Here is a 144,179-nt window from a genome sequence, read left to right as displayed (position 1 = left end):
TACACAGTCTTTAGTATTGATGACATGTATCTCATTTTCAGGATTTGCCTAATTGCATCCTCTCCTTCCAGAAATGCAAAGTACTCCTGAATCATCTTTCAGCTCAGACCATGGTGTGGAAGAAATCCTTCGCTAGAAGGAGCCTGTGTGACCTGGTCCAGCAGCATTTCCCCCACACTTGACATCACAGGCCCTTCAGCCATGGAAGTGGTAGGGGGAGAGTGAAACCACCACTGCAAAATTATAACTGAGACAGTGAAAGAGATCTGAACTAACCAACTCCATCTTGCTTCTAACCTCCAATCTGTCCTCCTTCTTTCCTGGGGGTATGCTGAACTAATTCTGGGGAGGAACTTAGTTTATAGTTTAGAACAAAGATGATTAACAGCCTTTTCCCAAAACAAACTCCCTTCTTGCCTGGGGACTTGCCCTGCCATTGTCATGCAGCTGGAGGCTACTTGACTCTCCAAATTGCTCCTGGGAATAACATCACTATTGTGAAGCCTAAGATCAGTGCTTGAGATATTTTGCAGACCCTGCACTTGATGGATCAGCTGGCACCACCCAGATCTATAAAGTGGCTCATCTAAGGTCCCCACCCAGGAACAGCTTCAACTCCCTATTATTTCATCTCCAACCCAACCAATCAGCACTCCTGACTCACTGGCTGCCCTCCCCTCACCCACCAAATTGTCCTTAAAAATTCTGATCCTCCAATGCTCAGGGAGGCTGATTTGAGTAATAATAAAAGTCCAGTCTCCTGCACAGCCGGCTCTGTGTGAATTACTGTTTCTCTATTGCAACTCCCCTGTCTTGATAAATTGGCTCTGTCTAGGCAGTGGGCAAAGTGAACCCATTGGGTGGTTACAAGAGTATCCTCTGTCTGAAGTGACCCAAGCTCCTTAAATGAGACATGCACAGCTGAAAAGACAAATCCCAGAACAAAGCAGGCTGGTCAGTGCCAGGATTCCCCAAAGGGAAAGAGAAGGTAGTTGTCTTTGCTTCAATCCTGGCCCACACATCCATATTCTTAGAGGCCTCTGGAGGGATTTCTTTTTGAGCCATGTGGGAAACTTCAGGATTTAAGGGCCTCTGCCAGGTCAGCTCTACCCAAGCACTACACTGGGTGCAGGGTCTTCTCAGGAGCCAGCTCTCAGCACAGGACAGTTGAGGCCAAGGCCAAGCAGAAGTTGAAGGACAGGGCAATCCCTAAATGCAGCTCCCTGAGAGTTCCTGCTCACTCTGACACCAACAGGCACACGCATGACCAGACAAGCACTGCAGCCTGAAGACTAAACTCTGATTTTTTTTTTTATCTTGCCCAGATTCCTTTTTTTTTTTTTTTTTTGAGACGGAGTCTTTCTCTGTCGCCCAGGCTGGAGTGCAGTGGCGCGATCTCGGCTCACTGCAAGCTCCGCCTCCCGGGTTCACGCCATTCTCCTGCCTCAGCCTCCCGAGTAGCTGGGACTACAGGCGCCCGCCACCACGCCCGGCTAATTTTTTGTATTTTTAGTAGAGGCGGGGTTTCACTGTGTTAGCCAGGATGGTCTCGATCTCTTGACCTCATGATCCGCCCGCCTCTGCCTCCCAAAGTGCTGGGATTACAGGTGTGAGCTACCACGCCCGGCTGCCCAGATTCCTATCTAAGGGGCCTGGGGAGTCATGCCCTACAAATCATAAATTTTCATCAGATGGGTTTTATTTAACCCTATATATCATGATTTATTTTCTTTTTTCTTTTTTCTTTTTTTTTTTTTTGAGACGGAGCCTTGCTCTGTCACCCAGGCTGGAGTGCAGTAGCACGATCTTGGCTCACTGCAGCCTCGACCTCCCAGGTTCAAGCGATTCTCCTGCGTCAGCCTCCCAAGCAGCTGGGATTACAGGCGCCCACCACCACTCCTGGCTAATTTTTGTATTTTTTTGTAGAGACAGGGTTTTACCATGTTGGCCAGGCTGGTCATGAACTTCTGAGCTCAGGTGATCCACCCACCTCGGCATCCCAGAGTGCTGGGATTACAGGCTTGAAGCACCACACCCGGCCATGATTTACTTTCCAACCTGACTCTGGCATAATATTACAAGAAAAAGAAGAAAATCAAAATATTTTACCCCAAAACATGTTTACTTGCCATATTTTGAAATGGCCCTGCAAAGCCGTTATTTGTAGGGGAAAATTGCCTCTGTAAAGAATCTCTATTAACATAGCTAGACGTTCTTCTTCCAGACCCTCCTAATTCTAAAGACATTAACTGAGATCTGAATAGGAAACATTTGTCGTCTATTGTCTCTAAGGGCAGTCACTATAAGACTTAAAAGAACTTTGGTCTCCACAACCTTTTACCTTAACCTGAACATTCCCTTTCCATCAGTCCCACGTCTTCAGACAAACTCAACCAATTGTCAACCAGAAAATGTTTAAATTCGGCCGGGCGTGGTGGCTCATGCCTGTAATTTCAGCACTTTGGGAGGTCAAGGTGGGTGGATCACTGGAGATCGGGAGTTCATGACCAGCCTAGCCAACATGGCTAAATCTAAAAATACAAAAATTAGCTGGGCATGGTAATCCCAGCTACTCGGGAAGCTGAGGTGGGAGAATCGCTTGAACCTGGAAAGCAGAGGTTGCAGTAAGCCCAGATCACGCCACTGCATTCCAGCCTGGGCAACAAAGTGAGACTCCATCTCAAAAAAAAGAAAGAAAATGTTTAAATTCACCTATAGTTTGGAAACCCCCGCTTTGAGTTGTCCCACCTTTCTGGACCAAACCAATGTATTTCTTAAGTGTATTTGATTGATGGCTCATGCCTCTCTAAAATGTGTAAAAGCAAGCTGTGCTTTGACCACCTGGGGCACATGTTCCTAGGACCTCCTGAGGACTGTGTCACGGGCCATGGTTACTCATATTTGGCTCAGAATAAATCTCTTCAAATATTTTACAGTTTGATGCTTTTTGTCGACAATCCCTTCTCAGGGGTTCGTGGGGCCGGGCCCTGAGGAGATGCATGGCTTACTTCTGATGCTTTTTCCTGTCCAAGGACCTCCCCCAGAGATCCTGCAGACTTCCACTTTGGTCAGGACCCAGGAATGAGTCCTGCTCTTGTTTGAGGTTCAGAGGTGCTCAAGGCTCATACCCAGGTGCCTGGATCCCAGCCTCATCAGGTCACTAACTAGGGCCAGAAAACCCATGACAGAGAGAAATGCAGTTCATCTTTCTTCCACAAGGTTGAAAACAAAATACTCAGAAATCCCCAGGCCTGGACTCTCTCACAGGAAAATATCACCTCTGTGCAACAAGTCTAAAGTTCAGAAACCTGAATCCAAGGAAACTGTATGTCAGGCCTCTGAGCTCAAGCTAAGCCATCATATCCCCTGTGACCTGCACGTATACATCCAGATGGCCTGAAGCAACTGAAGATCCACAAAAGAAGTGAAAATAGCCTTAACTGACGACATTCCACCATTGTGATTTGTTCCTGCCCAACCCCAACTGATATGATATATTCTCCCCGCCCTGCCCTTAAGAAGGTACTTTGTACACATATCCCAAACCTGTAAGAACTAATGATAATTCCACCACCCTTTGCTGACTCTCTTTTCGGACTCAGCCCGCCCGCACCCAGGTGAAATAAACAGCCTTGTGGCTCACACAAAGCCTGTTTGGTGGCCTCTTCACACAGACGTGTGTGACATTTGGTGCCAAAGACCCAGGACAGGAGGACTCCTTTGGGAGAACGGTCCCCTGTCCTCACCCTCACTCTGTGAGGAGATCCACCTATGACCTCGGGTCCTCAGACCAACCAGCCCAAGGAACATCTCACCAATTTCAAATCAGGTAAGCTGTCTTTTCACTCCTCTCCAGCCTCTCGCTACCCTTCAATCTTCCTCTCTCGCTACCCTTCAATCTCCCTGTCGTTCCAATTCCAGTTCTTTTTCCTCTCTAGTAGAGACAAAGGAGACACATTTTGTCCGTGGACCTACAACTCCGGCGCCAGTCACGGACTTGGGAAAACAGTCTTCCCTTGGTGTTTAATCACTGCGGGGATGCCGGATTATTCACCCACATTTCACTGGTGTCTGATCACCGCAGGGACGCCTGCCTTGGTCATTCACCCACATTCCCTTGGTGGCAAGGCAATTGCAGAGACGCCTGCTTTGGCTGCTCACCCACATTGCAGCCCAGGGCTACTCACCCACCCCCTTCGTGTCTCTACCTTTCTCTTTAAACTTACCTCCTTCACTATGGGCAAACTTCCGCCCTCCATTCCCCCATCTTCTCCCTTAGCCTCTGTTCTCAACAACTTAAACCCTCTTCAACTCGCACCTGACCTAAAACTTAAATGCCTTATTTTCTTCTGCAATACCACTTGGCCCCAATACAAACTCAACAGTAGTTCCAAGTGGCCAGAGAATGGCACTTTGGATTTGTCTGTCCTACAAGATCTAGATAATTTTTGTCGAAAAATGGGCAAATGGTCTGAGGTGCCTGACGTCCAGGCATTCTTTCACACATTGGTCCTTCCCTAATCTCTGCTCCCAATGAGACTCGTCCCAAATCTTTCTTCTTTCTCTCCTGTCTGTTCCTTCAGTCTCTACCCCAAGCTCTGAGTCCTTTGAATCCTTCTTTTCTACAGACTCATCTGACCTTTCCCCTTCTCCCCAGGCTGCTCCTCGCCAGGCCAAGCCAGGTCCCATTTCTTCCTCAGCCTCTGCTCCCCAACCCTAGAATCTTTCTATCACCTCCCCTCCTCACACCCGGTCTGGCTTACAGTTTCGTTCCGCGACTGGCCCTCCCCCACCTACCCAACAATTTCCTCTTAAAGAGGTGGCTGGAGCTAAAGGCATAATCAAGGTTAATGCTCCTTTTTTCTTTATCTGACCTCTCCCAAATCAGTTAGCATTTAGGCTCTTTTCCATCAGATATAAAAACCCAGCCCAGTTCATGGCCCATTTGGCAACAACCACCCTTAGACATTTTACTGTCCTAGACCCCAGAAGAAGGCTGTCTTATTCTCAATATGCATTTTATTACCCAATCCGCTCCTGACATTAGAAAAAGCTCCAAAAATTAGATTCCGGCCCTCAAACCCCACAACAGGACCTAATTAACCTCGCTTTCAAGGTGTACAATAATAGAATAGAGGCAGCCAAGTAGCAACGTATTTCAGAGTTGCAATTCCTTGCCTCCGCTGTGAGAGAAACCCCAGCCACATCTCCAGCACACAAGAACTTCAAAACGTCTGAACTGCAGTGGCCAGGCGTTCCTCCAGGACCATCTCCCCCAGGATATTACTTCAAGTGCCGGAAATCTGGCCACTGGGCCAAGGAATGCCTGCAGCCTGGGATTGCTCCTAAGCCATGTCCCATCTGTGCGGGACCCCACTGGAAATCGGACTGTCGAACTCACCTGGCAGCCACTCCCAGAGCCCCTGGAACTCCGGCCCAAGGCTCTCTGACTGACTCCTTCCCAGATCTTCTAAGCTTAGCGGCTGAAGACTGATGCTGCCCGATCACCTCAGAAGCCTCCTGGACCATCACGGATGCTTTGGGTAACTCTTACAGTGGAGGGTAAGTCCATCCCCTTCTTAATCAATACGGAGGCTACCCACTCCACATTACCTTCTTTTCAAGGGCCTGTTTCCCTTGCCTCCATAACTGTTGTGGGTATTGATGGCCAGGCTTCTAAACCTCTTAAAACTCCCCAACTCTGGTGCCAATTTGGACAACATTCTTTTATGCACTTCTTTTTATTTATCCCCACCTGCCCAGCTCCCTTATTATGTCGAGACATTTTAACTAAATTATCTGCTTCTCTGACTATTCCTGGGCTACAGCCATACCTCATTGCCGCCTTTTCCCCCAGTTCAAAGCCTCCTTCACATCCTGTCCTTGTATCTCCCCACCTTAATCCACAAGTATAGGACACCTCTACTCCTTCCTTGGTGACGGATGATGCACCCCTTACCACCCCATTAAAACCTAATCACCCTTACCCCGCTCAATGCCAATATCCCATCCCACAGCATGCTTTAAAAGGATTAAAGCCTGTTATCACTTGCCTGTCACAGCATGGCCTTGTAAAGCCTACAAACTCTCCTTAAAATTCCCCCATTTTACCTGTCCAAAAACCAGACAGGTCTTACAAGTTAGTTCAGGATCTGTGCCTTATCAGCCAAATTATCTTGCCTATCCACCCTGTGGTGCCAAACCCATATACTCTCCTATCCTCAATACCTCCCTCCACAACCCATTCTGTTCTAGACAAACCTAGCTGACCCCATAAATCCTGAATCCTTTCCCCACTCCCCTTTCCATTCCCTAAAAAACAGCCCTAAAATCTGCTCCCACGCTAGCTCTCCCTAACTCATCCCAACCCTTTTCATTACACACAGCCAAAGTACAGGGCTCTGCGGTCAGAATTCTTATACAAGAGCGGGGACCACGCCCTGCAGCCTTTCTGTCCAAACAACTTGACCTTACTGTTTTAGCATAGCCCTCATGTCTGCAGGCGGCGGCTGCCACTGCTTTAATACTTTTAGAGGCCCTCAAAATCACAAGCTATGCTCCACTTACTCTCTACAGTTCCCATAACTTTCAAAATCTATTTTCCTCCTCACACTTGACGCATATACTTTCTGCCCCCCAGCTCCTTCAGCTATACTCAGTCTTTGTTGAGTCTCCCACAATTACCATTGTTCCTGGCCCAGACTTTAATCCGGCCTCCCACATTATTCCAGATACCACACCTGACTCTCATAACTGTGTCTCTCTGATCCACCTGACATTCACTCCATTTCCCCATATTTCTTTCTTTCCTGTTCCTTACCCTGATCACACTTGGTTTATTGATGGCAGTTCCACCAGGACTAATCGCCACTCACCAGCAGAGGCAGGCTATGCTATAGTATCTTCTACATCTATCATCAAGGCTACCGCTCTGCCCGCCTCCACTACCTCTCCGCAAGCCGAACTCATTGCCTTAACTTGGGCCCTCTCCTTGTATCTCGCAGTATTATAGTGACTCTAAATATGCCTCCCATATCCTGCACCACCATGCTGTTATATGGACAGAAAGAAATTTCCTCACTATGCAAGGGTCCTCCATCATTAATGCCTCTTTTAATAAAAACTCTTCTCAAAGCTGCTTTACTTCCAAAGGAAGCTGGAGTCATTCACTGCAGGGGCCATCAAAAGGCATCAGATCCTATCGCTCAGGGCAGCACTTATGCTGATAAGTTAGCTAAAGAAGCAGCTAGCATTTCAACTTCTGTCCCTCATGGCCAGTTTTTCTCCTTCTCATTGGTCACTCCTATTTACTCTCCTACTGAAGTTTCCACCTATCAATCTCTTCCCACACAAGGCAAATGGTTCTTGGACTAAGGAAAATATCTCCTTCCAGCCTCACAGGCCCATTCTATTCTGTCATCATTTCATAACCTCTTCCATGTAGGTTACAAGCTGTTAGCCCACCTCTTAAAACCTCTCATTTCCTTTCCATCGTGAATATCTATCCCCAATCCTCCACTCTTGACTCCTTCTTGGAGTGGATAGATGATCTTTGCTGACAGGACACACTCCAACACTTTCACCCTGATGAAGTCTTATTCTTTACTTTTATACTCACTCTTATTCTCATTCCCATTCTTATGCCACCCTCTACCTCTCCCCAGCTATCTCCACCACACTATCAATCTCACTCACTCTCTCCTAGCCATTTCTAATCCTTCTTTAAGAAACAATTGCTGGCTTTGCATTTCTCTTTCCTCCAAAATCGCCTAGGCCTCAATTTACTCATTGCTGAAAAAGGAGGACTCTGTATATTTTTAATGAAGAGTGTTGTTTTTACCTAAATCAATCTGGCCTGGTATATGACAACATAAAAAAACTCAAGGATAGAGCCCAAAAACTCACCAACCAAGCAAATAATTATGCTGAGCCCCCTTAGATGTCCTGGGTCCTCCCAATTCTTAGTCCTTTAATACCGGTTTTTCTCCTTCTCTTATTCGGACTTCGTGTCTTCCTTTTAGTTTCTCAGTTCATACAAAACTGCATCCAGGCCATCACCAATCATTCTATATGACAAATCCTCCTAACAACCCCACAATACCACCCCTTACCCCAAAATCTTTCTTCAGTTTAATCTCTCCCACTGTAGGTTCCCACACCACCCCTAATCCCACTCGAAGCAGCCCTGAGAAACATCGCCCATTATTTCTCCATACCACCCCCAAAAATTTTCACTGCCCCAAACACTTCACCACTATTTTGTTTTGTTTTTCTTATTAATATAAGAAGACAGGAATGTCAGGCCTCTGAGCCCGCACTAAGCCATCATATCCCCTGTGGCCTGCAAGTATACATCCAGATGGCCTGAAGCAACTGAAGATCCACAAAAGAAGTGAAAATAGCCTTAACTGATGACATTCCACCATTGTGATTTGTTCCTGCCCCATCCTAACTGATACGATATATTCTCCCCACCCTTAAGAAGGTACTGTGTAATATTCTCCCCCACCCTTAAGGTACTTTGTAATATTCTCCCCACCACCGGCCCCCCCCACCCCGCCCCCCCGCCCCCCACCCTGAAGAAGATACTTTGTATGCCTATCCGGAACCTATCAGAACTAATGATAATCCCACCACCCTTTGCTGACTCTCTTTTTGGACTCAGCCCGCCTGCACCCAGGTGAAATAAACAGCCTTGTTGCTCACACAAAGCCTGTTTGGTGGTCTCTTCACATGGACGTGCATGACACTGTAGTTCAGGGCTGGGTTGCTGGGCAAAGGGGACTGAAACTCCAATTTTGCTTTTCTTTCTTTTTTTTTGTTTTTTGAGACAGGGTCTTCCTCTGTCGCCCAGGCTGGAGTGCAATGGTATGTGGTGTGATCAAAGCGCACTGCAACCTCTGCCTCCCAGGCTCGAGATCCTCTCACCTCAGCTTCCCAAGTATCAGGGACTACAGGTGCACCACTGTGCCCGGCCATGCATTTTTTGTAGAAGCAGGGTTTTGCCATGTTGCCTAGGCTGGTCTCCATGTCCTGGGCTCAAGTGATCCTCCAACCTCGGCCTGTCAAAGTGCTGGGATTACAGGCATGAGCCACTGCACGTAGCCAATTTTGCTTTTCAATTAGTCCTGGGATTTCAGGGTAGGGTGTTGTGATTAAAAAACTTTTAGGTGTTTGGGCTCTGGGTTCTGTAAAGTCAAATAATATTTTTGTTTGGGGTCCCCTTTGCTCTAATTTGGGCTTTTCCATTCAGTGTTGTCTGAGCCACTGCTGGAGTGCAGCAGTGGCTGTGCTGAGAGGAGGAATCACGCTGCAGTGGGGACCTGGGGAGGGTGGGGGTGGGAGAGGCCAACCCTTAGAGCAGAGGCCAGATCCCTGACCATCTCACACCCTGAATCCCACTGCAGCCATTCTGGGAAAATAAGCCTCAAGAAGGACTAACTTTGTTGTATAAAAATGTCCTCCTGGGTACAGTGGCTCACGCCTGTAATCCCAGCACTTTGGGAGGCCGAGGCAGGCGGATCACCTGAGGCCAGGAGTTCGAGACCAGCCTGGTCCAACATAGTGAAACCCCATTTCTACTAAAAATACAAAAATTAGCCGGGCGTGGTGGTAGGTGCCTGTAATCCCAGCTACTTGGGAGGCTGAGGCAGGAGAATTGCTTGAACCTGGGAGTTGGAGGTTGCAGTGAGCTGAGATTGCGCCACTGCACTCCAGCCTGGGTGACAGAGTGACAGTCTGTCTCAAAAAAAAAAAAAAAAAAATGTCCATGGTAGGGCACAGTAGCTCAGGTTTATAATCCCAGCACTATGGGAGGCTGAGGTGGGCCCAGGGTCCCCATGCTGTGTGTAGCCTAGGAACTTGGTGCCCTATGTTCCAGCTGCTCCAGCCACCCAGCCATGGCTGAAAGGGGCTAATGTAGAGCTTGGGCCATGGCTTCAGAGGGTGCAAGCTCTAAGCCTTGGCAGCTTCCACATGGTACTGAGCCTGCCAGTGCATAGAAGTCAAGAACTGAGTTTGGGAACCTCCACCTAGATTTCAGAAGATGTATAGAAACACCTGGATGCCCAGGCAGAAGTTTGCTGCAGGGGCAGGGCTTTCGTGGACAGCCTCTGCTAGGACAGTGCAGAAGGGAAATGTGGGGTTCAAGCCCGCACACAGGGTCCCTACTGGGGCACCACCTAGTGGAGCTGTGAGAAGAGGGCCACTGTCCTCCACACTCCAGAATGGTAGAGCAACCGACAGCGTGCACCATGCGCCTGGAAAATCTGCAGACACTCAATGCCAGCCCATGAAAGCAGCTGGGAGGGAGGCTATACCTCCAAAGCCACAGAGGTGGAGCTTCCAAAGACCATGGGAATCCCCCTCTTGCATCAGTATAACCTGGATGTGAGACACGGAGTCAAAGGAGATCATTTTGGAGCTGGATTTCAGACTTCCATGGGGCCTGTAGCCCCTTTGTTTTGACCAATTTCTCTCATTTGGAACAGCTGTATTTACCTAACGCCTGTACCCCCATTGTATCCAGGAAGCAACTAACTTGCTTTTGATTTTACAGGCTCACAGGTGGAAGGGACTTGCCTTGTCTCAGATAAGACGTTGGACTGTGGACTTTTGAGTTAATGCTGAAATGAGTTAAGACTTTGGGGGACTGTTGGGAAGCCATGATTGGTTTTGAAATGTGAGGACATGAGATTTGAGAGGGGCCAGGGGCTGAATAATATGGTTTGGCTGTGTCCCTACCCAAATCTCATCTTGAATTCCCATATGTTCAAATTCATACAGAACCCAGACTACAGTCCATATGTGGTGGGAGGGACCAGGTGGGAGGTAATTAATTGAATCATGGGAGCAGGTCTTTTCTATGCTGTCCTTATGATAGTGAATAAGTCTCATGAGATCTGCTAGTTTTAAAAATGGGAGTTTCCCTGCACAAGCTCTCTCTTTGCCTGCTGCCATCTGTATAAGATGTAACTTGGCCCTCCTTGCCTTCCACCATGATTGTGAGGCCTCCTCAGCCATGTGGAACTGTAAATCCTTTAAACCTCTTTTTCTTCCCAGTCTCAGATATGTCTTTATCAGCAGCATGAAAACTGACTAATACAGATGGCTTGGGGCCAGGAGTTCCAGGCTGCAGTGAGCTATGTTTGCGCCACTGCTCTCCTGCCTGGGTAACAGAAGGAGACCCCAACTCAAAAAATAAATATATATAAAAAATTTTTAAAGTCCATGAGAACTTTTATTTTTCAGTCACTATGCCCGGCTGAAAACTTTTTTTATAAAAGAAAAAAAAATCAGTGGTGGGGGAGAGCAGAATAAATGTACAGTAAGGGAATAACTGATAAATTATAGTATATCTTCTCAATGGATATTACTCAGTGATTAAAGATTCATAATTATGAAGTCTTTGTGGTGTCTTTGTTGAAAAACACAAGTGGAGTAAGTAGTCTATAACTATATAATAATATGAAGTTACAAGAGCAAAGAACAGAAAGCACACTTGCAAAAAAGGAGCTGTTGATGGTGTGGGATTACAAGCGATTTTCTTTTTTAAAAACACCATTTATGTCCTTATATTGTATTTCCAATAAGAAAAGGGAAGGACAGAAGTGAAGCAGACACTTCCTTGAGGTTGGCTGATAGGTGAAAACTACATGTCAGTTCCCATTTTTGTCAGGCAGCATGGCTCACTGCGGTTTTGAAATTTATTCTGAATCCTCTGCTGGCACTTTTTACATGGTTACATCCTCAGATGGGTTCCAAGAAAAGGGTGATTAGGAACGTGGCATCCAGGCCAGGTGTGGTGGCTCACACCTGTAATCCCAGCACTTTGGGAGGCCAAGGCTGGTGGATCGCTTGAGGTCAGGAGTTCGAGACCAGGAGGCTGAGGCAGGAGAATCTCTTGAACCCGGTTTCAGTGAGCTGAGATCGCACCACTGTACTCCAGCCTGGGCGACACGGGGACAGTCCGTCTCAAAAAAAAAAAAAAAAAGAAAGAAAGAAAGAAAAAAAGAAAAGAAACGTGGCATCCAAATTCCAGGAGGCCTAGACAAACCTGTCCAATTTGCCTGGAAACCATTACTTGGGTTTGTAACAGTTGATTTCATGGGAATATCTAGAATTCCCATATTTTCCCATGTATTTACCATTGGATGCTGCTCTACGCTGTGGTGTGCCTGCCAAACAGCATACGTTTGCCTTTCCTCCTTCCTGGGGGCAAATTATAAATGTTCACCAAAGTGTTTTGTGTTAAGACACACTTGTGTGCATTTTTTTTTTTTTTTTTTCTGAGACAGAGTCTTGCTCTGTTGCCCAGGCTGGAGTGCAATGGCATGATATCTGCTCATTGCAACCTCTGCCTCCCGGGCTCAAACAATTCTCTTGCCTCAGCCTCCCAAGTAGCTGAGATTACAGGCGCACACCACCACGCCCGGCTAATTTTTGTATTTTTGGTAGAGATGGGGTTTCCCCTTGTTGGCCACGCTAGTCTCGGACTCGACCTCAGGTAATCTGCCTGCCTTAGCCTCCCAAAGTGCTAGGATTACAGGCGTGAGCCACCGCTCCCGGCTGACTTGTGTGCATTATTATGCAAAGTAAAGCCCAGCACCTTTTCTGCACCGTTACTTGCTCTCTTTATTAAGTAAACATTTAAGCAGGGAGTTGGAGTGTCTTCTCTGGGCCAGGCTGGTTTTATACCTTTTTTCATGTAATCTCTGTGTTGGGTATCTTCTGTCTGCCCCTCCAGATTGGCTCTCCACTCAACCCCTAGAAGCTGAGCCTTTGAGACAGCATCAGCAAGCTCCTTCCTCCTCTGGCTTCCCCTGGCACCAGCAGGAGGTGACAGGCCGCAGGTGAGTGCACGCTCCCTGGTTCCCTCTGCAGAGCCTCCACTGACTGGCTGTGGGCAGCACTGAAGGTCCCATTTCCATACAGGTGTGCCCTGCACACAGTCTCTCTGTCTCCAGGTTCTGAAAACCACTCCCCTCGCTGGCCCCTTTATGCCCAGGGGAGGCAACGGCCCTATTGTTCCTAGTCCCAGAGTACTGCACTATCCCTCATGGTTATTCTACACCTTACCCTCACCTTTGTAAATAGTGTTTTTATTAAACTGTCCTCAAATTACCCAATCGAGGGTGTCATCTGTTTTCTGCAGAACCCTGACTGATAGAATCCTTAAAGAGATAGGGAGTAACTCATCCAAGTTTGAGTGTTAGTAGGTGGCATAACCAGGCTTGGAAACAGGTCTGTCTGCATTCAAAGCTTGTGCTTCTTTTGCCAGATCAGATTGCACTGCCCAAGAAGGAGCCGGCTTGAAGAGCAAGCAAGTTGGGCACCTGAGATGAGATCTAGCACTGGGCATAGAAAATGAACTCTGCTTGTGCCCCATGCCCTAGACCATGGCATGGCCAGGGTCTGTCCCCATGTCTGTGTTTCCTAAAGTTGGTATGCACCCTCCTCATTATTCAGCTGTCATTGCATTTGCCTGGGAAGACTTCACTTGCAGAGCCCAGAGCAGCCAGCTTAATAGCTCCTGTGGTGGTTTTTAAAATATGTCCACATGTCCTTGGAGATTCTTTACATCAATTAGTGGAGTCTAAGGCCAGGCGCTGTGGCTCACATCTGAAATCCCAGCACTTTGGGAGGCTGAGGTGGGCGGATCACCTGAGGTTAGGAGTTCGAGACCAACCTGGCCTACATGGTAAAACCCTGTCTCTACTAAAAATACAAAAATTAGCCAGGTGTGGTGGTGGGTGCCTGTAATCCCAGCTACTCGGGTGGCCAAGGCAGGAGAATTGCTTGAACCTGGGAGGCAGAGGTTGCAGTGAGCTCAGATCGTGCCATTGCATTCCAGCCTGGGTGACAAGAGTGAAACTCCATCTCAAAAAAAAGAAAAAGAAAAAAAGAATGGAGTCCAATTTCCCTTCCCTTGAATATGGGCTGCTTCTAGTAATTAGCTTTTAACAAATGGGATACAGAGGAACTGACGCAACATGACTTCTGAGGCCAGGTTATAAGAGCAGATCAGCTGCCACCCAGGCTTTCTCTCCTTGGGACACTCATACATAGATCCAGGTGCTGTGATGCAAGGAAACCTAGGCCACACAGAGAGAGGCATATATAGGTGATCTAGCTGAAACCCCAGCTGTGAGGAAGCCTGCAGGCCCCAACCGTGGCTTGACTACAACTGCCTGAAAGATCCCAGCAAGAATTGCCTCGCTGAGTCCAGTCAACTGCAGGAACAGAGTGAGGTAATAAAATGACTGCTGTTGCTTTAAGTCACTACATTTTGGGATAATGTATGCGGAGCAATAAAAAATTGATAAACTCTCTTTTTCAGAGGACTGGTGGAGCCACCAATATTGATTCTCTTTGGGGTGTCCAATGCCTCCTGTGAGACTGCTATTCTTTAATCCTCTTAAAAATCTCCAAATCACCAATCGATAGCCCCACCACGACCTTGCCCTGGATTTTGTTATTCGACACTTGAAAAGTTGACAACTTCTTGGAATTAAATGTATCTGAATTTTAAAAAATGTTCTAGAACATACTTTTGTCACCTCATAATATATTGTTGACAACTTTCCAAGTGAATGCATAGATATCCTGTTATTAAAACAGCTCCCACTGGGTGCGGTGGCTCACACCTGTAATCCCAGCATTTGGGAAGCCGTGGTGGGTGGATGACTTGAGGTCAGGAATTCAAGACCAGTCTGGCCAACATGGTGAAACCCTGTCTCTACTAAAAATACAAAACTTAGCTGGGCATGGTGGCATGAGCCTGTAATCCCAGCTACTTGGGAGACTGAGGCAAGAGAATCACTTGAACCTGGGAGGCGGAGGTTGCAATGAGCCGAGATCGTGCCACTGCACTCCAGCCTGGGTGACAGAGTGAGATTCTGTCTCAAAAACAAAACCTAAATAAATAAATAAATAAATAAAACAGCTCCCGTTTTTAAGGGATTTCCCAAGCCAAATATGCCACCAGATAACACGCACTTACTACTGGAGATTTTGTTAATTTATTCACTTTTACATTTATCCTTTCACTCACTCATTCAAAAAACCACGATGGGCTGGGTGCAGTGGCTCACGCCTGTAATCTTAGCACTTTGGGAGGGCAAGGTGGGAGGATAGCCTGAGCCCAGGAGTTTGAGACCATCCTGGGCAATATGGCGAGATCTTGTCTCTAAAGAAAACAAACAAACAAACAAACAAACAAAAACCATGATGTATTCACTACATACCTAGTGGTCATTTTTGAGAATATAAAAAGATTCTTAGAATTCTAAGTCTTATTTATTTATTTATTTATTTTTTGAGCTGGAGCCTTGCTCTGTCACCCAGGCTGGAGTGCAGTGGCGTGATCTCGGCTCACTGTAACCTCCACCTCCAGGGTTCAAGAGATTCTTCTGCCTCAGCCTCCTGAGTAACTGGGACTACAGGCATGCACCACCACGCCCAGCTAATTTTTGTATTTTTAGTGGAGACGGTTTTACCATATTGGCCAGGCTGGTCTCGAACTCCTGACCTTATGATCTGCCTGCCTCGGCCTCCCAAACTGCTGGGATTACAGATGTGAGCCACTGTGCCCAGCCTCTAAGTCTAATTTTATAGAGACCATTTTTGCTTAAGTTAAGCAGAATCAGTTTTTAATTTTGTAACCAAGAATCCTACATAGAAAAGCAATTCATACGGAGGTATGAGGTATAAGCAATAGACTCAGGGGAATGGAGAAGACATGCGACTGGTTTTCTACCCTAGATAGGGTTGAAGATTACTGTGGTAGGTTGCCCTTAAGATGGCTCACCATAAATTAGCCGGGTGTGGTGGTGCATGCCTGTAATCCCAGTTACTTGGGATGCTGAGGCAGGAGAATTACTTGAACCCGGGAGGCAGAGGAGCCGAGATCATGCCACTGCACTCCAGCCTGGGCAATAGAGCAAGATTCTCTCTCAAAAAAAAAAAAAAGATGGCTCGCCAAGATTCCTGCCTCCTGGTGTTCACCCATGTAATCCAGACCCAGTGATTTGCTTCTAACAAAAAGAATATGGCAGAAGTGATGGGATATGACTTTCATGATTAGGTTATCAAAGACTGTGACTTCTGTCTTTCTCTACACTTTCTGTGTCTGCATGCTTTGATGAAGCAAGTTGACATGCTGGACAGCTCCAAATGGCAAGAAATTGAGGTTGATCCCTGCCAACAGTTTGTAAGAAACTGAATCCCGTCAACAAGCAGGTGAGTGAGCTTGAACATAGATCCATCCCCAGTCTTCAGATGAGAATGCAGCCTCAATTGACACCTTGACTGCCACCTTGTGAGAGCTGGCACAGAGGACACAAACTGTGCCCAGATTCCTGACCCACCAACACTGTGAGATCGCAAGTGTGTGTTGTTTTAAGTCTCTAAACTGTGGGGTAATGTATTATGCATCAAGACATAACTAATACAATAATCATTTAGGGATGGGAACTTGTAAGTTACGGCACGAGGTGATGAAAGAAGCGATGCAACTGTTGTTTAGGGTTGCCTTTAATGAAGTACTCACTGAGGCAAGGCTCTGAGGGATCCAGGGGCTGCCACCCAAAACAGCATACAGGAAATGAGTAATTCAAGGACTATGGGTGTCACCATTGATTTGAACTCTGCTGGGCAATTTAAGGAAAGAGGTTGATAAGCAATCCTTCCCTTCTTTTATCTTCTTTGTTTCCCGAAAAGTTTAATCCTAAGGGCATTAGGTAAGATATAGCAAGAAAGGCATTTGTGCCCGGAGAGGAGGGAGCTATGGAGGCACGGAGCGGGATGCTGGAGCCTTGTGGGGTAAGGAAGGCATTACGATAGGAGGGCTGCATGGCCTTCAGAGTCAGGACTTGAGCTGGATGAGGAGGGTGTTTACATAGGAGGGTGATCTAGCATGAGAAGGATGAGAAGGGCATCGCTGCAGAGGAGTAGCTTGGTGAGAGTATGAGATCCTGTCTTAGTCTGTTTTGCACTGCTGTAACAGAATATCTGAAACTGGATAATTTATAAAAAACAGAAATTTTTTTCTCACAGTTCTAGAGGGTGGGAAGCCCAAGATCAAGGTACTGGCATTGTGCAAGGGCCTTCTTGCTGTGTCTTCACATGGTGGAAGGTGGAAGGGTAAGAGGGAAGGAACCCCCATCCCAAGTCCTTTTACAGAGGCATTAATCCACTCATAAGGGTGGAGCCCCCATGATCTGAACACCTCCAAGAAGGCCTCACCTCTTAACACTGTTGCACTAGAGATTAAGTTTCTGACACACGAATCCTGGGGGAACATTCAGACCATAACAGATTCTGAGCAGGGTACTGAAAGTGTATTAGTTATTTCTTACTGCATAAGAAATTATACTAGGCCAGGCACGGTGGCTCATGCCTGTAATCCCAGCACTTTGGGAGGCCAAGGTGGGCAGATCACAAGGTCAGGAGTTCGAGACCAGCCTGGCCATCATTGTGAAACCCTGTCTCTACTAAAAATACAAAAAATTTAGCCGGGCCTGGTGGTGCTCACCTATAACCCCAGCTACTCGGGAGACTGAGATAGGAGAATCACTTGCCCTGGGAGGTGGAGGTTGCAGTGAGTGGAGATTGCACCACTGCACTCCAGCCTGGGCAACAGAGCAAGACTCTGTCTCAATTAAAAAAAAAAAAAAAAAGAAAGAAATTACACCAAAACTTAGAAGGTCAAAATGGCAATAATCTTTCACTGTCTCACAGTTCCTGTGGGTCAAGAATTCAGAGAGGGCACAGCAGGAATGTTTGTCTCTGTTCTGCAGTGTCTGGGGTCCTGGCTGGCAGATTAAATGATTGAAGGCTGAAATTCTCTTAAGTCTTGACTGAGAGGCTGGAGGATCTTCTTCCAAGGTGGTTTATTTCATACATACCTGTAAAGTTGCTGCTAGCAAGTCAGTTTCTTTCCACATGCGGTCTTTCTACATGTGGCCCCCTCCACAGGACTGTTGAGTATCCTCACAACATGGCAACTAGTTTCTTCTAGAGTGAGCATGTCTAGAGAGTGAGACAAAAGAAGTTATCCGTTTTACAATCTAGCCTAGAGGGTCATATAGTATCATTTCCATCATATTGTATTCATTAAAAGTCAGTTGCTAAATCCAGCCCACAATGAATGGGAGGGGAAGTAGGCTGCACCTTTTGAAGAGTGATGTATCAAATAATTTTAAGACTGCTATGGAGAGCATTCATGTGGAGAGGCAGGCTGGTATGTGGTCTCAAAGCCTGAGCAGAGTAAGGAGGACATACACAGAGCTGGGAAACCGGGCATAGATGTTCAGAGCCCGAGCAGGATAAAGAAGGCATCCATGTGGGAGAGACAGGCTGGCTTGAGGAGTTGAAGCCCAAGTGTGTCTGAGGAGGGTGTCTGTGCTTATATGGGGGTGGCAGCAGTATTGGAAGTTGGGTAACATACAGGAGAATGATCATATAAATAAATGTATTAAGAATAATTAGGGCCAGGCGCAGTGGCTCATGCCTGTAATGTCAGCACTTTGGGAGGCCGAGGCAGGCGGATCACCTGAGGTCAAGAGTTCGAGGCCAGTCTGACCAACATGGAGAAACACCATCTCTACTAAAAAGACAAAATTAGCCGGGCATGGTGGTGCATGCCTGTAATCCCAGCTACTCCGGAGGCTGAGGCAGGCGAATTGCTTGAACCTGGGAGGCAGCATTGCAGTGAGCCAAGATCACATCATTACACTCCAGCCTGGGCAACAAGAGTGAAACTCTGTCTCAACAACGGCAACAACAACAAAAAGAATAATTGGACCAGGTGTGGTGGCTCACGCCTGCAATCCCAGAACTTTGGGAGGCCAAGGTGTTTAAGGACCAGGAGTTTAAGGCCAGGAGTTTAAGACCAGCCTGGCCAACATGGCAAAACCTTGTCTCTACTAAAAACACAAAAATTAGCCAGGCATGATGGTGCATGCCTGTAATCTACTCAGGTGGCTGAGGCAAGAGAATCACTTGAACTCAGGAGGTGGAGGCTGCAGTGAGCTGAGATTGTGCCACTGTACTCCAGCCTAGGTGACAGAGCAAGACTCTGTCTCAAAAATAAATAAATAAAAATAAATAGATAGATAAATAAATACATTAGAACCCAGACCAATTAAATCAAAATTTTTGGGGATAGGATCCAGTGTTTTTTAAGCCTTCCAGGTGATTCCAATGTGCAGCTGAGATTGAGAACCACAGTTCTAGTAGTAGGTCTGGATTCAGCACTGGGTGGGGATGTACAGAATTCAACTCCTCTGGCAGGTCATTCCTCTAGTGAGGTCTCTAAGAACTCTTCAGGCAAGGTGACTCCTCAGACAACCAAGGCTCACTGCAGTACTGTAAGCCTCAGTGCACTTTTGAGAATCCTTCTATTTACTCATCATTGCCTTTACTTCAACCTAAGGAACTTGGTGAGGCTATGAATTCAACCGATACTGTCATTTATCAAACTATTGCTCAAATTTCAGGTCTAATTTTTGGCTACCTCAGCCCTGTAGCTATTCTTTTAACACAATCACAGAGAGTCACTGGACCATGCTTTAGATTGAGAATTTATAGCATATTCTTTGTCTTTCTTTTTTTTTTTAGACTTGAAATAATCTCAGATTCCCCCCGCCTCCCAACCAAGAAGCATCTGAGAGTAAGTTGCTGATGTGATTATCCCCTAATACTTTAGTGCAACCTTTCTCAACCAGGGTTCCTCATGTGAATGACAGAATGAAAATGATTTGAATTTAAAAAAAAAAAAAATCACCTAACCAGGAACTGAATTAGCCAGAACCTTGATCTTGGACTTCCCAGCCTCCAGAACTCTGAGAGTTAAATTTCTGTTGTTTAAGCCACCCAATCTATCATATTTTGTTTTAGCAGCCCAAGTTGATTAACACAAGGCCTCCTAAGGAAAGGCTTGGAGGAAATGCTACACTGTATACTCAGAAAGTTATTGTAGGCTCTTTCCTTCAGGGTGCATTTATTCAAGGGGCTCTGGACCTGAGAGCTGACTCGGGCTTGGAAATTGGGACAAAAACTGTTTCTTTTTATCATGATGGCTTGAGTCAAGCCTCTGTTTGCCAGACTTAGAGTTTTTCAGTTATACCTGAACCTGTAGAAACATGATGGGCTGTACATCTCTCTCTTCCTGACTTGTTGATGGCTGCTTTCTTGCTATACCCTCACATGGCCGAGGTGCATGTATGTGAAGAGAGAGATCTCCTTCTCTTCCTCTTCTTATAAGGCCAATAATCCCATCATGACAGCCCCATCCTTATGACCTAAACTAACCCTAATTACTTTCCAAAGGCCACATCTCTAAATACTATCATATTGGGGGTTTGGGTTTCAACATATGAATTTTGGGGAGAACACATTCAGTTTATAGTATTATGCCCCTGGCACCCTAAAAGTGCACTGAGGTTTACCGTAGCTCAAACTGTAATTTTCATTCATTCATCCCATCCCACCAGTCCCAAAAGTCTTAATTTAGTCCAGCACCAACTCTAAAGTCTAAAGTCCAAAGTTTCATCTAGACTAGTATGGGTGAGACTTGAGGTGTTCTTCATCCTAAGGCAAAATTCCTCTCCAGTGTTCAACCTGTGAAACCAGACAAATACAATGATGGGAAAGTCATAGGATAAACATTACAACTTCCAAAAGGAAGAAATAGGAGGCTAGGTGCAGTGGCTCATGCCTGTAATCCCAGCACTTTGGGAGGCCGAGGCAGGTGGCTCACCTGAGGTCAGGAGTTCAAGACCAGCCTGGTCAACATGGTGAAACCCTGTCTCTACTGAAAATACAAAATTAGCTGGGCATGGTGGCACATGCCTGTAATCTCAGCTACCAGGGAGGCTGAGGCAGGAGAATTGCTTGAACCCAGGGGGTGGAGGTTGCAGTGAGCCGAGATTGTGCCACTGCACTCCAGCACAAGAGCGAAACTCTGTCTCAAAAAAAAAAAAAAAGAAAGAAAGAAAGAAATAGGAAAGAAGGACAGGGTGATGCGACCTAAGCAAGTCCAAAATTTAGCAAGGTGTGTTCCATTTGATCTTAAGTCTGAGAATAATCCTCTTTGGTTTGATGCTGTGCTGTGTAGACCCACTGGGGTGCTGGTCCATCTTGAGGGCTCACTGGGACAGTGGTCTTGCCTCTGCAGCTCTGCCAGGCAGGGTGTGACCTCCAAGGCTCTGGGCAGCCTAGTCTGAAGGCTTTGCATGATGATTCCATCCCCAAGACTTTAAGTGGTGGCCATCTAGCCAGTTGAAATTGAGGCAGGTCTCTGAATCGCCATTGGGGTTCTCAAGGTCATTTTTCCAACTTTTTCAAGAAAAACACACATTTTGCAGCCAAATAGCTCCATTGTCCTGTCTTACAGAATCTAAGAAGTCCCACAGTTTTTCTTCATTTCATCCCATATCTGTCCCTTTTTATTCAAACTGGCAAAGTTATAGTCTGGTCACACCCTTAGTGTTCCTTCAGAACAAGCTTTCTCATTTTTTGCAATACAAACAGGCTGAAGACCATCCAAATCTTCAAGTTCTGGTGTTTTTTGCTTAACAATTCCTTTTTCAAGTCATCTCTCTCTTCTTACACTTTACTGTAAGCAATGAGGAGGAACCAAGCCACTCTTTCAACACTTTGCTTAGAAATCTCCTCAGCTAAATATCCAGTTTTATCACCCACAAGTTCTGTCTTCCACAAAACCCAGGAACATTGAAATTCAGCCAAGTTCTTTGCCATTTTATTATGAGGATCATCATTCCTTCAGTTTCCAATAACACGTTCCTTATTTCTGCCTGTGACTTCAACAGGATTTCCCTTAATGCCCATATTTCTAATACTTACCTCAAAACTCTTGTAGCCTCTCCCCACTGTCAAGTTCCAAAGGTGCCTCCATATGTTTAGGTATTTGTTACAGCAACACCCCACTTCTTAGTACCGAAATCTGTATTAATGTGGGTTCCCCAAGTAAAAAGAACCATAAATAAATATATATATACATATATATATGGTGTGTGTATATATAACATATATGTGTATATATACATATATACATACATATACATATATACGTTTATATATATACATATATATACATTTGTGTGTACACACACATAGAGATTTATTTATTTTGAGACAAGATCTGGCTCTATCACCCAGTCTGGAGTGCAGTGGTGCAATCTCAGCTTACTACAACCTCTGCCTTCTGGGCTCAAGCCATCCTGCCACCCTCAGCCTCCCTAGTAGCTGGGACTACAGGCACAAACCACCATGCCCTGCTAATTTTTGTACTTTTTGTAGAGAGGAGGTTTCACTGTTTAGCTCAGGATACTCATGAACTCAAGCGATCTGCCCATGTCAGCCTCCCAAAGTGCTGAGATTACAGGTATGAGCTATCATGCCCAGCAAGAGATTTATTAAAAGGAATTTGCTCACATGAGTATAGAGGCTGAGAAGTCCCAAGACCTGCAGTCGACAAGCTGGAGCCCCAGGAAAGTTGATGGTGTAAGTTCTAGTTCATGACTCAGTCCAAAGACAGGAGAAGACTGATGTCCCAGGTCACAGACAGTCAAGTAGAAACAGTAAAGTTTATGGATGAGTTCCACTCACATTGGAGAGGGCCATCTGCTTTACTAAGTCTACTGGTTCAAATACTAATCTCATCTGGAAACACTCTCACAGACATACCCAGAATAATGTTTTTTGTTTTGTTTTGTTTTGTTTTGTTTTATTTTTTTGAGATGGAGTCTTGCTCTGTTGCCCAGGTTGGAGTGCAGTGGCATGATCTCGGCTCACCACAACTTCTGCCTCCTGGGTTCAAGCGATTCTCCTGCCTCAGTCTCCCAAGTAGCTGGGACTACAGGTGTGCATCACCATGCCCGGCTAATTTTTGTATTTTTAGTAGAGATGGGGTTTCACTATGTTGGCCAGGCTCATCTCAAACTCCTGACCTCCTGATCCGCCTGTCTTGGTCTCCCAAAGTGCTGGGATTACAGGTGTGAGCCACTATGCCAGGCCCCCAGAATAATGTTTAACTAAATATCTAGGCAACCCACGGCTTAGTCAAGTTGACACATAACATTAACCACTACAGGCCTACAAGCTTTTTCCAGATTAACTGTGCAGTGGAGGAAAAAAATAATTTTATCTGAGATTATGGGACACTATAATGAGCTCTAACTCTATTTTCTGGGGATCCAGAACACCTCTTTGATCCACTGGTAGAAATTGAGTTTATGGTGATCAGGTGACAAATGGTGTTTTAGCTTGATTCTGAGGCACTATAGGCTTTACCCGTCCCAATGACATCAGGCCTGGAGATACGCCAGATATCAGAGACCAGAAAGGCCCATTGTGATATAGTGTGTTACTGCCCGGTGGAAAAACCACACATCCATCCTCCATAGAGGGCAGACTTACTTTGGTCAATGCAATGTGAGCATCAGTGACATGTCACTTCTGAGCAGAAGGTTTAAGGCAGTGTGTGGTTTGCCATCTCTCTTTTTCCTCTGGCAACATCTAGATTGGGCCTACTGTCAGCCTGGGTACCCAAATAAAGATGGCCTGAAGCAGAGCTGAAGTTACTCCAAGATGGACATACAGTATGAGAAAGAAAAATTTTCATTGTAAGCCTCTGACATTTGGGTCATTTGTTACTTCAGTATAACTTAGCCTAAGCTAACTGATACATGCTCAAAACTATTCTGGAGTTATTCCCACTTTCCTGAATAGCCATATATAGCTATTGTGAGAATCACAATACCCCCTTAGTTCATGCAATGAAGACATCCAAGTGGAAACCCCTGGAGACAATTATCTATGCCAAAATTGTAAATCAAAATCAATACTGAATTGCTGGGAGAATCACGAAGATTCATGGTGGTGATTTGTGTCACAACCCATTCTATTCATGTTTGATCATTGTCAATATAGGCTGGACACAGTGGCTCAAGCCTGTAATCCCAGCACTTTGGGAGGCCGCAGTGGGAGGATCACCTGAGGTCAGGAGTTCAAGACCAGCCTGGCCAACATGGTGAAACCCTGCCTCTACCAAAAATACAAAAATTAGCTGGACATGGTGGCACGTGCCTGTAGTCCCAGCTACTCGGGAGGCTGAGGCAGGATAATCGCTTGAACACGGGACATGCAGGTTGCAGTGAAATGAGATCATGCCATTGCACTGAAGCCTGGATGACAAGAGTGAAACTCCATATCAAAATAAATAAATAAATGTCAATATATTTATGTCTCATTTCCCTAACTGTATTATTTTGTTCACTATTCCATATATATTTTGGAGTAGGAATCACGCATCAGGTGCTGTGCAGGGTCCTGAGGGTCACAGAAAGAATAAAGCCAGATTATCCCGCCCTTGAGTAACTCAATCTAGGTAGCACTTGCCTGGATGTGTATTGTATAGTGAGCTAGATGAATATTGTTTATATAGTGAGCAGTGTTTAAATAAAATTAGAATTAGTTGGCAACATTTAAAAATCAGGAGACTTCACATGAAAAGCTAGATTAATCATTTCTTTTGAAATATGGAAAGATCTGGCAGTTCTGGGTCCTCTCTGTCCCATGGCTATTGTCAGCTGGAGGGGAGCATCTGTCATCCCTTTTGGCAGGGCCTGAGTTTGCCCAGTTCCCTGCAGGCCCCACCACCCCCTCCACCACAGAGAGAGAAGGCACAGCTTGGCACAGGACCAGTTCCTGCCCTTCCAAACCACATGGGTGGCTTTGCCTTTACATGGTTGCTGCAAACAAAACAGTCCTAACTGCCAGTCATTTAAAAAGGAATAGTATCCCTCGCCGGATTATTAGGGGGGCATGGTGGCAGGCGCCTGTAATGCCAGCTGCTCAGGAGGCTGAAGCATAAGAATCGCTTGAACCCAGGAGGCAGAGATTGCAGTGAGCCGAGATCGCACCACTGCACTCCAGCCTGGGCAACAGAGTGAGACCCTGTCTGGAAAAAAAAAATAGGATAATATTCATCTTTCTATGTCAGGAATACTGGATGCACTAACAGAGGTGGATGCTCTGAGGCTCTGAGGCTTCAGTCTGCAGGACCTCCCCTCAGCCCATCTTCTTGCCAGGTACTAGGTAGTTCATATTAAAACAGATGTAGCTTTTAGGCTAAGTGTGGTGGCTCATGCCTGTAATCCCAACATTTTGGGAGGCTGAGGTGAGTGGATTGCTTCAGTCCAGGAGTTTGATACCAGCCTGGGCAACATAGTGAGACCCCTGTCTCTACAGAAAACAGAAAAAAATAGCCAGCCAGCCTGGGCAACACAGTGAGACCCATCTCTACAAAAAAAAAATATAAAAATTAGCTGGGCATGGTGGTGCATGCCTGTAGTCCCTGCTACTTGGGAGGCTGAGGCAGGAGGATTGATTGAGCCCAGGTGGTGAAGGCTACAGTAAGCCATGATTGTGCAACTACACTCCAGCCTAGGTGACAGAGCAAGACTCTGTCTCAAAAATCAAACCCAAAGAAACAGATGTAATTTTAAAAATAACAGACTTAATTAGCCGGGTGTGGTGGCACGTGCCTGTAGTCCCAGCTACTCGGGAGGTTGAGGCAAGAGAATCGCTTGAATCTGGGAGGCGGAGGTTGCAGTGAGCACAGATTGTGCCACTGCACTCCAGCCTGGGTGACAGAGTGAGACTCTGTCTCTAAATAAATAAATAAATAAACCGACTTTATTTTTAGAACAGTTTTAGATTTACAGAAAAATTGGCCGAGCATGGTGACTCATGCCTGTAATCCCAGCACTCTGGGAGGCCGAGGCGGGTAGATCACTTGAGGTCAGGAGTTTGAGACCAGCCAGGCCAACATGGTAAAACCTCATTTTTACTAAAAATACAAAAACTAGCCGGGCATGGTGGTGGGCGCCTGTAATCCCAGATACTCGGGAGGCGGAGGTTGCAGTGAGCTGGGAGCCGAGCTCACGCCACTGCACTCCAGGCTCGGGGACAGAGCGAAACTCCATCTAAAAAAAAAAAAAAAGATATGCAGAAAAATTGACAAAATAGTACAGAAAATTTCCATATACCTTACATCCAGTTTCCCCTATTATTAATATCTTACCTTAGTATGGTATACTTGTTAAAATTAATGAACAAATATGGATATAATATCACTAACTAAAGTCCATACTTTATTCAGCTTTTCTTGATTTTTACCTAATAGCCTTCTCATGTGGCAGGAGCCCATCCAGGATACCATATTACATTTACTTGTCACGTCCCCTTAAGCTGCTCTTAGCTGGGACAGTTTGTCTGACTTTCCTTATTTTAATGACTGTGACAACTTTTTTTTTGAGACAGGGTCTGGCTGTCACCCAGCCTGGTGTACAGTGGACTGATCTTGGCCCATTGCAACCTCCACCTCCCGGGCTTAAGCCATCCTCCCACCTCAGCCTCTTGAGTAGCTGGGACTACATGTGTGCACCACTACACTGGCTAATTTTTTTGTATTTTTTGTAGAGATGGGGTTTCACCATGTTCCCCAGGCTGGTCTTGAACTTCTGAGCTCAAACTATCCACCTGCCTCAGCCTCCCACAGTGCTGGAATGACAGGTATGACCCCACTGCACCTGGCCGACCATGACAATTTTAAGGGGTACTTTAAGTTCAGTGTTTTTGTTGTTGTTGTTGTGTTGTGTTTTGTTTTTTTTCTTTTTTGAGACAGAGTCTTGCTCTGTCACCCAGGCTGGAGTGCAGTGGCGTGATCTCAGCTCACTACAACCTCCACCTCCCAGGTTCAAGTGATTCTCCTGTCTCAGCCTTCTGAGTAGCTGGGATTACAGGCATCCACCACCATGCACAGCTAATTTTTTTGTATTTTTAGTAGAGACAGGGTTTCACCAGTTGGCCAGGCTGGTTTTGAACTCCTGACCTCAAGTGATCTGCCCACCTCGGCCTCCCAAAGTGCTAGGATTACAGGCGTGAGCCACTGCACCCGGCCAAGTTCAGTGTTTCGTAGGATATCTAATAGAATTTATTTGGTGTTTTTCTCATGGTTGAACTAAGGGTGTGGATTTTTAGGAGTAGAACCACAAGGTAAAGTCCCATTTTCTTCTTTTTTTTTAGATGGAGTCTTGCTCTGTCGCCCAGGGTGGAGTACAGTGGCGTGATCTCGACTCACTGCAACTTCTGCCTCCCAGGTTCAAGCAATTCTTCCTGCCTCAACCTCCCGAGTAGCTGGGACTACAGGCATGCACCACCACACTCGGCTAACTTATGTATTTTTAGTAGACACGGGGTTTCACCATATTGGCCAGGCTGGTCTTGAACTCCTGACCTCGTGATCCACCAGCCTGAGGCTCCCAAAGAGCTGGGATTACAGGTGTGAGCCCCCATGCCCAATCAAAGTCCCAAAGTCCCATTTTCATCACATCATATCAAGGGTACATACTCTCCTCTTTTTTTTTTTTTTTTTTTTTTGAGATGGAGTCTCTCTCTGTTGCCCAGGCTGCAGTGCAGTGGTGCGATCTTGATCTCTCTCGGCTCACTGCTACCTCCACCTCCCAGGCTCAAGTGATTCTCCTGCCTCAGCCTCCATAGTAGCTGGCATTACAGGTGCCCACTGCCACCCCCGGCTAATTTTTGTATTTTAGGGTATATACTCTCAAAATGACCTATCAATATGACATATCAATGACTTGATCACTCGGCTGAGGTAGTATTTGTCAGGTTTCTCCATGCAGTTTTTTTTTTTCTTTTTCTATATGTACTCTTTGGAAGGAAGTCACTAAGTACAACCTACACTGAAGGAGTGTGGAGTAATGTTCCCTTCCCTGAGGGCACAGTAGCCATATTAATTATTTGGTATTCTTCTGCATGGGAGATTTATCTGTAATTCTCCTTTTATCTATTCAATCATGTATTTATATTGGTACAGACTCACAGATATTTATTTGATACTTTGGTTCATAATCCAATATTATTGATTTTGTTTCTTAAATTGTTCCTGCTTTGGCCACTGGGAGCTCTTTTCCGTTTGTCTTTGTTTTTGCTGTTGTTGAGACAGGGTCTCATTCTGTTGCCAAGGCTGGAGTGCAGGGGTGCGATCTTGGTTCATTGCAGCCTCAACCTCCTGGACTGAAGCGATCCTTCTACTTTAGCCTCCTGAGTAACAGTGACTACAGACAGGCACCACAGACATGTGACACTATGCCTGGCTAATTTTTGTAGTTTTTGTAGAAATGAGGTTTCACCATGCTGCCCATGTTGGCCTTGAACTTCTGAGCTCAAGCAATCCACCCGCCTCAGCCTCCCAAAGGTGCTGGGATTACAGGCGTGTGCTACTGCGCCTGGCTCATTTGTTTTTTTGACATAGCCTCAGCATTGGATTTTTAGGTTTTTGTTTTTTAGTACTCCCTTACTTTCTGACACTACAAGGTACTCCAGGATCATCTTATGTATTTCCTACCCCCAGTCCTAGAATCAGCAGTTTCTCCTAGGGGCCCTAGTTCCTTTTATTAGAGAATGGTATTAGAATGAAGATCTGAGAGATAGCTAGGTATAATTTTTATTTTTTATATTTTGCTACACTAAAGAACAAAAATGATCGTTAAAAAATTATTATTATTATTATTTTGAGACGGAGTCTTGCACTGTCGCCCAGGCTGGAGTGTAGTGGCGCCATCTCGGCTCACTGCAACCTCCGCCTCCCGGGTTCAAGCAATTCTCCTGCCTCAGCCTCCCTAGTAGCTGAGATTACAGGCGCCTGCCACCACGCTTGGCTAATTTTTTGTATTTTTTTGGTAAAGGTGGGGTTTCACTATGTTGGTCAGGCTGATCTTGAACTCCTGACCTCGTGATCCGCCCACCTCGGCCTCCCAAAGTGTTGGGATTACAGGCATGAGCCACTGTGCCCAGCCTTTTTTTTTTTTTTAATTTAAAAACTGTTGAAGGCCGGGCATGGTGGCTCACGCCTGTAATTCCAGCACCTTGGGAGGTCAAGGCAGTTGGATCACTCGAGGCCAGGAGTTTGAGACCAGCCTGGCCAACATGGTGAAAGCCCGTTTCTACCAAAAATACAAAAAAATTAGCTGGGTGTGGTGGCACACGCCTGTAATCCCAGCTACTTGGGAGGCTGAGGCAGGAGAATCACTTGAACCCAGAGGCGGAGGTTGCAGTGAGCCGAGATGGTGCCGTTACACTCCAGCCTGGGTGACAAAGCAAGACTCCATCTCAAACAAACAAACAAACAAACAAACTGTTGCGGGCCAGGCGTGGTGGTTCATGCCTGTAATCCCAGCACTTTGGGAAGCCGAGTCGGAAGGATCATGAGGTCAGGAGTTCGAGACCAGTCTGACCAACATGGTGAAACCCTGTCTCTACTACAGATACAAAAATAAGCTGGGTGTGGTGGCATGCCTGTAATCCCAGCTATTTAGGAGGCTGAGGCAGGAGAATCGCTTGAACCTGGGATGCGGAGGTTGCAGTGAGCTGATACAGCGCCATTGCAGTCCAACCTGGGCGACAGAGCGCGACTCTGTCTCAAACAACAACAACAACAAAAAAAAACTGTTGCGTCCCCAGGGCCAAGCACCTCAGATTGGCCTGTGTCCAACCTCAGAATCCCTGTCCTGCCTTTCCTTTGTCAGTCAGGCTTAGATGCTGTTTGGCGGCCTTCCTTCAGGTGGGTACCAGCCTGGCTCAGGTGGGTACCAGCCTGGCTCAGGTGGGCACTGATGAAACAAGTGCACAAAGGAAGGAGAAGCTAATGTTGTGGGAGGGGCCGAAAGAAATCTTAAACCTTTAGAGCGGCTCAGGAAGAGCAGGAAGTGCTTCTGAAAAACAGACACTATGGCTGCCGGCTGTTTTAGATTCCCCAGCCCCAACTTGCTCTGGAGACCTCCAGCCCCCAACCTGCTGCCTGGTACATGAAAGGCCTCCATCAGCATCTGCTGAGCGTCTCACTCCATTGCTGTGGAGCAGCCCACAGGATATAAGCAGAGCCCTCAACGTGGGAAGCCCCAAAGTAGTTCTCCAGCCTTACCACTCATTTTATGTGGAAGAATCCTGCAAGGTTTTTGAGTCCTAGGATTTATTATGCATGCCTTCCAATGTCTGGAGATTTCTTGGTGGCATCTCCAGTCAAAAGAACATTTGGCGGATTACCTCGGAAGTGAAGTCATCACAGGTGTCCTGGAGTACTGCCCAGTCAGCAAGGTAATGCTATGAATTGTGAGAATCCACTGGCCTAACGGGGTAGAGGGAAGGATATAAAGTGAAGTCAAGGCCCTGCCCCAGGAGTGTGTCAGCCATGGGGACGGAGACAACCCCTAGGCAGTGGGCCCCACATCAGAAGGCTCACCCAGTTGCTGGTGAGGCTGGGAGGTGAGGACCCCTGGCTGCCGCGGAGGAAGGGTGAAAGGAAATAATTTGGGTCGGGATGGGTGTAGAGAAAGGGGATACTCCCATAGCCAAGCTCACTGCTAGTAAGAAACTAGCTGTACAGCCCAAGCCACCTGCTGGGGAACAGCAAGTGGGCCAGCAAGGGGCACAAGCAGGGAAGTGGGTATCGGGAAGATGCTGAACAAGATTCCTAAACCTGGGCTTGGGCAAACTTCATGGGGGAGCCTGAAACAAGGTGCACACAAAACCAGAAGGACATGCACATTTTTCAGGTGACAGAGACTTAACAAAACATGTCTTGACCGGGCGCAGTGGCTCACACCTGTAATCCCAGCACTCTGGAAGGCCGAGGTGGGCGGATCATGAGATCAGGACTTCAAGACCAGCTTGGCCAACATGGTGAAACCCCGTCTGTACTAAAAATACAAAAATTAGCCAGGCGTGGTGGCGCATGCCTGTAATCCCAGCTACTCCAGAGACTGAGGCAGGAGAATTGCTTAAACCCGGGCGGGGGCGGAGGTTGTAGTGAGCCGAGATCGTGCCACTGCACTCCAGCCTAGGCGACAGAGCAAGATTCCGTCTCGTTAAAAAATAATAATAAAATAAAATAAACATATCTGTTTCTCAAAGGTTGAGGCTGTTAGCACCAGGGAATGTAGGCACCAAAGTCTGTAAGTGGTGGCAAATCCTTGCCTCCTCAGAAGAAAGAATTCCACCAAGTGGCATAAGATGGGGAGGGAGAGAGGCAAGTTTTGGGGAGGGAGAGAGGCAAGTTTTGGAGCAGAAGTGAAAGTTTTATTAAAGTTTTAGAGCAGGAATGAAAGTAAAAGCACATGGCCGGGTGCGGTGGCTCATGCCTGTAATCCCAGTGAGAAGTGAAGCCAGCTGGACTTCCTGGGTCCAGTGAGGACTTGGGGAACTTTCCTGTCTTACAAGAGGATGATAAAAGGCACCAATTAGAAACTTTCCTGTCTTACAAGAGGATTGTAAAACGCACCAATCAGCACTCTGTAAAACGCACCAATCAGCAGGATTCTGAAAGTAGCCAATCTGCGGGGAGGATTGAAAAAAAGACACTCTGATAGGACAGAAACGGAACATGGAGGGGGGGTGGGGGAGTGGGGGGGAGTGGGGGGTGGGGCATGGGGGCGTGGGTGGGGGTGGGGTTGTGGGTGGGGGTGGGGGCGTGGGTGGGGGTGGGGGTGGGGGGCGTGGGTGGGGTGGGGACAATAAGGGAATAAAAGCTGGCCACCCCCCAGCCAGCAGTGGCAACCCGCTTGGGTCTCCTTCCACGCTGTGGCAGCTTTGTCCTTTTGCTCTTCACAAGAAACCTTGCTACTACTCACTCTTTGGGTCCATGCCATCTTCAGGAGCAGTAACACTCACCTGCCAAGGTCCCCGGCTGCATTCTTGAAGTCAGCGAGACCACGAACCAACTCTGGACACACCAGCACTTTGGGAGGCCGAGGCAGGTGGATCATCTGAAGTCAGGAGTTCAAGACCAGCCTGGCCAAAGTGGTGAAACCCCATGGCTACTAAAAATACAAAAATTAGCTGGGCGCGGTGGTGCATGCCTGTAATCCCAGCTACTTGGGAGGCTAAGGCAGGGGAATCACTTGAACCTGGGAGGTGGTGGTTGCAGTGAGTGCAGGTCGCACCACTGCACTGCAGCTTGGGTGATAAAGACTCTCACACGAAAAATAATGAAAATAAAATAAAAAGTTTTAGAGCAGGAACAAAATTAAAAGTACACTTGGAAGAGGGCCAAGTGGGCGACTTGAGAGATTCAAGTGCACGGTTTGGCCTTTGACTTGGAATCTTATAAGTTGGCATGCTTGGTGGGTGTGTGGGGTGGTTGCATCCCTTCTCCCCTGATTCTTCCTTTGGGGTGGCCTGCCAGTACTTGGGAGGGGCCTCTGGCACAGTGTGTTTACTGAAGTGGTGTGCATGCTCACGAGGTGTTTTTCTCTTACCAGTTGAGTGTTCCCAGAGAGAACTCATATGCCAGTTCAACTCCACCATTTTGTCTCTTAGTTCACATGCTTGAGCCTACTCGCCCAACTCCTGAGATCTAATTAGGAAGCTGATCACCAGTTTTGGGTTTTTCTATCTATTGGGGAGACTGCCTTTCTCTGGCGCTGGATGAGATCAATTACTATTTTAGACAGCTTAACAGCCTCCTGACGATCACGTGATGGTCTTCTGATATTCCTAGGGTTGGAGGTGGGGCTCTCCTGCCCTGCTTATGTCTGCCGCTACCCACTGTAACAACACTGCCACGCAGGCTCTGCATCAGGAGACCCACTGCGGCTTCTGGACAACACGAGATGAAACCCAGGTTGCCCAGGACCTTCTGCTTGCCAACTGGTCAGGAGTCGTGTGGCTATCTCACTTGTGCCTCCTAAATCCCTCTCTCGGAAGGGGAGGTGGAGGGGTGCTGGTATTGTCCTCATTTTACCAAACCTCACGCCTAGTTCCCTTTCCACCATCCCTGGGGCCTTCCAGAAGAATCTCTGTGCTTGGAGAAAGGAGTACACAGCCTGAGGCTGGGTGCGGGATGCAAACATCCATTCATTCAACTATTTCTTGGGAACTGGGGCTGCGCAGGACAGGGAGACCCGGGACACTGTCCTAACGGAAGCCAAGACCTGGGGAAGCCCAAGTTGGACTCAGCTAATTATAATTGCAATTATAACTTCGTACTCGAGTGCTTTCAAGGGTTGCCGAGGAGGCGAGGAGGGAAGGAAGGGGCCACAGGTCTGTGGCTGTCGGGTTTGCTGTGCCAGTTTCTGCTGGATGGAGGCCGCGAGCATGGGAGAAAGGGCGCAGCGAGGATGGCAGGAACCGTGTAGCCGGCGGGCCTTGCTCCCCACCTCAGGTTTGCGCCCACACCCTCTTCCTGGGGCTGCGCAGGCCTCACCTCGAAGGTACTTCTCAGGGGGAGGCTCAGAGGTGCGGATGTTCACGTCGTTGGGGCTGCCATGGCTGCGGTTGCTAAGCCCTTTTGGACTCACAGTCTCAGATAAGATCAAAGCCCAGGTTGGGGCGGGCGGCCTAATCCGCCGCGGCTCCCGGGTCCCGGGAGGCCCCAGCACCGCGCGGACAACGACTGACAGCGGAGACGATGCGATCTCGAGCGGGCCCTGGCTCAGCGCCGGCGCCCGCTTTCGGAGCCAGGACTGTCCCTCAGAGCAGCCGGGACACTGGCCCGGCCGGGAAGGTCACCTGCGCAACAAAGGCGGCCCAGGCAGCCCCAAGGTAATGCCCAGGGTGACCCCAGTGCAAAGGGGAGTCCTGGGGGAGAAGCAGCCTAAGGCACCCCGCCCCCAAATCCGGGGGCATTTATTTGAAATGTTAATGTTTTGGCCGGGCGCAGTGGCTCACCCCTGTAATCCCAGCACTTTGGGAGGCCGAGGCGGGCGGATCACGAGGTCGGGAGATCGAGACCATCCTAACACAGTGAAACCCCGTCTCTACGAAAAATACAAAAAATTAGCCTGGCGTGGTGGCAGGTGCCTGTAGTCCCAGCTACTCGGGGGGCTGAGGCAGGAGAATGGCGTGAACCCAGGAGGCGGAGCTTGCAGTGAGCCGAGATCGCGCCACTGCACTCCAACCTGGGCGACAGAGCGAGACTCCGTCTCAAAAAAAAAAAAAAAAAAAAAAAAAAAAGAAAGAAAGAAAGAAAGAAAGAAAAAAGAAATGTTAATGTTTTGAAGCCTCCCCTCGGCCCAGATCCGTCTCCTAGAAAACGGGCAGAAGCGTCTGTGGGATTACTAAACAAACCGCCTCTGGCTTGGGTGCGAACCCAGTAAACATGTGTTGGTGTAAGCTAGAGAGGCCGGTGTACACGGACGAACCGGGTAAATGATTACACAGCCCCGACCCCTCGCCTTAAAGTATCGTTGGTGCACCGATTTCAGGACTTGAAGTTTTCCTGGGCCACAGACCTTTATTTGCGCGTGTCCTTTACACCCTCCACCCCCGCGCAGGAACCGCGGAATCCAGGTCACAGGTGGGGGCGGGGAGGCCCGGGCGGGGCGGCTGCGGCGCAGCTCGGGCAGAGCCCAACCCTGGCCCCGCCCAGGTCGCAGGCCTCGCCCAGGTCCCGCTGGGCCGCAGCCCGGCCTGCACTCAGCCGCCAAAGTCTCCGCCACGCCTCGGGACGTCCTTGGGTAGCCTGGACCACGCCGGGTCGGGTGTCCCTGGCCAGGAGGCCGCCACGCCCGGGGAGGACACAGAGAGTGTCACAGCGGGAGCTTTTTAGAAACCTTGGCATGCGTTTCCCTGTCCACATTGGATAGTTGTCGAGTTATTGCCAAAATTATCTAGTCAGATCCTTTTCCCAGCTCAGCTACTGGCAATGGTAATCATACCTGCACACACTTTGGGTGCGCTGAGACACTGCCGGGCGCTGTTCCAAGCTCTTCTCATGGATTAACCTGTGATAAGGCGACCAAAGTCAGTCATCTGGCTTCTTTCGAGAACTGGCAGGTCACCTGCCCTCCACTCACCTGGTGGGGTGAGAGTAAATTGGGGTGTGCTCCCCTTTTGGATATGGGGGTCCAAGCTGAGCAGACATGATTGCCAAGGGCCCGGGGCTCCTGTGTGCTGGAGAGGGGCTAGGTAGGGCATCAGGCACCGTCTTGATTCTGGAACATTTTTTAGGCCCCTCTACAGTTCTCCAACTTCAACATTCTGTAATCCACGAAATCCTCCAAGCTTCCTGAGCTTCCAAAAGGTTTCGCCTCAAGCTGGGAGAACCCAATAGAGTGATCATTTTTCAACCAAGGGAGCCAACATTCATACATAATAAAGCCAGTTACACAAAGGCCAGAATTCTTTCCCACTCTCCAGAGAGAGGCCCCTCAGCTCAGAGAATCTGCAGGGCTGCCCAAACAACCCAAACTATGGGCCAGGCTAGGGGCGCATCAGAGGAATGGGGGCAAGCCGGAGAGCTCCTCTGCCCACTCAGATGCTGGAGTTCCTAACACGAAGAAACCCTCACCAGGTTATTCCTGAGCACTTCTCAGAAAGCACAGTTCCTCCCTTTTCTTTGCCCCAAGGGCCAGTTGCAGAGCCCATGGCCCAGCTGTGGGATGCTGTGAAGGGAGGAAGAGCCGCTTATGGTGGAGGAGCTCCCTCCAGGCCCCAGCAATACATCTGGATGCTGTGAAGAACCAAGTGGGCAGGGCAAAAAGAGACATGGCCTGGTTAAGACAAGGCACTGTGACCTTGACTTCAATAACCTGGCCTGGTAGATGTGTCTGCCACCCTACCTTTGCTGCTCACAAATACCTGATCTCTCCCCAGGCCAAAGCATCTCCACCTACCGTTCCTCACTCCTCCTTGAACTTGGCTTCTTCCTCTAAACAGCTTTGAGTTCTCGATCTTAATCCTCACTCCTCCAGGCTTGAGCCTCTAGCTTGAAATGACAACAGAAGGATGGGGTTCCTCTACCTGGCTTGATATTCAGGGCCCAGGACAGCACATGCTTCATGCCTGGAACCTTTGGAGAAAGATAGTTTTGGTTTAAAACTCTGGCTCTGTCACATTAATCAGCTGGGTAACTTTAGGCAAGTCATTTACCATTGTACAGTATTCCTTAAGATTCTTATCAGAGAAGTGATAGGATGATGCAGTTCTGTTAAGGAGACAAGACATCAATGACAATGTAAATAACAATGTAAATTACAATGCAGGGAAATCTGCATTGTGGCTGGCAAAGAATAGGGCTCAGTAAATGGTAGCCTTCTCCCTAGGTAAGAATAAAGCAACTCAGCACCTAGGAGGCTGCTTGCCTTTGTTCTTTTATTAAAAAAATTTTTTTTTAGAGACAGGGCCTTGCTCTGTAACTCAGGTGGGAGTGCAGTGGCATGATCATAGCTCACTGTAACTTTGAACTCATGGGCTCACGAGATCCTCCTGCCTCAGCCTCCTGAGTAGCTGGAGCTTGCCTTTGTTCTCACACTCTCTTCTGAGGCTCCACAGTTTGGAGGTAGAGACCGCAACATCGGTAATGTTGCTGCCACCTCCACCTCCACTCAGTCATGCCCTGGAAGTTAAATACCTGAAACTGTATGGCCATGGCATCCTCGCTTGGGCAAGCAGCATTCAGAAGCAGATTGGCTTTCAGAGCAGGTGACACCCCAGAGGCTTCTCTCCTGATGTCATTATGGGCAAGCAGTCAGCAGTCAGTGAGCAGGGCCTCACTGCTGGGATCTTGTTCCTAACTGGGTGTCCTGCTGCCTCTCACCTAGAAAGTGAGCCCAAGCAGATTTTCCCTGACATTCAATAGCCTTGTTCTGCTTCCACTGTTTCCATCTCAAGGTTATTAATTCTTCGCCCACTCATGGCTATCAGAATTCTTTTTCAACATTTCCAAGATTAATATATAGAATATATAGACCCCCTTTTTTTTTTTCTTTTTTTTTTTTTGAGATAGAATTTCACTCTTGTTGCCCAGGCTGGAGTACGGTGAAGCCATCTCTGCTCACTGCAACCTCCGCCTCCCAGGTTCAAGCGATTCTCCTGCCTCAGCCTCCCGAGTATCTGGAATTACAGGCGCCAGCCACCACACCCAGCTAATTTTTGTATTTTTAGTAGAGACAAGGTTTCGCCATGTTGGCCAGGCTGGTCTCAAACTCCTGACCTCAGGTGATCTGCCCGCCTTGGCCTCCCGAAGTGTTGGGATTACAGGTGTGAGCCACTGTGCCTGGCCCATATCCATCTTCTAAATTCTTACTAGAAAGAAGCACAAAAATGACCAAAACGTATGTTTGCTTTGCTGTATCTTTTTATTTTTTTAAACCTTTTTCAAGATGGATAGGATCTAGCTCTGTTGCCCAGGCTGGAGTGCAGTGGCACAATCATAGCTCACTGTAACCTTCAACTCCTGGGCTCAAGTGATCTCCCACTTCAGCATCCCAAGTAGCTGGTGTTAACAGAAATATGTTAACAGTGGAGGGTGTCCATGTTCTTGGTGTCTTGAACAAATAATTAGACAAAACGCACAAACAAAGCAAGGAAGGAATGAAGGGATTTATTGAAAATCAAAGTACAGTCCATGGTGTGGGAGTTGGCTGGAGCATGAGGCTCAAAGACCCCATTACAGAATTTCTGGGAGTTTAAATACCCCCAGAGGATTCCATTGGTTACTTCGGGTACACCCTATGTAAATGGAGAGGATGAAGTAAAGTTACAAAGTCATTTATGGCGTATGCCCTATGGAGAGGCATCCTGTTATAGCTAAAGTGTGAATTGGCCTTCTGTTCCCTGCCTCCAGACCCTATTTTCCTGCCTCACTGGGACTACAGGAACATGCCACCACACCTGGCTAATTTTTTGGTTTTGTTTTTTTTTTGAGATGGAGTCTCACTCTGTTGCCCAGGCTGAAGTGCAGTGCCACAATCTCAGCTCACTGCAACCTCTGTCTCCCGGGTTCAAGCGATTCTCCCGCCTCAGCCCTCTAAGTAGCTAGGACTATAGGCGTGCACTACCATACCCGGCTAATTTTTTTGCATTTTTGTAGAGATGGGGTTTTACCATGTTGGTCAGCCTGGTCTTGAACTCCTGACCTCAAATGATCCACCTACTTCAGCCTTCCAAATTGTGGGATTACAGGCATGAGCCACCGCACCTGGCCTAATTTTTTTTTTTTTTTTTTTTTTTTTGAGACAGAGACTCGCTGTGTCGCCCAGGCTGGAGTGCAGTGGCGTGATCTCGGCTCACTGCAAGCTCCGCCTCCCGGGGTCATGCCATTCTCCTGCCTCAGCCTCCTGAGTAGCTGGGACTACAGGCGCCCACCACCACACCCAGTTAATTTTGTTTTTGTATTTTTAGTAGAGATGGGGTTTCGCCGTGTTAGCCAGGATGGTCTCAATCTCCTGACCTCGTGATCCACCCTTCTCGGCTTCCCAAAGTGTTGGGATTACAGGTGTAAGCCACCAGGCCTGGCTCTAATTTTTAAATTTTTAGTAGCGACAGGGTCTCACTATGTTGACCAGGCTGGTCTGGAACTCCTGGCCTTAAGTGATCCAACTTGGCCTCCCAAAGTGCTGGGTTATAGGCATGAGCCATGGCACCTGGCCCGTATCTTCTTTTAACATAGAACTGGTGGAACCAAGGACTAGAGGATGACTGATTCATTTACGGGAGAGTGTATGACTCCATAAGTGTGAGGCTCCACAAGTGCAGAGGGAGAAAGAAGTTCTAGACAGAGGGGACTGCATGAGCTGGGCATGGAGTCAAGTAGTCTGGCCCAGCTAGTCAGGAGAGGAGGGAAAGAGAGGTATGGCAGGGTGGAACATAACCATAAATGCCAGTGCAAATTACTCATGCCTATGGGATATGAACTTATTTCCCATAGATGGTGGGGAGCAAAAATTTTTTTGTTTTTTAGGAGAGGGAAGTGATTTCTCAAATGTATGTTTCAGAAATATCATTCTGGGGGCTGTGCAAGAACAGTACACTCATTTTTTAAAAACAGACTTTTTTAGAACAAGTTTACATTCATAGAAAAAGTGTGCACATAGTACAGAGTTCTCATATACCTCCCTCCCCAACCCCCTTCCCCAGTTTCCTCTATTATTTATTTTTTTTGAGATGGAGTCTTGCACTGTCGCCCAGGTTGGAGTGCAGTGGCACTATCTTGGTTCACTGCAACCTCCGCCTCCCAGGTTCAAGCGATTCTCCCACCTCAACCTCCCAAGTAGCTGAGACTAGAGCCACACGCTACCATGCCCAGCTAATTTTTTGCATTTTTAGTAGAGATGGGATTTTGCCATGTTGGCCAGGCTAGTCTTGAACTCCTGACCTCAGGTGATCCGCCCGCCTTAGCCTCCCAAAGTGCTGGGATTACAGGTGTGACCACCGTGCCCGGCCAGTTTCCTCTATTATTAAAGTCTTGCATTAGTGTGGTATATTTGTTAAAATATTGATACATCATTAACTTAATTTACATCAGAATTCATTCTTTGTGTTGTATAGTTCTATGGGTTTTGACAAATTTATAATGTCATATATCCACTGATTCAGTATTACAGCTATTTTTTTTTTTATTTGAGATAGAGTCTCACTCTGTTGCCCAGGCTGGAATGCAGTAGTGTGATCTCAGCTAACTGCAACCTCCAACTCCCAGATTCAAGCAATTCTCCTGCCTCAGCCTCCCAAGTAGCTGGGATTACAGGTATGCACCACCATGCCTAATTTTTGTATTTTTAGTAGAGACAGAGTTTCACTGTGTTGGCCAGGCTGGTCTTGAACTCCTGACCTCAGGTGATCCGCCCACTTCGGCTTCCCAAAGTGCTGGGATTACAGGCATGAGCCAGTGTGCCTGGAGTATTACAGAATTCTTTCACCACTCCACAAGTCCCCTGTGCTTCAGGTATCCATCTCTCTTCTCCCCTCCTCCTGAACCCCTAGCAACCACTGATCTTTTTACTCTCTCCATCGTTTTGCCTTTTCCAGACATCATATACAGTAGTTAGAATCATATAGTATGTAGTCTTTTTAGACTGGCTTTTTTCACTCAGCAATATACATTTAAGATTCCGTATCTTTTCACAGCCTGACAGCTCATTTCTTTTAGTAAATTCATTTTTAATATTTTTCTTTAACAAATATTTACTCAGCTTTTTTTTTTTTTTTTTGAGACAGGGGCTTGCTCTGTCACCTGGGCTAGAATGCAGTGGCACAATCACGGCTCATTGCAGCCTCAATCTCCTAGGCTCAAGCGACCTTCTCACCTCAGCCTCCTGAGTAGCTGAGACTACAGGCATGTGCCAACACACCTGGCTAATTTTTGTAGTTTTTGTAGAGACAGGGTCTCACCATGTTGCCCAGGCTGGTCTTGAACTCATGGGCTCAAGCCACCCACCCTGCCTCGGACCCCAAAAGTGCTGTGATTACAGGCACAAGCCACTGCGCCCAGCTACTGAGCTTTGATATCAGTGCTGCCAATATAAATATAATGCAAGCCACAAAGGTAACTTAATTTTTTCTAGTACCCACATTAAATAAAGGTAAAAAGAAACAGGTGATATTAACTTTAATAACATATTCTATTTAACTTGATATAAAAAAATCATTTCAACATTTAATCAGTGTAAAAAGTAGCAAAATATTTTCTTTTTTTGTAGGAAGCCTTTGAAATCCAGTGTGTGTTCTACATTGTCAGCACTTCTTAACTTGGACTAGCTATATTTCAAGTGCTCAGTGAACACACAGCTCATGGCTACCACACTGGACTGTGCAGCCTGTTCTGGGTGCTGAGCATACAGCAGAGAGCAGAACAGACAAGGTCTCTGCCTTTACACAGTTGACATTCTAACATGGAAGACAGATAATAAAGAACTAGGCCGGGCGGCCGGGCGTGGTGGCTCACGCCTGTAATCCCAGCACTTTGGGGGACCGAGGCAGTGGATCATTTGAAGTCAGAAGTTCAAGACCAGCCTGGCCAACATGGTGAAACCGTCTCTACTAAAAATAGAAAAATTAGCCAGGTGGTAGTGGCACATGCCTGTAATCCCAGCTACTCAGGAGACTAAGGCAGGGGAATCACTTGAGCCTGGGAAGCAGAGGTTGCAGTGAGCCGAGATTGTGCCACTGCACTCCAGTCTGGGCGACGGAGACCCTGTCTCAAAAACAAACAACAAACAAACAAAAGTAAGCAGGCTGGGTGTGGTGGCTCACAACTGCAATTCCAGCACTTTGGGAGGCCCAGGTGAGAGGACTGCTTGAGGCCAGGAGTTCAAGACCAGCCTGGGCAATGTAGTGAGACCCCATCTCTAAAAAAAATTCATTTTTTGAATGTTTCCCTGGGCGTCACTCTTGCCTGTAGTCCCAGTTACTCAGGAGGCTGAGCCTGGGAGGGCAAGGCTGCAGTGAGCTGTGTGTGTGTGCACCACTGCACTCCAGCCTAGGTGACAGAGGGACACCTTATCTGAAAAAAAAAAAAAAAAAGAGATAATTTGGGAGACTGGTGTTAATAATACACCAGTGTTATGATAGAGACTGGGAAGCTGCTTCAGATTGCCTAGGTAGTCAGGAAAGCCTTTTGGAGGCTGAGACCCCAAAAAAGGAGGCATTATCAATGGGAAAATCACTAGTTGTTATCAATTATCTATTGTCACAATGCTGTATAACAAATCACTCTAAAATTCAGAAGCTTAATATAATAAGTAGCTATTATCACTCATGGGCCTACAGGTCATCAGGACAGTTCTAGTCCCAGGTGAGCTCACATCTACATCTTTGGGTGGCTGCAGGTCAGGTGGGTGGCCATGCTGCTCCTGGCTGGGCTTACATGTTTGGGGTCTGCTGGCTATTCACAGGTCAGGGAAGACTTCAGCTCTTTTCTATGTGGCTTCTCATCTTCCATCAAACTAGCCCAGCCCTGTTCTCATGGCAGAAGCAGGGATCCCAAAGAGAATGTGGAAGCGTTTAAGGTTTCTTAAGGCTCAGGCTCAGGACTTTATCACTTCTGTCATTTTCTTTAGGCCAAGGTGAGTTAAAATCCAGCTGAGATTCTGGGAGGAGCTGCCAAGTCACATTGCAAAAGGTGTGGCTACAGAGAGGAGTGAGTGGAAAATTCAGGCAATTTTTGCAATTTATCTCCCATATTACTTTAAAAGCTTTCAATTCTACCAGGAAGAGATAGCAATTCTAACTTGTACAGTATGTGCCCAATAAAATAGCCTCAAAATGCAGAAAGAAAAATAGAACTACAGAGAGAAATGAAAAAGATTACTCTTATAGTGGGAGGTTTTCATGCATGTTTTGCCATTATAGGTCAAGCAGACAAAAGAAATTATTAAAGATATAGAAGAGTTGAACACAACTTATTAGTATTTTTGAGAAAAAGTTTTGCTCTTGTTGCCCAGACTGGAGTGCAATGGTGTGATCTTGGCTCACTGCAACCTCCACCTCCTGGGTTCAAGTGATCCTCCTGCCTCAGCCTCCCAAGTAGCTGGGATTACAGGTACCTGCCACCCGGCTGGCTAATTTTTGTATTTTTAGTAGAGATGGGGTTTCATCATGTTGGCTGGGCTGGTCTCGAACTCCTGACCTCAGATGATCCGCCTGCTTTGGCCTCCCAAAGCGCTGAGATTACAGGTGTAAGCTGAACATAATTTTTTTTTTTTTTTTTTGAGACGGAGTCTTGCTCTGTCGTCCAGGCTGGAGTCCAGTGGTGTGATCTCGGCTCACTGCAAGCTCCGCCTCCTGGGTTCATGCCATACTCTTGCCTCAGCCTCCTGAGTAGCTGGGACTACAGGTGCCCGCCACCACGCCCAGATAATTTTTTTGTATTTTTAGTAGAGACGGGGTTTCACCGTGTTAGCCAGGATGGTCTCGATCTCCTGACCTCGTGACCCGCCCGCCTCAGCCTCTCAAAGTGCTGGGATTACAGGCGTGAGCCACTGTGCCTGGCCGCTGAACACAATTTAAAGCTTCAATTAATCCAGGTATTCAGTCAACAAATATTTATAGCACACTTTCTGTGTGTGAGGCACTATTCTAGGTGTGCTTGGCATATAAAATGAACAAAAGTCAGCCATCCTCGTCCTCATGGAGTTTATATTCTTGTGAAACGAAATAGATAATAAACAAGTTCATACACAAAGCAAACGTAATGACTATGTTATGGAGAAAAGCAGCAGGGAAAAGGAGATACAGGGTGATGGATGACCTTAAATAGCATGACCAAGGAAAACATTACTGAGAGACACACTTGAGCAAAGACCTGAAAGCATGCAGGGAATGAGTTGTGTGTGTCTCTTGAGGACTAACAGAGGGAACAAGTACGAAGAGGGCCCGCAGGCAGGAGCTGGCTTGGCGTGTTCTAGTAGTAGACAGAGGCAGGCCCGGCAAGGTAGGAAGGGATAGGAGTACTCAGGGGCCAGATCATGCAGGGCCTTTTCACCGTTAAGAACTTTGGATTTTAGTATTACAGGAGGACCCTTCAGGGTGTTTGACTAGGGGGGTATCATACAGTATTAAGGGTGAGGATCCTGAATAAAAAAGGGCTGTTTCCAGGACAAGGGTCAGGAAGCCAGATTTCTTCGAGGTTGCTTGTACCGGTCCTTGTCAGGCAATGTGCTCCTAGAGAATTTCCTTTGCTTTGTGTTTCATCTACCTAGACAGCAGTGTATTCCCCAGAGGATGTCACTATCTCCAGAGAACATATTCCAATTATCCTGGGAAATATGATAATTGGGATTATAAGAGTACTCATTTTCTCAATTCTCAGAATGAAAACCTATCCAAGGCAAGAACAAAAGTTCTCCAGAAAGCACTCCCCTCCCAATTGTGAAAACCCAGTTAACATTTTATTAGAGCTACCAGGTTATGTGAAACTGTTGATAGTTTTATCACTTTCCTTTCAAGATATAGGCAGGGGCAGTGGCTCATGCCTGTAATTCCAGCACTTTGGGAGGCCAAGGTAGGTGGATGGCTTGAGCCCAGAAGTTCAAGACCAGCCTGGGCAACAAGGTGAAACCCTATCTCTACCAAAAATACAAAAATTAGTGGGGCATGGTAGCATGGACATGTAGTCCCAGCTACTTGGGAGGCTGAGGTGGGAGGATGGCTTGAACCCTGGAGGTGGAGGTTGCAGTGATTGGAGATCGTGCCACTAACATTCCAGCCTGGGCGACAGAGCGAGACTCTGTCACCAAAAAAAAAAAAAAAAAAAAAAAAAAAAAAATGTGGCCAGGCATGGTAGCCTCACTTTGGGAGGCTGAGCCGGGCGGATCACAAGGTCAAGATATCGAAACCATCCTGGCCAACATGCAAAACACCATCTCTACTAAAATACAAAAAATGAGCTGGGTGTGGTGGTGTGCGCCTGTAGTCCCAGCTACTGGGGAGGCTGAGGCAGGGGAATCGCTTCAACCAGGGAGGCAGAGATTGCAGTGAGACGAGATCACGCCACTGCACTCCAGCCTGGTGACAGAGCGAGACTCCGTCTAAAAATATATATATATATATATGTATATAATTTTACATGAAAGAAGGAAATAAATGGGTGCTTTTATTCAACAAGTATTTATTGAGCACCTACTCTTGTGCCAGGCAGTCTTCTAGGTGCTAGGGTTGCAGCAGAAAACAAGACAGGCAGAGATCCCTGCCTTCAGAGGGAGCACAACATTTAAGATAAACATGCAAAACGCCTGACATGTTAGATGGGAAGATAAATGCCCTTAAGGAAAGTAAAGCAGGGACAGTGACATTTAGGAGTGAGGATGTTGCAACAATTTAAGATAGGTTGGTCAGGGGAGATTCATTGAAAAGTCCCATCTGAGTGAAAACCTAGAGGAGAGAACTGAAGCAGGCTGGTATCTGGGGGAGTTGTGGGCAGAGGGAATAGGAAATACAAAGGCTCTAAGGTGGGGAAACAGCAAGGAGTCAGGTGTGGGCAGAGCAGAAAGTTGGGGCTGCATGACCAAAGGGCAGGGCCTGGCCCACATCTCGTAGAGCTTTGTAATATAACCACAACATGCAAGTGTACAATTTAACATTTTATTCCACATCCGATGGCAAAGAAAAATTGACTGCTACCAATATGGTAGTTTCTGACCTGTAGTTCCCTAAATAGAATTCTATAAGTTGTAATACACTTTACTACACATTATCAGAAAAAGACTAAAAGTTCTATTTAGTAACTCCAATTCTGACAGTTCTCATGTCTGGGCTAGAACAAGGGCATGGCAATGGCAGAACAGATGTCTTCTATTTTCTTTGCAGGATTTTCTTTTTTCAGAGGAAAGTACAGGTATGGGCCCACTCAAGTGGAGCTCCAGGTTAGGGGGTTCTGTCCTCACCCAGGCAGCACACAGGAGGGCAGAGGCCCCTCCTAAGGGTACTACAAACTTGGCTCCGATACATGATTTCAGTTTCTGACAAACACAACATTCAGTGGGGGAAAGAAAATCAGGTATCTGAGAGCTTGCACACAGGCATTCTAGCAAAACCAAAAGCACCTACTGGCTACTTGATGTTAGTGTGAAGATTCTCATGAAATGGAGACAACCATTCTAGGGGTTGAGGGTGGCCAGGGGGATGGGCAGAGGATGGAGCCTGAGCTGAAAGAACTAAGAAAACAAAAACAATACAACAAAAAGCTGTTCAGCCATGTGTTACCCACACTGGAGTTCTGTTTGCTCATTCTGGTGTGGAACCCAGGGCCCTGGTAAGGGAATGAGGGGACTTCAGGGCATTTGCTTGCCTCAGTGGAAGCAGGGAGGTAAGGGGTTAAGGTGGTGGTACAGCCTGCAGGGCCAGGAGTCTGAACTCCCTCCAGGAGGGGCCCGAGGGGTGTCTTTAGTGTGAGCCACACAAGGGTACAGAGCCCAGAAGAGCTCTGCTTAATATTCATATACTAAGCTTCCACAGACTAAATACACACACACACACACACACACACACACACACACACACTTTACTTCTCAAATCATGTACCACTTTCTACCAGATTCAAGAACACCAACAAGTACTAAAGGGTATCCAACCGTTAAGAAAAAGTTTGACTCCCTCATTAGTTGTAACATACAAGTCTTCCCATTTCCTTACTTGTAAGATAGAGTAATGGACTGGGAAGCAGACAAGGCCCCTGAACAGCCTAGCATCTTACCTGATGCATAGGAGGTTCTTAATCATCTCCCTTCCTCTCCCTCATCCTAACGAAAAATACTAGATTGCTGTCAAATGCTATGGGTATACTTTAAATCAGTGCTTGTCAAACTTTAATGTGTGGCCCAATCAGCTGGGGGAATCCTGTTAAAATGCAGGTTCTGATTCAGTGGAGCTGGGGTGAGGGATAGGAATTATGCGTTCCTTACAGGCTTCCAGGTGATGCTACACTGCTGATTGGGGATCATTCTTTGAGTGGCAAGAATTTGACACTACTAAGTTTCATTACTTAACACAACCATCACACAAAAGCCCTCAAAAGGCACCAGTCTAAACAATAAGCCCTTCCACTTCTGCCTCATGCAGGCACTGACCCTGCCAAGTGTCCAGCACTAGAGAGGCCAGGCATAATAGACATATCCTTTGGTCTTGGGAGGATCACGACACCCTCCTACAGGAAGATCTTGCAATTGTTTCCTCACCTCTTCTGGTTTTTTGATCTTACCTTTTGCCTCTGATGATAATTACCCTTTAATTACCACCCACCACCTTGTCATCTAAATAATTATAGTAAGTGCAGCCTGCACCTCTGCCAGAAGATCTTTAAACAAAATGATAAAAACAAGTTCCTAAACTGCCAATTAAAAAAAAGAGACAAAACTGACCCAAATAAAACAGTCATGTGCATCCCACCCACAGTGGAAGACATGGACTTGTTTTTCATATAAACTACAGAAGAAGTTGATTTATTTTGAAACAAGAAAAAATACTGATTCAGTATTTAGGAAATTGTAAATGTCAGAATATAAATTCTGCAGTCAGGTAGGCAAAACAATCCAACCACACTAAAATCCACCTTAAATTCCTCTTGGGAAGAGGGGCAGGGTCTCTGAACTATTTTTCCTTTATTTGGAGTTTCCCCGATTATACCGGAGGGAGCTGGATAACTTCTGGGTGCATTAAGAGCAAATTATCCATTTGTGGGAGAAGGGCGGGCTTCTCACTGAAAGCAATTAGTAGTTTTCTAATTTCCCAGGTGGGTCTCCATTAACCGCCTAACAAACACCAAGGCTGTCCGAGTCCGACGAATCATGCACCTCTCTTAGGGGGAACTGGTTGCGCTACTCTTTAGAACGCTGTTTTCTCATGGTAGCCTTAAAAAAAACTTACTAATTTTCTGAATTAGGTAACACATTGAATGGGAAAAACCTAAGATAGCACAAAAAGGCGTACAGCGAAAAATTAAGACTCCTTCCTCCCGTCATCCGCCACCTCACTGTCCTCCCTAGAGGCAATCACTGGTTCACTTCTTTAAACTTTTTATTATGGAAAATTTCAGATACACAAGTAAAGAGACTGTATGATGAGCACATATGCTCGCATCACGCAGCTTCAACGATGAAAAACGTTCTGCCAGCTTGTTTTATTCCTCTCCCCCAGTTTTCATAGGCGTATTTTACAGTCCTGACACCAGATCACTCTGTCAACACATCAGTAGGTCTTAAAAAAAAAAAAAAAAAAAAAAAACCATAACCACATTACCGTTACCACACCCAACAAAGTTAATGATAATTGCTCAATACCATCCAATATTCTCGGGGCCACTTTCAATCGGTGAGGGGCAGACGGAGTTAGAGGAAGGACTGCAGGGCTGGAGGGGCGCGAAAAAGCGAGGGGCGACGCTGCTCGTGGCCTCGGGTGTCCGGCGCCTCGCGGTCCCCGCCATCGTCACCTACGCCGGGCCAGGACCGACCAGGCCAGGTCGAGGGCGGCTCTTGACCACGCGCTCCCTGCCTCCCAGCTCCCGGGCGGCGGCCTCCGCAGGCCCGGCACAGCTGCACAGCCTGCGGTCCCCAGGCACCGGCGGGTCCCTGGAGGGGAAGCGATTGATACAGCTGCCTGCACTGCGCCACCCGCCCGGCTGCCCATCTCCGTGGCACCTGCGTGCCCCGGCTGGGCCGGGAGCTAGAAGTGGCTGCCGAGACCGGGAGGGCCCGGCCAGTCGCCCGCTCCCGCTCCCGCGCCTGGTCCTCGGCCCGCGACCTCGCGGACCTGGACTACAACTCCCGTCGGGCTCCGCGGCCGGGCCAATGGCGGGCGCCGGAGCATGCGGGGCGCAGCGCCTGCGCGGCGGTTTGAGTAAGCGGCTGCGCGATTGGCTGCGGGGTCGGGCGGCCGCGCGGGGACTGTGGGAAGCGGAGTGACGGAGCGAGCGGCTGTTGGAGGAAGGAGGTGGGGGCCGGGAGCGCAAATGGCGTTGAGATGGTTCAGGGCCCTGTTCAAACTCCAGCGCTGACCATTCACCGGCGGAAGCGGCGGCGCAGGAGGCGGCAGCGGCCCAGCGGGGGCACACAGCAAGCTCTGTTACCAGCTCCAGCAGTGGCGGCCAGCGAGAGCTAGGCCCGGGCCCGGCCGGCGGCGCTCGAGGCGGGGAGGGAAGTTGCGGGGCCGCCGCTCCTGCCCCCCCCACCGGGCTTCCTATTTACCGAAAGCAGAGCCCCTCGCCTCTCTCGGCTCTCACCTGCCGGCCCTGCTCTCCCGCGCGAGGGTTCCGCGCCCGCCCGCGGGCCGTAGGGAGCGGGAGAGGCGGAGGCGGCCCGTGGCCAAAGCACCCGCCAGGCTCCGAGGGTAAGTGAGGTGTCGGGCGGCCGCCTAGGCCGGGAGGGAGCCGGGAGGGTGGGGGAGGCAGAGGCTGGGAGCGGGCGGTGGAAGTCTCACTGCCTCGCCCACCGGGCCGCTGAGGAAGTTGGGCAGGGGAATGACCTGAAGAACTCTTTTTTTCCCCTTTTATTTTCCTTTTTCGGAGTTCTTTTTCGGGCGACTGCTGATTGACTTAGCTCCCCAAACCCAGTCAAGTGTGTTGATTTCAGCCCCGAGTCCTTTCCCGTGGTTTCATCCGCCCCTGGCCGCCACTGGGGCCTTGCACTGCCTTAAGGATTCGGTGGCAGAGGCTTCCGGGGCGTCGGAAGTGACCTCCCTTTCCTGGGCGGCGCGGGTTGGGAGGAGAAAAGTTGCATTGAGTGTCCAGTCCGAGGGGTCCATCGCGCCCACTGCCCGTGGCGCCCCGGCTGTCCCCAGGTGAGGATTTCTGGTTAGTCAGGTTTGTCCCGTCCGCTTTCCATCTTTAGTGGAAGCCCTTAAAGCCTTTGGGGATCGGGAAGACGCTAGATTAGGGTGGGAGTGAAGTATAAAGGCTTTTTGCTTTTTTTTTTTTTTTAATATTAATCACAGCGCACTTCTCTCAAAATTCGACCTGATTTTGGGCTAGGGCAAAAGCCGAACGACCGAAAAGACTTAGTCGTCAATCATTCTTTCCTTTTTAGTTAGGACAGTCTTTGGAGTTTAAAGGTTGAGCAAGATTGTGTACTTGAAACACTTAAAATTTAACTTCAAGGACGTCTGCACACTTATTTTGGAATCTATAGTGCTTTACGCTTAGATAATGCCATTGCAAAGACATTTTATTGTGGGAAACGATAAAGGCAATCAGGAGGAGATATTATATAATGAACTTCTCTGTACCCATCGCTTGGATTCAGCAGTGACTATTAAATTTATTTCATCTATACACTTCTCATTCCTTAATGTTGGAAAATCGCTGCCGTTATTTCATCAGTATTTCACTATGTATTTGTAAAAGACGTGGTCTTTTGGCACAAAATTATTATTATCATTATTATTATTATTTTGAGACGGAGTTTCGCCCTTGTTGCCCAGGCTGGAGTGCAGTGGCGCGATCTCAGCTCACCGCAACCTCCGCCTCCCAGGTTCAATTGATTCTCCTGCCCCAGCCTCCCGAGTAGCTGGGATTACAGGCATGCGCCACCACGCCCGGCTAATTTTCTATTTTTAGTAGAAACGTGGTTTCTCCATGTTGGTCAGGCTGGTCTCGAACTCCTGGCCTCAGGTGATCTGCCCGTCTTGGCTTCCCAGAGTGCTGGAATTACAGGCGTGACCTGCCGCGCTCAGCCGGCACAAAATTATTTTTTATCACATAAAATAATTAAGTCCTTAGTGTCAGGTATTCATCTGAAGACTTTAAACTTTCAACAGTGAATGCTTTGTGGTTATAGAACCATTTTAACAGTTTTTCTGATGTTGGCATAAAGGAACTCAAGTCTAGATTTTTGGTTTGGCCTTTGGTTAGTATTTTTAGATGATTAGCACATAAGTGAATCCAAAACATTCCATCTTTGTTGGTGTGTATGTGTACGTACACTTACAGACCTGCAGGATCTCAGCTTTACATTCTTGAAGGAACAGAGAATCGATTTTTATTTTGTTGTCCGTGGTAGTTGCCCAGTATCCTGTTTTGTTTAGGCTGTACTTAACAAGAAAGACAGTAAGACTTGTTAGTGTTAGAGCTGCAGTGTAAGATGAAATACATCTCCTTCAGGAACACTGTTTTCTCTTAACGCAGATATGTATGATGACTAAATTATTACCTTGTCAAATTAAAATTGGGTTCTCACCAAACATGGGGGGGAGGTCTACTACTGAATTTATATAAAACTCAGACAGTGACTCATTATAAATTGTAAGAATTTAATTTAATCAAGGGAAAACAAGTGTAGATCAAAACATATTCAAAAGTATAGGTCAAATATAATTTCAATTCTTGTAGCTTTCAAAGTAATGATTTTTCATTCCTTAGGCCCTTGTTCACTTTTTAAAGTTATATTCGATGTATTCATGTTTGAACTGTAGAAAGGTCAAAGTGTTAGACAAACGGTTACTGATTGATCATATTTAAAAAGTACTATAACTTTTTAATAGGCACAGAACCAATGCAAGTAACTTGTTTTAAAAAATGTTTGACTCTTGATTTACTGCCCTAAAGATTTTTTTTTGTCCTGTGAAGTAGATAAATCAGGTGAATCGATTTGCCATTTATAAATTGAAAAGGAAAATAAAAGTTGTATGTTTCTATGTCTGTATTAATCCATGAAACAGTGTAATATGCTGGAGCTCACTAGCCCCAGAAAATATAACTCAGCAAATGAGCACAGCACTATCGGGACAAGGCAGATAGGATAAGGATAGTTTCTTTCCCTAGGGAGATGACCATCTAAGGAACATTTTTAAAGTCACAGCGCAAATTACATTACACCAAGAAGCAGAATCTTCAAGATTGGGTTAAAAGCTGCAGGTTGTAAAACATGAGAAAAAGCACCATTTTGGAGACCTTTTTTCTCATGTGAATTAGTGCCGTGAAATTTCAAAGAACTAAATTTAATCAAGTATTGGATATTTCTGAGGCCCTGAAAAAAACTAACATTCTGTGCTTTTTTATATAAGTAATTACCCTATACAGGTTATCATTATATCACTGCAACCTCCATCTCCTGAGTTCAAGCGGTTCTCCTGCCCCAGCTTCTCAAGTAGCTGGGATTACAGGTGCGTGCCACCACTCCCAGCTAATTTTTGTATTTTTAGTAGAGAACGGGTTTCACCATGTTGGCCAGGCTGGTCTCAAACTCCTGGCCTCAAGTGAGCTGCCTGCCTCGGCCTCCCAGCCTCTATACAGATAATTTTTTAAGGTAAAAATGATGTTTATAAGAATAGTAAATTAATTCATTTGGAACTTAATATGCTTCATTTTAAGTTAGCTTTATGGATATCGTATTATAAGTTGGTTAATCATTAAGTTTTTTTACTTTGTAAGTAGCGTAGGAATATGTACTCATTGTGGAGGAAAATTGACATGGAAGCATGTAGGGTAATAAATCAGCCTTTCTTTATACCCCTTCCTCATATTTGTTTATTTAAAAGTCTGTGTGGTGAGTGTCAAAAGTCATGAGGGAAGAATCCCTAGGTTTTTATTTTTATATGCACTGTTTAACACTTGTATTTGATGATTATATGTTTTCTTAAATTTTTTTTCACAGAGAATATGAAACTGGTGTCAAAATGACATCCAGATTTGGGAAAACATACAGTAGGAAAGGTGGAAATGGCAGTTCAAAATTCGATGAAGTCTTTTCCAACAAACGGACTACCCTTAGCACAAAATGGGGAGAGACCACATTTATGGCTAAATTAGGGCAGAAGAGGCCCAATTTCAAACCAGATATCCAAGAAATTCCGAAGAAACCTAAAGTGGAAGAAGAAAGTACTGGAGATCCTTTTGGATTTGATAGTGATGATGAGTCTCTACCAGTTTCTTCAAAGAATTTAGCCCAGGTTAAGGGTTCCTCTTATTCAGAATCTAGTGAAGCTGCTCAGTTGGAAGAGGTCACTTCAGTACTTGAAGCTAATAGCAAAATTAGTCATGTGGTCGTTGAAGACACTGTCGTATCTGATAAATGCTTCCCTTTGGAGGACACTTTACTTGGGAAAGAAAAGAGCACAAACCGAATTGTAGAAGATGATGCAAGCATAAGTAGCTGTAATAAATTAATAACTTCAGGTAAGTTTTGATTTTCTTTATTCTCCGCCAAGAGAGCTTTGTGCAAGCAATTTATTTAAATGATTTAAATTCTAAAATATATATTGTGTTTTCTTTCTGCACTTATGATACATGGGGACCACTGATAGTTTTGTAAAAGACATTTAAGAACTTTAAAGAAACCAGTTGGCGGTTGAAATAATAAAACAACTTGGATATTAACATTTATAGACTGTTGCTCAGGGTACATTTTGGGAACAGTCATAAGTTTATAACCCCAATTCCAATAAGAAATATCTCTTTTTGTTGTGTTAGGATCACAAAGTATCTCATTTCTATTACTGTGGAGGATTTGGATGGTTATTGATAATGAAAATGAGATGAGTATTTAAAATGAGGATTAGTTACCAATGGTAGACTCTCTGCCAAAACTAGTTCAGAAAGATTAAGGGGGTATTGAGTGGAGACATTTAAAGAATTGAACTTGATTCCAAATTGAGATTAGTTTGGGGCCAGTAGCAACTTGTATTGATAGATTTTTTTTTTGAGAAGGAGTCTCCCTGTCGCCCACGCTGGTTCCGCCTCCCAGGTTCATGCCATTCTCCTGCCTCAGCCTCCCGAGTAGCTGGGACTACAGGCGCCCGCCACCACGCCTGGCTAATTTTTGTATTTTTAGTAGAGACAGGGTTTCACTGTGTTAGCCAGGATGGTCTCCATCTCCTGACCTCGTGATCTGCCCGCCTCACCTCCCAAAGTGCCGGGATTACAGGCATGAGCCACCGTGCCCGGCTGTATTGATAGATTTTAAACCACAAAACTGGTTGTATTTTAAAAATGTTAATTTGTAAATATAGCATCTAGTATTCTCTCCTAAAACGATATATTTTGTTCTGTCTTCTGTAAGGGATTTGAGATTTATAATAAGTGAAAAAGGTGCAATTAATTAAAAGACTGAAGAGCTAATATTGAGGGTGCAGGGAAGAGGTGGGGTGGAGAAGTGGGAGCACTCTATCAGCATTAGGATAAGGGTGGCAGTATACTGTAATTGAAAAGAAACCTTAGTTCTTGACGTCTTGGCAAAGTTTAGCAATAATGAGAGGTTATAAAAATCTCCTATTTTGAAAGGAAGTAAACACAGACAAAACTTGGCTGTACTGAATTCTTAAGGCGAATTTGTCCTTTGAAGGTTAAGGTACGTGAAACAGTACAATGTACTGGGCCTTGCATAGTTTTACTAAAAATGTTGAGCATTTTTTCACTCTTTTTCTCACTCTTGGATGAGACGATGAGCCAGCTGTTATTGTCATTCCCTTGATCCTCAGGGTTAATTCTAATTTGGCTGTCCTTCCTGCTTTGCCCACATTTCTCCTCAGGCGTTGTTGACAAGTTAAGTTTAGGTTAAATTTCCATTAAAAAACAGCGTAAAGGACCTGTGCAGTGGCTCATGTCTGTAATCCCAGCACTTTGGGAGGCCAAGGCAGTTGGATCACCTGAGGTCAGGAGTTCAAGACCAGCCTGGCCAACATGGTGAAACCCCATCTCTATTAAAAATACAAAAAATTAGCTGGGCATGGTGGCGGGTGCCTCTAAATCCCACCTAATACGGAGGTTGAGGCAGGAGAATCACTTGAACCCAGGAGACAGAGGTTGCAGTGAGCCGAGATCGCACCACTGCACTCCAGCCTGGGCAACAAAGCAAGATGCCATCTCAAAAAAAAAAAATAATAAATAGCATAAACAGCATAAAAACTGTTTCCAGGTCAGCTCCTAAAAATGTATAAATGTATATTAAAATCATCAAACTTTTTTTTTTGAGACACAGTCTCGCTGTGTTGCTCAGGCTGTAGTACAGTGGCGCAGTCTTTCCTCACTGCAACCTCCGCTTCCCGGATTCAAGTGATTCTCCCACCTCAGCCTCCCCAGTAGCTGGGATTATAGGCACCTGCCATCATGCCCAGGTAATTTTTGTATTTTTGTAGAGACAGGTTTTCACCGTGTTGGCCAGGCTAGTCTCAAACTCGTGACCTCAAGTGATCTGCCTATCTAGGCCTCCCAAAGTGCTGGGATTGCAAGCATGAGCCATCGCGCCTGGCCCATCAAACTTTTTTTGAACTAAAATGAATTTTAACTCAGCTCTCATTTTATATAAGAAGCTCAAAGAGGTTAAATGATTGTCCAAGGTCAGCTAGTGGCAGAACTGGAATGAGATTCGTTTATTATCAACATATTGAGCACCTACTGTCCGTCAAACCACTGTACAAGGCTCTGCGAATGCTATTCTGCTTGTGTTTGTTGTTCCAACTGACATTTCTTTTTTTTTTTTTTTTTTTTGAGATGAAGTCTCGCTCTTGTCCCCCCAGGCTGGAGTGCGATGGCGCTATCTTGGCTCACTGCAACCTCCGCCTCTCGGGTTCAAGCAATTCTCCTGCCCCAGTCCCCCCCGAGTAGCTGGGATTTTAGGCACCTGCCACCATGCCCTGCTAATTTTTGTATTTTTAGTAGAGACAGCGTTTCACCATGTTGGCCCGGCTGGTCTAGAACTCCTGACCTCATGTGATCCACCCGCCTCGGCCTCCCCAAGTGCTGGGAATATAGGCGTGAGCCACTGTGCCCAGCCTGACATTTCTTGATGTTTTCAGATAATCTACAGTGTGGGGTGGGTGGGCTGGAGGAAGTAAGATTAAACTGTGCAAGTGGTGAAAGTGCTCGGGGCTGACTCCATCTTCCTTAAGTGTATAGTCTTTTGAGGAATGGGGCATCATTGGCAGGCAGGGGCCCTGATGGCAGAGTGTATTAATAAAGTTGAATGTTTAGGTAAGGGGGAAAAGGAATGTGGAAGTTATTCATAAGTAATTGTTTCTGTAGCTTTGCGGACAATATATCTTTATGTTAAATCTGTTGTTGGAAGTTGGTTGGTGAGACCAACCAGCTAAGTGGGATAATTGCTTCCCAGTCTATGTAGCTAAAATGTAGTTCTAATGCTGATACTGTGGACTGACTCTGAGTCCAAACTCCATTTTAATTGGTCTGTGAGGGGAAAATACATACTAAAATACAGGTAAATAGATGTTCAGGAACATCTTGTCCATCTTCCTTCCTCCTTCACAAAGGGTCTCTTAGTGATCAGGGAATGGTGTAGCACTATGAATATTTCTTTTTTTCTCCTCTCCCTTGGTCATCCAGAGTTGCAACAACCTTGGCAGCTCCCTGTAGGATAAGAAGTGAATTTGAGGGAGTGCATTTAATTTTCATGGTAGACTTATCCTGTCTCTAATGTGTGCAAGTTAGTTGTTCTTATAAACCATTTGTAAGTTTGTATGTTTGTAAGTTTGTTATAGTTGTGGGGATGCTTTTGTACTTTGTGACTTTTCCTTTGTCTCTCCCCTCTAAACTGGTCATTTCTCTTGTGCCTAGACTGTTTTCTTGCATTATGTCTGTCAATTTTCATTGCCTTTACTCTCACTCAGAAAACCTTGTAATTTTAATTGAAATTTAGAAACCCAAACCTAAATTTTTGATAAAAGAGGCCTCTCTAAATCTCAAGTGGTTCCTAACCTTTTTTGCTTTAGGGACCCTTCTGAGAATGATAAAGTTTTGAACTCTTTTCTCCAGATGCAAGTACTCAATGTACCTACTTGGGTCTCAGAAATCTTAGCAGTCTTTTGCAGGTCATGGTTAGGCATTTTATTTAAAAACCTGTTGCAAATTTTAACAACTCGTTCAAAGTGCACAGGTGAAGTTCCGTCATATCTTTCCAGTGGAGTGTTCAGTGTCCTTCTCGTTCATACTATTTTTTTTGCTGTAGAATTATATCACCTCAGTGAAAAGGGCTTATCCAGGCTCAGAATTATTATGTCATTTGTCCTGGCATTACGTTTTTAAGTGCATCTCTTTCTCTATAGGGGAGTATGTGGTTGATTTTTTTGACACTGTTAAAATTCTTTAAGTACTTTTATAACAGACAGTACTTTTAAAAATTTTGTTGCGGGTGTGGCGGCTCATGCCTGTCATCCCAGCACTTTGGGGGAGGTTCAGGAGTTCGAGACCAGCCTGACCAACATGGTGAAACCCCATCTTTACTAAAAAAAAATACAAAAATTAACCAGGTGTGGTGGCGCATGTCTGTAATCCCAGCTACTCAGGACACTGAGGCAGGAGAACTGCTTGAACCCCGGAGGTGGAGGTTGCAGTGAGCTGAGATTATGCCACCGCACTCCAGCCTGGGTGACAGAGCAAGACTCCAACTCAATAAATAAATAAATAAATAAATAGTGTTTCACTTGAAGAGGAAACTTAGGATGAGGTCACTATAAAACATACAGTGGCTGTAATCCAGCACTTTGGGAGGCCGAGGCGGGTGAATCGCTTGAGGTCAGGAGTTCGAGACCAGCCTGGCCAACATAGTGAAACCCCATCTCTACTAAAAATACAAAAAAATTAGCGGAAATTGCTTGAATCGGGGAGGTAGAGGTTGCAGTGAGCCGAGGTGGTGCCACTGCACTCCAGCTTGGGCAACAGAGCGAGACTCCATCTCCAAAAACAAAAACAAAAAAACCCTGCAAAACCTACAATAGTTCCCATTTTCCAGACAGATGCTTGGTGGGTAAGGGAACCAGAAACAAGATTACAAACTGAATAGGTACTGCAGGGAAGGGTTGTGTTGCTAAAATGTCCTGTTCCTTAAACAAGAAGAAAACGTTTATTATGAAACTTTTCAGGCACACAAAAATAAAATGGTAAAAAAAAACCTCATGTACTTGATTGTCCACCTCCAATAGTTGTTAGTATCTGGCAGATCTTGTTGCATCTGTTTTGCACGCTACTCTCTCCACTTCCCATCCTTTACTCCCTGGATTTTAAAGCTAGTTTAAGATTTCTGTTTCTATCTGCAAATACTTCTGTATCTAATCTTTAATTTTGAAAACAGAAATTTCTGATTGCAGTTGCTATTAAAGCCAGTCAGTTCTCAGTCAGGTGTGCCAATTAAAAATGACTGTTAGCAGGAGCTAAAGGTCCACCCTTCTAAGAGATCTCCAGGTATTCCTTAATGATTTGAATCAGTGCCGTCTGTAGTAGAGGCAAAAAGAAGGCTTCTCTTGCCTTTTATGCAAGGCTACTTCCATTTCTCATCTTTGTTCTGTTTGCTACAGGTTTTTAATCTGGACTCTAGAATAAAGTGTGCAAAGACTTATATTTCGGCTTGGCACACTTTTCTTGCCAGCCAGCTGGGATTCAGTCTACATATCCTGCCAAATATTGAGATAACTACAGCATAGGCTCTTAATTTGCCTGACTGGTTTTGTAGCCAATAAATTTTTTTAATTTGCTTAAAGCTGTAATGAGTATTTGTGTAAGTTAGAGGGACGGTATTGTCAGGAGATTTTCAACTTGGATTTAGAACTGAAGGTGATTTTTTAGAAAGGGAAATGATTTATTACTGAAAGTTTAAAGTAGGACAGGAACTTGTAATCTGAGATGAGATTGTCATTGGATAAAGTACAGATGATATGAGGATTATTATTATTTTTTAAGTCCTGAAAGGATAGTATCAGCAAGAGTTACCTGCCTTTATTTATTGAATGTATTTGTTGTGTAGAATATATTTAAATCATACCGAAAATCAGCTTCTTTTTAAGAGAAGTGGATAAGACCTATTATTTCTTTTTTTATTTTTATTTTTTGGAGACAGGGTCTTACTCTGTCATCCAGGCTGGAGTGCATGGCTCATCACAGGTTCTACCTCCTGGGCTGAAGCCATCTTCCCTCCTCGGCCTCCCCAGTAGTTGGGAGTACAATGGTTCACCACCACACTGGGCTAATTTCTAAATTTTTTGTAGAGACCGTGTCTCAGTATGCCCAGCCTGGTCCTGAACTCCTGGGCTTGAGTAGTCCTCCTGCCTCCACCTCCCGAAGTGTTGGGATTACAGGCATGAGCCACTGTGCCCGGCCCTGTTATTTCTTAAATTCCTACTTTTACATACCAATTGATCCTTAATCACAACTGTATAAGGGAGGCTTTATTTCCATTATATTGAGGGTAAGACACAGTTCAGAGGTTGAATAACTTGAACTGTTAAGTGGAAGATCTGGGAAACATCAAAGTGTTCTTTTCATACAGTGCTGTTGTATTCTGATGTGAATGAGATAAATTTTGTCATCTTCAAAGCTGTATATTTAAAAGAGACTGTCACTGTAAGAGCAGTTTTATCTTGATGTTGGAAATAAAGTTATTTTGCAAGGGGCAAATTATGGATTCCCTCTTGTCTCTGTTCAAGTAATTTTCTGCTTTTTTTAATTTTAAAGATGTGATTTTTGTAAAGAGGTGGGATCTGGCTGTCTTGCCCTGGCTGGCCTCAAACTCCTGGGCTCATGCAGTGCTCCCACCTCAGCCTCCTGCCTCAGCCTTCTGAGAGGCTGGGATTACAGGCATGCCACCTGGCTTAAGTAATTTTCTTTTTAATAAGAATGATGGGCCAGGCATGGTGGCTCACACCTGTTAATACCAGCACTTGGGTAGGCCAAAGTGGGAGGATGGCGTGAGCCCAGGAGTTCAAAACCAGCCTGGTCAACATAGTGACATCCCATTTCTTCAAAAAAAAAAAAAAATTAGCCTGATGTGTTGGGGTGCACCCGTAGTTCCAGCTACTTGGGAGACTGAGTTGAGAATCACTTGAGCCCAGCAGTTCAGGGCAGCAGCAAGCCATGATTGGGTCACAGCCTGGGTGACACAGCAAGATACCATCTCAAAAACAAAACAAAACAAGAATGATGACCAAACTATTTTTAATACTTACCGAATAAAGTTTTTGACTTGATTTTTATAGATATTTTCTACTACTTATTTTCATATGTGTATATAAATGGAAATTCAACATTATGTAAATTATGAAAGAGGCATTATAATTTTAAGTAAATTCATTTTGTTCTAAAGCAGAACTTTTGTTTCTTACTCAGATTTTCTGAGGAAAAGGAGTATTATTCTCAAGGTTTGTATATTAACAAACGCATGGGAGACCACTAACAAATTTCTTCTCAGATCCAGATTGAATACCAGCTATGGGGTAAAATATGAAATTTATAAACATAGCCTCTGTACTTTAGAGTTACTGACTTCTGCTGGTCATGATAAAGAACTAGCTTCTAACATGACAACACTTTTATATAATACATTATGCTTTTCAGAGCATTTTCCCTAAGTATTTTATGCTTTTAGAACTTGAAGCCAGACAGCCGGGTGCGGTGGCTCACACCTGTAATCCCAACACTTTGGGAGGCAAGGCGGGTGGATCACGAGGTCAGGAGTTCGAAACCAGCCTGACCAACATGGTGAGATCCCGTCTCTACTAAAAATACAAAAATTAGCCAGGCGTGGTGGCATGTGCCTATAATCCCAGGTACTCAGGAGGCTGAGGCAGGAGAATCGCTTAAACCCGGTAGGCAGAGGTTGCAGTGAGTCAAGATCACGCCACTGCACTCCAGCCTGGGCAACAGAACGAGACTCTGTCTCAAAAAAAAAAAGGAAAAAAAAAAGGCCGGGTGGAGTGGCTGATGCCTGTAATCCCAGCACTTCGGTTTGGAAGGCCGAGGCGGGCGGATCACGAGGTCAGCAGTTCGAGACCAGCCTGGCCAACATGGTGAAACCCCGTCTTTACTAAAAATAACAAAAATTAGCCAGGCACGGTGGCGGGTGCCTGTAGTCCCAGCTAGTCCGGAGCCTGAGGCAGGAGAATTGCTTGAACCTGGGAGGTGGAGGTTGCAGTGAGCTGAGACCATGCCATTGCACTCCAGCCTGGGTGACCGAGCGAGACTCTGTCTCAAAAAAAAAAAAAAAAAACCGAAGAGCTTCGAGCCAGATGATACCTCATGAATTTTTCTTTTCCAGCACTTGTGCCTTTAGGAAGTAGTCCTCAACTTTCCTAGACCCCTGGTAGAGGAGGTTGAGTTTGTTCATAGGAAGGTCTACGGGGATGCCTCCTTCCAGCTATTATTTTAGTGTCCATGAACAAGATGGACTCACTTGCATTTCTCGCATTGTACTGGGGAAGATAGAATAAACAATCACAAGTGTGCTGAAAAAGGAAAAAATATATAGAGTGGTGCGGGAGTGTAGCACTCTATGGGCTTACTTGCTTGTTCTAGGGGTGCAGGTACGTAGGCAAGGCTGATATTTAACCTGGGACCTGTTGGTGCACTGAGAAAGGATAGAAGTGGCAGAGTTTGGTGACATGAGTGATGAGGAAGGAGGCATCAGGAATTATTCCCAGCTATGTAATGTGAGCAGCTGAGCAGATGGTAGTGTCATTTACTGAGATAGGGAACATTTTGACAGAAAGTTTGAGTTCAGTTTTGGGTACATTGGGTTTGAGATGTTTGTAAGATATGTTTCAATGGCAGATTTGCTGGAATGGAGCTGAGATAAGAAGCCTTGATTAGAGACAATTAATTCGAAATTCAGTATATAAATATTATCTGGAAAGAAAGGATTAGTTGAAGTCATTAAAGAGAGTGTAAGAGGAAAAAGTATTAGGACTGTGCTGTGAAGAACTTCCAATACTGGCCAGGCGCGGTGGCTTAACGCCTGTAATCCCAGCACTTTGGGAGGCAGAGGCGGGCGGATCACGAGGTCAGGAGATCGAGACCACGGTGAAACCCTGTCTCTACTAAAAATACAAAAAATTAGCCGGGCGTGGTGGCGGGCGCCTGTAGTCCCAGTTACTTGGAGAGGCTGAGGCAGGAGAATGGCGTGAACTCGGGAGGCGGAGCTTGCAGTGAGCTGAGATCGCGCCACTGCACTCCAGCCTGGGTGACAGAGACTCTGTCTCAAAAAAAAGAACTTTCAATACTAATGGAGGGAGAGAAGAGGAAGAAACTAGAAAAGGAAATTCAGTAGGAGCAGCTAGAGCAGCTTAAGGGAAACCAGGGAAGTGATATATTATAGAAGCCAACGTAAAAGTATTTCAGAAAGTATTGACTGACGCGGAATGCTGCTGCCATCAACTTAAGTGAGGACTGCAAGGCAGACCTTGGATTTGCAGCTTGGACTGGAGTGATCCAAGGGGTGAGGAAATGGGGGGTAACAAGTGTTTACAACTTGTTAAAGATGTTCGAAGGGGAGGAGAAGAAAAAGGGCAGCTAGAGGGACGTGAGGGATTCTGGATGGTTTAATGCGTGGGATCCAAAGCGCAAGAGAACCGTTTTGGAAGAAGGGGTGCTATGTTTGGCTGGAAGGAGGAAAGTTGAGTAAAAAGATGAGCTTAGTGGGAGGACATAAGAGAAGGTGGTTTATAGCTAAAAGTGTGTTTTCCCTTATCCCATAAAATGACCAAAGAGGTTATTACTGAAAGGGACAAAGAAAGTCAGGGTAACTTGGGGGGTTTGGGGGAGCAGGAAAGAGTTCAGATAGATGTTACTTAAAGTGGGAGAATGAGCTGTCTAGAGACAAAGTAGAATTTCTGGACATTATTGAGGCCTTAGTTGAAGTTGGTGTCACTAAAAACACATGGTCACTAATCTACCTAGTGTGTATGTTTTTTTTCCTCCTCCTCTAGTAGGCCCCATTATCTGGAACCTGGACAGAATACAGAATATTGGATAAGATTATTAGAATTGTCCTCAATAGACATTTTGTCAGTCAGCATGTGGAATGAAGAGATAGAGAAGCAAGGGAATTTAGGGTATTATTGCCCAGAGAGTGATTGAGAAGATAGACTGTGGAATTTAAAATGCTGAGTGCCTGGACAGGGCTAATGAATAGGAGAAAGGGGAGAAAAGGGTTAGTATACTGAGAATCTTCTTAAATAAAAACGAAGAATGGGAGTACTGGCACAAACAAGTTGGATGGTTGGTAGGTTGTGATTAAAAAAAAAAAAGTGGGCTATCTGATTTTAATGTTTATGAAGTGAAGCATTTTAGGATATACGGCAAGCTTCTGGATGCAACTGAGAACTGGTGGCTGAGATGGAATGCGGGAGGTTGTTGATGATGAGATAAGGTTAAAGAACTGGGAAATCAGAGGGTTGGAATTTGGTGGAATTCAGTGTGATAGCAAAATTGGGATGGAGGAGTAGATTATAAATATGGTGTAAAATCCTTAAATACATGAACAGTGAATAAGAGGTTGAATAAGAGGTTGTTGGATGACAAGTATTAGGAAGATTAGAGGGTAACTAGCACAAGCCTCAAAAGAAGGGGCTTTAATTTTTTTTTTTTTTTTTTTTTTTTTTTTTTTTTTTTTTTGAGACAGAGTCTCGCTGACGCCCAGGCTGGAGTGCAGTGGCACAGTCTTGGCTGACTGCAACCTCTGCCTCCCGGGTTCAAGCGATTCTCCTGCCTCATCCTCCCGAGTAGCTGGGATTATAGGCGCCTGTCACCACACCTGGCTAATTTTTGTGTTTTTGGTAGAGACGGGGTTTCACTATATTGGCCAGGGTGGTCTTGGACTCCTGACCTCAGGTGATCCGCCCGCCTCGGCCTCCCAAAGTGCTGGAATTACAGGTGTGAGCCACCATGCCCGGCCACTACTTTTTTTTTTTTTTTTTAAATCTTTCCTTACTTATTTTTGTTGTCTTTTTATTATTATTTGTTTAGTCTTACACAAGAAAATCAGAGAAGCCAAGAAGGGGCTCTTATATAACAGGGTGGAGGAGTAATCATTTTATGAAGAGGCTCTAGAGAATCAGCATATCAGTGTCCCCAAACTATCCTGCTCTGAAATAGTAGGGAGGGCTGCAGGAAAAGAGGCACCCTTAGTCCAGTGTAGGGCAAAGAAGTGGTAGAAAGAATGAACCCCAGGTGTCCTTTTAATTTTTTTTAGAAACAAGGTCTTTCTCTGTTGCCCAGGCTGGAGTGCAGTGGTGCGATCATTGCTCACTGCAACCTTAAACTCCTGGGTTTAAGTGATCCTCCTGCCCCCACTTCCTGAGTAGCTAGGACTATAGGAACGTGCCACCACTCCTGGCTGATTTTCAAAATTTTTTTTTGTAGAGAGAGTCTTGCTTTGTTGCCTAGGCTGGTCTCTGACTCCTGGATGCAAGTGATCCCCCTGCTTTGGCCTGCCACCCCTCCCACCCCAAGTGCTGGGATTACAGGCGTGAGCCACCACACGTGGCCAATATTGACATTTTAAAATATATCATGCAGTTTAGATGTCATAGTGATTTCTTTTAACTTTTTTAAATTGTAAAATAAAACAGAAAACCACACAAAAGGGTCTAGCTTAATTAATTATTAGAAGAGGAACACTCCTGTAACCATTACCTAAGTTAGGAAATAGAATTGTGCCAGCCAGTCTAGAAGTTTTTTCATGCATCACTTCCTCCTTCCTCACCCTCAAAGTATTTTGTTTGTTTGTTTGTTTGTTTTTGTTTTTGGAGATGGTCTTGCTCTGTTGCCCAGACTGGAGTACAGTAATGCAATCATGTTTCACTGCAGCCTCAATCTTCTGGGCACAGGTAATCCTCCTGCCTCAGCCTCCTGAGAAGTTGGGACCACGGGTGTGTACCATCACAGTCAGCTAATTTTTTTTGATTTTAGTAGAGACAAGGTCTTGAACTCCTGAGCTCAAGTAGTCCTCACACCTTGGCTTCCCAAAGTGTTGGTATTACTGTCATGAACCAGTGCTTCTGGCCCATAATTATTTTCTTGCTTGCAAATGCCATAATTACTTGCTGTTCATTCTCTTTTTAAAATTTTTTCTTTAATAATTTTTCTTTCTTACAAGTCCCCATTATGCCCCAGAAACTGTTCACTTTTGTATGTTTAAAAAAAATACAAGAACATGCTCTTCAATAGCCAGAATATAGTGTTCCTTGTTCTTTTTGAAATTGTATTTCTATCCTACTTCCCCTTCAGAATTTTATCCTAATGATTATAGTATTTATGTTTAGTCTTTTAGTGGTCATCCTTTTCATAATTCTTGGTATAAAAATATGTATATGCATTTAAATTCAAATTTTTAAGAGCCGAGGCTGGTACAAAAATATGTATATACATTTAAATTCAAATTTTTAAGGGCTGTGACCGGGAGCGGTGGCTCATGCCTGTAATCCTAGCACTTTGGGAGGCTGAGGTAGGCAGATCACTTGAGGTCAGGAGTTTGAGACCAGCCTGGTCAACATGGTGAAACCCCGTCTCTGCTAAAAATAAAAAAATTAGCCGGGAATGGTGACTCCCGCCTGTAGTCCCAGCTACTCAGGAGGTTGAGACAGGAGAATATCACTTGAACGTGGGAGGTGGAGACTGCACCACTGCCTTATTGACAGAGCAAGACTCTGTCTCCAAAAAAAAAAAAAAAAAAAAAAAGAGTTGTGTGCTGTGGCTGAAGCTTGTAATCCCAGTACTTTGGGAGGCTGAGATGGGAGGATCGCCTGAGTCTAGGAGTTTGAGACCAGCCTGGGCAACATAAAAAAAACATTAAAAAATCCTGTCTCTACAGAAAAAAAAAAACTCTACAGCTTTTAGGAATTTTATGTGACTGTAGTGCTCTAAACTGTTTTAAAAATAATTCTGTACTACATCATGATCACAGTTATCAGTGCTTTTATTTTTTTAATCAAATGCTCTCAGAATATTTGATTAAACTTGAATGCTATAATCAAACTTGAATGCTGTATATATTAAAGATAAAATTTATTGGAAATGTATCTTTTAAGAGATGAGTGGGCTTTTTTCAGTTAGTTTATATATATATGAATGAATGTTATTGCTAAAGTATATAAAGATTTTGGACAAAAAAGTTTTTTGGCATCAATTTTATTCCTATTTTTTGTTGTTTGTTGTTGTCGAGATGGAGCCTCGCTGTGTTGCTCAGGCTGGAGTGCGTGGCTACTCACACAGGTGTGATCGTAACAGCAGCCTCAAATGAACCGCTGGCCACAGTGCCCTGGGTAGCTGTAGGTGGGACTATAAGCACGTACTACTATGTCCCTGTTATTCCTTTTTCTTTTTTTTTTTTGAGACTGAGTCTCGCTCTGTCGACCGGCCTCACTGCCACCTCTGCCTCCCAGGTTCAAGCGATTCTCCTGCCTCAGCCTCCCAAGTAGCTTGGACTACAGGTGTGTGCTACTACGCCCGGCTAATTTTTTGTATTTTTTAGTAGAGATGGGGTGTCACCGTATTAGCTAGGCTGGTCTCGATCTCCTGACCTCGTGATCTGCCCACCTCTGCCTCCCAAAGTGCTGGGATTACAGGTGTGAGCCCCTGCACCCGACCTCCTATTTCAATTTTTTAATGTGTGTAAATGTTGAGAAGCCATAAATTAACAAAATAAAGATAAGAATGGTAAGAGTTTTGCTATAGCAGTTTCTATTTGAATTCTTACATGCCACAAAGCACGTGGTAATCATAGAAATTCATTGTAATAATGAGTCAGTTTGTTAGATCTTTTCAATTCTGTGAAATGCAATTAATTTAGGAAACCACCTGACATGCAAAGGATTTGTTACCCACACATGAAAGTTTTACTTAATTATGAAGTACAGAAACCAACAATCTATCACATTATTTCTTTATAGGTCATGTCAAGAGTTGGAAAAATGTACCATATGAGATTAGGGATAGGTGAGCGATACGCTGTTATTAATGTTTGTAATATGGGAGAAGAGTGATTGGTTAATCCCAGATGGGTTGGAAAATCAGTTTTTGGAACAGTTTACACCTGGAGGTTGGGGATTTAGAAGTGAATTTCCTTAAAATGCAATTGTACCTATATTTGAAAAGCCTTTGTTTACCTCTGGGGGTATGTGTCTCTAGTTTGAATAATTAATTGCCACCTCGAAGGGAGGCCCAAGGCTCGTTGGTTGAGGAGTGGCTGGGGTGTGTGGTGTGTTTCCTATTCTGCAAGGGTAGGGCAGAGATGGGCAGCTTCAGCAGGAGGCCAGGGAGCAAACAAGCTCCTTGATGTGCAGATAAGCTGTGGCAGTTGGCAGTGAGGCTCTCCACAGGCTGTGTTGGTGGGAGTTAAGGGAAGGTTGCGATAACCTGAACTGTTCTGTGTGGTGGGCCAAGCTGAATAGTACTTTTGAAATTGTTTTTAGGTTAGTGTTTTATCTTTGAAATTGCATGTCAATTTTGTATTTTATAGGTATGCCTTATAAAATATAAAATGTTTTGGATTACCAATTGTAACGCTTAACCGTTTTTTTTTCCCCCCAAGACGGAGTCTCACTCTGCTGACCAGGCTGGAGTGCGGTGGCGGCTCTTGGCTCACTGCAACCTCTGCCTCCTGGGTCGAAGTGATTCTCCTGCCTCAGCCTCCCGAGTAGCTGGGATTACATGCATGCAGCACCACTCATGGCAATTTTTTGTATTTTTAGTAGACACGGGGTTTCACCATGTTGGCCAGGCTGGTCTCAAACTACTGACCTCAAGTGATCTGCCCGCCTCGGCCTCCCAGAGTGCTGCGATTACAGGTGTGAGCCACAGTACCTGGCCTTAACTGTTTTAAAAAATAATTTTTACCTTTCAAATCTTTGAGTAAAGATTTGCTCACTTAGGAAGATGTGCTGTGTTTTTCCTGTGGCCTTTCAGGTGCCTCTGGTGATCAGCCACATGACCTTATTAACAGTGAAAAGTGAGTTCTCTTCCACTGAAACCAATGCTGTTAACAGTTTGTTACAGTCTTTAATGGGCACAGCATGTATGTCTATATTTGTATTCTTAAAAACACAAATGGGAGCATATATGCATATATATATATTTAGTGTATTATGCCTTTAAGAACACTTAATCTTTAAGATATTTATTATTATAAGGCAGATCTATAAATATTAATAAGATTATAATTATTAAAGTTATAATCTTTTCATTATAATCTGATATGATTATTATAGATTTATTTATAGATTTTTAATAATCTTATATTTATAGATCTGCCTTGGTTTTTTTAAAGCAGTTTCATAGTTTTCCATTGCATGGATGTACTATAATAATGGTCTCTTATGGATATTTTGGCTGTTTCTAGTCTTTTGCTATTACACATAAATGTTATATTGAATGTCTTTTTATGTATGTCTTTGACCATCATGTCACATGTCTGAATATAAGGGTAGGAGATGTTTCTTAAGTGGCATTGAAAGGGCTTATACATTTATCTATTTTATTTATTTATTTATTTATTTATTTTTTAGATGGAGTCTCGCTCTGTTGCCCAGGCTGGAGTGCACTGGCATGATCTTGGCTCACTGCAACCTCTGCCTCCCAGGTTCAAGCAATTCTCATGCCTTAGGGATTACGGGCGTGAGCCACCACGCCCAGCCCCTGCCCTACTTTTATTTTTAAAACCATTTATGGCTGGGCTCAGTTTCTCATGCCTGTAATCCTAGCACTTTGGGAGGCCGAGGTGAGTGGATTGCCTGAGGTCAGGAGTTCAAGACCAGCCTGGCCCACATGGTGAAACCCCATCTCTACTAAAAATACAAAACTTAGCTGGGCGTGGTAGAGGGTGCCTGTAATCCCAGCTACTCAGGAGACTGAGGCAGCTTGAACCTGGGAGGCAGAGGTTGCAGTGAGCAGAGGTTGCGCCACTGCCCTCCAGCCTGGGAGACAGAGTGAGACTCCGTTGCAAAAAAAAAAAAAAAAGCCCAAAAAACACACAAAAATACCTTTTATTTGCACATGGTTCAATATGGTGTTGGTTAAAAGCTTCCCTCCTAGTACATTTCCTTAGCCACCTCAGTTTTCTCTGGAATGACCATTCATTGTTATTTGTTTGAACCTTTCTGGTATGTTCTGTGCACATACAGGCAGTTCCACATATCTGTATGTACATGTGTGCCTGTGTATTTTAATCCACAAAATTAAAATCCACAAAATGATAATTTGCTGCTGTTTTGTACCTTACTCTTTCTCATGTAATATCTTGGGGATAATTCTGTATCAGTTTTCTTTTTGGCCCTCTCCCTACCCTTTGAAAAAATACTGTTGCATGTTGTCAAATTCTGTATGTGCTATAAATTACTTAAGCAATTCCTTATTAATGTCAGACTTTAAAGTTGCTTCCAATTTTTTTTAATAAGTTGCCTTATTTTTCAGAGAGTAAATACCACTTAATAGACATGTAATCAACAACTAGTAATTTAAGCCCACTGTCCTTTATCTGTGGAATGAGTTAGAGGTTCACATTTCCTTTTCTGAAACCGTTGGGGCCAGATGTGTCTTAGAATTTAGAATTATTTTGGATTTTGGAAAGTTTACATTAACGCCCCTATCAGGATCTGAGGTGGTGTTCTCTAATCAAAGATAGTGTTTTTTCAGAAAAGAAAATACCTTCCCTAAGTAGGGTAAATACTATAAATAGCCTCCCTTTGGTTGGGGTTTTGCTTCCAAGTGTGTTGTGAGAAAACTTTTTACTTTTTAGAGCTTTTTGGATGCTGGAATTGTGGGTAAGGGATTATGAACTTGGCAGTAGTACTTACCTGATGGTGGCTTTTTTTTTTTTTTCGAGACGGAGTCTTGCTCTGTTGTCTAGGCTGGAGTGCAGTGGCGCGATCTCAGCTCACTGCAAGCTCTGCCTCCCAGGTTCACGCCATTCTCCTGCCTCAGCCTCCTAAGTAGCTGGGACTACAGGTGCCTGCCACCACGTCCGGCTAATTTTTAGTAGAGACAGGGTTTCACCATGTTAGCCAGGATGGTCTCGATCTCCTGATCTCCTGATCCACCTGCCTCGGCCTCCCAAAGTGCTGGGATTACAGGCGTGAGCCACCGCACCTGGCCTGATGGTTGCTTTGAGATAAAATAAATTAATGGAAAGTATTTAGAATACTACCAGGCACATACCGAGGGCTTATGTAAATATAGTTCAGCTTTGTTTTACTTTGAGTTTTAATTGTGAGTGAAATTGAGTATCCTTCATAAGTTATTTAATTCATTATAGATATATATTTTAATGAATTGCTTCTTTGTGTTCTTGGCTTATTATTTATTCATTTATTTTTGAGGCAGAGTCTTGCTCTGTTGCCCAGGCTGGAGTGCAGTGGTGCTATCTCAGCTCACTACAACCTCTGCCTCCTGGGTTCAAACAATTCTTGTGCCTCAGCCTCCCAAGTAGCGAGGACGACTGGCATGTGCCATCACGCCTGACTGGGTTTTTTTTGTCTTTTTAGTGGAGACAGGGTTTCACCATGTTGGCCACACTGGTCTCGAACTTCTGGCCTCAAGTGATCTGCCTGACTCGGCCTCCCAAAGAGCCGGCATTATAGGCCTGAGCCATTGTGCCTGGCCCCTAGCCCCATTTTCTACTGGGACATTGGACTTACTGATGTGTAAGGATTCTTGGTATATTAAGGAATTTACCTTTTGTGTTTCCCTAGCAACTAATGATAAGCATTTTTCATGTGTGTATTCTTTTTTTTTTGAGATGGAGTCTTGCTCTGTCACCCAGGCGGTAGTGCAGTGATGTGATCTTGGCTCACTGCAAGCTCCGCCTCCCGGGTTCACGCCATTCTCCTGCCTCAGCCTCCCGGGTAGCTGGAACTACAGATGCCTGCCACCACGCCTGGCTCATTTTTTTGTATTTTTAGTAGAGACGGAGTTTCACTGTGTTAGCCAGGATGGTCTCAATCTCCTGACCTGATGACCCACCCGCTTCGGCCTCCCAAAGTACTGGGATTACAGGCATGAGCCACCGCACCTGGTGAAGTTTGTTTTCTTATCATGACAGCCATTCAGATATTTAAAGGCAGGTTTCATGTAATGGCAGTTTTCTTCCATCCCTGCACCAATTAAACCTTTCTAGTTGCCTCAACTGTATTTCATGGGTTATGGTCTCCAAGCCACTTTGTATCATTTGCACAGATTTCTTACAGGTTAAAGGCATTGTTTAAGTTTAGTCCTCAGCACATCGTGAGATAAACATTTGCTATTTCCGCCTCAGCCTCCCAAAGTGCTGGGATTACAGGTGTGAGCCACCGCGCCCAGCCAGTGAATTAGTTTTGTTGTTGTTGTTCTTTTAAACAGAGTCTCGCTCTTTTGCCCAGGTTGGAGTACAGTGACATGATCTTGGCTCACTGCAACCTCTGCCTCCCGGGTTCAAGCAGTTCTCCTGCCTCAGCCTCCTGAGTAGCTGGGACTACAGGCGCCCGCCACCACGCCCGGCTAATTTTTGTGTTTTTAGTAGAGACAGGGTTTCACCATGTTGGCCAGGCTGGCCTCGAACTCCTGACCTCATGATCCGCCCGCCTTGGCCTCCCAAACTGCTGGGATTACAGGCATGAGCCAGCATGCCTGGCCTAGCATTTTAGTGTTTAGCAGCCACCACTAGACGTAGTGTAATATAGTTTGGTATGGGTCTTTTTTATGAAGTCTCTTTTGGCTATTGATTTAATTGAGAACCTCTGCAGTCATTAGCCCCTCTGGGCCTTTTTTTCTCATCTGTGTAATGATGGGTTTGGTAAGAAATCAAAGGAAGTATCTTCATTTTCTTATAAGAGGGTAAAGGAAGTCTGTATATATTTGTGTGTATAGACTAGTATACAGTTACACAGATGTATACATTTGTGTGTTTATGTCTACAAAAATAATGTCTATTTATATCTCCATCTCCATTAAACAGTTCAACTGTTTAATCTTCAACAAACAATTCATTGCCAGTCTTGTTTCATTTTTATCCTCACCAAAGTAAATTCTAGATGTTGTATTTGATTCATAAATATATTTTTTTAACAGATAAGGACTCCAAAAATATACAATTTTGGCATTTTTTATGTTTTGGCTTTTGAATAGACAACTTACATGCAGTATAAAATTCAAGAAGTATGAAAGTCTTTTCTTGTTCCTTATCCCTTAGTCATTCCATCTCTAAGAGCATCCATATCTGTACATAATGTAGAGCTGCCTCATTCTTTTTAACAACTGCATAGTATTCAGGTGTGTTGCTATATGGTAATTTAATTCTTTATTAATTGGTATATTGTTTATGAAAGCAAAAACCAGGAAACAGTGTTGTATTGAGTTTCTTGTTACTTATGTAATTTTGTGTTCGTGGAAAGTTATTTCTAAATACTTGTAAATGAAACTGCTGGCTTCAAGAGTAAGTCCTTTCTTTCACATGTACATTTTTAGTTTTAAAAGATATTACCAAATCTTAACCTGTTAAATTACATTAAAACCTTTTGGAGGCTGGACGTGGTGGCTCATGCCTGTGATTGTAGCACTTTGGGAGGCAGAGGCAGGACGTTTGCTTGAGCCCAGGAGTTCAAGACCAGCCTAGGCACTGTAGTGTGACCCTGTCTGTTAAATAAAAAGGGGAGTTAGGCAGGTGTGGTGGTGCACACCTGTAGTTCCAGCTATTTGGGAGTGCTGCTCAGGAGGCTGAGGTGGGAGGATCACTTGAGGCCTGGAGGTCTCTGAAGCTGCAGTGAGCTGTGATCACACCACTGTATTCCAGTGTGGGTGACAGTGAGATCCTGTCTTGAGGGCAGGAAAACCTATTGGGTAGAATTAAAAATTATGCAGTGAATCTGTCCATGTAAAGCATCCCTCTCACCTGTATTTGATGATGCTAATTGAGATTTGTAAATAGCTTTTCTTAAATGTAGATGTATTTTGTAGAAGTAATTTTATTGTTTGGCATAGGGTATACATTTTGTCAGTGTTTTTCTACAAGTAAATGTTGAGGGAATTAATAATACCAGTTGGAATCATATTTGTATCTCATTTGGAAAGGTTATAAAAATGTTCTGATAGTAAAAATTGAAGGCAACAAAAATGAATTCTCCACATACCAGATGAATAGGCAGGCTGAGGATTTATTGCTGGCTGATATGCATAAATAGCCACTATTAGCCATTTAACTAACACACCAGAACTACTGCTAAAAATTCCCTTGAGATTATGTGGCATTTAGGATTAGAAGAAAGAACAGAAATAGCTAGAGAAACCTGATCCTATGGACAGGTTTCTGGATAGAACTAGCATACTTTATGGGCAGCCCTATCCCAGATAAATAAAAACACTGGTAGAAGGTTTTTATTAACTGTTCAGTTGGTTTAGGTTTTACTAAATGATTTTTAATTTAAGCATCTTTGTTTGAAAAGCCCATAATACCCCTAAGAAGGTTTGGCTGAGTCATTTACATGTCATTCTGAATGGATTCAGTTGCTTAACCCTGCTGAAATTTCTTGTGAGTTTACAATTTTAAGGGACTTGGTTGCCTGAGGAAAGGTCAGTAGAAGGCATGAGAGCTATACACTGAAAAGATAGGAGAGGAAATGTCTGATATGTAAATGTTAATTTCTTCACAACTTAAAATTATTTGCAGTTCTTCCAAGATTGATCATATACTATTGATTAACCACATATATGTTATTTATTAACTTTTATGTTGATACCACTCATGTTTTTATCCTTTGACATATTTTTACAGATAAAGTGGAGAATTTTCATGAAGAACATGTAAAGAATAGTCACCATATTCACAAAAATGCTGATGACAGTACTAAGAAACCCAATGCAGAAACTACAGTGGCTTCTGAAATCAAGGAAACAAATGATACTTGGAACTCCCAGTTTGGGAAAAGGCCAGAATCACCATCAGAAATATCTCCAATCAAGGGATCTGTTAGAACTGGTTTGTTTGAATGGGATAATGATTTTGAAGACATCAGATCAGAAGACTGTATTTTAAGTTTGGATAGTGATCCCCTTTTGGAGATGAAGGATGACGATTTTAAAAATCGATTGGAAAATCTGAATGAAGCCATTGAGGAAGATATTGTACAAAGTGTTCTTAGGCCAACCAACTGTAGGACGTACTGTAGGGCCAATAAAACGAAATCCTCCCAAGGAGCATCAAATTTTGATAAGCTGATGGACGGCACCAGTCAGGCCTTAGCCAAAGCAAACAGTGAATCGAGTAAAGATGGCCTGAATCAGGCAAAGAAAGGGGGTGTAAGTTGTGGGACCAGTTTTAGAGGGACAGTTGGACGGACTAGAGATTACACTGTTTTACATCCATCTTGCTTGTCAGTTTGTAATGTTACCATACAGGATACTATGGAACGCAGCATGGATGAGTTCACTGCATCCACTCCTGCAGATTTGGGAGAAGCTGGTCGTCTCAGAAAAAAGGCAGATATTGCAACTTCTAAGACCACTACTAGATTTCGACCTAGTAATACTAAATCCAAAAAGGATGTTAAACTTGAATTTTTTGGTTTTGAAGATCATGAGACAGGAGGTGATGAAGGAGGTTCTGGAAGTTCTAATTACAAAATTAAGTATTTTGGCTTTGATGATCTCAGTGAAAGCGAAGATGATGAAGATGATGACTGTCAAGTAGAAAGAAAGACAAGCAAAAAAAGAACTAAAACAGCTCCATCACCCTCCTTGCAGCCTCCCCCAGAAAGCAATGATAATTCCCAGGACAGTCAGTCTGGTACTAACAATGCAGGTAAGAATTTAAAAAATATGTATAATAAGTACAATAGTCCCCGCTTACCTGCAGTTTCACTTTCTGTGGTTTCAATTACCCAAGGTCAACCATATTCTAAAAAGAGGTGAGTACAGTATAATAAGATAAAGATCCCATTCACATAACTTTTATTATAGCATATTGTTAAAATCATTGTTCTATTCTTAGTCATTGCTAATCTCTTACTGTGCTTGATTTATAAATTAAACTTTATCATAGGTATGTATACGAAAAAACATAGTATATACAGGTTTTGGTGTACTATTCCTGGTTTCAGGCATCCACTAGGAACTGGCATGTATTCCCTGTTGATGGCTGGGGGGGCTACTTTAAATGTGTTTTTCAGGCTTGAATCAACAGCTGCATAGTTTCTTCCTAGATACTCAAGTTTAGCTTGTTATATTTATTAAAAGTACCTGTTAGAACCGTAAATCACCTTATCTAAAGGTACAGCATTTCAAGTGTTAATGATCAGGTCCCAAGTTGTAAGGAACCAATTTGTAGATTGGAGAGTCTTCATATTTGAGTTTTAATTTAACCTTTAGCACTTGAGAATTTTAAAGCATATGTGTGTATGGGGCAGGGACACCAAACATCGTGATGTTTCCACTTGACAAATCCAAATGCAGTGAAAACATAGATTAGATTTTGGACCTTTGGAACTGTACTGATTACAGGTGGTTATAATGAGGGAAATACCAGAAGATTAGAATTTAAAAACTCTTTGTGGTTGGCTAAAAACTAATAAACATTCAAAACACTCTCAAACCCTCCTAAGTTGGTTTAATAAAATTGAAAAGTGCCAGGTAAGTATGCATTCCCTCTTAACTGTGGAAATTTAATTTGTGCCGAGATTGTAGACTCAGTAATGACTAAGGGTCCTCAAGGAGTTCAGTCTCCACTGTGAGAGACAAACAAAAGAAATAGGTTAGCTCTGCTATAATTAAGTCATTACCTGACAAGGGCTTTGTGAAGTGGATTGACTATCTAGTGAGGAAGAATTTGTGAAAGCTTCTAGGATACATGGTTTCTTAACCAAATATAGTTTTTCTGGATTGTTTTACATATTAAATAAAGCTTTTTTCCTGGTAGGGCCACAGAAGTGTCATTATGGTAAATTAGAATTACAGTAGTATTTTAAAATACAAATTCTCTTGTAGAATATAAGTCATTCTTGAGATTACCTACCATTTTGCTTTATTTGGCCTAAAAATAGTTTTGCTTAATTTATTCTTCAAAAGTAGACATACACAGGAGTACCCCTAGGGGCTCACCCCTGCCTCCCCCGAAAAAAAAGAAAAAAGAAATACATCCAGTGTTGTCTTTGAATCTTTTCTGGAGACTGGAAGTTTGCAGCAGCCTTACTATAGTCACTTAAGATCTGGCTAGGCAGAACAGCTAGGCATTTGTTTCCTCAGTAGAATGATAAATACTGCTATACAATACCAGCGCCCTTGTCCTGCTGTAGTTTACTTATAAGCTTTTATTCTAACCTGGATAGCAAGTTATCCCCTGCAATTGAGAATCTGTGGCTGAAATTTACATCTTGGGTAATACAACTTTTAAAGATGTAAAATGTGAAATTAGACTCCCTTTGAGAAACTTGAAGTAGATGCTAAATAACATTTGAAAATTAGAGGCCATTTGGTTGATCTACCCAAAGTTGAAATTTGAGTCTTCATACCATATGTGAAACAGCAAAAAATTTTAAGCATTGGGATAGAGAAGAGTCTTCCTATTTTTCCTATTTTGTTTCGCTTAGAAAAAGATACATATTTTTAACCAGTTGGGAAATAAACTGACTCTTTGGTTAGTTGTGTTTGAAGACCGACAAATCATTAAACTTTGTTATATTAGGTCATTTTAAATCTCTTGCCAAGGATAACTGTCCTCCTTTTCTGGTGTTTTAAATGTGGCTTTTGTAGTTGCTAGCAGGCATTCTTTGAAGGCCAACATGATTTAGTGGATTTAAAGTTCTGAAAAATGTTACAGGTAGATACGCATGATGTTTTGTGTGTGTATAAACCTTACCATTCCAGTGTCAGTATCCATAGATATCCAGCAGTTATGTGACCTCTCGGAAGTAAGAAAATTATTTTGGAAAAGATTTGATTTTTCCATTTGAGATAAAATAAGACTAGAACACATACACAGCAACCAGGTTTATGATTTCTCTTTCGGGAGGGACAAGCAGGAAGGGAGAATGGCAGAATGAAACTTCTTATACTAGGGAGTATTTTTTCAGCTCTGTGGTGCTGTGATTTCCTTTATTCTTTTCTTCCCGTTTTCATTCATTCATGTATATATAATCTTGATAGGTTGTCTGGTAGGTAATTTGAAATATTAGTAAGCTAGATAGTTTTGATTACCATTTCAGAAAACTTGGATTTTACAGAGGACTTGCCTGGTGTGCCTGAAAGTGTGAAGAAGCCCATAAGTAAACAAGGAGATAAATCAAAGGAAAATACCAGAAAGATTTTTAGTGGCCCCAAACGGGTAAGTAAAGCACTATCAGTGATTTTTATTATTTATTTGTTATTGGAGGGCTCAACTCTTAATTTTTTATTTGAAAGTTACTAATAAACATCATAGCAACTGTCTTTCAAAGGATATATGTAAGTCATTTTTTCAGATATAACCATTTTTTAAAAAATTGTAAAATATACATATTTTTAAAACCATTCTCAAGTGTACAAGTCAGTGGCATTACTTTCACGGTGTTATGTAACCATCACAATTATCTATACCCAAAACCTTTTTATCATATCCAACAAAAACTCTGTACCCATTAACCAATAACTTCCTCCCCCACCGCACACCTAGTCAATACTATTCCACTCTGTCTCTAGGAATGTGCTTTTTCTAAGTATCTTATATAAATAGAATCATACAATATCCATCATAAACCAGATACAAAAGGACGAACATTGTATGAATCTGGTTTATTTCACTAAGCCTGATTTTTCTAAGGTTACATCTGTCTTTTACGGTATGTCAAAATTTCATTCCTTTTTATGGCTGAATAAAATTCCATTGTATGTAAGATATATATGTATATATATAAAAGAATATTCCATTGTGTGTGAGACATACACACACCACCACACCTCCATGCCTTCCACATTTTGTTTATCCATTCATCTGTTGATGGACACTTGGATTGTTTTTACCTTTTGGCTACTGTGAATAATGCTGCTGTAAAGGTTGGCATACAGATACATCTGTTTGAGTCTCTGCTTTCAGTTCTTTTGGATATATACCTAGGAGTGGATTTCCTGGGTCAGTATGGTAGGCCTATAACTTTCTGAGGAACTGCCAAACTGTTCTCTGTGGTTGTCTGCACCATTTTACATTGCTACCAGCAACATATGAGGGCCCTAGTTTCTTCGTATCCTTACCAGCACTTCTATTTTCTGTTTTTTGATAATAGCCTAATGGGTGTGAAGTGGTATCTCATTGTGGTTTGATTTGCACTTCACTAATGATTAGTGATGTTGAGCATTTTTTATGTGTTTACTGGCTATTTTTGTATCTTTGAAGAAATGTCTAAGTCCTTTGCCCAGTTTTTTTGTTTGTTTGTTTTAGATGGAGTTTCGCTCTTGTTGCCCAGGCTGGAGTGCGGTAGCACAATCTTGGCTCACTGCAACCTCCGCCTCCTGGGTTCAAGGAATTCTCCTGCCTCAGCCTCCCAAGTAGCTGGGATTACACGCATGTGACACCATGCTTGGCTAATTTTGTACTTTTAGTAGAGATGGGGTTTCATCATGTTTATCAGGCTGGTCCCTAACTCCTGACCTCAGGTGATACACTTGCCTCGGTGTCCCAGAGTGCTGGGATTACAGGTGTGAGCCACCGTGCCCGGCCCTTTGCCCATTTTTGAATTGAGTTTTTTTGTTTTTATTGAGTTGTAGTAGTATGTTAATCCTTAGCAGTAATATGGTTTACAAATATTTTCTGCTATTTCATTAGTTGTTTTTCACTGTATTGATATTGTCCTTTGATGCAAAAACATTTTAATTTTGATGTTCAATTTGTCATTCTGTTGTCTGTGCTTTTGGTGTCATATCCAATAAATTGTTGCCAGATCCAGTGTTACATACATTTTTGTCTATGTTTTTTTCCTATAGTTCATAGTTTTAGGTCGTTACGTTTAGATCGTTGTTCTATTTTAAGTTAATTTTTGTATATGGTATAAGGTTAGGGCCAACTTTATTCCTCCTCCTCTTTTTTTTTTTGAGATGGTCTCACTCTCACCCAGGCTGGAATGCAGTGGTGTGATCCCAGCTCAGTGCAGCCTTGACGTCCTCGGGCTCAGGTGATCTCCCACCTCAGACTCCTAAATAGCTGGGACTACAGGCGTGCATTATGATACCTGGCTAATTTTTGTATTTTTTGTAGAGACGTGGTTTCAGTTTGTTGCCCATGCTGGTCTTGAACTCCTAGGCTCAGGCTATCTGCCTGTCTTGGCCTCCCAAAATGTAATATGGTCCAGCATGGGTATTGAGAATAATTTGACTTCGCCTTTTTTGTAAAAAATTCCTTAAATAGCTTGTTAATAGTGTTTTGTTATTTAAAGTTAAAATTAGAGGTTGCCAGTACCTTTTATTCTTGTAGATTGAATTGCTTTTAAATAACTAAAGAATGAGTGTGTTCAGTTTTTATGGCCTTATTTTTCCTATTTTACCTGAAGAGCCCACTGGGGATCTTTTCAATGTAATTGTCCTATAGTTTTGCACTCCCAGGTGCTTAGGTGAGACTTTGAATTTCTAGAAAACTGTATGACTTCACAGTGATACGTAGTTGTGTTTTAATAACCTTTTCAGGTAATTTTGGATATTCTTCTACAGTACTACCCCAAAACTCAAGAAATGGGAGTTTCTTGATGATTAGTTGCAACTTGGAATGTGAAACCGTGCCAGTAACCTTTCATACATTGCATTAAAATCTGCTGCTTTATCTTGCATTTTGAATGGGCATTTACCCATACATGCTTTGTAATATCATACACTGGTCACTTGCAAAATACTGGTTACGATGAATTATGCAAATCTTTCAAATGATGACACATTTCATTATACAGTATCAAAAAACCATATTAATACCACTGCCAAACTCAGAAAAGTTTGTAAGTACTGGGAACCTATCAAGTTCACAGTGGTAGATACAAGTTCTCTAAAATTTGTTTTTGCTTAAAAGTTCAATTTTTTTTTATTGGAAGCAAATACTTCAAGGAAAACAACTGATGGTAACAGATTTACTCTTTGTTTTCGAGAAAATGCCTGCCACATTCCCACGTTTGAATCAGCATAGTTTGTCGATCTTTCCAGTAAAGATGATGTTTGAGAACAAAGTAGCTAGTTTGGCTTGCAACTTAAACAGTGGTGGTTTTTTCTCCATACAACCACTGTACTTTGCATGCAGCAGAAGTGTTTTATGCATACTTGTTTTGTCACAGAGATTATTAGTGTATTCAGGGATAGAGATTTAATAAAATTAACTATTTTTATTCCTTCATTAAGGGCTTTAAGTGAAACTGGCATTTTACTTTTTGACTGCTACATAGTATGTAGCAGTTAGAAGTCCTACCTTTATTTGTGCTAAGGCACCAGCAGTTTTACCCACCATTGCTTTTGCACCATCCATACAAATGTCAATGCATTAAAAAAGCCAGTTAACATCTTTATAAAATATTTTTTGAGGCAGAGTCTTGCTCTGTTGCCCAGGCTGGAGTGCAGTGGCACAATCTCAGCTTACTAGAGCCTCTGCCTCCCAGGTGCAAGTGATTCTCCTGCCTTAGCCTCCTGAGTAGCTGGGACTACAGGCAAGCGCCACCATGCCTGGCTAATTTTTTGTATTTTTAGTAGAGGGAGGGTCTCATCATGTTGGCCAGGCTGGTCTCGAATTCCTGGCCTCAGGTGATCCACCTGCTTCGGCCTCCCAAAGTCCTGCGATTACAGGCGTGAGCCAATGTGCCTGGCCCCATCTCTTAAAAAAAAAAAATGTAGTTGGGCATGGTGGCTTGGTTGTAGTCCAAGCTACTTGGGAGGCTGAGACAGGAAGATCACTTGAACCCAGGAGTTCAAGGCTGCAGTGAGCTATGATCACATCACTTCACTGGAGCCTGGACAACAGAGTGAGACCCTGTCTCTTAATAAATAAATAAATAAATGAAAATTTGAAATATACAGAAAATGTGAAAGAGCAGTAAGATGAATACCCATATCCCTCTGCCTAGATTGTTTTCCAGTTAGCATTTAACCATAATTGTACATAGTCCTTTTCCTTTCTCCCTCTCTATAATATGTATTTACTGTATAATACTTATATTAAGTATATGTACAGTCTTATTTGAAAGTTTATTTTATTAAATATATATATGGTCTTATTTGAAAGTAAGTTGCCTGCATTTCTTAAGAAAAAGGTCTCATGCCTGTGGTTATATAACACTTAAGTCGATTCCTAGTAATTCTTTGATATAATCTGATAATCACTGTATTCAGTTTTCCCCATCTTCAAAATGTCTTTTCATATTTTTTTTCCCAAACCATAATCATTTAGTTATGTCTCTCTTAGTTTTGAACAGTACCCCCCTTTGAAAAAAATTCCCCTTGGTCCTGAATTTTTTTTTTTTTTTTTTTTTTGAGACTGAGTCTCACTCTGTCGCCCAGGCTTGAGTGCAGTGGCGCCATCTCCGCTCACTCCAAGCTCCGCCTCCTGGATTCACGCCATTCTCCCGCCTCAGCCTCCCAAGTAGGTGGGACTATAGGCGCCCGCCACCACACCCGGCTAATTTTGTTTTTGTATTTTTGGTAGAGACGGGGTTTCACAGTATGGTCTCTATCTTAGCCAGGATGGTCTCTATCTCCTGACCTCATGATCTGCTCGCCTCGGCTTCCCAAAGTGCTGGGATTACAGGTGTGAGCCACCGCGCCCGGATGGCCCTGATGGTTTTTTAAGAGCCCAGGATATTTGTCTTACAGAAAGTTCTGCATTCAGAATTTATCTGATTGTTTCCTACTGATGTCATTTAATTTGTTGCTTCACTGCATTAAAGTACCAGAATTTAAGTCTGGAAGTTTGATTAAATTCAGGTTAGACTTTTTGGTGGGGGGCGGTGGGGAGACTATTTCACCGGTTGCATTGTGTATGATGCTTTACATCAGAAGTCTCATGATACCTAATTACTCCACTCTTAGCATTGTTTGACCACCTAGTTAAGGTTGTGATCACCAGCTCTCAACAAAATAAAAGTACATATCTCATTTTATAATTTAGTTAGGAAACTTCAGAGTGCTAGTCTAGTACCACGTGCATGCCCTATTCCCCATTATTGTCTTACCTCATTTTCGTATCCATTGTTGAGCTTTGCCTACATCATTTATTGCTCGAGTTACAGAATGATGAGTTTTCTAATCGTTATTTCTTACACATTTAATAGCTGGAATTTTGTAAAGAGGAACCTTCATCTCTCTTCCTTCTCCTTCCCCTCTCCTTCTTCCAGCTGTCTCCATCACTATAGATTCAGTAATTTTTGCTTATTGGATAACATTTTTACTTACTGACATTATGCTAAGTCAAATAACTCAGACACAAAGAATATTAAAAACGGCATGATCTCACTTAATGTGTCAAATTAAAAATAGTTGAATATGTAGAAACAGAATAGAATGGTGGATACCAGGGATGAGGAGGGGGAGGAAATAGGGCAGTGTTGGTCAGACAGTACATACTTGCAGTTACATAGGATGAATAAATGTAGCTATCTGATGTACAGTAGGAGACCTGTAGTTAATAATATAGGACATTTGCTAAGAGAGTAGATTGTAGGTGCTCTTAACACACACACAGGGTAACTGGAAAGTGATGGATGCTTGCAGTAATCATTGTGTGTATTAAAACATTATCTTGCATGTTAAATATATGTAATAAAAATAAATACTATTTACTAAATGTTTTATAGTTGATTTTGCTTTTTTTTTTTTTTAAGTTGAAGTTGTTTTATATTTGGCCAGTGTGAACCATTTCAAGTGGTCTCTTGTATCCTTTTGAAATAACCTGTCATCTTTGAGCACTTCCCTTGCCTTCTGTACAATAAGATGGCTCAGGCTCATCTTATAGATTCCCTGTTTTAAGTCATGGAGTCATGTGTTTTTCTAGGAACCTTGGTTCTTTTTGTAGACATTAGTACTTAGAAACCAAGATCTGAGTGCTGAGCGTGTTCATCGCATCAAGGGCCTTTCTTCAGACAGAGTTAGGAGATAATGTTGAAAAATGAACCATGCCGGGCGTGGTGGCTCACGCCTGTAATCCTAGCACTTTGGGAGGCCGAGGCGGGTGGATCACGAGGTCAGGAGAGCAAGACCATCCTGGCTAACATGGTGAAACCCCGTTTCTACTAAAAACACAAAAAATTAACCATGTGTGGTGGTGGGCGCCTGTGGTTCCAGCTACTTGGGAGGCTGAGGCAGGAGAATGGCGCGAACCCGGGCGGCAGAGTTTGCAGTGAGCGGAGATCATGCCACTGCACTCCAGCCTGGGCAACAGAGCGAGACTCCGTCTTAAAAAAAAAAAAAAAAAAAGAACCATGAGTTTATGTTATTGATAGTTTCTTTTTCAAATTTATTTATTTATTTATTTATTTATTTATTTAAGACAGAGTCTTGCTCTGTCACCCAGGCTGGAGTGCGGTGGCATGATCTCGGCTCACTGCAACCTCCGCCTCCTGGGTTCAAGTGCTTCTCCTGCCTCAGCCTCCGGAGTAGCTGGGATTACAGGCATGCACCACCATGCCCAGCTAATTTTTGTATTTTTAGTAGAGATGGGGTTTTTCCATGTTAGTCAGGCTGGTCTCAAACTCCCGACCTCAGGTGATCCACCTGCCTCGGCCTCCCAAAGTGCTGGAATTACAGGTGTGAGCCACCGCGCCCGGCCTTCAAATTTAACATCACAGAATTGTATACTTATTTGCTTTATCCTACAGCATACATATATATCAAAATTATAATTCCAATAATATGAGCAATAAATATGAGTGAATTTTAATTTCTTTGCAATTGGTTTTTTCCGTAGATTTTAGTTTACTTAGGATGAACAGTTATGGTACTGTGTTAAAATTTGTTGAAATGATTTTTATACTGTCTGCTTATATGTTAATTCTATATTCAGTTGAAGTCGTTTGTACCTATTTGTGTTCTGTTTTTTTAACTTAGTTATGAACTTAATGTTGGAGTAATTTCTTTGCTAGTAACATAGCTTAGAAGGCAGCAGTGTACATGTACTTGACCTGATTACGAAGGAATCTATCTGGCCTAAAGTAAATCAGGTCATGGCAACTTGAGTCAGCAGCAGACCTATTTACTGTTGATGGATGCAAAGTGATAGTGTCAGAAAATTAAGAAAATTATTGCTAATTTATAAAACAAAAAGAGCTATGGGACTGAGCTTATTTGAAAAATGTAATATGAGTAAAGCTGTGTGTGTGTGTGTGTGTATGTGTTTTTTTTTTTGAGATGGAGTCTCACTCTGTCCCCCAGGCTGGAGTGTGGCAACGCGATCTTGGCTCACTGCAACCTCTGCCTCCTAGGTACAAGCAATTCTCCTGCCTCGGCCTCCCAGGTAGCTGGGATTACAGACGTGCACCACCATGCCCGGCTAATTTTTGTATTTCTAGTAGATATGGGGTTTCACCTGTTTGCCAGGCTGATCTTGAACTGCTGACCTCAAGCGATCCGCCCACCTTGGCCTCCCAAAGTACCAAAGTTGGCCTCCCAAAGTACCAAAGTTGGCCTCCCACCGTGCCAAGCCAAAACTGTGTCTTAAGCTGTGTCTTAACGTAGTAGCCTTTTTTTTTTTTTTTTTTTCAAGGCAAAACCTTTATTCATTTTAATGGTAGGCCAGTGAGAGTATCTGGATTTTCTGGCTCTCTAATCTGATTAGATTTAAGAATTCCAGTGGCCCCATTTCCAGGTGGTGAAGAGGTAGTCTATGACTTGTAGTGGCAGGAGTTTTCCTCCTGTTCTATCACAGTTTTTCAGCCTGAGCACTATTGATATTTTGGACTGAATAATTCTTGGTTTGGAGGCTGGCCCTGTACACTGAAGGATATTCAGCAACATCCCTGGCCTCTTTCCACTAGTTGTCAATAGCACCCCCCTCTTGCCTTGTTGTTACAACCCAAAATGTCTTTGGACATTGCCAAATGTTTCCTGGGGAGTGAAATGCATCCTCCTCCCATTGCTGTATATGTATGTGTGTGTGACTTGATAGTAAATTCAGATATGATGCCCATTACTCCTAAATACCTAGTTTGTACTTTATAAAAACAAGAGCACTTTGCTTTACTGCCACAGAATACCCATCAAAACCAAAGAGTTAACATTGATGTAATCCATTGTCTAATCCACAGATCCCATTCAAATTTCAGCAATTGTCCCAATAATGTTCTTTATAGCAAAACAACTAAACTACACCCCCATGTCTCCTAAACAAAGAACCCATGATCTAATCCAGAATCACATGTTAGTTTAGTTGTCACAAGTCTCTACTCTCCTTCAGTGTGCCATGGGATCTGTGTTTCCTGGTCTTTTCATGGTTTTTACATCTTTGGCGGAGTTAAGGCCAGTTATTTTGTCTAATGTCCCTCAGTTTGTGTTTGATACTTTCTCATGATTAGACTCAGATTAGACAGTTTTGATGGCAATACAGAGGAGATGCCATTTTCTTGCTGCATCACATCAGGTGGTACTTAATGTCAGCTTGTACCATTACTACTGATGTTAACTGATCACTTGGTTAAGATGGTATTTTTCAGGTTCGTCACCTTTCCTCATTAGACTTCACCCCCTAGTTTTGGCATTGATTGTTGCCTGAGTCAGTTTTTACAACATTGGTTGCCAAATGTGATTTCCTAATTATAGCATTTGTTCTACAGTTATTAGTATTTGGCCTTGTAGTGTTAGGTAGATATTTTCTTCCCCTCCATGTAGGTTAGAGTATATGCATGTATTTTTATATGTATTCATTTAGTTATTACAGTATGAACATGGATTTCTACTTTATTCAGTCATTTGTTACTGTATTTATTTAAATCATAGTTCTGTCATTAGTTTGATCTTCTTAGATTTAGTTGGTGGATGTTCCTTCAAGCTGGCTTTGATGTGTCCCACTATTTTGCATTTTCTTACTTACATTCTATTTTCTTTAATTTTAACGCTCTACGAATTTGTGTGTCATCCTTGTGCAGGGGTCATGCTAATCTTGGTATCGTTCCAGTTTTTGTATATGTGCTGCCGAAGCGAGCACCTTACTGACATTCTAAGATGTTCCAGGCTCATCCTATACTTTCCCAGTCCTGGAGTCAGCCATTTCTTCAAGGATTCCTGTTTGCAGTTCATGGAGAATGGTATTTAGAAATAAATATTTGTTCACTAGGTATGGTTATTTCTTCTGAAGTGTCATTGCTTCTAGGCCCTCTCTGAGTAGACAGCTAGGAAACATGTAAAAATATGCATATACTGTTTCATATACAGACACATGTCTATTTCATGGTCATTCTGTGTATGTTTAGAACCATGAGTTCACACTAATATTTCCAATACCACGTTTTATTCTAGACTTCTCATTTTCCATATTTTAATTCCCTTCGCCGAGAGAAATCTGGTTTCCATTATCCTCCACATGTGTTCTTATTTTCACAATCGTCATGTATGTAACTAGTTTCTTGACTATGCTGACCATCTTCCTCACCTTAGTTCTGCTGACATAGTCTGGCCAAGAGGTCCCCCTTCCCTCTACCTACCCCTCTACCCTGTGTTAGAAAGCATTAACTCTTTTTTTGTTTGTTTGTTTGTTTTGAGACAGAGTCTTGCTCTGTTGCCCAGGCTGGAGTGCAGTGGTGCCATCTCAGCTCACTGCAAGCTCCGCCTCCCGGGTTCACTCCATTCTCCTGCCTCAGCCTCCCAAGTAGCTGGGACTACAGGCGCCCACCACCATGCCCGGCTAATTTTTTTTTTGGTATTTTTTAGTAGAGGTGGGGTTTCACCGTGTTAGCCAGGATGGTCTTGCTCTCCTGACCTCGTGATCCACCCGCCTCGGCCTCCTAAAGTGGTGGGATTAAAGGCGTGAGCCACCACACCTGGCCCAGAAAGCATTAACTCTTAAGCATACGTGTCTGTGAGAATTTCCTTTAACGTCTCCCAGGAATATAGAGTTGTTGTTAATATCAGGATTGAGGGCTGACTCAGAAAGAAGATGAGGGTGAAGAAAACTTGTAGTAAGAACATAGTTGAAATGATGATTCAGAAAAGTTGTCACTTGCTGGTGAGAAAAAGAAAGATAGGATTTGATAAATAGGGTTGAAACATACCTGGATTTAACTACCTATTGTTTCTAGGTAAGGTTTTGATCATTGAGCAGTTCTTGGTACTTTCGTTCATGAAATGTCATCCAGTTTCTGATTTCTGGCTACAGCTTCCCTACATGCCATTATTTGTAGCTGTCATATGTGTGCTGATATACTTAGATTATTTCTTCTGCTTGCCCTGCTTGTGGTTTGACTTCTACCTTTTCATTCAGCTGCTGCCTGTCATCCCTGCTTGTAAGCATTCATTGTCTGTATAGTCAGGCTGACTGTACAGGTTTTCAGTGCTTGCGGGGTTGGTTGTGTTTTACCTGGGATGTTGGCCATCTTGTTTTGCAGTTAAGACTGCTGCTGGGTCATTGATGAAACTAACCATAACGTCAATCTCAGTTTCAATTCTCCAATATTTATACCTTTACGTTCTTTTTTTTGTTGTTGAGACAGGGTTTCACTCCAGTTGCTTAGGCTGGAGTACAATGGTGTGATCATGTCTCACTGCAGCCTCGACTTCCTGGGCTCAAGTGATTCCTGTGCTTCAGCCTCTAGGGTAGCTGGGACTATAGGCACACGCCACTGCGTCCAGCTAATTTTTTGTATTTTTTGTAGAGATGGGCTTTCACCATTTTTCCCAGGCTAGTCTCGGGCTCCTAAGTCTAGCCATCTGCCGGTCTCGGCCTCCCAAAGTGGTGGGATTACAGGCATAAGCCATCACGCCCAGCCTATACCTTTACTTTCATCATTCCCCTGTTGTTTAAAGCTAGGCCCTTCTAGCACTATCTTTTGTCTAACTCTTTAAGGAACATTCTGGACTTAATTTTTTTTTCCCATCTGTCCTTCAATATGACACTGGATAGTGGGCTTCTGGGCAATTAAAATTTATCAGTATAAATCATGGTTACATATTTAGTTGTTTTAGAATGTTGTAATTACATAAACCTGCAGTTTTAAAGTTGAATATAGCTTTATACTTTGATAAACTTCATTTTTTGTTTTATAAAATGAGTTTATACGGGTTGTCAACTTACTAGCAAAATCTTACAATTGAAGAGACTTTAAAGGACAAGTACTCCCACATCTCACCCAAGAACAAATGTTCCTTCCACACAGTATCTTCCTTTAGCAGTTAGAACCCACTCTCATGAAATAGCATATTTTTCTGTCAGAACAGTTTTACCCAGTGTTACCTTTGTTATATGTATGGGGACTCACTGACTATCTTGAGATCCAGTCATCGTGGTATTGTGAGATCCACTATATTCTCAAGTACTAGAAACCTGATATATTAATTGATATGAAGCCTGAAAAAAAGAATGACTGTAGCAATTGGATTGGTGATGAGGGAAACTGGCAAAAGTGTGGAAGTTAATAGCTGCTGCCATTCACTTACAGCTCCTGGGTGGGTGATCCAAAGAGTTGTTGAAGCTGAGCAGGTTCTGGCTGGGCCTAGGTATGGAAGAGAGGGAGTCGGTTTTAGTTGGCTTTTTTTCATCATTGTTTTTGTTTGGTGTTTACTACATGACTTTCACTGTGCTAGGGATACAAAAACGAATAAGAAGAGTATCTTAAAAAGGCAGAATTGTTTTTTCCTACTGGAATTTTGAGCAGTCTTAGTATTTCCTCAGTGTGTTTGTTCCAAACCAGAAGCATTATTGCTTCCTTTTATATAGGTAGTATTTAACTTAAATATTAAACCAGGTAATTAAAATCATTGATCTATATAAGTCAAAAAGGCTTAGGAAAATGTAAATTATTTTCTCTCTGTGAGCCAATTCTTGTGCTTTTTTTTCCTTTAATACTTTATTCTGGAAGGATTTTAATAAGTAATGAAAGCACTGTTAATCTTTTTTTTTTGTTTTGGATATGGAGTCTCGCTCTGTTGCCCAGGCTGGAGTGCAGTGGCGCAATCTCAGCTCACTGCAATCTCTGTCTCTTGGGTTCAAGTGATTCAACTGCCTTAGCCTCTTGAGTAGCTGGGACTACAGGTGGGTGCCACCATGTCCTAGGGCTAATTTTTGTATTTTTAGTAGAGACAGGGTTTTACCATGTTGGTCTTGAACTCCTGATCTCAAGCGATCCGCCTCCCTCGGCCTCCCAATGTGCTGGGATTACAGATGTGAGCTACCGTGCCCTGCCTAATCGTATTTTCTTTAGTATAGGTGCCTTTAAAGTTTGAAAGTTCAAAGTATTTTACTCTTATTTCCCAGGAAATGAGGCTTGAAGTGAGAAAATGTGGCCAGGGGTTATCAGGAGCTGGAAAGCACTGACATCTATTTGATAGTTATAGATGGGAAGGAGGGGGGTAGGGGTTGGGGGGTGAGTGGGGGGAGATGGGAGGGACGGGGGAGGGGAGAGAGAGAGCACGAGTGAGCACACGCACATGCGTGTGTGCCTGTGTGTGTGTTAGGGTGTTTATAGTTTGGAATTTCATTTGTTTTTCCATTTTGTACTACAGTCACGCATTACTTAATGACAGGGTTACATTCTGAGCAATGCATCATTAGGCGATTTCATTGTGCACACAGAACACAAAGCTAGATGGGATAGTCTGCCACACACCTAGGCTATATGGTGTAGCCTGTTGCTTCTGATATGTTGCCGTACTGAATATTGTAGGCAGTTGTAACACAGTGGTAAGTATTTGTGTATCTAAACCTAGAAAAGGTACAGTAAAAATACATATAAAAATGGTACACCTATATAGGACACTTAACCATGAATGGAGCTTGCAGGATTGCAAGTTTCTTTGGGGAGTCAGTGAGTGAATGTGAAAGCTTAGGACACTACTGTAGACTTTATAAAGACTGTACACATATGCTGCACTAAAGTTATAATAGTTTCTTCAATGATAAATTAACCTTAGCTTACTGTAATGGCTTGTTTTTTTCTTTTTGCTTTTTGTTTTGAGACAGTCTCCCTCTGTCACCTAGGTTGAAGTGCAGTGGTGTGAACACTGTTCATTGCAGCCTTGACCTCCTGGGCTCAACTGATCCTCCCACCTCAGCGTCCCTAGTAGCTGGGACTACAGGTGGACATCACCACACCCTGGTGATCTTGTATTTTTTGTAGAGGTGGGGTTTCACCATGTTGTCGAGGCTGGTCTTGAACTCCTGGGCTCAAGCAATCCTCCCCGCTTGGCCTCCCAAAGTGTTGGGATTACAGACGTGAGGCACTGTGGCCAGCCAGCTTACTGTAACTTTTTAACATTATAAATGTTTTAATTTGTTTAAAACTTTTTGGCTATTGTTAATAACACTTAGCTTAAACACACTGTACTACTGTACAAAAATATTTTCATTCTTTATATCTTTATTCCGTAAGCTTTTTTCTATTTTTAAAATTATTTTTAATTTTACTTTAAAATCTTTTTTGTTGCCTGGGTGCGGTGGCTCACGCCTGTAATCCCAGCACTTGGGGAAGTTGAGGCAGGTGGGTCACCTGAGGTCAGGAGTTTGAGGCCAGTCTGGCCAACATGGTGAAACCCTATCTCTACTAAAAATACAGTTAGCCAGGCGTGGTGGCGGGAGCCGAGATCGCGCCACTGTACTCCAGCCTGGGCAACAGAGCGAGACTGCCAAAAAAAAAAAAAAAAAGAAAAAAAAATTTTTTTTTTGTTTGTTAAAAAGTTAAGATACACCAGCCTAGACCTATCCAGAGTGAAGATCATAATTCTCACAGTCTTCCACCTCCACATCTTGTGCCACTGGAAGTTCTTCAAGGGCACTAACATACGTGGAGCTGTCATCTCCTATGATGCCAGCCTTCTTCTGGAATAACTCCTGAAGTACCTGTCTGAAGCGATTTTACAATGAACTTTTTTTTGTTTTACAAGTAGAAGGAGTATATTCTAAAATGGTTACAATATAGTAAATACATAAACCAGTAACTGTTATTGTTAATAGTCATTCATTGTCAAGTGTTACTTACTGTATCTAATTGTATGTGCTGTACTCTTTTTTTTTTTTTTTTTGAGATGGAGTTTTTGCTCTTGTTGTCCAGGCTGGAGTGCAGTGGTGGGATCTCAGCTTACCGCAACCTCCGCCTCGCAGGTTCAAGCAATTCTCCTGCCTCAGCCTCCAGAGTACCTGGGATTACAGGCATGCACCTCCACGCCCAGCCAATTTTGTATTTTTAGTAGAGGCAGGGTTTTTCCATGTTGGTCAGGCTGGTCTCAAACTCCCGACCTCAGGTGATCCACCCACCTCGGCCTCCCAAAATGCTAGGATTACAGGCGTGAGCCACCGCACCTGGCCTGTATGTACTGTACCCTTATAGGACTGGCAGCACAGTAGGTTTGTTTACAAAAGCATCACTACAAACACTCGCCTAATGCATTGTGCTAAGATGTCACTAAATGTTAGGAATTTTTCAGCTCCATTAAAATCTTATGAGACCACCGTTATATATGCAGTTTGTAATTGACCAAAACCTTGTTATGTGGTACATGACTCTGTAAAGTACATTATTATTAACTGTAGTTACCATGCTATAAGTCAGATCTCCAGAAGCTAATCATTTTATAATGGGAAGTTTCTACCCTTTGACCAAAATCCCATTTCCCCTACCTGCCAGCCCCTGGCAACCACCTTTCCACTCTTCGTTCCTATGAATTTGACTTCTTTAGTGAATCCCTACTTTTTCCCAAATGGTTTATAATCTATTACTGTATTTAATTATTTGGGGCCTAAATTTGTCCTGATTTGGCTAGTAGAGCCTCATTAAGCTGGCTGTTTGATTCCTCTGCCATGTCCCCATCATTTTGTGAAAACTTCTTTCTTCCTGGTGTAACACAGTGTTCTAGGTTCATCTTGTACCTGGTCAGCTGTAGGCTCGGGATCAGGTCCATTCTCCGAGGAGTAATGATTCTCTTTAGTGGAGAATGGTATTAGAGACTATGATAATGGGCCCTAGGTGTGTCCTTTGCTTCTTGGCGCTTTTAGCAAACGGGCATAGGAAACATGCACGTATACATATATTACATACATACATATATATTCACATACATTCACATACAAATATACCTTCACATATATATGTGGATTCATGCCTGTGTACATAAGTGATCTAGAAATCATGAATTCACACATAATCTTCAGTATCCATGCATTTTCACAGGATTATTTCTTGCCTTCTGTCTTTTTCACAGTGAGAGCCCAGGGTTCTTTCTGGCCTTATGTCTTTTTCACAGTGAACAACAGCAGCAGCACATTTACTCAACTTATATCTAAATAGGTACAGAATTGCTTTGCCCATTCCACTACAATAAGTAAATTTACAAAAATTTTCAGGAATTGTTTGGCAATTCTGCACTTGCCCTACTCCACCCTGCCCAAGATTGAGGGTATAAAGTCAAATAATATGTTCACAAATTACTTGGGATTATTTCTGCCTGCCTGCCTCTTGACTGGTCAGTGCATTGGGTGGTTTGTCTGGCTTCTCTTCACAGTGTTTGCTGTCCATGTGAAATATGAGTAGGTTTCTTTGTTCTGGTTTGCTTTAAGTGTTGGGGTTTTCCGTTTCCATTCTTACCTTTTTTTTTTTTAATGTGTACAACATTATAAAAGTCAAAACTATATAAAAAGGTAAGTTTAATGAGGTCACTTCATCTGAGATGTGTTCCAGTCTGTCACCCATCCTTGTAGGGAACCAATTTTATTGTTTTCTGCTTTTTCTTTTCTATGTTTCTTTTTTATATAAAAATAAACAGACTAAAATTTTTCAGCCAGGTGTGGTGGTTCACGCCTGTAATCCCAGCTCTTTGGGATGCCAAAGCAGGCAGATCACCTGAGGTCAGGAGTTCGAGAGCAGCCTGACCAACATGGATAAACCCCGTCTCTACTAAAAATACAAAATTAGCCGGGCGTGGTAGCACATGCCTGTAATCCCAGCTACTCGGGAGGCTGAGGCAGGAGAATCGCATGAATCTGGGAGGCGGAGGTTGCAGTGAGCCAAGATCGCGCCATTGCACTCCAGCCTGGGCAACAAGAGTGAAACGCCGTCTCAAAAAAAAATTTTTTTTTCTTACATAAAAAGTAGCATCTATATGTCCTGTTTTGCACTGTCTCTCCTTTAAAATTTAGTAATATTTCTTGGAAATCACTATCAGTTCATGTAGATCTTCCCCAGTATATATTTTTATAATTCTAAAGATTGGTTTTAGATTTTTTTCTTTAGTTTCTGTCTTCCTCCATTCTCTTACATGTTAACTGTTTATATCTTTTAAATTGTTTCTTTTTAACGTTGTATGTGCATAGTTTACCCACATCCAGTATTGGCAAAATTTTATACTTTCAGCATGTCCTGTTATTATTTGTTTCTAATCTCAATTTACTGTTGTTCAAAGGTGGCTTCTTAGGATCTGGTTCAGATGTTGTAAAAGAAATCCCAAATTAGTTATTAATAGATAGCTTATTTTTCTCTGGCTTACCAGTCTCTGGTTGTTTATCTCTGGACAATTTTCAAATTGCTGCAGTGTAGGGGACCCAGGCTTCCCTTGTGTGGTGGTATTCTATCATTTCTAGACTATTGATTAAGATAGAAGGAACTAGAAGGGAAGGCAATGAACCATCCCTAGAAGCCAGGACCCAGAAGGTGTACCTCACTTCTCTTCACACTTCATTGGCAAGAGCTTAGTCACATGCCCATGCAAGCATCAAGATGTTGAGAAATCTATGTGAGCATGTGTCCAGCTAAATGTTCTTAAGGGAAAATGAAGGGGAGAATGGATATTCTCTAATCGCAGGTGGTGTTGTCTCAAGATATTTATAGCTTCCGGTTTTTTTATTTCTAAATTTGATAATCTTTCTAATACAACTTGTCATCAATATTTAATGGTATTTTTAGTTGTGAGAACTGTTATTTTAGCTGATTTTGGTCATGGCTCTCATACTAGTATCTTTTAGTTTTAATTGTTGAATTATAGGCTAAGTTATGTTCTCACAAAATGCCAACTACTGAATTTTATGGTTTTTTGCATGGACTTTTTAGAACTTATGACCAAGTTATGCTATTTCCTGGTGATATTCTGAAGTGACAGTTACCTACTTTTAATAAAACCGTGGCTACCAATTATGCTTTTGAAGTTCTACTCACAGTAGTGGTGTGCATTGTTCTTCATGAAGATAGGAATTGACAATTTTTTCATAAAAATGGCAGCTGTCTTTAAAAGTCATTACTACCTGTTGTACGCAGTTGATTCAGGCAGAGAAGAAAGACTTTGCAGCTTTATTTCTTCTCGTGAGATGTGGATTAGATTCTCTACACAGTGTTTCATATTGCATATTACAATTTCTAATTCTTGATAGTACAGATGCTGTTGGTTTTAATTTAGGAGTTTCTGTAGTCTTCCTTCAAATAATTCAATACTCTGGATATTTAACATGTGTTATGTTTTTTATAGTTTAAGACCATTTGAGATTGTATGATTATGCTTAAAAGGAAGTTGTAAAGAGCTCAAAGATTCTTTGTAAGACTTTTCTTCTCCTGCTTCTGATTCCAATTGTCTTTTTTAAAGGATTTTTATAAATCCTTTAAAGAAATTTTTGACAATCCAGATCCAAATTGTTTTTTTCTACTTCCCCCTTTTGAATTGCCGCTAAAGTACTGTGCACACATACACACATAGTTATGCATTGCAGTACTTCTTCAGAGTTCATTTAGTTGTACTTCATGCTGATTGATTGAATTACTGGTGATATGCTTGGGTGGGTAAAGCTGGATGAATTCTTATCAGCTTACTATTTTGTCTTCATACAGCACATAGTTTTTAAAACATAAATAAATTTGCTCTTCTTGTTCATAAAGTATTTATGGCTTAAAAACATTCCTTTTTTTTTGGCTGTGCGCTGTGGCTCACGCCAGTAATCCCAGCACTTTGGGAGGCCAAGGCAGGTGGATCACCTGAGGTCAGGAGTTCAAGACCAGCCTGGCCAACATGGCAAAACCCCATCTCTACTAGAAATACAAAAATTAGCCAGGCGTGGTGGCGCTTGTAATCCCAGCTACTCGGGAGGCTGAGGCAGGAGAATCGCTTGAACCCGGGAGGCGCAGGTTACAGTGAGCCGAAATCACACCATTGCACTCCAGCCTGGGCAGTAAGAGCGAGAAACTTTGTCTCAAAAACAAAACAAAACAAGAACAAAAGAAACCCATTCCTTTTTTTCCTGGCTTTTATGAGCCAGCCCAGTGGGGGATAACATGTCATTTCCTCTTAGATTTTCAGGAAGGAATGCTTTCTTTCCTCTGTTTTTGATGTTGTTGTTTTGGTTTTTTTGTTTGTTTTTGTTTTTTTGAGATGGAGTGTCACTCTGTCACCCAGGCTATAGTGCAGTGGTGCAGTCTTGGCTCACTGCAACCTCCATCTCCCAAGGCTCAAGTGATTCTCCTTCCTCAGCCTCCCGGGGTAGCTGGAATTACAGACGTGTGCCACCACACCTGGCTAATTTTTTTGTATTTTTAGTAGAGATGGGGTTTCACTATGTTGGACAGCCTGGTCTCAAACTCCTGACCTCAAGTGGTCTGCCCACCTCGGCCTCCCAAAGTGCTGGGATTACAGATGTGAGCCACCACGCCCGGCCTTTTCCTCCGGTTTATAGTTGTGATTCAGTAATCCAGTCTGTTAACAACAACCTTTGTGGTGTTATTGTAAAAACCAACTTTTATCCATTGTTTTAATAGAAACTATATTATCTCTCATGAAGAAATGCCCCATCAGTTTGTCAGTGGAATATTTTTTCCTTAGCTTTAATGGAATGTCACATTTGAGGTTTTTCTTGCTTATGCCCCTGGAGCACTGAATACAAAAGAATAATATATTTAAGATTACTAGTATTGAAATATGCTAAAATGGTTCTGAATATTTAGAATGTTAGATTATTATTATGAACTTTTTGCTTATTTTGTTCTGAGTATTTTTCTCATTAATTTTCCTAGCACACAGAATCCATCCTTTTTTTTTTGGAGACAGGATCTCGCTGTGTCACCCAGGCTGGAGTACAGTGGTGTGATCTTGGCTCACTGCAGCCTCCACTTCCTGGACTCAGGAGGTGATCCTCCCACCTCAGCGTCTCGAGTAGCTGGGACCACAGGCACGTGCCACCATTCCCAGCTAATTTTTGTATTTTTTGTAGAGACTGAGTTTCACCGTGTTGCACAGGCTGTCTCAAACTCCTGGGCTCAAGACATCTGTCTCCCTTGGCCTCCCAACTTGCTGGGATTATGGGTGAGAGCTACCATGCTTAGCCACAATTTTTTTTTTTTTTAATACAGAAAAAAGTTTAGGTATCTGGTTTATATGCTGTATCTGCTTTTCTTTCTTTCTTTTTTTTTTTTTTTTTTTTCCGAGACAGAGTTTTGCTTTTGTTGCTCAGGGTGGAGTGCAATGGCACGATCTCAGTTCACTGCAACCTCCGCCTCCCGGGTTCAAGCAATTCTCCTGCCTTAGTCTCCTGAGTAGCGGGGATTACAGGCACCTACCACCACGCGAGACGGGGTTTCACCATGTTGGCCAGGCTGGTTTCAAACTCCTGACCTCAAGTGATCCGCCCACCTTGACCTCCCAAAGTGCTAGGATTACAGGCGTGAGCCACTGCACCCGGCCTGTATCTGCTTTTCTGTTGCCCAGGCTGGAGTGCAATGGTGCAATCTTGGCTCACTGCAGCCTCTACCTTCTGGGTTCAAGTGATTCTCCTGCCTCAGCCTCCCAAGTAGCTGGGACTACAGTGCCTGCCACCACACCTGGCTAATTTTTTGTATTTAGTAGAGATGGGATTTCACCGTGTTGGTTAGGCTGGTCTCCAACTCCTGACCTCAGGTGATCCACCTGCCTCGGCCTCCCAGAAGGTCTCAAACTCCTGACCTCAGGTGATCCACCTGTCTCGGCCTACCAAAATGCTGGGATTACAGGCATGAGTCACGGTACCTGGCCCTGTATCTGCTTTTCAAACAAGAATAAAATTAAGAAGATTAAAGACAAGCCTGGTGGTGCAATCAGAATGACACTGTTAACATTTAGCTAGGTTGCTAAATGGTAAGGGTGATTTTTGATTTTCCATGGAAAGTTGATTGCTATATGATATTTTTACATATATTGTACACACACAATCACTTCCACTGAGTGAAATTAGCCTGTGACATACCACTGTTTTGTGCTTTACATACACAGTTCACTTAGGAGCATGTGGAATTACTGTACTGTTTTGGAATGATGTAAAGAGCTCAGTCAGTGTTCCCTTTTCTCTCCCTGTTTCTTCCTCTCCCTGCCATATGTGTATGTTAGCCATATACAGATATTACTTATTTTAATTTTTAATTAGATGTGTCTTCAATATCTCTCCTCCCATAATAAACCCTATATTAATCTTGTAAGACACTGAAATAAAAGTCAAGAAAAAGTTCTAATTGGACTACTTCCCTTTAGATTGCTTATTAGTATTAAAATGGTAAAACATCATCAAAAGCTTTAAAACTAATAGTATTACTAAATTGCCTTGTTCAACAGCATAACCAAAAGTTCCTTTAATATGACCTTTTAATATAAATTGTTCAATTATTCTGTATGCTGTTATGCTTCAAGGACTTTTGAGATGAATAGACACATCAGTTATTCCATTTGTTTATCATATTCTTTATTAGGTAGGTAGGCTATATATTTCTGTTTTCTTACGAATGTGTTAGACTTAAACCAAGCAGCACATCATCACATAACAATTAATAATAACATTTAATACTTACAAAGCACTTTTTTTTTTTTTTTTTTTTTAAAGACAGTCTCGCTTTGTCGCCCAGGCTGGAGTGCAGTGGCGCAATCTCGGCTCACTGCAACCTCCACCTCCCGGGTTCAACTGATTCTCCCGCCTCAGCCTCCTGAGTAGCTGGTACTGCAGGTACTCACCACCATGCCCGGCTAATTTTTGTATTTTTAGTAGAGACGGGGTTTCATCCTGTTGGCCAGGCTGGTCTCAAACTCCTGACCTCAGTCGATCCGCCTGCCTTGGCCTCCCAAAGTGCTGGGATTACAGGCGTGAGCCACCACACCCGACAGCACATATTCTTTCAGGCACTCTTACAGTGTTTTAATTTTTTGAGACAGAGTCTCGCTCTGTCGCCCAGGCTGGAGTGCAATGGCACCATCTCAGATCACTGCAACCTCCGACTCCTGGGTTCTAGCAATTCTCCTCCCTCAGCCTCCCAAGTAGTTGGGACTACAGGCGCCCACCACCGCGCCCAGCTAATTTTTTGTATTTTTAGTAGAGACGGGGTTTCACCGTGTTAATCAGGATGGTCTCAATCTCCTGACCTCGTGATCCGCCCGCCTCAGCCTCCCAAAGCGCTGGGATTACAGGCGTGAGCCACTGCGCCCGGCCTAGTCAGTGCTTTTTAAAAATAATTTCTCTTTTTGCTTCTTTAATTTCTTTAATTTTATTTTTTGTAGAGACAGGATCTTGCTTTCTTGCCCAGGCTGTTGTGAACTCCTGGCTTCAAGTGATCTTCCTGCCTCGGCCTAGAGGTGTGCTGCAATTACTGGCATGAGCCACTGTGCCTAGCCCAATCAGTGCTTTTTAAAAAGAAGTAAAATGCTTGAGCTTTGAGGCACTCATTCTTGCCAAAAGGCTGTTGTTACCAGAGCCTGGGCTCTGAGTATGCTTGAGGTACTAAAGGTAGTTCAAATTAGGGATCCATAACTAGCAGACACACAAGTTACATAGCTGGTCTTTGAAAAGAATGGAAGGAATAGAGAGGTTGGTTTTAAATTTTATGTTCAGTCCACTTTATGTGTTGTGTCTCAGGAAGCCAGATCAAGTCATTGCATGAGTGCATAAATTGTTTCAGATTGCTAATGCATCATCATGTTATGCAAACCTGGCATTTATGAATGATGGGTTTGTGTACACAATCCAAATGAGAATTTTTCCACTTTATTAGAGATAATATATTAAAAGCTAACCATTAGTTCACACTAATGCTTAATGCTAATTATGTTGCTTCAGTGCAGCTAGTAAGGGGATATAGTTAAGTTTTTTAATGTAGATTTTTTGACAGTCTTGAAGTATGATTTTCCACTTGTCTTCTTATTTTTGTTGTAGTGAAAATAAGATTTGTTTCATAAGAGAAAATCTCTAATTTGTCCAAACCATGTATTTGAAGTTCAAAACATAATTTAACGTCACTTTTGTAGAGGATAGAGAGGATGAGGTGTTACCTTTCTATTTTGTCTTTGTAATTATGCAGTTTTCTCTTGAAAGTGAGGGTTTTGTTCTTTTACTTGATTTGATTTTGTAGGTTTACTGTCATTTATTCTCAATTCGGAAATTCAGTGTTAAAACTGAAAATCCCCTGGAAGTTTAAGTCAATTGATAGGGCAGCACAATAACCTCAATTGATGTGTGAGGGACTTTACATCTTTGTCCTGCTTAGTGTGATATTTTGCTGCAGAAATCATGTATGTTATTACATGGTACTTTTTTGGATCCCACTGTGTCTTGGAATATGTGGTATATGTATTATATTTACCTTGATAAAATTTGAGAACTCTTGAGTGGTGGCACACAGCTGGCTGCAGTGGTTTGCTTTAAATGAGCGCATTGTCTGTCATAAACTGCTGGATTCCCATTGTTGGAAGATTGTGAGGCATGAATTGGTAGTAGGAAGAATAAAGTTTTGCCAAAGAACCCATTGAACTATTATTATTATCATCATTACTATTTTTAAAATATTTTTGAGACGGAGTCTTGCTTTGTCACCCAGGTTGGTCTTGAACTCCGGGGCTCACCCAGGTTGGTCTTGAACTCCTGGACTCAAGTGATCCTCCTTCCTCACTCTCCCAAAGTGCTGGGATTACAGGCATGAGCCATCATGCCCAGCCCATGTTGAGTTAAATGTGTTGATTACTTAGTAAGCCTAGCAAGAGGTTTACCTTTTTTTTTTTTTTGAGACGGAGTCTCACTCTGTCACCCAGGCTGGAGTGCAGTGGCACAGTCTTAGCTCACTGCAACCTCTGCCTCCGGATTCAGGTGATTCTCCTGCCTCAGCCTCCCAAATAGCTGGGATTACAGATGCCTGCCACCATGCCCAGCTAATTTTTTTTATTTTTAGTAGAGACGGGGTTTCACTATGTTGACCAGGCTCGTCTCAAACTCCTGACCTCAAGTGATCCACCCGCCTTGGCCTCCCAAAGTGCTGGGATTGCAGGCGTGAGCCACCATGTCTGGCCTAGGTTTACTTTCAAGTGCCATCTTTTCTTGGTTAGTCATAGTTGCACAGAGCACTAATTACTGATTTTGTGACCTAGTACTACAGTGATTATATTTGCCATAGACATGAGAATGGGAATTATGGTGGGACTGTTCCCAGATAGTATCCATCCTGGTGTTTCTAGGACATGTTTATGCATATAAATTATTCTTTATGATTTTTAGTTGAGAGTCTTTTATAAGGATGGAATCAGTTGATCTTTCTCTCATTTCTCTAGTCACCCACAAAAGCTGTATATAATGCCAGACATTGGAATCATCCAGATTCAGAAGAACTGCCTGGGCCACCAGTAGTAAAACCTCAGAGTGTCACAGTAAGTGAACTGTACTTATTTATTTTGTGTTTTTTAATAAGCTATAAATTAAGCAGTTACTCTTTTAATTCATAATTTGTAAATCTTTGACTTTTCTATTTAACAGTTTATTTTGGCTTTCTTTACTGAAACTTATTAGTTTCAGTTTAATTCATTGGAAAACTGAGGATTGTCAGTAAGATAGCAGAAATTCTAGTGCTGCTAGGTTAAACAATGAAAGCCATAAAAAATAAGGCTCTTGTTACTCATGACCCACATTTCATGGAATTTATAGTATTTAGTGTTTAAGAGCAAGATTGTCCATATTTGATGTTTGTATAAGAGCTATGTTGTGTATTACATCCTATATATATTTCTAAGTGGCTTTCAGTGCTTAATTTGCTTTTCAGAGGCAAATCTCTTCCTGTATTCTAGTAATACTTTTCAATCCAAAACATTAGGAAAAAGATTCTTAGCAACTTATTTTCTCCAGAATGACTGGTAATATCATACATGATTTCTAGGTTAACAGTAAAGCTTCAGTCATCTGGAGTTATCAAGTAACTTAGTTCTTTATAACAATAAGAAATTTGGGGATAGAAGTCTTTCTAAAGTATAATGTACAGTTCCCTGTCTTCTTAAACTGATTAGACTCCTTTTGATAGTATAAAGAAATCATTTTGTATATTAGTAGTAATATAGCATGCTCCTGTTATATCTATTTATTTCTACCCTAAACTACTTCACACTCTTGTGCTACTAAAATTCTTTCGACTCTGTCTAGTTTTTCTGTCCTGTCCCTTTCTGCTTATGAAAGCTATTTTTGCATGCAGTTGTGGTTCTTTAGTCTTTCTAATGGTACTAGAGACAAACGACAAATTGTGTGAAATAAAAAGTTTAAAAAAGACCAGAAGGAATCCTTGAGTGGTTCTTCTGTGTGCAGATATACATATGTCTTACCTGTTAGTGCATGGAATTCAAAGTATTTCTAAAGACCTTTGAGAGGCCTCCCTGCTCCCTGCTTTTTAAAAAGCTTTATTTACTTTTTTTTGAAGCTGAATTTGCCAGATAGATGAGACGTTCCTATTTTTATATATTTATTTAGAACAACTAATTTAATACCTTTATTAATAGGTGAGGCTGTCTTCAAAGGAACCAAATCAAAAAGATGATGGAGTTTTTAAGGCTCCTGCACCACCTTCCAAAGTGATAAAAACTGTGACAATACCTACTCAGCCCTACCAAGATATAGTTACTGCACTGAAATGCAGACGAGAAGACAAAGAAGTAAGCAGCCATATACAGTGTTTACTGCATGTCGATAGATTTTTGTATGTGACATTTAGCCTTTTAATATCTTCAACAAATATCAGTATACTGATACTCAGTTTTGAACCACAAACTTCTTTTGTCCTACCATCATCATTGTTCTAAAAATATTTTTGTTGCCATCTAACGAACTATTTTATGCACTTATGTAAAGTACCGTGAGCCCATAGATTTAAATATGCTAGTTCCTAGTTAAAAAGGGGTGAACTTTTTTTTTCTTGGCAGTTATATACTGTTGTTCAGCACGTGAAGCACTTCAACGATGTTGTAGAATTTGGTGAAAATCAAGAGTTCACTGATGACATTGAGTACTTGTTAAGTGGCTTAAAGAGCACTCAGCCTCTAAACACACGTTGCCTTAGGTAAGATCTTATTTTTATATTTTACAATTATGTGCATGCTGTATTAAATTTTTTCAACTAGGTGTTGTCCAAAAAGCCAAACATTTTTTATTTTGTTATGATGGGGTAGTATGTATAGCCAGTGATATGTTAAAATGCTATCCATTTCTTTATAAAGAATTTGATTCTGCATGATAAGAGGGAAAGCTGGGTGATGAGAGCCTTTTTAGTATAGCATAGGCTTCAGTTTTCAAGAGCTTAAAAAAAAAAAATTATGCTAAAGCATCTTTTTGCCCTGGGTGGTGGCTCATACCTGTAATCCCAGCATTTTGGGAAGCCAAGTTGGGAGGATCATGTGTGTCCAAGAGTGCGAGACCACCTTGGGCAACATAGTGAGACCCCATGTCTACAAAAAATAAAAAACGAGTCATGGTGGCATATGCCTGTAGTTCCAGCTACTTGGGAGGCTGAGGTGGCAGGATGGCTTGAGCCCGTGATCATGCTGCTGCACTCCAGCCTGGATGATAGAGTGAGGTGAGGCCCTGTCTCCAAAAACAAGAAAGAAAAAATTACCAGAAAGAAATAAAGTAAATAATTAAAAAAAAATCTTTTAAGTTCTTTTTACCTCTGATGTTCGAGTAATAAGTTAGATTTATTTAAGCATATTGTGATCTGGACGCTTACATTTGCACCCAAATGCTCAAAAAGATGATCTTTTGTATTTCCTAATGGATTGATTGAATACTATAATTTTGATTAAATTTTTCAGTCATTTGGAGTATATCCAATCAAATATAATTAATTATAATTTTTATCAGAAGTATTAATGAAAGGCAGCTCAGATTTTAAGCTTTTAATGGTGGTAGTAGTAACGTAAGGAATGCACTAAAGACAATTACGTTATTTTTTTAAAATACAGTGTACCTAATCATGCACTAGGCATCAGTATATTTTTAATAATGTGTTTTGCCTATGGTTTCTATATTGTGATCATGTATGGGCAGTGCTTTGACCCTTTTACCCCCTTCCTATTTGCTGGTTTTGGTATTACACAAACTCAAAACTAATGTACTAGCTGTTTCCAGCCCCCCTAACCTGCTCTATTTTCTTGTAGTGTTATTAGCTTGGCTACTAAATGTGCCATGCCCAGTTTTCGAATGCACCTGAGAGCACATGGGATGGTAGCAATGGTCTTTAAAACCTTGGATGATTCCCAGCACCATCAGGTATTTTTTAAGTTTCTGAGATTGAGAAGCCTTATGTTGAAAACTACTAGTCTATTTGGCTATCAAAAATATCTTCACTGAATATTCTATAAATATATCCTAATTATAGATTGAGTTCATTTTATTTGCTAAATTTGTAGTGCTTACGGCCAGAAGTTTTTGCTTAATACTTATTTTATCATGAAAACGTGAAAACATTTTTTCTTAATGTGTCATTTTATACTTTTAAAATTGTATTTTGTTATCTTAGCTAATGTAGTATATTGATACAGAATTTTGTAAGCATAATTTTCTCTATAATCAGAAAGCACTGAGAAGAATCTTTTAATATTATTTGATACTAATGAATGGAAAAAAGCTGGTTTGGAAATGCAGCCCGAATTTTTTAGAAACGTTTTTGTCCAGTGTTGAATCTGGAACATGGCCTCATTGTGATAAGGAATAATTTCTTCATTTTCCTTGCCTTTGATGCTTTTGCATAATGATAAACATAACAAAAGTTATTAGGTTTAACATTTTCCAAAATTAGAAGAAAGTAACCATCATTGCTAATTATTAGCATTAGTAGTATTTTGAGATGGCCTTACTATATTTTTGTTAAAGAAATTATGTTCTAAATACAGATTAGGTGATAATTAATCTAATACTGCCTCTTCTGGGCTGGGCGCGGTGGCTCATGCCTGTAATCCCAGCACTTTGGGAGGCCAAAGTGGGCAGATCATCTCAGGTCAGGAGTTTGAGATCAGCCTGGCCAACATGGTAAAACCCTGACTCTACTAAAAATACAAAAAATTAGCTGGGTGTGGTGGCAGGCACCTGTAATCCCAGCTACTTGGGAGGCTGAGGCAGGAGAATTGCTTGAACCCGGGAGGTGGAGGTTGTAGTGATCTAAGGTTGTGCCACTGCACTCCAGCCTGGGAGACAGAGCGAGACTCTGTCTCAAAAAAAAAAAAAAAGAAGTTAGTTTGTTGCTGGGCAAGGTGGTGTGCATTTGTAAGTCCTAGCTACTCTGGAGACTAAGGGAGGATCTCTTGAGCTCAGGAGTTCAGATCCATTTTGGGAAACCTAGTGAGACCTCATCTCTTAAAAACAAACAAAAAAGAGAATTCGTTTGCTTTGTTATGCAGTTAACAGTGAACTTAGACATTACAGTGTGATTTTTAAGGGCAGTGGATACCCCATGGCCTTTACTATGGCATCCTAATTTCCAAAAATAATTCGCTGTATAAACATTTAATCAGACACCTGGTCTGATGCTTCTCTACTTCTGGGGGCTCAAAGTTTAAATCTTTAGACGATTGTGTTTTCTGTATATTGAAATAGGTTTAAGTACAGAATATCTCAAGTGTTGGAATATCCCAAATGTAAGACCTTTTTTTATATTCACATTTATCTAAAATATTTCACCTTCAGTATTTAGATTGTGTAAGTAGAGTGTCCTGGCCAGGTGCAGTGGCTCATGCCTATAATCCTAGCACTTTGGGAGGCTGAGGTGGGCAGATTGCCTGAGCTTAGGAGTTCGAGACCAGCCTGGGCAACATGGTGAAACCCCATCTCTACTAAAAATGCAAAAAATTACCTGGGCGTGGTGGTGCGTGCCTGTAATCCCAGCCACTCAGGAGGCTGAGGCACAAGAATTGCTGGAACCTGGGAGGCGGAGGTTGCAGTGATCTGAGATGGTGCCATTGTACTCCAGCCTGGGCGACAGAGCGAGACTCCCTCTCAAAAAAAAAAGTAGAGTGTGCTGATTTAACTACCTGATCTGAGTGATTTTGAGACATTTTATTAATGATTTAAAAAATTATTTGGTTCAACCAGACTTGATTGTTTTATTTTATTAAGCGATCCTCACAACTCACCCTCCCAAGTAACTGGGACTACAGGCTCCTGCCACTACGCCAGGCTAATTTTTGTATTTTATTTTATTTTATTTTATTTTAATTTAATTTAATTTAATTTTATTTTATTTTATATTATATTTTGAGAGAGTCTTGCTCTGTCGCCCAGGCTGGAGTGCAGTGACACAATCTTGGCTCACTGCAGCCTCTGCCTCCCGGGTTCAAGTGATTGTCCTGCCTCAGCCTCCTGAGTAGCTGGGATTACAGAGGTGCGTCACCATGCCCAGCTAATTTTTTTTTGTATTTTTAGTAGAGACAGGGTTTCATCGTGTTGGCCAGGCTGGTCTCAAACTCCCGACCTTAGGTGATCCACCTGCCTCAGCCTCCCAAAGTGCTGGGATTACAGACGTGAGCCACTGCGCCCGGCCTAATTTTTTTGTATTTTTAATAGAGATGGGGTTTCACCATGTTGTCAGGTTGGTCTCCATCACCTTACCTCAGGTGATCTGCCCACCTCGGCCTCCCAGAGTGCTGGGATTACAGGTGTGAGCCACCACGCCTGGCGATTGGTTTATTTTAAAGAAATCCAAATATGTATATTTCAGCATCCTGGGTTTATATACAGATGTAAACACAGCTGTGTTTTCCAGGGGAAAAAATGTGTTAAGGGTATGATATAGATTTAAAATTATTATTTAAATTATTGATTTTAAACTGAAATATGACTATCTGCTATATCATAAAGAATAGGCTGGGCTTGGTGGCTCACGCCTGTAATCTTAGCATTTTGAGAGGCCAAGGTGGGTGGATCATTTGGCCTCAGGTGTTCAGGACCAGCCTCGGCAACATGGTGAAACCCCATCCACAAAAAATACAAAAATATCAGCTGGGCATGGTGGCGCCTGCCGGTTGTCCCAGCTACTTGGGAGGCTGAGGTGGGGAGGATTGCTTGAGTCCAGACGGTCAAGGCTACAGTGAGCTAATATGGTGCCACTGCAGTCCAGCCTGGATGACAAAGTGAAACCCTGTCTCAAAAAGAAAACAAATGAGGTATATCATAATAAGGTTTTTATATATATATACTCACACACACATATCTGTAAAAATGTTTTATAAACTCTTAGCATAGTATAGCCTAAGAAATATGTAACTCAGCATATATTCTTAGAGCTATCAGGCATTCATGTATGGAGGATCCATTGAAAGGTAAATTTTAAGCAACAGCATTTTATTTTTTAAACATGTTTCTTCAGAATATTTTTAGAGAGGGGCCGGGCGTGGTGGCTCACACCTGTTATCCCAGCATTTTGGGAGGCCGAGGTGGGCGGATCACGAAGTCAGGAGATCGAGACCATCCTGGCTAACACCGTGAAACCCCGTCTCTACTAAAAAAATACAAAAAATAAGCTGGGCGTGGTGGCACACACCTGTAGTCCCAGCTACTCAGGAGGCTGAGGCAGGAGAATCGGTTGAACCCGGGAGGTGGAAGCTGCAGTGAGCCGAGATTGCGCCACTGCACTCCAGCCTGGGCGACAGAGTAAGACTCCATCTCAAAAAAAAAAAAAAAAAAAAAAAAGAAAAGAATATTTTTTAGAGGGACCACTGAATAAAACGTTTTTGAAGTTTCCAACATGGTTAGTAATATAAGTTTTAAGCATTAACTTGTAAACAAAAGTCATTAATAGTCTTATTTCCTGAGATGTCAGGAGTTGCTTACATGAAGTTTTTTTTCTTTTCTTTTTTTGGCCTGTTGAAGAATCTGTCCCTCTGTACAGCTGCCCTCATGTATATACTGAGTAGAGATCGTTTGAACATGGATCTTGATAGAGCTAGCTTAGATCTAATGATTCGACTGTTGGAACTGGAACAAGATGCTTCGTCAGCCAAGCTACTGAATGAAAAAGACATGAACAAAATTAAAGAAAAAATCCGAAGGCTCTGTGAAACTGTACACAACAAGCATCTTGACCTAGAAAATATAACGGTGGGTTCCTTCTTCCTTCCTTCTAAGATGAGAATTACTTTCAGAAAGTCTTTGGTTAGTTGCAGTAGCTGTGTGACTGTGGGCAAATTATTTTAATTCTAACCTTGGTTTACAGTTTGGCAAATTTCTTAGGTTTAGATCTGAGCATAATTTCATTCCTTGCCTGAACTTCCTAAACTAGTTTTTCTGTATTTAGGCTTTTTGCCCAATAAATAGTTGCACATTTTCTGTTGCATTTTGTCTAATCCTTTTCTCTTTATTTTTTAAGAAAAAAAGGGGCCGGGCACAGTGGCTCATGCCTATAATACCAGCATTTTGAGAGGCCAAGGCAGGTGGATTGCTTGAACCTGGGAGTTTGGGTCCGTCTTGGGTGACATGGTGAAACCCCAGCTCTGCAGAAAATACAAAAAAATCAGCCAGATATGGTGGTGTGCACTTGTAGTCCCAGCTAGTCAGGAGGCTTAGGTCGGAGAAATATCCTGAGCCCGGGGAGTTTGAGGGTACAGTGAGCCAAGGTCATGCCCCTGCACTCCAGCCTGGGTGACAGAGTGAGATTGTCTCAAAAAAAAAAAAAAAAAAAAAAAAAAAAAAAAAAAAGGGTAGAAACTACATGTAGGCTATTAGGAATTTTGAATTCCTATTCTCCATGGATTTCAGGGATAAACATTTCAGAGGATTTACATCCACCATTTTCTTTTTTAATTTTTATTTTATAATAATAGTAATAATTATTGTTTTTTGAGATAGCGTCTTGCTCTGTTGCCCAGGCTGGAGTGCGGTGGTGCAGTCATAGCTCACTGCAGCCTCAAACCCCTGGGCTCAAGTGATCCTCCCACCTCAGCCCCCCAAGTAGCTGGAACTACAGGTGTATGCCACCATATCTGGCTAACTTTTGTATTTTTAGTAGAGATGGGGTTTTCGCCATGTTGCCCAGGCTGGTTTTGAACTCCTGGGCTCAAGCGATCTTCCCTCAGCCTCTCAAAGTGTTGGGATTACAGGCGTGAGCCACCACCCCCGCCATAACTGCCTTTTCAATGAGCAAGCATCTATTTATCCCAGAGTACCTCAGGGTGTCTAACTGCTTCGTGGGACTTGAAGAACCCTGAAGACACCACAAGGAAGATTCCTAGGCACCTTGCCTCCCCTGAGGTGGTGTTCCTTATAATACAGTCATGGCCAGTGGCTGCTCTTAATGCTCATCACAATGCCCCATGTGTGAGATGGCTATTCCATTTTTGCTTTAGTTCAGTTTTGCTTTCTTCTGGCTTTTTACTTGTAGAATCAATATGTTCCATTCACATATTGGTGATTCCATCCACTTCTAGGCCAGTAGAAGATAATTGGCCTGTGGTTTTGAAAAAAAAGAAAAAAAGAAAAAATAAGTGTTTATTGTATAATAACCTGGTTTTCAGACATTTCCAACATCAAAACTCTATAAACATTTATTATTGTCTACTGTTCACAATGGACAAGTCCATGCAAATGTACCTCCAGAGTCCAAGGAAGCTGAGAGGCCAAAGAGTCTGATAAATCCAGTTTTTTAGAAAGAAACATTCAATAGGGACTTAGGAACAAAAGCCGTATCTGTGTCTCGGGATCCCCATGCCATTACACCCCACATCCGGGATTTATATGCTATATGGAAAGCATAATTCAGAATGGATGTGTAGGGCTATTGAAGTGTACATCAAGGTTGTTTGACATAAGGGCAGGATATACAGTAAGTACCTGATTTTACACAAGGATCAATGGGTAAACTGGAAATTTTAGAGGCTTTCCCAGAACAGATGTTAATTAATCAGAAGCCAGGCTGGGCGGTGTGGCTCACGCCCATAATCCCAGCACTTTGGGAATCCGAGGTGGGTGGATCACCTGAGACCAGGAGTTCGAGACCAGTCTGGCCAATATGGTGAAACCCCATCTCCACTAAAAATACAAAAATTAGCTGTGCGTGGTGGTGGGTGCCTGTATTCCCAGCTACTTGGGAGTCTGAGACATGAGAATCGCCTGAACCTGGAACCTAGGAGGCGAGGCGGAGGTTTCAGTGAGCCGAGATTGGCGCCACTGCACTCCATCCTGGGCAACAGAGCAAGACTACGTCTCCAAAAAAAACCAAACAAACAAAAGACAAAAAAACAAAAGCCAGTGTCTCCACACCTACTTAACTGAAGACTGCAGCATGTGCCACAAAAATTTATAGGATGCTTTGTGCTAGCCAGATGTGACTTAGGCTCTTGCTCTATTTTCTATTTTAATTAAGGTAGAGGTGGTAATAGATTCTGGTTATGGTGGAGGATGGGAGAGCAATTTAACTTTAAACAGCAAGATACAAAACTGACATGTATTCAGTACTTTTCACTTTATAAGATTGTGGAGAGAGGTGTTGTGCCCAGATGGCAAATCAATGATCCTCCATGTCATCATATCGTCTGTATGCTACATGTAAAACTTTTGTTTGTTTGTTTTTTTGAGACGAAGTCTTGCCCCTGTCACCCAGGCCGGAGTGCAGTGGTGTGATCTCGGCTCACTGCAGCCTCTACCTCCCAGGTTCAAATGATTCTCGTGCATCAGCCTCTTGAATAGCTGGGATTACAGGCGTGTGCCATCACGCCCAGCTAATTTTCTTGTATTTTTAGTAGAGACAGAGTTTTACTATGTTGGCTAAGCTGGTCTCGAACTCCTGAACTCAGGTGATCTGCCCTCCTCGGCCTTCCTGGGATTACAGACATGAGCCACTACGCCTGTCCAAAACATTTATAATTTTTATTTACTTCTGTATTTTTGCAGTGTCTACTGATTTTTTTCATGCTATAAAAGAATAAATTTGAGCCTATAGTTTTTATTTGCCTGCATAGTTGGATGAATATGACTTTATTTTTTTGTCTTCTATATTCAACATTTAGATTCATTTCAGGTATGCTGTTAAATAACATGATAAACTTGATAATTGAATTTGTCTTATGTTTTGTTGAATTTATTAGGATGATAAATACCAGAATAAAAACTTTCCTACACTCTATTAAATAGTTTACTCATATGATTAAGCCAGAGCACAGTTGTCAATTTTAGGATTCCTCTTTTCCCCACTAATGTTAGCTGTCCTTGAATATTTTTGTTTTAAATTGTACAGTAGATTTACTGTGTTGTTTTGTACAATGAATATCCTTTACACGTTTGTTTTGTTACTAGTTGCTTAATTTCTTGAATATATTGGTATTGCTGATGTGCCATGAAAAGATAATTTAAAATAGTAATATAGTCATGCTTTGCTTCATGACAGATATGCTCTAAAAATGCATCGTTAGGTGATTTTGTTGCTGTGTGAACATCAGAGTGTACTTACACAGACCTAGAAGTTATAACCTGCCACACATCTAGACTATGTGGTACAGCCTGTTGCTTTTAGGATGCAAACCTGTATAGCATGTTACTGTATTGAACACTGAAGGCAGTTGGAACACAATGGTGGTAAAATTTGTGCATCTAAACATAAAAAAGGTACAGTAAAAATATGGTATAAAAGATTTAAAAAGATACACCCATATGGACACTTACCATGAGTAGAGCTTGCAGGACTGGAAGTTGCTCTGTGTAAGTCAGTGAGTGAGTGATGAGTGTATGTGAAGGCTTAGGACATGACTGCACACTACTGTAGACTTGATAAACACCATACACTCTGGCTCCCAAAGTTTAACTGTTGACTCTTTTTTAATAACACTTAGCTTAAAACACAAATTGTATAGCTCTACAAAAATATTCTGTGAGCTTTTTTCTGCTTTTAAAATTATTATTTTTTAACTTTTAAAACTTTTTCTGTTAAAAATGAAGGCGACACACACACGTTAACCAAGGTCCACACAGGGTCAAGATTATCAATATGACTGTCTTCCACCTCCACATCTTGTCCCATTGGAACGTTTTAGGGGCAGTAAAACAGGCATGGAGGTGTCATCTCCCTTGATAACAATGTCTTGTCTTGGAATACCTCCTGAAGGACCTGCCTCGGGGGTCCCCCCCACTGCCTTGAAACTCTCTGGCTCTGTCAACCTGGCTGGAGTGCAGTAGCACGATCTCAGCTCACTGCAACCTCCACTTTCTGGGTTCAAGTGATCCTTGTCTCTCAGCCTCCCAAAGTGCTAGGATTACAGGTGTGAGCCACCTCGCGGCCTGTTCCTCTTATTTTCTGATTAGTGATTTGGCTGTGCTTTAATTCTGAGTACTATTCCAGTTTTCAAATAAAATGCTTGATTAGTAGGCTGTTTTTAAATGCTAGCTTATAGTATACTGACTATAACCTAAAATATCAAAGAATCCTTTTTATGCCAATAGAAACAAAAACAAAACTTCCTAAAAAGGCTCGAGTTTTAATTATTAATATCAAATTACCATCACCTTTCTTCTAAACAAAGAATGCCTCATTAGGCTTCAGCTTTGCCTGTATGACTCATGAATTAACACACACGAACCAGTCTAAATTACTCTTTGAGGGACAGAATGAAAAATGGGCACAATTGTATCTGTTTTTGTGGTATTGGATTCTAGTTCTATATTTGTCACCTTGGAGAACAACTTTTTTTTTTTTTTTTGAGACGGGATCTCACTCTGTCGCCCAGGTTGGAGTGCAGTGGCACAAATCTTGGCTCGCCGCAACCTCCACCTCCCGGGTTCAAGCAGTTCCTCCTGCCTCAGCCTCCCGAGTAGCTGGAATTACAGGCACCCACCACCACGCCCAGCTAATTTTTGTATTTTTAGTAGAGATGGGGTTTTACCATGTTGGCCAGACTGGTCTTAATCTCCTGACCTCAGGTGATCAGCCCGCCTCGGCCTCCCAAAGTGCTGGGATTACATACAGGTGTGAGCCACCGCACCTGGCCGAGAACAACTTTTTTAAAAGAAGTAGATTAAAATCTTCTAGATCTCTTCTAAATGTGCAGTCTTAAGGTTTTCACTGGTAATATCTGTTATTTGTATTTCTAAATATCTAATTTATGTGCATTTTTCAAATAGACCTGAAGGACTTAATGTAAACTCTCATCTTTTGAAGGGGAGAAACTTAGGGAGAAAAACCAGATCTTGTCAGTCTTTGCTAGTTAAAGCATTTCTTTTGTTATGCTGAAGTTCTTTATTGCAGCAGGAACCAAATTGCTCTTTGTTGGGAAGTGGCTGTCTGCTTTAAAAAGAAAAACAACAGCCAAAGTGAAATAAAGGGCAATAAAAACTTTACTCAGGTTGTGAGTGTGGCTCTTAGCTTTTGTACTCTTCTGGTGGTGGTCCTAAAGCATTATTTGTATACAGTTTTGTCATCATGGCCACATGATGAATATCTGAGCTGCTAAGCCCTCAGTATGCCCTTTAAAACTAGTCAGTCTGCAACACTAAAGTGAACAAAGGATTTGTATGCAGAATAGACAAAATACACCAAATAATAAGAAAAGACAATCAGTCTTGCAGGAAAATATGGAAAGAATAATGAACAGGAGTCTCATAGTAGAAACATAGTTAATATGTGAAAAACTGTTCAAGGTTACTGTCGTTGTAAAAATACAAACAAAAGCAGTATGTTACCATTTTGTACCCTCAGACAAAAATGTTAAGTGATAACTTGTACTTTTGAAGATTCAGGGCAACTGGCACTCCCACACTTTGCTCCTGAGAGTGTTACTTGTTAAATCCATTGTGGTAAATTAATCCAATATTGATTTACAGTTAAAAAATACATGTACCCTTTGACTTAGCAGTTCCACACTTGACCTGTATACTGTAGAAATAAGAGTACCTATATATATGTATAATATTAAACTGACAAATGATAGACTAATAGCACATTTTCTGTATGAAAAGCTGGTTAAAAAACTTTGTTCAATGTGGACTATTCTGATAAAATTGAAAATTAGTTCAATTTTATGTATAAAAGTAGTGTTAAACTACATGTAGCATGCAGTAAATTTTTGTAACGAGAAACAATTTCTAGAGTTATTGCTAAAAGTTGATATTCATTAACGATGCTTCTGGTTTTTAGACTGGGCATTTAGCTATGGAGACATTATTATCCCTTACTTCTAAACGAGCAGGAGACTGGTTTAAAGAAGAACTCCGGCTTTTGGGTGGTCTGGATCATATTGTAGATAAAGGTATGATATTTACATTTAGAATGTTTTTATATATTATTTAAAGCCTGAAGAAAATACTCCATTGACATACTTCAAAAAATAATTGTATCAGTTTGGAAATGTCTATTATCATTATTATTTTTTAGTTGCATCCTGCAAATTTCTAACATTTAAAGAAGAGGCCGGCCGGGCGCGGTGGCTCATGCCTGTAATCCCAGCACTTTGGGAGGCCAAGGCGGGCGGATCACCTGAGGTCGGGAGTTTGAGACCAGCCTGACCAACATGGAGAAACCCCGTCTCTACTAAAAATACAAAACTAGCCAGGCGTGGTGGTGCATGCTTGTAATCCCAACTACTTGGGAGGCTGAGGCAGGAGAATTGCTTGAATGTAGGAGGTAGAGGTTGCAGTGAGCCGAGATTGTGCCATTGCATTCCAGCCTGGGCAAGAAGAGCAAAACTCCGTCTCAAAAAAAAGAGAAGAGGCCATTAACATTTTGATATTGGGGGATTATGGAAACAAAATAATTACAGAGTATGCATTTCAAAATCTCACAGTATGAAACCTAGAATAAAAAATGTTCAGAGAGGTTCCAGCATGTTCATAGCGTGTGTACACATGGCTTCTAATGTTAGCTAAATGTATTCTATTGGTAAGTATTGATGATAAATACTAACTTATGTTTGTTTCTTTTCACCTAGTAAAAGAATGTGTGGATCATTTAAGTAGAGATGAGGATGAAGAGAAACTGGTAGCCTCACTATGGGGAGCAGAGAGATGTTTACGAGTTTTAGAAAGTGTAAGTATGGATGACTATTTGGCAAAAATTATTCAGTCTTAATTGTGATTGTGTGTGTGAGAGACTGCCAAATATTTTATATACCCCTGGAGGTTCACTTCTGTTAATCCAGATAGAAATAGCAGTACATTTTTTGAGCAACCAGTTGTTAATAAACAAGCTAAATGAGTAGTTTTATATTTTAAGAGTACATGTATTATTGCTGCAAATGAAATGTTAGGCTTGTTTGTTTACATATGCCAATCTTTTTTAAAGATTTTATTATTTTTATTATTATTTTTTGAGCCAGAGTCTCACTCTGTCACCCAGGCTACAGTGCAGTGACATGATCTTAGCTCACTGCAACCTCTGCTTCCCGGGTTCAAGCAATTTCATGCCTCAGCCTCTTGAGTAGCTGGGATTATAGGCATGTGCCATCATGCCCTTCTGATTTTTGTATTTTTAGTAGAGTCGGGGTTTTGCCATGTTGGCCAGGCTGGTCTCAAACTCCTAGTTTCAAGTGGTCTGCCGGCTTCAGCCTCCCAAAGTATTGGGATTACAGGCGTTACACTTTGCTGGGCCCCTCCAATCTTTATTGTTTTTTCCTTAATGTGAATTTCTACTTGACTACATTGTTTGTAGATCACAATAGTGAAATGCAATCAGGTTTTATTTTTAAATTGTTATTAGCATTTTGTTTATTTGACTTTTATTTGAGTCAGATTGTTTATAGGCATGGCCTGTCATAATATTTGGCTTTGGAGAATGATACTGTTGGAACTGCAGCGAGTATATTTTGTTCTTTGACTCTTACGAAAGACTTAACCCAGTTCCGTATAGATTAGAATTTATACTGCCAGCTAATTTCAGGATGCATAGGTTTGTTCACCAGGTTATTTTAAAAGTAGTATAGTATAAATTAAAAGCTCCTGGCATAGATTAAATTGTAGTGTTCCATGTGTCTTCTAGAGTGCTTTGGGCACAGTAGATAACAGATACTTCTTTGTAAAAATGTGTTCTAAATGAATCTACTTATGAACTTTACGTTATTTGTAAGTTGAGGACTGCTCTATTCTGACATTCAGTGTGTTTGGCAATTCGTTACAGTGAATATGTAGTGTAGAATATGTTAATTATGAATGAATATAACAGTGATGTCTTAATTTTTTCATAAAGCATTAGCTTTCTTATTTTACACCTGGAACCTGTAGGTTGTGAAATTATTCCCTTTGGTAACAAGGGCTGTTTCTTCCTCATCTTTGTGTCTTTTACGCACCAGGCAGAATGTGGTGTTATATGAATGAATGAAAGTTTTGGATTGCCACAATTATTTCATATTCTTCCTTTTTAGGTAACTGTGCATAATCCCGAAAATCAAAGCTACTTGATAGCATATAAAGATTCCCAACTTATTGTTTCATCAGCTAAGTAAGTTTTTTGTTTATTAGTTAACAACTAACATTGTTACTTATTTTAAACATTTGGATTGACCATAAATGAAAGAAATTTGGATTAGCTTCCTCCATGAAATGCTCTGTTGAGTTCTATGAATCGGTTCACATTGTGTAACAAAAGTTTTAAGAGTACAGATTTTGGACACAAAATGACAGTGTGGATTCCAGCTTGATAATTTCAGCTGTATAACTTTTGTAATGTACAAATCAAGCTCTTTACAAGGGGGATAATAATAGTGGCTAACCCACCTAGGATTTTTATTACAGTAAAATGAGTTAATTTGTATGTTTGTAAGAAATATATACGTAGTAGATATTTAAAAATATGTGTATATTAAAAATACATATAAAAATTTTTTAAATTTAAATGATTTTTGAAGTATCTTTTGTATCTTATTTGTGATACATGTTAATGAGTTAAATTAGTTAATATGCAAAGCCTAAAACAGTACTTGGCGTATAGTAAATACTAAGCATTTTTCCTCATTCTTGTTTTAAATGGACTTTTCTAGCCCTCTTCTTCTGCACTTTATTTAGACCTGTTTTTCTATATCTGTATGTAGCTTCTTCCATTCCACATTTATTTCTTCCCACATTTCATCACAATTAGGCTAATGCTGTCACCTCCGTGCAGGTAAAATTCCCAAGTATGTCTCCAGTCCTGGTTCTGTCTTATTACAGCAACCTCTTCCTGATATCTCTGTCCTAGTTCTTGATATCTGCCCTAGTTCTCTGGCCTTTAGCCTATCCAGAACAATACCACATGGAGTTAACTTTCTCCAAATCGCTGCTTTGAAAAAATAATTTTAATTTCTCAAATCTCTGATTCCTTATTGTCTTTGGATATATGTACAACTTTCTTATTGAAGTCAGCCTTATCAAAGGCCCATTGCAGTCTTACTCTAGTTTATCTGTTTTTTAACCTCTTATTTTGGAGGAATTCAAATATAAATAGTGTAATAAACTGTAATGTACACATTATCAATCATGGCCAGTCTGGTTTCCATCTGTAACCTCATCCATTCCCTCTCCTGTATTATTTGAAACAGATCCAGATATTATTTCATCCATAAATACTTAAGTACATAATGCCTAGAAGAAAAGGACTCTTTTAAAAAATATAACCCCAGTGCCATTTTCATGCCACACATTATTAGTTGCTTAATATTTTATGTTTAGTCAATATTCTAATTTTCAGTAGTCTCAAATTTCTAGTCTCAGTAGATTTTCTTAATCTGTAGGTTTTTAAAATCTCCTTTTTTTGTCTTGGATTTGTACGTTTTGTATCTTGCATTTGTATATTTTATTTTTCTTTATTTTATTTTATTTTATTTTCTGAGCCCAGGCTGGAGTACAGTGGCATGATCTCGGCTCACTGCAACCTCTGCCTTCTGGATTCACATGATTCTCCTGCCTCAGCCTTCCGAATAGCTGGGACAACAGGTGTGCGCCACCACACTTGGCTAATTTTTGTATTTTTAGCAGAGATGGGGTTTCACCGTGTTGACCAGGCTGGTCTCCAACTCCTGACCTCAGGTGATCCACCCGCCTTGGCCTCCCAAAGTGTTGGGATTACAGACGTGAGCCACCGTGCCTGGCCTATTTTATATATATTTAGCACTCTTTTTTTTTTTTTTTTTTTTTTAATAATAGATACAGGGTCTTGCTATGTTGTCCCAGCTGTCTCAAACTCGTGGGCTTAAGTGATTCTCCTGCCTTGACCTCCCAAAATGTTGGGATTACAGGCATTAGCCACTGTGCATTGCCTGTATTTAGTGCTCTTACCGCATGCATTCTGGTTGTTTGCTACCATGTTTTTACCCTTCCTTACCAAAGATTATTGAAGTTAAATGTTTCTGATTTCATTTTCTTTTTTAAATTAAGAAAAATTGTGTATGTTGTTTCTGATTTAAAAATATCTCTTTTGTATACTTCATAACCTCTGACAACTACCTTGTAAGTTGTCAAATACTTGTAAGAGGAAGTATTTGATATGACAGATGCTCTTTTGTTGTGATTAGGAAATTCAGGCCAAATGTCTTGGAAGTGGCAGTAGAGGTCAGAATTGAGTGTTTGTAAAAGAGCACTTATCTCTAGGTTTTTAAGCTTTTCAGCAGAAACCATGATCAATTTGGAGATAGCATACAGAAAGATTAAATAACATGTGCTGAACCTCCTTTTGTCTTCAAAGCCCCAGTTTAGCCCAGCCTGAAAACAGTTGAGTTACCAGTGACAGTATGGTAATCCTGACCAGCATTCAATACCAGAAGAACAAATTATTTTAGGTTAGACATGAGGAACACCTTCCTGACCAAAGGGTTGTAAAATATTAAGAACTTTTAGAGAATTTTCTCAGTATGTTTTTTTTTTCTTTTTTCTTTTTTTTGTTGTTGTTGTTGTTGTTGTTGTTTTTAATTATACTTTAAGTTTTAGGGTACATGTGCACATTGTGCAGGTTAGTTACATATGTATACATGTGCCGTTTTAAAGGGCAACTAGGCGTAGATTAGATACGGTTTCTTTAAGAATTTTGTGTGTTATATAATGCATGAAGAATCAACTGACAGAGTGAGCTTACTTGATTTGTATTAAACTTAAAAATCGTGGACTTGGTGATTTAAATAGTGTCTTTAGAAATACTAGACCCATTAGGGATTATATTTCCTTGTTATTTTGGGTAGTATCTTGAGAATCCTTTTTTTTTTTTTTTTTTTGGTATCATAAAGTTTTTAATGACACACACATTTTGTCCTTTACCTTACAAATATTTCTTTGGGTTTTATTCTGATCATCATGCAATATACAGAATAGTTTCTCGCCATTACCTTATTAGAGTAGAACCACCTTTGCAACTTTGGACACCATTTAGTAGACGTGAAATGGAATATAGAAAGATAGAATGCTTGAACAAAACCTCTCAGTGCTAGCTGCCTTAACTAAGGTCCTTCTCTCAGCTTAGTACCCCTATGACAGCTTGCAAGACACTCTGACTTTGTTTTATTGTGCTTATGTAGTCAGATTATGAGGCTGATCATTGAGTGTCCATCAGACTATACATTATTGATTCCTCTCTCAGGTTGCCCCAATATCCTTTGTGGCCAGAGGAAGAGAAAAACATTCAACTAGTAAATCCAATTTCTCTTGCGAAAAAGACTCATAGTTCTGATAAAGAGTCATTTCAATACCTGTTTCACCATTTAGAAAACATGTTTCTGTTTGTATAGCACCTCTGGGAACCTAATGCAGTAATATCGCCTTCTTTTCCATTTGTCCCTGATCTAGATGCTATATTTTTTATGCATCCCACCTGCTGTTAAGTATTTTACAATTATAGATTTACGCTCTATCTTTTATTCTGTCCCATCTCACCCTGCTAGCAAATTTTTATTTGTTTTCTTTTTTTCTTTTTTCTTTTTCTTTTTTTTTTAGTATTTATTGATCATTCTTGGGTGTTTCTCGGAGAGGGGGATTTGGCAGGGTCATAGGACAATAGTGGAGGGAAGGTCAGCAGATAAACATGTGAACAAGGGTCTCTGGTTTTCCTAGGCAGAGGACCCTGCGGCCTTCCGTGTGTTTGTGTCCCTGGGTACTTGAGATTAGGGAGTGGTGATGACTCTTAACGAGCATGCTGCCTTCAAGCATCTGTTTAACAAAGCACATCTTGCACTGCCCTTAATCCATTTAACCCTGAGTGGACACAGCACATGTTTCAGAGAGCACGGGGTTGGGGGTAAGGTTGCAAATTAACAGCATCCCAAGGCAGAAGAATTTTTCTTAGTACAGAACAAAATGGAGTCTCCTATGTCTACTTCTTTATACACAGACACAATAACAATCTGATTTTCTTTTCCCCACATTTCCCCCTTTTCTATTCGACAAAACTGCCGTCGTCATCATGGCCCGTTCTCAATGATGGGTACACCTCCCAGACAGGGTGGCGGCCGGGCAGAGGGGCTCCTCACTTCCCAGACGGGGTGGCCGGGAAGAGGCGCCCCCCACCTCCTGGACAGGGCGGCTGCCGGGCAGGGGATGCCCCCCACCTCCCTCCCGGACGGGGCGGCTGGCCAGGCGGGGGCTGCCCCCCACCTCCCGGACGGGGTGGCTGCCGGGCGGAGACGCTCCTCACTTCCCAGACCAGGCGGCTGCCGGGCAGAGGGGCTCCTCACTTCTCAGACGGGGTGGCCGGGCAGAGATGCTCCTCACCTCCCAGACGGGGTGGCGGTCGGGGAGAGACACTCCTCAGTTCCCAGATGGGGTCGCGGCCGGGCAGAGGCGCTCCCCACATCTCAGACGATGGGCGGCCGGGCAGAGACGCTTGTCACTTCCCAGACGGGATGGCGGCCGGGAAGAGGCGCTCCTCACTTCCCAGGCTGGGCGGCCGGGCAGAGGGGCTCCTCACATCCCAGACGATGGGCAGCCAGGCAGAGATGCTCCTGACTTCCCAGACAGGGTGGCGGCCGGGCAGAGGCTGCAATCTCCGCACTTTGGGAGGCCAAGGCAGGCGGCTGGGAGGTGGAGGTTGTAGCGAGCCAAGATCACGCCACTGCACTCCAGCAAAAACCAGTCAGGTGTGGCGGCACGCGCCTGCAATCCCAGGCACTAGGCAGGCTGAGGCAGGAGAATCAGGCAGGGAGGTTGCAGTGAGCCGAGATGGCGGCAGTACAGTCCAGCCTCGGCTTGGCATCAGAGGGAGACCGTGGAGAGAGAGGGAGAGGGAGACCGTGGAGGGAGAGGGAGAGGGAGATCGTGGAGGGAGAGGGAGAGGGAGAGGGAGATCGTGGAGGGAGAGGGAGAGGGAGAGCGAGAATCCTTAGATGTAGCTCATCCCCTTGGAAAACTGTCGAGGAGACATGTCAATTTGAATGAACTTAAATTAAAAAATAATGATTTATACTGTCAACGTTGGTAGTGAAGGTAATAAAAATAATGATTTGCTCTAATGCGTATGAAATATTTAATACTTGTCTTTACATTAACATTTGTTATGTAGTAATAACATTTACTACCTCAGAAGTGTCCAACATTAGCTGTTAACCATTTGCCCTGTTTGAGAAAGGGTTGTGGTCTGTCTCTTATATTGGAGAGATCAATAACATGTGAGACAATTTGGAAATAAAGAGATTACTAGTGGTAAATGTAGATAGTACAGATATAAACTTCTGCCATAAGTTTTTAATTTTAACATTCCTTGAATGAGTTTTTTAAGGTATCAGGTTTTTCCAAAATAAAGTGAAATTTCATCCGATAGCCTTTAGTTTCAAGTAAATAGAAATTTGCTGTGTACCTATTATTATTTACTGTAATAGTCTATATTTTATTTCCTTTTAAGAGCATTACAGCATTGTGAAGAACTGATTCAGCAGTACAACCGTGCTGAGGACAGCATATGCTTAGCTGACAGTAAGCCTCTGCCTCACCAGAATGTAACTAACCATGTAGGCAAAGCAGTGGAGGACTGCATGAGGGCCATCATCGGGGTGTTGCTTAATTTAACTAATGATAATGGTAAGATTTTTTCCATTTTTTTCTCATTGAAAGATGTATATTGCATGTGAAAACAAGTTATTTTTGTTTCTCCTTTTCCTGGGGTAGTGATTTTTTTATTTGTCATAATGTACTTGACTTACTCATGTGTAGGTTTAAATTGCTTTTAAGAGTTGATATTTTTAGAAGCCTAGTAGCTTGACCCAGAAGTATCAATAGTATGTTTCAATAGAGGAATGACTATACAATTCTAAGTTAATATCCATGTTAATAAATCTCCATTATTAGTGTTCTAAGGAAGAATCAGTAACCATTTTCCTGTATCCATTTCTTATTTCAGAGTGGGGCAGCACCAAAACAGGAGAGCAGGACGGTCTCATAGGCACAGCGCTGAACTGTGTGCTTCAGGTTCCAAAGTACCTACCTCAGGAGCAGAGATTTGATATTCGAGTGCTGGTAAGTTGAAATGACTTTTTCAGAAATGAGTATCATATCTAATAAGGTGTGCAAAATGTTAACCTTAGTTTGGGTTTAAGAACCAACCCTTTAATATATTGTGGGTTTTTTTTCATGAATTTCCTTATGAACTTACTGTGTGTGTTTCTTTTTTTTTTTTTTTTTTTTTTTTTTTTGGAGATGGAGTCTACAGTGGCAACATCTTGGCTCACTGCAACCTCCGCCTCCCTGGTTCAAGCAGTTCTCCTGCCTCAGCCTTCCAGGTGCTGGGACTGTAGGCGTGTGCCACCACACCTGGCTAATTTTTGTATTTTTAGTAGAGACGGGGTTTTGCCATGTTGCCAAGGCTGGTCTCAAACTCCTGGCCTCAAGTGATCTGCCCGCCTCAGCCTCCCAAAGTGGTGGGATTACAGGTATGAGCTATTGCGTCTGGCTGAACGTACTTCTTATTGTGCAAAAGAAAGCCATGAAAGACCCTATGTAAAAATAAAAAGTACAAAAGCTAAAATTGGCAATTAAAAATAAAAGGAATGATTCTTTGGGAAAATCAGTGGTTTTTTTGTTTTGTTTTGTTTTTTGTTCTTTTTTTGTTTGTTGTTGAGATGGAGTCTCACTCACTCTTTTGCCCAGGCTGGAGTGCAGTGGCACAGTCTTGGCTCACTGCAACCTCCATCTCCTGGGTTCAAGCTATTCTCCTGCCTCAGCCTCCCAGTTAGGTGGGATTACAGGCATCTGACAACACACCTGGCTTATTTTTGTATTTTTAGTAGAGATGGGGTTTCCCCATGTTTGTCAGGTTGGTCTCGAGCTCCTGGCCTCAAGTGATCCACCCACCTTGGCCTCCCAAAGTGCTGGGATTACAGGCATGAGCGCTGTGCCTGGCCTTTTTTCTTTTTTTCTTTTTGGCCTTTCATACTTACTGGTTTTTAGCCATTTTGTAGGTGGTAGAACACTGATATTCAGCTTTTTAGTTGCCAATAAAAATTGTGTATATTGTGTTCATTTGTTTTAAGTACTCATCTCTGATAATATGTGTCTTTTAAAATTTTTGAAGGGCTTAGGTCTGCTGATAAATCTAGTGGAGTATAGTGCTCGGAATCGGCACTGTCTTGTCAACATGGAAACATCGTGTTCTTTTGATTCTTCCATCTGTAGTGGAGAAGGGGATGATAGTTTAAGGATAGCTGGACAAGTTCATGCTGTCCAGGCTTTAGTGCAGGTAAGCAACCACTTTAAAAACAAACTCATAACTGCAGTTTGTTGGATTTGTCCAATTTCTTTTATCATTTGCACCTTTTACCTCCTTTTCTTGCCCATCCACTGCTGGCCCTCTCTGCCCCTCCCCCGGCCTTTTTAGTTAGAACTCCTGAAGCATGTCTCTGCTGGGGTAGAAAGGGACTGTTTTACACCTGACCAATTTTTAAATATTCACAGCGTCTAGGGTGAAAGCTTATTTTAAACCAGAATTTGTAACCAATTAAAAATGTGGTATAGGCTGGGCGCGGTGACTCACGCCTATAATCCCAGCACTTTGGGAGGCTGAGGCAAGTGGATCACTTGAGGTCAGGAGTTCAAGACCAGCCTGACCAATATGGTGAAACCTCATCTCTACTAAAAATACAAAAGTTAGCCAGGCATGGGGGCATGCACCTGTAATCCCAGCTACTCAGGAGGCTGAGAGGCAGGAGAATCACTTGAACTGAGGAGGTGGAAGTTGCGGTGAGCCGAAGTGGCATGTCACTGCACTCCAGCCTGGACAACAGAGCAAGACTCTGTCTCCAAAAAAAAAAAAAAGTGGTATAATTTCTCTGTAGATCAGTAAGAGGTACACTGCTTAGAATGCATTCTTACTTTATTTTGCTGATTTTTTTTCAACTGTTACAATCGCTCCTTAAGCATTGTTACCAAAAAGCGGAGACAAAGGCACATTTGTTCTATTAATGAAATTGGGTTCAGTGGCTTACGCCCGTAATCCCAGCACTTTGGGAGACTGAGGTGGGGAGGATCACTTGAGTCCAGGAGTTCAAGACCAGCCTGGGCAACATAGTGAGCTCCCATCTCTATTTAAAAAAAAAAAAGTCAAGAATCCAGGCCCATCACATCCACTTCATGTCCTCTAGTATTTATTTACTCGTCTGATCTGTGTCCAGAACTTTGACCTTATGGACCACAGAAAACTGGAAGTCCTTTGTCACCTGTTCCCTGTGGCAAAGTAGCCGAGCATGGGAAATTGTGAACGAGAGTGTTTCTTTGAGCCATTTAAAGTCATTTTTCATTATCCTCTTTTGTTCTTCTCTATTATGTGTGATTGAATGTTGACTATAGATAAGAGGTAGTTAATCCCTAGGCTTTTTCTTCTTAGACTCAGAATACTCCGTTTTGACTAGCCTTGAAGTTTTAGTTTATTTAAAATACAAAATTAAATGTGAAACTAGTGATAGATTATCATTACTTATCAGTAACAGTAATAGTAAATGGTAGTAGTAATTTACTATCAATAGTTGATAATAGACTGCTTTTAGTCTCCAGATACCATTTAGAGATTTCATTTAATGCAAAAAACATTTGAAAATGTTTGGCACCTACCACTTTGATCCCATTGACAACATTTATTTTTCTGCTAAATGAAGCATTTCTTGGCCGGGCAAGGTAGCTCACACCTATAATCCCAGCACTTTGGGAGGCCAAGGTGGGTGGATTGTTTGAGCTCAGGAGTTTGAGACCAGCATGGGCAACATAGTGAGATCCTGTCTGTACAAAAAATAAAACAGTTGGTTGAGTGTGGTGGTGCATGCTCATAGTACCAGCTGCTCGGGACGCTGAAGTGAGAGGATTGCTTGCACCCAGGAGTTTGAAGTTGTCGTGAGCCGTGATTACAGTACTGTGCTCCAGCCTGGGCAACAGAGTGAGACCCTGTCTCAAAAACGTTTAAAAAAAGTATTCTTTTTTTCTGTTCAGTAGACTTGTTTTTAAACTTTTTATTTCAAAATAGTTATAGACTCACAGGAAGTTACAAAAATAGTACAAAGAATCCCTCCCATTTACCCTTTACCTAACTTCCTCAAATGGTGACATCTTATATAACTGTGGTACTATAGCAAAACCAAGAAATTGACATTAGTACATTACTGTTAACTGCACTTTAGACCTTATTCAGTTTCACCATTTTCATCTGCATTCATTTATGTTTGTGTGTAACATATGTACCTCTGTTCAGTTTTATTACGTGTATAGATTCATGTACTCCCCCACTACATTGAGGTATAGAACCGTCACCATAAAAGAATTCCCTTTTGCTGCTCACTGTACAGCCTACCTGCCCTCCCTGTCTCCTAGCTACCACCAACGTGTTTTCTATCTTTTTCCATCTCTTGTTTTATTTTTTTCTATCATTCTAGTCTCTTTCTTTTAAAAATTGACTTTTCTTCAAATGGAACCTAGAAATGAATAAAAACTTACCGTCAGTCGCCTCAGGAGCTGTGTTTAAAGGCACAGATGATAGATCTGCATTATCCACATAATAGGGGTTCATTTGCAGAAGCCATCCCCACACCCTCAGAGATCCCTGTTTGTGAGTTGTTTCAGGGATAGTCTCAAATTTTCCTACTGTGTCTAATTGACCTGGGAATATCACTTCCAGTATTCCTCTTTTGCACTTAGTGTTATAGAAGCCTCTTGTCCTTCAGGGTATCATCCTATATCTTCTCTTTCTTTTATCTGCTATGGTTTATGGTTTGTCATTTTTAAATCAGTTTAAAGTTTTTGTTTTTCGATTGTAATACCTTTTGGGTGATGGGTTCTGTTACTCATTTTAGAAAATTGTGCTGCCTTGTACTCACATCAGTTACCTTAAAGTGTCAAGAAATGGCTCTTAATTCTGTTATTCAAAGATAGAGTGGAAAAATCCATGTTCAGATTTATATCATTTATGCTACTGATAACGTTGGCCTGAATCCAGTAATTTTCAAATTACGTATCTTTTCGATAATGTTGTATAAATGGAATCTTACAGGTAGTTCTGATTACTGACATGAACTTTCCTCTTTCTAGCTGTTCTTTTCTTACCTATTTATGGATCTGTTTATTTTTTAAAAACCAAACATAATTCACATACATAGTGGGGGAAAAAAGTCAGATCCAGAAAGGTTTAAACTCCACAAATCTATTTCCTAAAACATTACCATTTGTAATAGTTTTGTGTTTGTCCTGAGAAATTAGTGTTTATGCATATATCAAAATAAATGTGCAGGCCAGACATGGTGGCTCATGCCTGTAATCTGTAATCCCAGCACTTGGGGAGGCTGAGGCAGGCAGATTGCTTGAGCCCAGGAGTTTGAGCCTGGCCTGGGCAACATGGCAAAATTATGTCTCTACTAAAAATTAAAAAATTAGCCAGGTGTGGTGGCATGTGCCTGTAGTCCCAGCTATTTGGGAGGCTGAGGTGGGAGATTCACATGAGCCCAGGAAGTCGAGGCTGCAGTGAGCCATGATCCTGCCACTGCACTCCAGCCTGGGCAATGGGAATAAGACCCTGTCCGAAAAGTAAATAAAAAAATGTGCAATGTGTTTTATATAAATGGACTCTTACTGTACCTAGTATTTAGTCTATACCCACTCTTTGCTTAATGTGTCTTCCTGAGCTCTTCATGTCAACACGTAGGTTCATCACATTCTTTGTAATGACTGCAAACTAGTAGCTTTTTGATTTATACATACATACATACATACATACATACAGGGTCTCACTCTTTTACCCAGGCTGAAGTACAGTGGTCCAGTCACAGCTCACTACAGCCTTTACCTTCCAGGCTCAGGTGATCCTTTCACCTCAGCCTCCCAAGTAGCTGGAACTACAGGCACATGCCACCACGTTTGGCTAAGTTTCGTATTTGTAGAGCTGAGGTCTCAAACTCTTGCACTCAAGTGATCCTCCTGCTTTGTCTCCTGAAGTGCTAGGATCACAGGCATGAGCCACCATGCCCTGCCTTAGTACTTTATTTAACCAAACCTCTACTGATACACTTTTTGATGGTTTTCTGTTTTTTTTAAGTTTTATTTTGTTACAAAAATTACAGAAATAAATACCATAGCATCTAAATCTTAGGCCATACTTTTCTTTTTTTAAAATTTTTTTGGAGACAGAGTCTTGCTCTGTCGTCCAGGCTGGAGTGCAGCGGCACCATCTCAGCTTACTGCAACCCCTGACTCCCAGGTTCCAGTGATTCTCCTGCCTCAGCCTCCCAAGTAGCTGGGATTACAAGCTTGCGCCACCACGCCTGGCTAATTTTTGTATTTTTAGTAGAGGTGGTTTCACTGTGTTTGCCGGGCTAGTCGCCAACTCCTGACCTAAAGTGATCCGCCTGCCTCAGCCTCCCAAAGTGCTAGGATTTACAGGCATGAGCCACCCTGCATGGCCAGGCCATACTTTTCAAAGTATGTCTGTGGGCATAATTTCCTGGTTTAGGAATTGTGTCAGAATATATTGTACTGTATTTAAAGTTGAAAAGCCTAACTCCTCCCACCCTCATCACTAAACACATACTTCCTGTGCCCTTAATTTATACTTCCCCCTAAAACTTTTTTTTTATAAGAGTCCCCATTCTTTCATACTCTTGCCAAGATTTTTGCCAGTCTAACAGGTTCCTGGATGTTTTTGGTATTTCCTTAAATGGCATTTTGTATATGTCCAGAAACAGTAGTGGTTCATTCTTTTTATTTTTCCAAAGCCCTTGCTGTGTTTAGCTTCCTTTTTTGGCCTTTTCAAAAGCAGTAATCCTTGAAGTTGTGTCTTCAGAGTAACCTGTAACCCCCAACAACTCAGTTCTTTCTGGAGTCATAAGTAGGAGTCCATCATTCTCTTCTAATACATTTTTATCTCAGGGCTTGAAAATTATTGGGAAATCCAGAGAGCTTTTGTTGTTTATATGTACTTTATCTATCTATATTTACTGAATTAGAAATTGAAACTGGGAGACATTACATTAGCTGTTAGAGCAGTGACATAATCACATGGCATGTAGATTCCAAAACTCCACTGTGCACTCAGTGAAAGAAGAAACAAGTCAGCAGACCCCTTAGTAGTAGTATGAGTGTAATTTTGACCTCCTTTACTCCCTGATAGGGTCTTAAGGATCCGTAGGGATTCTTAGACCAATTTTGAGAATTGCTGTTCTCTATAAAGTTTAATTTTTATTTTCTGAAAGATATTATATAATCTCTCTTTGAAGTTTATATACCACTCTTCTGTATACTCAACAAATCTTTGAGGTCTACTTGGCATTTGATTTTCAGGCAATTCTTTCTAGTAACTTGGAGCATTTCCCAAATTGTGTCAGTGTTTTCTATGTGTCAGTACTATACCAGCATAGGGAAAATAAAGTAAGTGAAGGCAAGGAATTTAGCATATTCCCTTTTGACTTAAGAATTTTCCAATTTTGTATTTTTTTGCTTGAATTTCTTGTATTATGCAAATTAAGGGAAATTATTGAGACTCATTCTTGCAAGCAACCTGCATCATTATTAGATGACTTCATTGAATCTTAGCCCCATTTATACTTTCGTTTTGGCTTTCAGTAGGGTGTAGAGCAAAAGCTTTTACTTATACTCACCTCTTTTTATCACATAACCATCTTAGAGTTAGTGATAGATTTAAAAGCAACTATAACTTTATATTTGCATATATGCATATTGATTGGCAATCTCTTTTTAATGATCTTCAAAAATAATTTTTATCAGCTATTCCTTGAGCGAGAGCGGGCAGCCCAGCTAGCAGAAAGTAAAACAGATGAGTTGATCAAAGATGCTCCCACCACTCAGCATGATAAGAGTGGAGAGTGGCAAGAAACAAGTGGAGAAATACAGTGGGTGTCAACTGAAAAGACTGATGGTACAGAAGAGAAACATAAGAAGGAGGAGGAGGATGAAGAACTTGACCTCAATAAAGGTATATTTACTTTGAATGGTGTATTTAAATTGAAGATAGTGGTTTGATTTTGTTTTTTTCTTCAAACTATTTTAATTTGCAGATTGTCTTAATCTGGCTATTGCTTGAGGACCTCTCTAGTTCAATCCAGACAAGCTTTGATACTTAAGTGCTTGTGGTAGTTCTCCCACAGTGAGGAAGGTGCATGCCAGTGGCAGGCATGCTAGTGACGGGAAAGATCCAGTTAAGTCACTCTTCCTTCCGGGGCCCTCCTTTCCTTTACTCATCTGTGAAGAGACATATAGGAGACATAATAGGATTTTTTCAGTTTTCAGTTTTTGAGATTGTTTTTTCAGCTTCACTTTAAACTTGAAGATCTATTGTCAGATTACAGTAATAGTTCTCAAAGTGTAAGTACTAGATGGTAAACACAGTAAGAAATATACTGTAGGCTGGTGGCTCACACCTGTGAGCCCAGCACTTTGGGAGGCTGAAGCAGGAGGATTACTTGAGGCTAGGAGTTTGAGACAACAATCCAGCAAGACCCCATCCCTACAAAAAATATAAAAAATTAGCTTGGCATGGTGGCACAAGCCTGTAGTCATTGGTGGTTGGGAGGCTGAGGTGGGAGGATTGCTTGAGCTGAGGAATTCAAAGTTACAGTGAGCTATGATTGTGCCACTGCCCTCCACCCTGGGTGACAGAGTGAGGCCCTTTCTCATTAAAAAAAAAAGATACTAGAGGTAATATCTTCGCTAATCATACATTATTGAGTATCTACTGTTGTCAGAATTTGTGATACAACTTTTGCCATTTATACAAGTTCTGCAAAATAGCCATTTGTAACTTCGTATCACTAAGGTTATGAATTTAAGTTCAGTCCGCCCTCCATACATGTGGGTTCCACATCCACAGAGTCAGCCAACCACAAATCAAAAATATTTGAGGAAGAAAAAATAATACAGGTTAGTAAATAATATAGTATAACAGCTATTTACATAACATTTACATTTTATTAGGTGTCATAAGTAATCTAGAAATGATTTACAGTATGCCAGAGGATGTGTGTGACTTATATGCAAATACTGCACCCTTTCCTGTCAGAGATTTGAGCCTCCTCCAGTTTTGGTATTGGAGGGTGCTGGCATCCTGGAACCAATCCCCCTTGGATGCAGAGGGACGACCATAATATGTTCAGCTTCACATCAGTAGGAAGCAAGCCGCAGCAACGTCTCGTTCTGAGCCTTTTCTCCTGTTACTTCCACTCCTCCCCAAATCTGATCACCTTTAGTTTTAATATTGTAATACTTTTCTTTTCCTTTTTCTCAGTTACTAGGTTTTGATGCATTTCTTTTTTTTTTTTTTTTTTGGCGTGATAACATTTTTGGTTTTTTAGCAGTCTTTTAAAAAGTTACAGCTTTATTGAGATAGAATTCACAGACTGTACAATTCATCCTTTAAAAATGAGTAATTCAGTAGTTTTTCATGTATTCACAAGGTTGTGCTGCCATCACCACTAATTCCAAATATTGTTTTTATCACCACTAAAGGAACCCAATACCCATTAGCAGCCATCACCCCTATTTTCCCCTCCTCCCTGGGCACTGGCAACCACTAATCTACTTTCTGTGTCTATGGATTTGCCTGTTTTGGACATTCCATTTAAAAAGGAGTCATACAATATGTTGCCTTTTATGACTGGCTTCTTTCAGCCAGCAGAATGTTTTCAAAGTTCATCCGTGATACAGTATTTGTTAATACTGTATTCCTTAGACAAATAATATTCCATAATATTGTTATACCATAGTTTATTTGTTTACTGATGGACATTTGAGTGGTTTCTGCTTTTTAGCTTTTTGAACAGTTATCTACAAGTTTTTTTGTAGACATACATTTTCATTTCTTTTGGATTTATACCTAGGAGTTGGAATTGTTGGATTGTATGTAACTGTGTGTTTTAACATTCTAAGAAAATGCCAAATTGTTTTCCAGTGTGGCTGCACTATTTTACATTCCCATCAGCAACGTATGAAGGTTCCAAGTTACTTGTATTGTAAAAGAAAATTTTTAGTCATCCTAGTGGGCGTGACATGATATCTCATTGTGGTTTGATTTGCAGTTCCCTGGTGATTAATGATGCTGACCATCTTTTCATGAACTCATTGGCCATTTGTGTATCTTGTTTGAAGAAATCTCTAAGTCTTCTGCCCGGTTTTGTGGGTTGTTTTTGTTGTTTTTGAGACAGAGTCTTGCTCTGTCAACCCAGGCTGGAGAGCAGTGGCACGATCAGGGCTTACTGCAGCCTTGACGTCCCAGGCTCAAGCGATCCTCCCACCTCAGCCTTGCAAGTAGCTGGGAGCTACAGGCGTGCACCGCCACACCCATTAAAGGTTTTTGAATTTTAGTGGAGAGGAGGTCTCACTATGTTGCCCAGGCTGGTCTCAAACTCCTGAGCTCAAGTGATCCTTCCAACTCAGCTTTCCAAAGTGCTAGAATTAAAGGTGTGAGCCACTACGCCTGGCCCTTTGCCCAGTTTTAATTGGGTTGTTTTTGTTGTTGAGTTGTAAGAGTGTTTTTTATATGTTCTGGATACTTGACCCTTAACAAGTTCATGATTTGCAAATATATTCTTTCATTCTGTGGATTAATCTTTTCAGTTTGTTAATTGTGTCCTTTGCAACACAAAAATTTTAACTAAAAGTTTTATGGTTTCAGCTTTTCTTTTGGATCCCTATTTCATTTTGATTAAATTTTTGTTAATCTGTGGATATCCAGTTGTCCTAGCATCATTCGTTGATTTGTAGCAGTTTTGAAGTAAAGATAACTAACAGAATGGTTGGTTTTGTGAGGTTTGTGTTAATTAATAATACTGTTACAATTCTTTACTTCAATTCTCTCAGCCCTTCAGCATGCCGGCAAACACATGGAGGATTGCATTGTGGCCTCCTACACAGCACTACTTCTTGGGTGTCTCTGCCAGGAAAGTCCAGTAAGTACATAGTTCAGTGATGTTTTATGTATCTTTGAAAGATTCCGATGTAACGACTTCATACCTTTACATGTTTCACTTATTTATTTCTTCAGTGTTTCCCCGTTAATGTCCAACTTATTCCACAAAGGCTATTGGCTGATTATAGGGTTGTTTAAATTGTTTGTTTCCTATGGAGGAAAAATGGCAAGAAAATGTGTTAACATTTCCAGTAGTTTTTTTTTTTTTTTTTTTGAGGCGGAGTCTCGTTCTGTCACCCAGGCTGGAGTGCAGTGGCGCGATCTCGGCTCACTGCAAGCTCCACCTCCCTGGTTCCCGCCATTCTCCTGCCTCAGTCTCCCGAGTAGCTGGGACTACAGGCGCCTGCCATCACACCCGGCTAACTTTTTTTTGTATTTTTTGGTAGAGACGGGGATTCATCGTGTTAGCCAGGATGGTCTCAATCTCCTGACCTCGTGATCCGCCTGCCTTGGACTCCCAAAGTTCTGGGATTACAGGCGTGAGCCACCGTGCCCGGCCATTTCCAGTAGTTTTATTTAAATTACCTAAATAGTTTTAAAGTAAAAACTTTAGTACAATCTGTATTGGAAAGGGAATGTATAGCATTTTTTACATGCTAATCCTTTCCAATATAGGTTTTACTAAGTAAGGCCTGGAGTGGAGTAAATTAAATTGATTTTCACTTTTTAAAAAGTGAAATAAAGTTGATCTTTATGGCTTTATTAGGAAGGATGTGCCTGTCAGAGTTAGGCTGTTAAAGATGTAAGAAAAAGCAGTTCTGGAAAACAAGCTAGTCAGTGCTTCAATCTCATGAAAAAGGAAGAATTACATACATGAAATAAAATTAAAAATCAAAATAGTAGATAATATTAAAAACTTTAAAATACTTGTTGAGCTTTTTAAGGTACATCCCAAAGGTCAGAATACTAATGAAAAAGCTCTTGTGGCCGGGCATGGTGGCTCATGCCTGTAATCTCAGCACTTTGGGAGGCCGAGATGGGCAGACCACTTGAGGTTAGGAGTTCGAGACCAGCCTTGCCAACATGGCAGAACCATGTCTCTACTAAAAATATAAAAATTTGCTGGGCGTGGCAGTGCACGCCTCTAATCTCAGCTACTCGGGAGGCTGAGGCACAAGGATCGAATCGCTTGAATCCTGGAGGCGGAGTTTGCAGTGAGCCAAGATCGTGCCACTGCACTTCAGCCTGGGCTTCAGAGTGAGACTGTTTCAAAAAAAAAGAAGAAAAGAAAAAGCTCTTGTTTGATGGATGAATCTGTTCACATGCCTTTGGTTGGAGTAAAAGAAGGGATAGTATGAAACCTGTACTCATCTGGCTTAAACAAGATGGCAGAGTCTAATTTGGGTGATGTCAGTGCCTCACTGAGGTCATCAGAGACTCAGATCATTTCTGTCTTTATTATTTTTCTGTATTTTTTTGTAGAGACAGGGTTTCACCATGTTGTCCTGGCCGGTCTCGAACTCCTGGGCTCAAGTGATCCTCCTGCCTCGACCTCTCAAAGTGCTGGCATTATAGGTGTGAGCCACAGTGCCCACCCCATTTCTCTCTTTAAACTGCTGTCCTCTGCATGTTGTCCTCTGCTAGCCCTTATGGTCCCGTGCTGACTACAGCTAGGTGTCTCATCAAATTAAGTAGTGCCTAGCAGTAATAGGGCCTCTTCCTCTATAGTTTTTTTTTTTTATAGGTACATTGGCTGGAAATACATATCTTTTTAAGACAACTGTTTGTTTATTTCCCCTGTGGGACCCCATGCCACTCTCACCCCTCACCAGGTAGACTTCTCATCTTGGCCAGCATTGGGTCACAATGCTTTTGTCTGAACCAGTCACTGGCTGGGAACATGGGATTACTGTGAGTGGATTAGATCATCAGGATTCACTTAGGAGAAATACAAATGTCTAGACAATCAGGCTGAGTCAGCCTGAAAGTGAAAGGTTGTGACTATGGGGATAGTCTGCTGCCTTGGGAAAAACAAATATGAAGGGTAAAACTGTTGAAGAAGGGTCCAGCAGAATCATTGTGAGTGTTCTCTTTCAGATGGGGGGTTGGGCATAGGTGGATTATTTTTAAGTGTAAAGTCCATTTGTAAAGCCAGATTTTGAAATGGAAGGCAGATTGTTTTCTAGGAGCAAGGGCATTGAGGGAACAAAGAGTGGAGGCCTATAGGAGGGGGGCGTTAGTTTCAGCAGGAAACAGGGGCCATCTCTTTTTGAAGCTGGAGGACTGGAAGAACAGAGTTAATGATAAATGAATGGCTTTATTTGAGCAGGAACTCATGCTGGCTCTGTGTACCTGGGCCCATCTACCCACCCACGTTTCCTTACTTTAGCCATCTAATTCTTTGTATTGCCTTTTTTTTTTTTTTTTCTTCACTTTCTGTATCTAAGTCCTGTGTGTTTTTCTGAATCCATCTTGTCCATCTCTTCCATACTTAACATTTTAACTAACCTAAATACAACAGCCCACTCTGTGTGGCCCCTCTGGGTACCACCGATTTCAGGATCAAGACCAAAGTTCTCATCGTGGCTCTGGAGGCCCCGCAAGATCTTTATATCCCTTTTTCTTATTTCCAATGACAAGATTTTAAGAGCAAATCAGAAACCCATCACACACAGGAAAGGAGGAAGAGGCAGGCCTCAAAAGCAATGAAAAAAGGCCGGGCGCAGTGGCTCACACCTGTAATCCCAGCACTTTGGGAGGCCAAGGTGGGCAGATCACAAGGTCAGGAGATCGAGACCATCCTGGCTAACACGGTGAAACGGTGAAACCCCGTCTCTACTAAAAATACAAAAAAAAAAAATTAGCCGGGCGTGGTGGTGGGCACCTGTAGTCCCAGCTACTCGGGAGGCTGAGGCAGCAGAATGGCGTGAACTCAGGAGGCAGAGCTTGCAGTGAGTGGAGATCGCACCACTGCATTCCAGCCTGGGCAACAGAGCGAGACTCCATCTCAAAAAAAAAAAGCAATGAAAATAATATTTAAATTTAAAGATTTTTAGATACTCTGTTTTGTACACACTATAGGTTTAGTCATATTTCAGTCACGTTCTTTCTTACATAATCGTTCTTGAAATTGTGTTATTACCACATATGATTTATCTTGGGCCATCTTTCCCATGCTAATTCCTATTTGTGTTTGCCTGTATCTATCTTGTCTCTAAAAAGAGAATGTTCTTAAGTTGTGGGCAATGTTGTGAATTCATAGAGCCCCAGATTTATTTGTTGCCTTGGAGATTATTATGATTAACACCAAAAAGCTAGCTGATACCACAAAATGTAAAGGAAGTTTGGTTTACCTAATGTGTAAGTGAAAAGAGATAGATAAGAAAGCATGTGGTTGTTGCAGTAAATGCTGCTTTGTGGTCTGATCCCATTTTCACTTGCCCTCCATGTCTTCTCACTTTGCAGCTGGTGCATTGCAGGGGTCAGTCTCCTCACTGCTCTTCCTGCTTTGTTGCCCCCCCATTCCTGGGACATTGCACATTGCCACTGGAGCTAACTTACTTCAGAGCACTTACTGATCACGTAGCTCCTTGCCCAGTCTTCCTTGGCTCACAGCCAGGAAGGGGACTAATGACTGTTTAGTGTTGCAAGACCCTGGACTTAAGACTGCTTCTCCGATTTCCAAACCTACTGGACACTTTTAAAATTTTTCAAATAGGCCATGCTGTATCATGCCTTTTCTTTTTGTACCTGCTATATTCTGTTAAAAAATGCTGTCACTGTCCCTCCCATTGCCTCAGAAACGCTGTATGTCATGTTCTGTAGTGTGTTGATAGAGAAGGGTTTGATTTGGATTAATGAGGGGCTTTCATCCAAAATATAGGAGCTAATCATATATTCTCTATTACAGAGGTGTACTTTTCTACTGAGCAGTTCTCCAGAGACACCTTAGCCACTATTTTGCCCACCACTGTGATAGCTTTTGGTGGGAGGATCAGTTTGAATGTGTGTAACTGATATCTTCAGCACATGAGTACTTTAGCGGTGTTTTGATTAGATCTTTTCTGAAGCTGTATTCATCTCATTTTTTTGCTGCTTTCTAATTTTGCGAGTACCCTGGCATGGGAATAGGAAAAAGGGGGTGGGTAGTGGCAAATTTCTGAAGAGAAATATGTCATCTCTCCTTTTTTGCCCCCGCTAACAAAAGTCGAATTGGGAGCTTTTGTGTGTTTTATTTTTGTTTTTTGGTTGGTTTTGTTTAACCCTTTACCTTGTGTCCCCAAACTTGGGACAGTATACTTTCTTTTGCCCCTTACTACAGGTGAACCTTCCTAAAAGATTTTTTCTTTTTATTCTCCGTAAAACATTTAAAGCATTCTTTAATGAAATAGTTTTTTAAGCAGGTTGTGTAATGTTTTCCATATAACAGATTGGTTTATATATAGTTTGGCTGCTTCTTGCTAATAATGAAGGGTTTTCTCTCCTGATATTGTCTGAGAATCTATCATAGATGAGGTTAGATTGCCTTTGGAAAGATGCTTCTAGTTAATTCCTGTCCTGTATAATTAGTTGAATTCATCTGTGAAGGATGTGAATTTTTCTTTGATCTTTTTATTTCATGAGCAGCTTTGTGAGTACATTCTCAGGTCTAAAGTCCTCACCCTCTTCTCCTATTCCCCCAGGGCCCCCAGTGAAACACACACATACATTAAACAGTGCAGTTTGTTATTTCAGGCCTTTTTCTTTGCATTTATGAAAGTAGGTCGGCATGCTGCCTCACACCTGTAATTCCAGCACTTTGGGAGGCCGAGGTGCGTGGATTACTTGAGCCCAGGAGCTCGAGACCAGCCTGGCCAACATGATGAAACCACGTCTCTGCTAAAAATACAAAAATTAGCCAGGCGTGGTGGCACGTGCCTTTAATCCCGGCTACCCGGGAGGCTGAGGCATGGGAATCACTTGAACCCAGGAGGTGGAGGTTGCAGTGAGCTGAGATTACACCACTGCACTCCAGCCTGGGTAACAGAGTGACTGTTTCATTTAAAAAAAAAAAAAAAAAAAGTAAGTAAATGTGTACACAAATATTTCTTTGTAGCTTTTGCCAACTTTACCTTTCTCCTTTCTTTCTGAGGGTGAGGTAGGAAATCACATGCAGAGTGAGTGTGGAAAGAGAATAAATGACCACGTGTTCCAAGGATCTTAAAAATTTGCACCAAGATGTGTGTCAAAACCAACAACATTGTACGAGGTGCAATCTCATGTTTTCTGCCAGCTGACCAATATTTCTTGCTCTGTTTCCTCAGATCAATGTAACCACTGTGCGGGAATATCTGCCAGAAGGAGACTTTTCAATAATGACAGAGATGCTCAAAAAATTTTTGAGCTTTATGAATCTCACTGTAAGTAGCTTTTATTACAGCTTATATGATTTTAAATTTATAAAACATTGACAGTAGACATAAAAATACTATGGCCATAGTAAGTGGGAGCAAAAAGGGATTTTCTCTTAATTTTAATAATCGTGTTCTATTTCTTCAAGGTAATCATTGCATGTTATGGCAAATAACTTTATCAAACCCACAATTTAATCTTGGTGTACTTTGATTTGTAGTGTTCAGTTTAGTAAATCTAGAGGTAAACTTTTATTTATACTTCTTAAAATCTGTTAAATATTAACTGTTACTTCCTTTCCCCTTCACCCTGCTTTCAGTGTGCTGTTGGAACAACTGGCCAGAAATCTATCTCTAGAGTGATTGAATATTTGGAACATTGCTAGCTGCTTTACCTTTGCTTCAGGTGCTCGGTAATGCTGGAGCTATCCTTAGACAAAGAAAAGTCAAGTCATGAAAGAAGTCCTTGAAGATATACCAAGAACATTCATCAGTATCATTCGTGTTTGGATTTTTAAGGCCACCTGATTTCTTCGTCATGCATTCGGCATTTGCTAAATGACAGTTACTACATCAATCTGCAACTATCAAAAATGAGGGAAAAGGTTCAGGCTGTTAACAATTCCATGCAGTATTTAAATACATTTACTTTGGCAGAGTTTATACCCTCCCCTTGTTTTCTTGCTTTATTCTGGGCAAGTTTGAAGGGGAAAATTTGTGCTGCTGTTAGTGCAACTGCTGTGTATGTTGAGCCACTGTTGTCATGCCAGCCAGGTGCAAAGGCAGCTTAGCTACTGAGGTAGCGAATGTTTTGAGGACATTCTAGACAACAGCTTAGTTCCTTTTTCAGGCTCATTTGCTTTTGCTTTTTTGTTGAATGATTCCAATCGTAAATAAAGCTTTTAATAATTTTGTGAATTTTTTGGTTGTTGTTCCCTGAACTACTGTCTATATTTAAAATTAGATGGAATCCAAAGATACACGGGATTAATAGTATATTTTTTTATTCTTGATTAGGTTTGGGTTATTGAACTATTTTTTACTTTTGAGACCACAACCATATTCAATATCATACCATAATGTGTCATAGCTATAGGCACAAGAAAAACAACAGTTTGAGGGAATATTATATAAGATGATGTGCCCTGTTAAAGGAGGAGGCAAAATAGTCAAAGCCAGGGTAGTTTACACTTAATGCTAGGGAGGCTCTTAAAACATTATTAGATTTTGAGGAAAGACTCTCTAGATATATTTTCTAATGTTCAGTACAATAAATATAAGGAAGCTAAAACACCAATGTGGAATTCCTGTTTCCAGATAACATGTATATTCTTCTATAGAGTGACAGGATCAATTGCATAAGCGCAAAGCCTTAAATTGCTGGTTTAGAGAAGACCCTTTTTTCATTCAGATTCTTTGTTCATAGAGCAGTTATTTGAAAAACAGTTATGGAACACAAAACATTTTATAGATTTAATATCATAACATTGCAAATTTTTCTTGTATTATTGTTCACACCACTGGTTATACTTTTTTTTTTCCTTTTTTATTGATTGGGCCTGAATACAGGCTTTCTAGAGAGCTTTTTCATTAATACTTTTAAATACCTTTCAGGTAGTTACATCATGTTTCTTCATTGGATTTGTAAAACTTGAAGCCATAAAAATATTAGTTTGGTGTGTATTGGGGAAAATAGCTAAAAGTCTAATTTTTACCCATTTAGACTTTGTTATTTCCTTGTATAAAGTGACAAATCGGGGCTCTTGTATCAGTGCCAGCTGTAATGTTTTTAAATGCAGTGGCTGCCTTCTATTGTCTTCCTATTTTTGATAATGCAGATTGTTGGGAAATCTATAAGGAAGTAACTGATTCCAGGCAAATTGTTTTCTTCCTTCTACCCACCCCAACCCCTACCCATCACCTTTTAAGAACATAGTACGCCAGTGTAACGTGGGAACCATTGAGATTGTATTTGCCCTGAGTATTAAAGCTAGCTTAGCAAAATACTTTTAAAAACATATTGGTAAATGATACGCATAAAATTAAATTAGTTATATTTTATTTTAAAATGCAAAATACATTGATATTTATTAATCATTGGATTTAGGGAAAGGGACAGATTTTTGGTGAACCTGACTTGTGGCAGATGGTAAGGAATATTATAAAACATTTGGATGAGAACAATCAGGGTGAACTGCATTTTTCTGTTACACTGGTAATCATTTGAAAATTGATTTACCTCAGTGTTTAACAGTTTTTTGTTTTGTTTTTTAAATAATAACTAATTGTCGAGCACTGATAGAGATGCAGATTTTGGTGGGGGGAGGTGGTGGGGGAGATAATCACTTCACCAACTGCAGTGCATTTGTGTGTTTTTAACCCTCAGAGAACTCTGCATTTTAGGGTACTTGAGGCTGACTTGCAAATTAACTAAAAGTTTTAAAGTAACCTTTTTTCCATTGTAAATATTTCTGTAAATACTACCAATTGGAAATTAGAACAGTAGAGTACTTTTCTGAATCCAATCCTATTTTTATTTTATACAGTATTTCTCAGCTGTGATCTTTGGAGCAAAAGCCAACGGCAGGAAAAAATAGTTTGTACCAGTTTCATGAAGTATGTCTTTGGGTTTTTGTAAATAATTTTAACTCAAATAAAATTGCTACTTTCAATACACATGTTGTCTTTAACATAAGTCTATTGGAGGACAGAAGTGTCACAAACTTTATATATAGCTGACTCTAATGGGAAATACACTATCACTTAACACATTTAACCAGTTTTTGTTAAATATTTTATTATTTCTTCATGTTTTTAATAATACTCATCTGAATATAATGTGAACTCAACAACTCAGGCCAATTAGGGACTGGATTTTCAGTTAGGCCCTTGGCATACTTAACTGTTTTGATTTAGGTTATTTTTTGCTCCTATGAGTATGATCCAAGACATCTTTGCTTCTGAGGTTTTACACTGCTTTTTAGTTTTTCAGTTTTCTTCTTAATTGTCAGCCCTTAGGCATCCTGCATTTACAAGTAGATTCCTCAACTTCTCCTTACTGCTTTTAGCCACAAAACTAGATTGAAGGATCTCTCCTGGGAGTTTCCATTACTCTCCCCACTTAAACATGAGTATGTAAGAGTGGTTTCAGGATGCAGGCTATGGATATAGAAAGACAAATCACACAGAAAATTTGAATCCTTTTTCTGATACATGCTTATTGACTTTGAGTAAATTCTTGAACCATTAAGCCCGTTTCCTCAAAACAGGAAAAACAGGGATAGTACCTACCTCATGGTTGTGAAAAGTAAGTACATGTGAAGCATTAGCACAATATTCTAAACTTAGGATGGCCGGGCACAGTGGCTCACACCTGTAATCCCACCACTTTGGGAGGCTGAGGCGGGCAGATCACTTGAGGTCAGGAGTTCAAGACCAGCCTGGCCAACATGGTGAAACCGGTCTCTAATAAAAATACAAAAATTGGCCAGGTGTAGTGACACACACTTGTAATCCCAGCTACTTGGGAGGCTGAGGGAGGAGAATTGCTTGAACTCAGGAGGCGGAGGTTGCACTGAGCTGAGATTGTACACTGCACTCCAACCTGGGAAACACAGCAAGATGCCATCTGAAAAAATAAATAAAAATAAGTAACCTTAATTTGGCAATGGTAGCTTTTATCGTTTCACTATTTTGTATCAGGAAGGTGAAATATTCTAAACAACAATGGAGTAGCATATTGTTATATTACTGAGGTCAGTGGGGCTTGGGTTACTTTAACAGCAATTCTACAATTGCTGTTTTCAAATTGATCTTGTTAATATTAATGACTAATAAACGAGGGAATTGAACAAACTTCAGTAATCATTAAAGTATTTTAAGCATGGGGTTGGGGCGCGTTGGGTCATGCCTGTAATCCCAGCACTTTGGGAGGCCAAGGTGGGTGGATGCCGAGGTGGGTGGATCACGAGGTCAAGAGATTGAGACCATCCTGGCCAACATGGTGGAAACCGTGTCTTTACTAAAAATACAATAATTAGCTGGGCCTGGTGGCGTGCACCTGTAGTCTCAGCTACTTGGGAGGCTGAGGCAGGAGAATCACTTGAACCTGGGAGGCAGAGGTTGCAGTGAGCCAAGATTGTGCCACTGCACTCCAGTCTGGGTGACAGAGCGAGACTCCGTCTCAAAAAGTATTTTAAGTATGTCCTTCAGGTTTTTTCTTGGATGTAGAAGAAAGTCTTGAAAGAGGCTTGCACAATTCACTATCATGGTCTCCTGACATTGGATGTGTAGATGCATAACTTTATGGGTAATGTCTTTGAACAGAGAATTTGAATAAATACTGAGTGTTTTTGTCAAACCTCTTTCCCTGTTTAACCTTTGTGTGCAGTTTGAATACTCCAAATGCCATGTACTGGCGTAAGGAGCCAGCTGAGTTTATAAAACTATATACTGCCTAGTATAGTTTATAAAACTATATACTGCCTAGTTATTAGTTATAAGAACCTGTCTTGCTATCTAGAATTGTATTATAGCGAATGTAGGTAAATGAAACTATCCTCTTGCAAAAATTGTTAATATTAAGTAGATTGTCCTAAATTAAAGATGCCTATCATAACCCCTAGAGTAATGAGTAAAAAATAATGCAGACACATATAGCTAGAGCTGCCAGAGGAAATTAAAAGGAACACTGGAAAATATTTGATTAATCAAAGGAAGGCAGGGAAGGAGTAACTAACAAAAACAAACAAGAAAAGTAGAAAACGAGAAGCAGGACGAATAGAAATAAGCAAAAAACACTTCCCTGTAAGGAACAAGCCAAAGATGTCCACTAAGCCTAATGATATGAATAATTATATTAAATGTAAATACACTAAACAAAGGCAGAGATTGTCAAACTGAACAGCCAAGAGACACTAACTACAAATATACAAATGATATGGAAGCAAAAGGATAGGAAAAGATGTACCATGCAAATACTAATCACAAAATTGGAGTGGCTGTATTATCAGACAAGATGGACTTTAAGACAAGGGAATATTACCAGATCTATTAAGGGGAAAGGGTCTCTAACAGGAAGAAATAACAATTCTGCCTGTGCATCTAATACCTGATAGACCTTTTATACTACATGCAGTTAAAAATTTAAAGGAGAAATAGACAAAAGTCACATCATAGTTTGATATTTCACCCTTTGGAATTAATAGGATACATATATATATGATATATATCAGTAAAGATAGAGAAGTTCTGAATGACAGTATCAACTATCTTGACGTAATTGACAGTTATAAAACATTACACGGAGCATATTTTTCAACTGCACAAAAAATTTTCACAGACCATCTGATGGGTCATAAAACAAGTCTCAATGAATTTAAGATGATTGAAATCTTAAAGGGGATATATCTTCACCCCAAGGAATTAAATCAGAAGTCAATACAGTATCTAGAAAACTTTGAAAAATAATACACTTCCTAGTAGTCTTTGAAGGGGAATTAGAAAGTTTAATGATCTGAATGACAAAATGCAACATATCAAAATTTGTGGAATACACTTAAAGCAGTGCTTAGAGGAAAATTAAGAAGGCTTAAATTATCCTAATTTCTATGTGAAGCTAGATGAACAATTAAACCTAAAGTAAGTTCAAGGAAAAAAATATGAGCAGAAATTAATATAATAAAAGACAAGTAATAGAAAAATTTTACCAAAGCCAAAAGATGATTCTTTGTAGTTAATAAAACTGATAAATCCTTAGCAAGACTAATCAAGAAAGAAAAAAACACAAATTATCAACACCAGAAATAAAAGATGGAATACAGATGCTATAGGCCTAAAAGGATAAATAATTTTAAAATTTTTATAATTAAAATATTTTTATTACTTAATAGAGACAAGGTCTTACTCTGTTGCTCAGGCTGGTCTTGAACTACTTAGCTCTGATCCTCCTGCCTTGGTTTCCCAAAGTGCAAGCATTACAGATGTGAGCCACCACACCCGGTCAGATAAAGAATTTTATGAATAATTTAAGCCAGTAAATTTTACAAATTAAATGAACGAATTCCTTGCAAAACAAACTTACCAAAACTAACTCAAGAAACAGAAAGCCTCATTAGCCCTATATTCAAAACAATTGAATTTGTACTTTAAAATCTACATATAAGTCCTGTCCCAGAAGACTTCATTGATGCATTACATGAAACACAAAGAAGAATTAATATCCATCTTACACAGAAAGTAGAGAAGAGAATACTTACCAAATCAGTGTATAAGGCTTACCTATATATCTCCAATACAAAGCGCAAAGATATTGCAAGGAAAAAAAATAGCAACATTTTTATAGATGCAAAATATTTAACAAAGTATTACAAAATCAAATCCATTACTATATAAAAAGTATAATACATCACAACAAGGTATTTATCAAAGGAGTGTAAAATTGGTTTATTATCCTTTAGATACAGAAAAACCATTTTCCAAAATGCAACACCTATTCATGGTTAAGAAACAAGCAACAACGCAGTGGCTCATGCCTGTAATCCCAGCACTTTGGGAGGCCAAGGCAGGTGGATTGCTTGAGCCCAGGAGTTTGAGACCAGCCTGGGCAAATGGCGAAACCCTGTCTCTATAAAAAATACAAAATTAGCCAGGTGTGGTAGTGTGCGCCTGTGGTCCCAGCTACTAGCAGCTACTAAGGCAGGAGAATCTCATGAGCACAGGAGGTCGAGGCTGCAGTGAGGTGTGATTGCACCACTGCCCTACAGCCTGGGTGACAGAATGAGACCCTGTCTCAAAAAAAGAGAAAGAAATAGGAACTAATCTTGATCCCCGCCCTCAGAAGAGAGCAGGTATGAAAAGTGTACAATAATTAAACTTGATGAGTCACTGAATGCTTTCCTCTGAAGATCAAAAACAAGGCAGAAATTTCCAATATCAACACTTCTACTTTGTATAAAAGTAGAATTGACAAGCTAATTCTAAAATTCACCTGGAAATGCAAAGGACATAAAATAGTAAAAATAATCTTGAAGAATAACAAAGCTGGAGTACATACACTATTGACCTTCTAGTTTCACGATAAAACCACAATGGTCAAGACCATGTATTCGCATGAGGACAAGATCAATACAATGAAGGCAGAGCCTAGAAATAGGTCAACAGATACACGGTCAACTGATTTTTGACAGAGGCACCAGAGCAATTTAATGTAGAAATTAAAATATTTTAAACAAATGGTTATGAAACAAGTGAATACCCATATTTAAAAAAAAATCTTGACCCTTACCTTATGCTAAACATAAAAATTCCATATGGATCATAGATCTCAATGTAAAAGCTAAAACTATAAAGCTACTACAAAAAGAAAGAACGAGGCCAGGCGTGGTGGCTCAGGCCTGTAATCCCAGCACTTTGGGAGGCTGAGGCAGGCAGATTGCCTGAGCTCAGGTGTTCGAGACCAGCCTGGGCAACATGATGAAACCCCGTCTCTACTAAAACACAAAAAATTAGCTGAGCCTGACAGCCTGTGCCTGTAGTCCCAGCTACTTGGGAGGCTAAGGTGGAAGGATCACCTGAGCCCAGGAGATGGAGGCTGCAGTGAGTGGAGATCATGCCACTGTACTCCAGCCTGGGAGACAGAGCCAGACCTCGTCTCAAAAATAAAATAAAAATTGGCCAGGCGTGGTGGCTCATGCCTGTAATCCCAGCACTTTGGGAGGCTGAGACAGGTGGATCACGAAGTCAGGAGTTCAAGGACCAGCCTGACCAACATGGTGAAACCCCATCTCTACTAAAAATACAAAAATTCTTTGGGCATGATGGCAGATGCTTGTAATCCCAGCTACTTAAGAAGCTGAGGCAGGAGAATCACTGGAACCCCGGAGGCAGAGGTTGCAGTGAGCCGAGATCGTGCCATTGCACTCCAGGCTGGGTGACAGAGGGAGACTCCCATCTCAAAAATAAATAAATAAATAAAATAAAATAAAAAGTGGCCAAGTGCGGTGGCTCATGCCTGTAATCCTAGAACTTTGGGAGGCCGAGGCAGGTGGATCACGAGGTCAGGAGATTGAGATCATCCCGGCCAACATGGTGAAACCCCGTTTCTACTAAAAATACAAAAATTAGCTGGGTGTGGTGGCATGCACCTGGAATCCCAGCTACTGGGGAGGCTGAGACAGGAGAATTGCTTGAACCCGGGAGGCAGAGGTTGCA

General features: G+C 42.2%; 1 protein-coding gene, 1 long non-coding RNA gene and 1 other non-coding gene across 12 annotated transcripts; 1 reads left to right on the top strand and 2 right to left on the bottom strand.

Moving 5' to 3' along the window:
- Positions 1-44,888: 44,888 nt before the first annotated feature.
- On the bottom strand, positions 44,889-48,063 carry LOC107966781 (uncharacterized). Its single transcript, XR_001706728.4, has 2 exons — positions 47,601-48,063; positions 44,889-47,517 (listed from the first exon to the last, which is right to left on the bottom strand). It is a non-coding gene; the product is annotated as an uncharacterized LOC107966781 (long non-coding RNA).
- Positions 48,064-48,154: 91 nt separating this feature from the next.
- Positions 48,155-138,644, top strand: WAPL (WAPL cohesin release factor). Of its 10 annotated transcripts, none has more exons than XM_054660304.2 (20): positions 48,200-48,645; positions 51,316-51,414; positions 51,906-52,426; positions 72,765-73,790; positions 76,189-76,307; positions 99,635-99,730; positions 100,844-100,996; positions 101,264-101,400; positions 102,494-102,605; positions 106,200-106,427; positions 112,447-112,558; positions 113,237-113,334; positions 114,665-114,741; positions 120,097-120,272; positions 120,592-120,707; positions 121,762-121,926; positions 127,443-127,650; positions 130,530-130,618; positions 135,882-135,977; positions 136,289-138,644. In XM_054660304.2, exons 3-20 carry the CDS (start codon positions 51,928-51,930, stop codon positions 136,352-136,354), a joined length of 3,573 nt encoding a protein of 1,190 aa, XP_054516279.2. In that variant the 5' UTR covers positions 48,200-48,645; positions 51,316-51,414; positions 51,906-51,927; the 3' UTR covers positions 136,355-138,644. The 10 variants fall into 10 exon arrangements, with proteins under 10 accessions (XP_016774273.2, XP_016774274.2, XP_054516283.2 ...); XM_054660307.2 differs by having other exon boundaries at positions 48,201-48,645; positions 76,207-76,307; XM_016918784.4 differs by lacking the exon at positions 51,316-51,414 and having other exon boundaries at positions 48,155-48,645.
- On the bottom strand, positions 85,009-85,112 carry LOC112204640 (U6 spliceosomal RNA). Its single transcript, XR_002938313.1, has one exon. It is a non-coding gene; the product is annotated as a U6 spliceosomal RNA (small nuclear RNA).
- Positions 138,645-144,179: the final 5,535 nt, after the last annotated feature.

Source organism: Pan troglodytes, chromosome 8 (assembly GCF_028858775.2).
Source record: "Pan troglodytes isolate AG18354 chromosome 8, NHGRI_mPanTro3-v2.0_pri, whole genome shotgun sequence".
In the NCBI taxonomy this organism is placed as follows: Eukaryota; Metazoa; Chordata; class Mammalia; order Primates; family Hominidae; genus Pan; species Pan troglodytes.
This window is presented reverse-complemented; position numbering and strand designations above follow the sequence as displayed.

Coding starts and splice junctions, on each gene's coding strand:
- WAPL (XM_016918784.4), top strand. CDS start 51,928: ATGACATCCAGATTTGGGAAAACATACAGTAGGAAAGGTGGAAATGGC. Junction 101,401..102,493: donor CTAAACACACGTTGCCTTAG/GTAAGATCTTAT, acceptor ATTTTCTTGTAG/TGTTATTAGCTTGGCTACTA. Junction 120,273..120,591: donor TAATTTAACTAATGATAATG/GTAAGATTTTTT, acceptor TTCTTATTTCAG/AGTGGGGCAGCACCAAAACA.